General features: G+C 40.3%; 4 protein-coding genes across 10 annotated transcripts; 2 read left to right on the forward strand and 2 right to left on the reverse strand.

Annotated features, from left to right (window-relative positions):
• Positions 1-25,618: 25,618 nt before the first annotated feature.
• On the reverse strand, positions 25,619-47,253 carry FOXO6 (forkhead box O6). Its single transcript, XM_053454449.1, has 2 exons — positions 45,617-47,253; positions 25,619-27,794 (listed from the first exon to the last, which is right to left on the reverse strand). The coding sequence occupies exons 1-2, from the start codon at positions 45,926-45,928 to the stop codon at positions 26,433-26,435; spliced, it is 1,674 nt and encodes a 557-aa protein (XP_053310424.1). The 5' UTR covers positions 45,929-47,253; the 3' UTR covers positions 25,619-26,432.
• Positions 47,254-81,237: 33,984 nt separating this feature from the next.
• On the forward strand, positions 81,238-96,075 carry SCMH1 (Scm polycomb group protein homolog 1). Of its 6 annotated transcripts, none has more exons than XM_053454443.1 (15): positions 81,238-81,311; positions 83,897-83,981; positions 85,004-85,063; positions 87,158-87,228; positions 88,596-88,830; positions 89,593-89,681; positions 89,799-90,042; positions 90,347-90,570; positions 91,009-91,135; positions 91,289-91,489; positions 91,685-91,864; positions 91,961-92,089; positions 93,190-93,372; positions 94,693-94,823; positions 95,066-96,075. In XM_053454443.1, exons 2-15 carry the CDS (start codon positions 83,957-83,959, stop codon positions 95,189-95,191), a joined length of 2,025 nt encoding a protein of 674 aa, XP_053310418.1. In that variant the 5' UTR covers positions 81,238-81,311; positions 83,897-83,956; the 3' UTR covers positions 95,192-96,075. The 6 variants fall into 6 exon arrangements, with proteins under 6 accessions (XP_053310418.1, XP_053310420.1, XP_053310421.1 ...); XM_053454445.1 differs by lacking the exon at positions 81,238-81,311 and adding an exon at positions 82,706-82,823 and having other exon boundaries at positions 83,850-83,981; positions 91,688-91,864; XM_053454441.1 differs by lacking the exon at positions 81,238-81,311 and adding an exon at positions 82,707-82,823 and having other exon boundaries at positions 83,850-83,981.
• A 1,683-nt stretch (positions 96,076-97,758) lies between these two features.
• CTPS1 (CTP synthase 1) lies at positions 97,759-109,572 on the reverse strand. Its single transcript, XM_053454448.1, has 19 exons — positions 109,516-109,572; positions 108,409-108,582; positions 108,070-108,240; positions 107,315-107,415; positions 107,103-107,219; positions 106,438-106,521; positions 105,856-105,936; positions 105,607-105,758; positions 104,522-104,654; positions 104,154-104,242; positions 103,886-103,980; positions 103,706-103,768; positions 103,560-103,603; positions 103,168-103,264; positions 102,321-102,376; positions 102,040-102,136; positions 101,763-101,907; positions 100,615-100,728; positions 97,759-98,613 (listed from the first exon to the last, which is right to left on the reverse strand). The coding sequence occupies exons 2-18, from the start codon at positions 108,572-108,574 to the stop codon at positions 100,644-100,646; spliced, it is 1,776 nt and encodes a 591-aa protein (XP_053310423.1). The 5' UTR covers positions 108,575-108,582; positions 109,516-109,572; the 3' UTR covers positions 97,759-98,613; positions 100,615-100,643.
• Positions 109,573-110,123: 551 nt separating this feature from the next.
• Positions 110,124-116,782, forward strand: RCC1 (regulator of chromosome condensation 1). Of its 2 annotated transcripts, none has more exons than XM_053454450.1 (10): positions 110,124-110,256; positions 111,285-111,387; positions 111,962-112,152; positions 112,233-112,412; positions 112,803-112,899; positions 112,985-113,107; positions 115,269-115,421; positions 115,575-115,694; positions 115,783-115,935; positions 116,025-116,782. In XM_053454450.1, the coding sequence occupies exons 2-10, from the start codon at positions 111,291-111,293 to the stop codon at positions 116,192-116,194; spliced, it is 1,284 nt and encodes a 427-aa protein (XP_053310425.1). In that variant the 5' UTR covers positions 110,124-110,256; positions 111,285-111,290; the 3' UTR covers positions 116,195-116,782. The 2 variants fall into 2 exon arrangements, with proteins under 2 accessions (XP_053310425.1, XP_053310426.1); XM_053454451.1 differs by having other exon boundaries at positions 111,285-111,369.
• Positions 116,783-144,179: the final 27,397 nt, after the last annotated feature.

Raw genomic sequence — 144,179 nt, forward strand, 5'->3', positions numbered from 1 at the left:
TCTAATGCACATTTTTTTTTATTTAAGGGTTGTAGATATGATACATAATACATTCATACCCGCAAAATATTTTGTGACGTTTAAAAAAACGTCTGAAAATTCATTGCGACAATGCCATAACACCACAATATTGCTTTCTCATGACAATATCCCTCTAACTTCAATAAATGTCTGTCGACCATGTGCTGATGAATGGGTAGTTTCCTCAGCTGATCATAACGCTGCCAGTCTGCACCCATATCGCAAAATGAGTATTTCTGTCTAGTTGTATCCCTGTCTGTGTCATTCTGCAGTCTGATCGATAAATGAGTATCTGTCTAGCTGCTCTGTGCTGAGTGAGTGAGCACTGTTCTGGCATTTTGCACGCTGATTAACAGATTAGATAGAGCCTAGCTGAACTCTGCTAAACAACTCGACATTGTTGCTATTTTTCCCTTTGATCTCTGTGTGAAAATTTCAAAACCCTGCTTAGCGCACAAGGCTCTCTGATGCCAAGCATTCTGCTCGATAAATGGGCATCTCTCTGCCCACATGCTCTCTGCTTAGTGAGTGAATGGTGTCTATCAAGACTGCACTTTGCTCAGTGAGGGTTTCTCTGTGGGTCACTTCATTTGACAGCAAGGTGGAAATGAGCAAATCAATTAGCATAGAACATTAGCAAACTGGCAGATGCAGTGCTCAGTACTTAACCTCTCACTGCAGCACTTGCCTGTATGTTGGTTTTAGGTATCTGGCTACTGATAATGAGCAAGTCACACTTTATAGCATCTCTCTGAGGACACTGAAAGGATGTTATACAGCAATAGGTATCTAGACGTTGATAGTGAACACATAATAATAAATACATGTATAATGATGCTTAGCACCCATACCCAGGTAGTTAAAATATGCATGATATATTTTGATATATATATATATATATATATATATATATATATATATATATATATATATATATATATATATATATATCAGTATTTGTGCACAATGTATATTTCATACCATATGTGTGTGTATATATATATATATATATATATATATATATACTGTATGTGCGTGTGTGTATATATATATATATATATATATATATATATATGCATATATAATAATTCCACACGCACAAGCGTCCATCTGTGAGCATTCAGTCTATCTTGGAGAGGTATATTCAGAACGGCCTGTCAGTGTTCCACAGACTGCCTCATTAACATGCAAATTAGCCCGCTCCGTCTGACGATCCTTCTCTCAGACAAGCTACACAGATATGCAAATGCTAACGAACCTCTTGAAATGGCAAGTTTGCTTCGTTAGTGAAGGAGCGCAGGGCAGGCGGGGGCTACACATGAGGGGCTGAGATCTGACAGAGGAAGCAACACAGTGTCTTTTTTGGAGTCTCTGAGGGTGTGATGTATATTCAGTATCAGAATCCAACAATTATTTCCTGTGGATAACCCAAAACTGTGGTCTTATGTACATTGCCCCATCCTTGTAAAATTTTATTTGCAACAAAATTACTGTATTCACTTTTTCTATAACTTTCCCTATATAGTTTTGTTGTATAATCTCTTAATAAAGCTTCTGCTCCTTAGTTTTTCCTTCCTGTATCTCCCACCTGCCACCAAAGAATAGCTGTATAGCAAAGTTTATGAAAGTGACAGACATGTTGGATTGCAGGAAAATATATGGATGCCCTTCAAACTTTACCATGTTGTCCGTAACTCCAGTCTCTAAGACCCCCCCTACCACTCCATTTTATGTTTTTGTGGATCTGCTTAAGAACTGCAAAGTTGACATGCCTGAGGGAGAGATTGAACCCGCCGCTTCAGGAGATGCTAAAACCTGGGATAGGGGTTTAAGGATGGATTGAGGGTTCCGATGCAAAACCATTACACTGTATACGTTTTGACTAAAACAGTTACCGTGCATATACTCAAAACATCTCGATATTTTCAGTGGTAACCCCCAGAAAATGTATGGTGAATAGTTACTTAGCTTGTATGTGGATTACTTGCAAGACTTGCATAACCAGAGCTCTAACCATAGGCTGCAAAGTTGTGTTTCTTATGTTCCACTTTCCAAGGAACAGAATTTACATATTGCCAAGTAATGTATGTTTGTCAAAGAGTAGTATGAAAAGATATAAACCATGCATATTCCAGTGATACAATTTTCAATATCGCTACCAAACACACACATGTACTCAAGGTTAAGAAATCCTTTCTTAATAATTTTTCCGTTAAGAAATTTTATCGGTTCCACAGAAGAAAGAGAATGCAAACTGCCAATAACACTGAGCGAGACCATCATCTGGAAGTCATATTTAGTATAAGGAACGTTAATGTTAGATATCAGCACCCTTTTCAGTGTATCCCTGCAAAGCAAACAAGAAAGGGCGGGAAGCTGTCCCACAGCACTTTACAGGGAAATTTAGCAAACAAACCATTTCTGATTACTTAAAAGTAATGAGACTATGCAATGCACAGACCTGCACAAAGCCCTGACCTCAACCCCATCGGACACCTTTGGGATGAACTGGAACGGAGAGTGCAAGCCAGACCTTCTCGTCCAACATCAGTGCCTGACTTCGCTAATGTTCTACTCGACGAATGGGCAAAAAATCCCACAGAAACACTCCCTTCACAGAAGAGTAAAAGCTATAAAAGCTATAAAGGGGAGAAACAACAACATATTAATGCCTATGTATTTAGAATGCAATGTCATAAAAGTCCCTGTTTGTGTAATGGTCCTGTGTCCCAATACCTTTGTCCACATTGTGTTCACTAAGGGACCAGACCAAGGACTGATAGGGGTTTGAATCACTTACTTCAGGAAAAATGGACAGACTACATGGTCTGAATGGTTCTTATCTGCTGTAAAAAGCTATGTTTCTAATAATGCTTTGCTTTATATTTGCTTTCATCTTCCTCATTTGGAGTTTGTTTATAGCTCCTTAATGCTCAATATTCTTCAATATCTGTGCTACATCTGCGGAGTACCACAGTAGTTTCCTTTTTCTTTTCTTCTTATTAACAAATTTAATGTAATGTTCCGCTGCCAGCAGAACATCTCTTAAATAGTTCCAGTTCTCCTGGACTTCATTTGAAGACGCCCAGACCGTCAGATACTTGCCTACATGTCTCTCCATTTTAGACCTTTCTAAAACCATAGTTTTAGTATGGTGCAGCGCAACCTATGTCCTTTTATTAAACCACACTGATTTGTGAATAACTGACAGGGATGTAGCACACCTATGGACCTATACAAGACTATAACAGAAGATGGTAAGGTTATAATGTGAATGACTAGTACTGAACAGGGCACATAGTGTGCAAGAGACAGTAGATACAGGAAAGTGTGTAGACGGCCAAAGAGTGTATGTCTTTGTGACATGGATAGTTTTTTTTGCAGCATGGAAGGGGTTAGTACAATGTTATCTTTCCTGTTGAATCCTAAACCTTTTGACAGGTTTGCAGTGTTTGAAAAGTTCAGGATGGCTGCTTTCACGTCTTACGGAAAACAAAATGGCATTTGGGGTTTGTCTTTTTTTTTTATCCACTGACCCTTCTCTCCCTCGTGTGTCTCTTTCTCCACGGGGAAAAGGTCAACCTGCGTCCGACCGTCAAATTGCCCTCTGCAAAAACCCATTAATGCTTCCTACATAATAAGCAGGCAGAGAAGTTTGAGATACTTCTCTTTGTTGTGAAATTAAACTGTCCTCATGCACCTTTTATAGGTCATATCTTACACACTAAAGCTAATGTGTGCACACACATAGATCCCTTTATCAGCTGCTTACATCCACATACAAAGAAATTAGCCATATTATAATTTCCTTAAAATGAACAAAGTTGAGCTAGCAATACTCAACTACTTTTTAATAATACAGATTAGTAAAAGTTCCCTCTGTTGCAATCATCCATGCTCTTCTTACCATGTATTAGCGGCCCTATATATGCATTTGGTTATGAGTCCTCTATTATGCATTAAAAGAGGGCTTCCTCTAGATTCTTTCAGTGCCAGCATTAGGTTCATCATTGCTTTCCTGCGGGACTGTATTTTATAAGGCTTCATATATTGTTATTCGAATATCTCAAAATACTTCTACAGTCATCATCCCCCTATACTTCTGGTTTTAGCCCATGTGTAATTCAAAGCAATCTATGTCCTCTATCATACCTTTATATCTCCCATCAACAAAGATGCCCATATGTATGTATACTATATAAATATATGTGTTAATATATAATATGTCACATACACTTTGTCCATAAACTGTATACAAAACAAGAAGAGATAGTAAAAAACTCCATTTGAATTTCTATTAGATCTTGAGCCCTTTGGCTAGGAGTCTTTAATGTTCAAAGAGCTGTGGGAGGGAGGGGAACAGATAGGGTATAGCAAGAGAGGAAGTTAAGAGAATGATCGCAAGAATAGGAGAAGGGAGAGAGGAGGAAATAATCATTGGAGAGAATGTGGTGAGAGAGAATTTGTGATTACCAGAAAATTTTTAGGAACAGAGAGATATTTCAGGGGACGTTATAAAAATGGTTATGTGGCATAGTGGTAAATGAAATGTTCTTTGTTACATTAAAGAGTATGTGAACATGTTTTAATGTTAGGGCACGGTACTGGAATTAGGGAAATGTATGTAAAGTTTCAAGAGTGCGTTGAGCAAGAACACAGTGTATGTGCAGTATCTGAATATAATGGGCAAAAGGAGTTTTTTTAGAGTTGATTTTCAGTAAAAAAAAAAATCATAATTAAAAAGATAAACACAAAAATCTACCATACATACGTGATACAGCGCTACGGAATTTGATGGCGCTATATAAAACAATAAATAACAATAATAATATATAGTCTTTTGCTCATTTCTCATCCATGTGGAAAGTTTATGTGGAAATAATTGGTACAGGAAAGTTTACTGCATCATGGAACTCTGTAAGTTCCATGTCTAGGTACTTATGTTATGTACAATGTACAGGGCTAAGCACAATGGCAGAGGGCTAAGTACAATGCACTGTTGTGAAACTAGTACCAAATGATGGGCATTATGATTTTGGCTTCATGAAACAGACTTAATACCACCATATGCATGTCTTACACTTCTCATGCAACTGCTTTCCTCCCAGTTGATTCTAAAGCGTGTTTTCTGTTGGTATGTTTTATTGTGTATGTGTCTTTGAGGGATGCATTTCTTTGTAGGCAAAACACAAAAAACAATGTATATTTTATCTTGTTTTGAACACATGCTAGACATGCCACAAAAGAACTGTCACATTTGCAGCTTCTCAGCATAGCAGTCCAAGAAATATAAGCCCAAAAGATGGTTTCTCCAAATTTAGATGTTGTGGATAAGGTTCCTTTCCTAATACTCTTCCTTCCTCTTTTCAAAGCTCAGGATTTTAATCTAATGTTTAAAATAAGAAAAAACATTGCTGCGCCATAATTCTTATGTGAAAAAGGCAGCAACGCCCCTCATATCGGAGGATGTATGTAGCTGCATATGGGAAGCTAAGATGGCATAATGTCACATGGTTATTTATTTTTTTAACACAGTGACATTACTTACTTTAATCTATTTTGTAACATTTAAAAAATATATGTTCTCTTTTGTGTGCAGTAAAATAATACAATTAACAAAATAATATTCATACTTAGCAGCTGAAGAAAAATGTGTTGGGAAATTTTCAGTAGATATTATTCAACTTTTCATACAGCTAACCAATCAGAGGCTTTGATTTGGGTTCCAGATTCTATTAATAATGCAAGTAATTGTAATCTTGCAAACATAGCCCTCTTTATGTCACGGTTCCACCCTGCATGCCAGGACTCGGTTTGCCTTATACCAGTTATTGCTATGTCCACTTGCAGCCTCTGGTGGTCACTCTAACAGGGTTTGGGATCTCTGGCTACATTTTGGTAGTGTCAGTTGGACCTCGTTTACCTCATCATCTGGTGAAGCCCTGCCCTTTAGGTACCTGCTGAATTCCTCATTCAGGGCCTTTGCATTGTATGAGTTTCAGCCAGTACGTCCTGTCCGAGGGCTATCTAGGATGTGCTATCCATCTGGCCTAGTCACAGTCCTGCTGCAGCCATATCTAACTGCTTGGTTCTGTCTGTGCCTTCTAGTTATAGATCATGCATCAAGGGCTACAGACAGAGTCCTTGGTAACTCCTGTATTTAGGCTCCTTCCTGACGTCCTTGCCCAGGTCGTGACACTTTCTCAGTATCAGTTTGTCTATGTCTGTCACCATATATGACATACGCCATACTATGTGTAGTGTTGTGCAAGTTGTCGGTACCATTTAAATTACAGATAATAATTACACTGGAAGTGCTTCAAGTTACATACATTGCAACAGTAAAGTTTATACAATACTACTGGAGGCTGTCAGGAATGAAAATAGTAGCCATTCTTGCCTTGATCATACAATTCTTGGCTTAATATGTATACAGTTTATATAGATATATGTGTATATCTATAAAGGTACATTGATGTATTTCTATATCTAAAAACAATTATGTTATTTCAAAATAGTAATAAATGTTGTACCACATGACCTCCTTCCTCACCATATTTTTGCCCATCCCCCTTTCAATTTTCCTCCCTGTCTTTCTCTCTCTCTCTCGATCTCTCTGAAGCTGGTCTAATTGTGCGTGCAGAATCGGATGTGTATGCGACCAGGCGAAATAACAGTGAGCATAGACAGCGATTAACATTACCCACTAACCTCTCACCTGCCTGGGGACCCAGGGGACTGGGTGATAATCAGCACTGTTAGTGACCTTGAATGACCTCCCACTCAGCTGATGATGGGATTGTTAGCTTTAAACCTGTTCTGTATTATTAGAAGGGCAACACAGTGACTCAAACAAGAGAGAGCAGAGTGACATTGTCCCTTCCAACACTATGGCACAGGAGATTATGGGACACATCCTGTGCCCCATAATCCGGTTGGGGTTTGGTTCTGGTGTGTTTAGCCTTTGAAGTGTCATTGTCATTGTGTGTCAAGCTGTACGCTTGGCTGCCATGGACTCCAGGTTTATCTGAGCCCCGGGCTGTGGATGTGGCGCTGGGAGAAACCAGTCCATGTGACACGTGAGGTCTCCCCACCAGCCTTGCACGACATATGACAGAGACAGACTGCAGACTGCCAGTTTGTGTGAGACAGACACCTTATGTGACCCATGTGAGGGAAACGTCTGAGCACAGGGACTCCTATCAAAGTCTATAGGGGAAACATATATCACTCACACTGTAGTGTATCAATAGACTGAGCCATAAATGTGTGTGCAAGTGTGTATAAATGTATTTATAAACACAGTCAGTGAGCAGTGAGTAGCAGCCGCTCAGTCCCCTGGATATTCATTAATATTTCATGGCTCTATCAATTATTCCCTCCTCTACCATCATCTGTCTGCAATAAACACTGTCTGAGAGAATGCGTTCACCCATAGCAAGCTGCACACCCACACATTGCTATATACTGGTGACGAGCATCTACTCGCCGACAATGAAAATAAACGTGGCCTCTGGATTGAAATTGAGTATCTATACATTGCTTATGAACATGCCGCAACATACAATGATGCTGAGTGTCTGTACAGAGTTAATGGAAATGCTGCCCTGTATAATTAATGTCCTGAGTAAATATATACGTTTGTGTGTGTGGTCTTGATAATGGCTGCAATTGGTAAGCCAAAACGTTGACCACCACTTATGTATGTGGCAATAAATGAATGCTTTCTCAGACACAACGTATTTGACTTTTTGATTCCTTACGCATGGTTACTTGGACTTCATATGCCTGCTGTTGTACATGCAGCTTCAGAGCACAGCATGGGGTTGGAAATACATAGGTCTCCATATATTGGAGGGCTCTTGTTACCATTAGCTCACCACAAGTGTGTGTGTGTATGTGTATATATATATATATATATATATATATATATATAATATATATATATATATACATACCGTATTTGCTCGATTATAAGACAAGGTTTTTTCCAGAGCGAATGCTCTGAAAAATACCCCTCGTCTTATAATCGGGGTTGTCTTATAATCAGACCTCAAATAGGTGTGACTATGAGACTAAGATCCAGATCCCCCATAGCGATTCAGGGGACCTGGATCCTCCTGTGTTATGCCCCCCCCAACTTACCGGTGCTTCTGAGTCCCCGGTGCTTAGTCCGGGCAGCGTGTAGAGCTCTACGCGATTCAGGTAGACAACTTACGCTCAAGCGTGTAGAGCTCTACACGCTGCCCGGACTAAGCACCGGGGGACTCAGAAGCACCGGTAAGTTTGGAGGAGGGAGGGAGAGTGTTAAATGGGGGGCATAAGGCATTTCTGGAGGCAGAGTGCTCTGTGAAATGCCTTTTAACCCCCTTAATGCCACTCTGCCTCCAGAAATGCCTTTTAACCCTCTATACGCTACTCTGCCCCCTGAAATACTTTCTACCTCCCTATATGCCTCTCATCCCCATAATATGCCTTTTAACCCCCTAAATGCCAGAGTGGCATATAGGGGTATAAGGCAATTCTGGAGGCAGAGTGGGGTCAAAAGGCATATCATGGGGCACAGTGGCATTTAGAGGATTAAAAGGTATATCATGGGGCACAGTGGCATATAGGGTGTACAAGGCATTTCTGGGGCAGAGTGGCAAGCCTGGGGGCAGATGTGCATAACTGGGGGTGGGCAGGTTGAAAAAAAAGGAAATAAAAACAAAATATTTTTCTCAATCATAGCTTTTATTAACAAACAATTGTTCACATAGTTTACATGAATTAACATTTACTGGTAAAACTTTTTTCCTATAGGGTCGTCTTATATTCAGGCTTTTTCTTTTTTTCATAAATTAATATTCAGATTTTGGGGGTCGTCTTATAATCAGGGTCGTCTTATAATCGAGCAAATACGGTATATTCACACACACTTCTGGGCTAGGACCACTTTTTAGCAATAGAATATTGTTGGTGTTATTTAGGTCTTTTTGATATTAAGAAACCTTGACATAATGTGTGGTTCCATACAGGCATACCCCGCTTTGCAAGGACATTCACTTTAAGGACCCTCATATGTAAGGACATAATTGCAGCACAACCATTCCACTGTTTACATACGAACATATATGGCAGCATGACGCCAGCACATCAGTTCATCTTTTGAGCATCCTTTGAATATTTTGTGTTTTGTGGTGTAAATTACCTAGCGACCGCAGTGCAGCACATGCATTGATAAGTGAAAAGGGTAGTGCTTAACTTAAGGACATTTTAATTTTACATACACGCTCTGGACCCCATTGTGTATGTTAATGTGGGGTATGTCTGTAGCGTGACAGAATCCTCAATATGTATGCCATACGGAAGCAGAATCGAGATACGTACATAGGTTTGATATTTATACGGATGATAGAATTTAATTTACAGCATGTGCAGAGTTAAGTTTTACTGTCCGTAAAACGTGGAATAAAATCAAACTCATGCCTTAAACAAAATGCAGGGGGAAAAAAAGAAGAAAATTGGCAGAGAGAGACAGAAGGCAGGAAGGGAGCAGATGCAGAGAGTGGGAGAGAGACCAGGGAGGGGATAAACATCTCTTCTTTAACATATATATATATATATATATATATATATATATATATATATATATATATATATATATATATATCGCATTTTTTTGTTTTCACAAGATCCAAGGTCTTCTTTGCAAAGCCGCAAAATGACTTCATGTAATTATGAATTAGGACACAGGAAGATCTGAAGAATGCCACAGAAAAATACCTAAAAAAAACGTAAATGTATATCTTTTTTTAAAATCTGTTTGTATATATATACAACAGTATATGGTTAATAAAACAAATGCAATCAATTATTCAAAGACCTGCTCATCAGAAAGGTGTTTCCTGATGCCTTGCATGTAGCAGAGTACCACTCCCTACAAGTAGCAGCACAGTATATCTCTTGGTGAATACAGAATCTCTGGATGACTTGGCCGCATCAGAGTCCGCATTATGAACATGACATGAAGTATGGCTAAGACTCCCATTCGAAATGTGATTGTTTTATGTACTACTGTAAATTACATGCTACAAGGCAGGAATAATACACATGCCCCCAAACAGACACTAAGATAATAATAACAACAATAATAATAATAAAAGTAGTCATATGCAGGTTGGAGTAAGTGTGGTGCTGGGAAAAGCTAATATTTATCAAAGCAAATGGAGATCCAACTCTGGATATTAGAATACTAAACCAAACATGGTGATAGCAAGACTAATGTATCACTATATAATACCTGATATGACGGAGTTGGCATTGCATGTAAGGGTAATATATGCATGTGTGTGTATTGCTGGCATTATTGAACCTGTTGTTACAGAGATAGAATATGGTGGCATAGTCCAAGAACGCATGGATCAGTCACACACTTGTGTAATACCTAAATGTGTCCTGCCTATGTTCCTGTCTCTAACCTATAAAAAGGACAGATATAATAGTATTGCTGTTTGGCTGCCACCCTGGCAATTTTTTTCTTTGATACTTTGTATATGGATATCTTCTGTTGTGTTTGCAGGTGCAGTAGTTGTATGAGTGGTTGTCTGCTCATGACACATAGCAGCCACCTACAGCACACTCGTCCAAGCTACCCTGGACTCATAGTATGCTCTACAAATCTGTAGGTGTTAAATATAAATTGTAGTAAAATTGTATACATTTAATTTGGGTTCCTGCTAAATATGTGGTTACTTTGACATAGCTGCTTCAGTTGTGCTCGTTCTTGCAAGCCATACTTTCTTACCTCTATACCACACCCAAGACGAGAACACCTAGATGGCTATAGTATGTGTGACAATTTATTACACATTATTTGCAAATATGTTATAATTCTATAAACGCTACTGACAAATAGTCATACCACAATAATCTATTCTTTAGCACACATGCAATAATAGAGTTAAATGCATCAGGCAGAATGTTGTTGTTTTCATATAAAAATAGTGAGAATTTCATTTGTATTTTATTGTGTTTTTAATCTGGCAAAGGACATAATAGATATATGGAGAATTTGCTTGCCAAAATAAAAGGATTTTCCGGAGCCAGACGGAGACCATTCTCTCCAATCTGCTCATTTCTCGACAACAGAATTGTGGTTCCATCATTTAATGGCCAATTGGCATGCACCGCCCCTCTATACTTATATTTCTAATTTCTCTGCTCCACTACATACCTATTAACCTACTTTATTTCTCAGAGACCCAAACTAAAATAACCCCTATCTGAGAAATAATTAAACATTCCTCTCGTAATGCACTGAATGCCCCCATTATATTATATTATATTATATTATATATATATATATATATATATATATATATATATATATATATTTATTTTTTATTAGATTTAGGGGTCAAACCTGGGGAGGAAGACTGTATAGAGATGTTAGCTTACCGAAATATTTATTGCTCGGAAAATATAGCTCTGATAACGTAAGTATGTACAGGTTTACAGCACAATAAAGGGGAGGTTAAATCATTTCCATCATATGGCAAGTACAGTAGTCACAAAGGCATTTTGATTGGGGCAAGTAAGTCCCTGGCTTTGCAGTCTAAGTTGTACTTTACAGTCTAAGTACCGTAATAATAATAATCTGCCATTTGCCAATGAAATGAAAATGGTTAAATGTTTTCTGCTCTTCTACTGTTTGCTCTGGATTTGAAAGAGTGGATGACAATTCAGCCATTTTGTCCACCCTGCTGACTCACTAATTGCAGCCCTTTTAACGAGTCAGAAGCTCGTTAGCGGCCAGGAAACAGTGTGAGAGAAATTACCATTCACCTGAGTGCGTGATAATTGTTAGGGCTAATGGTTTATCCCTGCCAAACACAGATTAACCCATTGTGCCCCCTTTAAAAAATACCATATAGTTTGATCTGATTGATTAATCAATAATTTCATGGTCTTCTTTTAAATTAAATTAATATCCCTCCTCTTATATATACCAACACCCTATATTTCCCCCATTAAATTCATATTTCCTTTATTTAACTCAAATAAACGCATCTCATCCTTTCTTCTCACACACCCTCCTTTCACTTGAATATCAGCGCCTCTACTTCTCGTATCATACACCTGTCATCAAAACCTCTCTCTAACACTCCCTCTCACAACATTTACTAAACGTTAGACATATTTTCCCTTTGGTCCTTAACAGCTCCTTCTACCTTATTTTTTATCTCTCACACAGCTGCCCTTGCAATTCTTTCCAGTTTTCTATACCTCATACTTTTCATTATATTGTCATATTCATAGCTCATCCCTCTTCATAATTCTTATAATTTATGTCTTATATTTACATCTTTTATTTTTTTACTTGCATTGCCAATTTCAAGTAACCCTCCATTTTAGTTCTTCCAAACAGATGTATGTGAAGTATTTAAACCATTATTTGAAGCATATAGTCGAAACCTGTGTCCTGGTCATTTCTCTTAAACCTAATCTGTCCCCAGCTTCATCTGGTCCTGATAGCACATACACTATATGGACAAAAGTATTGGGACACCTGACCATTACACCAAAAGTTACTTTTTCTGACATTGCATTCTAAATACATAGAGATAAATATGTAGTTGCAACTATAACAGATTCCACCTTTCTGGGAAGGCTTTCCACAAGATTTTGTCCATTCATCCAGTAAATCATTTGTGAGGTCAGGTACTGATGTTGGATGAGAAGGTCTGGTTTACAATCTCCATTCCAGTTCACCCCAAAGGTGTTAGATGAGGTTGAGGTCAGGGCTCTGTGTGAGCCAGTCAAGTTCTTCCACACCAAACTCATTCAACCATGTCTTTATGGACCTTGCTTTGTGCACTGGGGCACAATAATACTGATATAGAAAAAGGCCTTCCTCAAACTGTTCCCATAAATGTGGCATGGGGTTGTCCAAAACAACTTGGTATACTGAAGCAGTAAGATTTCCCTTCACTGGAAGTAAGGTGCCTAGCCCATCCCTGAAAAAGTGCCCCATACCATAATCCCTCCTCATCCATCCCCCAGACTCGCCCATCAGACTGCAAAACAGAGAATCATAATTTGTTCTATGCTCCAGAGTCCAGTGGCGGTGTGCTTTACATCACTCGATCTGACGCTGGGCATTATACTTGGTTATGTGAGGCTTCAATGTTCCATGATTCCATGATGCTCCCGCCACACTATTTTTCTGCTGATATTAATGCCAGTGGAAGTATTGAACTCTTCAGCTATGGAATCAGCACAGCAGATTAGTATTACTTTAAGTGCTGCAGGACAGAATGTTTGCCGTTGCAGCCTTTTTAAGAATGAAAAAAGCAAATGGAGTATTTTCTGATTATAGGAGAAGAAGGAGGATAAATATTTGTCACATAATTCCTGTATCCTAATGCATATTGCTGCTTTACACTTTCTTGTCCCTCCTTTTACTTTCTCATCATTCAAACCCTTTCTGTCTCTCACTTTTATTTTTTATCTATATTTCAGTGTCCCACATTTAGACTCATGTTGCTTCCCCCACCATATTCTCTTACTAAGTCCCCACAGAAACATAGAATTTGATGGCAGATAAGAACCATTTGGCCTATGTAGTTTCCATTTCTACCATACTTCAGTAATTGCGCCTTTGTTTGTGTACACAAACCTTCACCCTTCTAGACCATTCACAACAGGAGTTGGGCTTGTAAAGCCACTGGGTTTCTTTATTATGGACTGACTTCATGTTGTTAATGCTGCTGTGTGTAGACTGTGTCTAGCCTTTTCCACATTGCACCTTGTATTCACGCTAATATGTCACACCTTTTACAGTGTTCTGATGTAGTCCACCATGTTCCTTTCAAATATACGCACTAACTCACATATTGTTTCTTCCATATAACCTGAACCTGATTGCTAGCTTACATTTATTGTGAATCCACATAATTCCTCTTAACTTAACTCTTCTTTCCTTCTCTCTGCCTAATTAATTTATGTATTTCCACCCAAACCTCATTTCTCTTTCAGATTTCCACTGCATCATTACTCTTTTCTTCATCGTTTTCTCTCAGGCTATCTAATCAATAATCTGTTAATGGCTTAATCTGATCAGTTTACCAATAGCTTTATGGTTGTTTGTATTAATTAGTTAACTCTGTGTCAGTAGCCTCTTTCCCCTTTACTGCTAATCCGCATCAGGAATAGCCCACAGAAAGTACATTGACATACCCAGACTGATTAATAACTCTCGGACAAATTAATTGCCTTACCACTTCTATAGGGTGGGTTGACTACTGATTTAACTGCTTCAGGGAGAGAGGGGGCTGAGATTCCTTAATGCTCAAGGGGTTAACACCTCAGCATTCAGAGTTTTACAGGTAATGATTTATTCATGAATAAAGCCATTAATTCTGAGGAGATGCAATGGAGAAGTGGTATAGGACAGAGAATGATAAGCTTCAAATGTATTTTCAGGCACAGACCTCTTTTGTTTTGGTAACCCTGTGTGCACCCTGACAATCTCTGTACCCTATATTCCCCCTTGCCTCAGTTAACACCATTTGCTCCCCTTCCATCACTGTTAGTCGTCCTCCTATTTGTTGTTTTCTGTTTTTGGAACGCAGCTCCCTGTATGCTATCAGAAATTATCTTCCTCCCACCCTCCTCCCCACTCTACCTCAGCTAGCACGATACCTTATGCTTCTTGTCTACCAACGCTCTACAAAGTAGCTTCCATTTGGGTGCACTGCATATAGTGCTTCCTAACAAAGGTGCATTCACTAGGGTGATCATACATGCCCATTTCAGGGTACAATCCATGTTCACTATTTCTGTTCAGTGTCAAGCATCTACATCTAGTTGCTTAGTGTTCTAATACATGCCCTTCGGATTTTATTGTACTAAGGTAACTTGAAATCTGTAGATGGCATTGGCCCAATGAATGACTGTATGTCTGCCAGTTGATTTGTTTTATCTGACATCCTTATCAGTTAACAATGTAGATTTGGAACAGCTCATTGATTTAACCCTAGAAAATAAAGTTTAATCGGAAATGGGTGTTTACAGTTTTATGGTAGTGGTGTATTGGGCTTGATTTCAGCTCTTTGTAAGAGATTTCCACATTCTTTCACTACTCCACTTCATCCTCCATCTTAACTAGTTTACTTTGTGTTTCCCGCTCTTCTAACGCTGTGGCTTTTTATTACAGACACTGAATATAGCCTACACCAAAAGCTTGTGCACCTAGTCACCATGACTGTGTCACTTTTGCCTAAATACATCTAGAATTTGTGTCATGGATAACACAAACAGAGAATTAATATAACTTGTCCTCTGTGATTGTGGTAACGTAGTCTTCATATAAGAAGACATCATGGTGTATATGTGCCATGAATGGACAGCTGGCTGAATTGCCTCCTACTAGGAGCCTTCTGGTTTAGCCAACATTATCTCTTGGAAACAGAGTAGCAACTCATAACAATAGGCTTGGTGTAGTGGTATGTTACCTTCTATGGTTAGCTACTGCATGTAACCTAGACTTTTATATATAGAATCCAAGGACCAGGGGAAGGTGTAGTCTTAATATGGCAACATCAATCATTATCTATCAAAGATTGGATATTTCACATAATTCATAATGCATCTGAGTGATCGTGCAACATTAACACCTGTAATGATCAGATTAGGTCTCACCAATCAATAGCCAGTTATTTAATTTGATCATCCCTGTCCTTAACGCTATAACTGTAACCTAATCCTAACATCTAAACGCATCTAACACTACCACTATCCACTAACAGTACCCCAGTCCTACTCCTTATACAATCCTCTAAAAACTAACCACTGGATGTAATCACTAAACAGAGACACACTTGAAGGAGAAACACAAAAACATGTTTACAAAATTGCCCCCAATCCCAGAGAAAGAACTTTGGCAGAAACCATGCCATGTGTGCAAGAAAAAAAGAACATGTAGCATTCATCCCTGACACTTATAAGTGCACAAATGTGGATGGGTGGAAGAACAAAACCTCAATATTCTTATGTTCAGGGTTGTGGTGGGCTACCTAGAAAGGTATGTGAAGTGTTTCTGATGTGCTTTCAGAGAATACATAATTTATGGCATTATTATAATGTTGAGGGGCATTTAACCCCCACAACGTGCACTTTCCTGGTTCAACTGTAGAAAAAGGTGAGACCACTTCCCACTCTAATGATTTGGAGGTCTCTTCCGAGCATATATGTGGTATCTACATGCTCATGATAAGCAAGAGATTCTGGGTTTTTTTTTGGGGGGGGGTCTTTCTTTTGCAGGTAGCCCAGTTTGAAGCATTCATCCAAATGTACCTGACGCATGAAAAAGTAAAAAAAAAAAAAAAAATTCCAGCTAGGCCACCATGCTTTTAGGGAATATACATAGTCTTATGGGGTTAAATTGAAAAATGGGACCTCTTCTGTCCCTCAAATGATCTGTTAAAACCGAAATGCTCTTCTTCCAATTTTGACCCGGCAGCTTCTGAAAATCATGATTACTTCACATCTCAAGAGCAAAGTAAAAAAACCATTTTTTTTACATCTAACCACAAACTTTGATATCCCCTAGTCAGATTTTCCATGTTGTCTATATGTTGTCTATATATGGTTTTATTGGTGACATTGAAGTACTGTGTCTCAAATGAGACATGGACTGAGGAAAGTAACCTGTCAAAATCCCAAGTGTGAAAACTGAAATGTGAGGTATTGCTGTGTTTGTACAAAAATTAAGAAAAAAAAAATCTGCACTAAAATAGTTTTGTAAGAAGTGTGAAAATAACCCTGGTAAATTACTGTGCATTGTCAACTTTCCAAAAAATATATACTTTAGTTTGTGAATTTAGCGGTACTATGAATAGTTTTTCAAAATGTTGAATGTATTAGTTATGGAAATAACTTCCGATTTGACACACGAGTGTCCCCAAGTCCAAAGCAGTGTTTCCATGTGCGACATGCATTATCTCTGTTGCTTCAAGTGCAGTTCTCCAGCGCATGTTTCCCTTCGTATTACATGACCCTCTTTAAATACAAATTATTTTACTTTGCTTCATTTGCTAACTATATAATTTCTTCATCTGGTCAATTACATTTCTCTTGCATCCTGTTTTCCTTCTTTTGCATACTGTAATATAGTTTTTCCTAATCCTAGATATTTATTACTTTATAAATATTTAATACTTACATCTCATCTAACGTCATACAGTTTCCTAAAGAAGATCAAAACAAACACAGCAGCTCATTGCCATGAATGGTTGGTAGGAGGAATGATGTAAGGTTAGCTCATATCTAGGATCTTGGTCGGACTTGGTGGTGGTTTTGCTCTGTTGATTTAAGCGGGTGGGGAATTTCTTGTGGCATCACTATGTGACTCCACTTCTCTCAGGGTACCTCACAGGCCAACAGGAAAAGTAATATTTTGCGTTGGTATTTTAATGATCTTTGTTAAGAGTTAAGGGTTGTTGCCAATGATGTAGATTGAATTCAATTATTGTAAATGCCTGACACTATTTTTGCATTGTTATGGAAACACTCAGGGTTTTCTACCTCCCCTAATGAGGGTTGTTCTCTATTTTGACCTAAAATGTATACTGTAACTACCTGTCTACTGTAGCCATGAATCCCATTCCCTGTCTGACATGTTGTGCTTCTTGAGTACTTTTCCTTCATGTAGTATAACACACTGCATCTGACTTGTGTGCACACTGCTCTGGCAACAAAAGAAACATTAAACTCTCCTTTTCATCACATTAAGATAGCTGCTGTCTACTACTCTAAACCTCAACTACTTCTAACTCCACACCCTTATTTGTTTGATAACTACCATGCCTTCTTTCTAATATACCCCTGCTTTCTCTTGTATTAATATTGCATCCTCACATGTACTAACTGTATTAAACTTTATCTATACAAGTTTACCCTGTGCTTACCTCCTTCCCTATTAACATCCTGTAGTTAGTATCCTGCCCTCACCCTGTTACCCAGTGACTTCATGACCTGCTCTGAACTCTCCTTCTGAAACAGCCAATTTCAGTGCGTACACCCCTCTCCTTCTACTAGTACGGAAGCAAAACTCTCCCACACTTATTAAAAATGCACATAATTATATAAAGGTATATGAGTAATTACAGGAGCTGGTTATTTATATGTAAAGAGCTTTTTGCTTCCAGCCCTGTAATAAGTATTTTCTTGTAAATAAGGGGTTACTGTGACCAGGTTACCTGGAACAGTGTTTAGTGGATATGTCCCAGTCTTCCACTCATTACAATCTCACTCATAAGCACCCTGATAATGTGTTGCCCCGATTCCTGGAGGATGAATCCACAGAACATATGGTCTTCTGCGGAGGATGAATCTGTGCATTAACAGATGGCGCAGTGTGATTAAATGGGAATCAGACCCTGCGAGCCGATCACAGATGGGGGCTATTTTCACTTAATTAATAACACAAAAGAAAAAAAAAACATCTTAAAGGGCCTGGATCTGAGAACAGTATGTTTCTATCTGCCTGCATGTATTACACGGTATAGTGGATGCATGTTCAGTACATTGTGTCACATATTAATATATCTACAAACTGTAAACCTCCCTCTGTCTCACTTACCTATGCCCTAGCTCTGGTTCTACTGTATGCTTATTTACCTGGGATACAGGAAGTGGTTTCTAGTAATTTCCTATTCTCCATCTCCACCACCTGTTCTGTTGATCCATTCATCATAGTCTTTCTCTCATCCACTCAAAATATCTCTACTGGCTTATTTGTGACTTTTTTTTTAAACATGTGTGTGCATTTTACAGATATACCTATGCAAGTAGCCCATGGAATAGCGTAGCCTCTTAACTGGTTGAGGAAGTGGGGTTAGGATAATGGGTCAGGGGACTTTTAACAGTCACTTTTAACCAGTTTTTCTTACCTAAACCCCCCTTTTTTTACTAATAAGGTGTAAAGGGTTTCTTTCGCCAGTGTCACAGTGGTGGGGCTGGTCAGTCTAAGGTGGGGGGCTGGAATAATGGTTGGTTAGTAGGAAATATTTTGTTTTTAGTTAGGTTGGTATTGGTGGTTTCAAGCTAGTGTAATTTTAAGGGGGTGATAGTAGAATGGAAGTACTATATTACCTTTGTTGGCAATTCTGATGTTGATGTTCACAATTTATTGGTGGATTTGTTTTCCATATACATTAAATATGTGGCCAATGTTTACCCATTCTGGGTCCTTGTTTTTATTTAGTTTGGAGTTGGGAATCCAGACCCATGAAATCGACGATTACCCAGTCAAATCGAAATAGCACAAACACATAAGCGAATAAATATTTTTTTTCTGTTATTGTACATGAAAATAATACTCTAGGGATATTAACAATCAGGAGATGTAACATTCAGTCTGAGATAAATCCACCCAAGTGACCTCTAAGTAGAAATGGCAGTACACACATTTGTCAGACCACACACCCAGTGTGTCAGAGTCAGGGTAATTTGCCCTATTGCAAGCTTTCTTGTTATCAAGGGTAATACACAAACACACATTGTAGACCCTCAGGCCAGCCTACTCGAACTTGGATGAACTTCTTCACTTCTCGTCAAGTAGGAAGATGAATCTTACCTAAGTTTAGTAAGTTTGGTAACCGTGTAAAGGTTTTGCAGTGACTCACAGTGCTTTTTTTTATATAAGTTTCACCTCACTGAATTGTTGTTTTATGAAAGTTGCGATATGTGAATTTAGATAACATTGGGATTCCTTGCAATAGCATCACTCTCTAGGATTTCCCGAATCATATGCAATTGGACAACTAAAAATCTGGATTTTACATTGATTTAACTTGACTTATTCGAAAGGAACAGTCATGGGGCATCAGTTTCCAAATAGATTCTCAGTTGAAACAGAACATGAAATGTGTGCCATGTGAAAAGTACAGAATGGTTGCATGCCCCCTCCTCCCCCCTATTATCTGCAGTTGAAGTTGAGCTTCATAACTGGTAGAGTGCTAGCAATTATTTGGCTAGATCATCATTCATCTTCATGAAATTCACTGTGCCGAAGAAGATAATCTTAAAGGTGTTGTTCCATTGATTGCACTCTGTAGAATTATTTGAAAACAAGCTTTAGCAGATCTTTCTGTGTTCTTTACTTTAAAGGGTTTAATCACCAAGCAGTGATTCAAAGTCTGTCTTGGTGACTCAGGAAACAGTTCTCCACTTTATATTTTTGCCATTTGGATAGCGGTGTGATTATAAGATCACAGAACTGCACGCGCATAGTTTTCCAAATGTCAGGAAAAGAACACCTATATATTATGTGAGACTTAATTCTCTTTAACCCCAAAACTAACGGGAACATATGAGATTTTTTTTTTTTCTTCTACCTTTTCACATTTCGTACACACGTTGGGATGAAAATCGGAATTTCTTTTTTTGTTGCACACATGGCATGGTTTTTGCTGAGGTTCCTTACTTGGGTTTTGGGGCAATTTTTTAAATATGTTTGGTGACTCTCCTTCCCGGGGTTTGAGGGGCATTTTTTTCTTAGTGTCTCTCCTCCCTGGGATGGGGACTATACGCAAATAACTAATCTAACATCTTAGTAAGTATACCTAGCGGGTAGGTCAGGAGCCTAAGAGGTATTGATGGGTCCTGATAGGGATGATGATCTGATTAAGCCACTGGCAAATGGTCAGTGATTGATTATCAGTGACCTAAAGGGTCATTAATTAATGATAACATAATATTTTATTAGGTTAAAATTTGTAAAAATTAAACATATATTGTAATTTTTCTAAAAAAATTTAATAGGGATCAGATTACTTGTAAGTGACAAGTTTAGGATACTAACGTTGCTCAGTGAGACTGATCAATAATCAGTGACCTAAAGTGTCACTGTTAGGTGATCAGGTAATAATAATGATAAAAAATAACAATACAATGTTTATTTTTGTATTAATGTGTGTGTTTATTAAACCTTGGATGCCCCTTGCTCTTTGTGGTGGCTGTCATAATGATCAGATCACTCCGATTTGTGATTGAATTGTCAGCCCACTCTTGATTGGCTCTGCAGCAGTTTGCACTGCTCAGAGCCTTAACTGACAGCAACTTGCCTAGAAGTACCTTTAGCTTCTATTTCCAACTGGATTTATTAGGAGCGGAACATGGACTGTGATTTGGTTCCCACAAGCTTGTGGGGACTGAAGAAACAAACATTAACCCAGAAAATGCCGCAATTGCATCTATGATGCGAGCGCAGCATTCAAGGTTTAACGCTGCAAGATTAGCTTACTACCTTGGCTGTTTGTTACCATGTACATCCTTACACCTTCTTTTCAGTTGTTAGTCATCCTCAGGTGCTCAACAGACTCTGTTAGTTCTATAATCTTTGTCTGACAAATGCGGTCTACTCTATTCAGACTTTTGGTATTCACGTGTATGGGTACATGGTTTGTATTTTGGTATCTGCATAATCTATAAATTGATTATTCCATAATTTGATTTAAAATGCTTATGTTTTCTTAAAAAAAGAAAAAGCATGGTGGGTACTGTCCAATAATTGTCTTCCCAAATAGTTTCCTAGCCTTGTCTACCTCTTTTTTTGTAGTTCACAATTTTTGGTGCATAAACAATACCTAACAACAATAAAACAAGGGTTGTCTTAAATGCTTATTAAACTGGAGTAAGCGTGACTATAAATCTTTTCATTTTTTTAAATACAAAATGTCGGCATTGTTACATATACAAAAATTATCTTTTTAGAATGTTGATAGATGTTTAGGCTATTGCACTTACAGAGATCATTACTTCAAGCCACTTTCTAAACTATAAATGGTCAAAACAAGCCTGTGATGCTTTTGTTTGGACCAGCGTTCATAAAGTAAACTGTAATGTCACATAAGATTTCAAGATCAATAAGTAAAGAATATATAAAAAGCCTATAGACTATTGTTTTTTTTTCTGTCATTACAATTTATATACCCATGACCTCAGATGTAAAAGGTAATGCTGGATAGATATGAACATAACTTCTTCAGTCTTACCCACACACAACTCCTCCTTGTAAGCTCGCAAGAGCAGGGCACGCTTCTCCTTCTGTACCACTAGTTCTTGACATGTGCCAATGTTATTTTCAATGTTGTATACTGTCATTTTTAACATTATCTCCCCTTTAAAAATTTAATATAATATCTCTTTTTAATTTATAATGAAAATACACAACAAACTATCATAAAAAACCCAAAGTGAATCACTTGTTTCACTAGTCGGTTATTTCTGAACAGTTCAATTTGCTTATTTCCCAGAACCCATTGCTGTATTAACAGGCACCCTATACCTCAAAACTGTAAAGGAAGACACACGCATTTTATGGAGATAACAGGATTAAAAAAATAAACATTGAGACAAACGTTGATTAAGCCCAATTGTGATGAAAAGTAAATAAGTGTGTAAACTGCTTCACCGATAAGTAAAAAAATATTATATAAAACTCTGCACAGTGTAGCACATACTATAACCAACACATTCCTAAATATACCAAAACATGCACAAAGCACACTTACACTTTATGCTATCTTTATTAGATAAATTGAACTGTATGATATGCCACATTTGGCCTAATATTTCAGGAAAGGCAAGTGCTATGTTTGGCATATGCTGGAGTTGGGATTGTGGGAAATTATTGGGCAAGAACCTAGCTTGCTAGTGGCTTATTTTAGTCTTTACCATATATGGTGTAAACAAGCCTAGAATTCTAATCATCTCTTCTTTGAATACAATTGTAGATAAAAACTGTGACTTTGATCCTTAATTCTCTTAGATCAATGGTTTTGTATTTCTATCTTTTTGTACTATAGGATAGGTGCTGGTATAAACTCAATGTTTTGTTACAGTTTAATGAGGTGGGAATGTGGAGAAAAAATGGAGTATATTGAGAAACAATGGCTAGAGGTTAAGAAGAGTGAAAAATGCTGAGGAGGAAGATACAAAATTGTTGGTAGAGACATTGAGGAAAAAATGTTTCAGGAATTATGGGAAAAATGTTGGCAAAGGTGCTGGACCTAAACTATTTACATATTGATGATAACAGCTCCTAATCCCCTACATTGGCAAATATATATTTTAACATATGGCTGAACACAACATTACAGACCTTTAAGGCACACACTTAAACACACGCACACCCGCTTACATAATGATACGTTTTCATTCACATTAACCCATGCCAACCAGGGCTGAATTACAGCAGATATCACAGTTCCTTTTATGAAAAGCATTGTAAAAGTATAATTATAGTACACTGATCAGCTTCACAGAACTTAGTTAGAAGTTCACATATACGGCTCAGCATGGATGAGACCTTAATGCACATGGGACATTAATGAATAACCAGGGAACCTGAACCTTCACAAAGTTGAGTGATGGCCCATTTTACACATGGCTGTCAAGTATAGTACTAGTAGTAGATCATGCTCAAAGACAGCTTGAAAACTACAGACAGCCGACCCTTAATGGTGACATACACAGATGGAGAATTACCTACCTATAAAAACACACATGTAATTGGATCTCTCCACTACTTTGTCAGTCTTGAAATGTGAAAATGTCTTTCTACGCATAAAACTGGAAGAACTAGTAAACATTTTCCCTTCTGACCAGTAACAATTTTGGTTCAACTCGCCTATTAACAAACGGAGTTTACGTTTTGTGACCATGCAACTATATTTGGATGAATAAACATAAAAAAATGCTAATATTTAAAACAAATTTATTCTTGAAAATATTCTGTACAATGAGTATACACAGTTTTATTTTACATCTGAAGATCCACACACTACAACAACACACTCAAAAACATTACAATCGCTTTACACTGCAGAGAGGAGGACAAGGGTTATCCAGCTGGGCAAAGGAGAGCAGTGTATAGTGATGGTGAGTATGATGATACCAGCACGGTGAGCAATCAGTGCCTGGACATTCACCACCATTATACAGAGCAGCGTGTTTTTTATCCAAGGTGATAGAATAGTTATTATGGGAGGAATGTTCAATTGCAGAAGGCATTGCTAAAACGTCAAGATACTACATGGCATGTCCAGGTGCAGTAAGGCACTTTGGGAGTTAGCCTTGTAGCTCCTCCTCTTCCCAAATAGCTACCATCTTCAGGACTGACCTTCCCTTTTTTTACTTTCAAAATCTAAAATTATTTTTTTTTTAAAAATCTTTTAAGCCAATTTTTTATCTGCCATTATCATCCCTTTGCATTTACCACTTTCATAGCCAACATAGTACTGCAGGGCACTCTGAATCATTGCCCATCACCACTACTGTTTTAGTTGTGCAATCGCCACACTTTTATGGAGGCCATAAAAAAGAAATAACAGTCCCTTTATAACACAGAATAAAATGTTCTGAATGAGTAGAAAAACAACAACAGGATACAAATAAAATAAAAATAATTCCAAATATATTTTCTGTATGTACACAATTCTGTATATATTAAATTCTGTTTAAGAAATAAAAAAACTTAACATATGTAAACAGACACACAGACACTTTTAAAGTAACTCACACAATCCCAGTATTTAAACTGTACTAGTTAACATAAAGGGGATTATACTAGATTGTATCTCTCTATCCCCTTCCCAAATATTCCCACACACACATGGGGTGATAACAGACAAAATAATGAGATTTGGGACATAAGATTGTCTGCTCTGTATTTCAATAAATTCTATATTAGGTATTCCCGTTTTTGCTCATACACAGCAATAGAAGTATCACAGCTGCAGTACAGAGTACATGGCTACTCCAGCTGGTTTAGTTCATGGTTGGAAATTACCAAAAGAAAAGTTAAACATTTAGTGCTTTGATAAGTCTTACTAGGAAGAAATTACAATGATGTTTTCAAATGGTTATTAATGCGAGAGTTTTCTTTTAAAACTGAAAAAAAAAAACATATTTTGTTCTGACAAAGGGTTGGATAAGAGGATTTAAAGAGTTGAAGGAAGGTCCAAAATCAAATTCATAATTATACTGTATACTTTGCAGCTGTATTGAGATACTCAGCACCATTATACTACATGTAAAGTTAAATCTGAAAAAAAAAATGCTAGAATGTCATTTAAATGTTGGAGATCTCTTACAAGATATTTGTGCTCTTAAGAACAATCTAGTTTCTTAACATCAATTGTTTTGTTTAAAACATGTATTTTGGTAAATAAATAATTCATAAACGTAGCTATATTTTAGTGCATGTGAACATAGTAACCTCCTTAGCGTTATGTCCACCACTGATGATGTATAATGGGTTGAATATAGAATTAGAAGTGAATTCTAAAATTTCTAGAACCATTTTTTTCAGCTTATTCCTAAAGTTATCCAATCACTATGTTCAATTATGTCCTAGCATTTTGGGAAAGGAATACCCCGATTGTAATAAATGCACTTCTCGTGTGACATATAACTTATGTCTGCCGCTTAATTTAAGTATTCTAATAAAAATGGCTTTACTAGATGAACCTTGTTTACACCAATGTCAGTAAGATCAGTTTAAGTGAATTGGAAGGTTGGAAGGTTTGGAAGGTAGGGTGGGGGGGTGGTTCTCTCAATTGTACAGGTTCATGGCATTTAAAAAGGCAACAATCAGCAGAGTTACTTTATAGTAAGGAAAAGGTCTTTAGGATGCATTACTTACAACAGTATTTCTCTCAGGCCAGACATTTAAGAGTCCTTGCCCAAACAAGGTTTATTAATCTAGAATACACAGGAACACTTACGATTTAAGACTCATTCTGGCCTGTTAGAAGTACTTGAACATAGGGATTAGAAGCACTTTGTTAGGTCAATGCGTTCTTTTTGGGTTTTCTAGATAATCATTGAGACCTCTCCAAGAAGTAAGTAGGCAATCCAAGGATATGATACTAAAGAATATGACTATTATTGTATGTATACAGGGTTTCACATGCACATGTTTTTTCCAACGTCAAATAATCCAGATAATGTTGTCCCTAATCTAACAGAAGGGAGGTTTGATTTTCTGTGTGTTGTACAGATGTACTACATACATTTCATGGAGTACCTCTTACCACTCTAAGAAAGGTCTCAACAACTTCCATTTGATCTTCTAACCCTTTTGTCTGGCTGGATGAAATGGTGGTTTCACACAAGGAGCTTTATTTAATCCTTTCAATCTACAGACCTATCAGTTTTCCCTTTCAACATATGAGGCAGTCCATGTAGTTGGCCATTATTACTTATTTTTACCTTCACAAGCTCTAAGTGTTAAACACAACATTTCACCAACCCTAGATTTATACAGCAGCCCATCAGCTAGTCATATAAGCTGAACCTGACTTAGTGTCTTGGAGATAACCTTTAATTCAGCGCTCGTTAAGACAGTCCTTGGTCCTCATTTATCCCTGTACCCAGCTGTGATTTGCTTGCTGTGCGCTAGCAGCCATGTTAAATCCGCCCTGAGGTGGCAGTGCTGAATCAAAATTGAAGTCCATCTCATCGTTGTCCATGAAGTCGTTGAGAATGATGGACTCCACATCACACTCCAAGGTCCCACTGAACATGTCTAAGTCTAAGTCTGTGGGGAATCTGTCCTGGTTGTACATTTGGGGGTGGTGGTGGTACATGCTTTGATAGGGTCCTTCTAGAAGGTTGCCATGTCCTCCTTGGCTGTTGTAATAGGCAGGATGGGGGGCAGATGCCAAGCCACAGGATTCAGAGGAGTTCACCAATCCATTTGAATTAACTAAGGCACTGTTATTAACAGAGCAGTGGTGGTTGAAATTGGATGGGTGATACAAATTGTGGCTTTTCATTAAGTTACCAGAGTAGGGTACAGTACCAGAGTCACAGCTCCCTAACATGCTAGTGTTCTGTCTGTGGCTACGCTGTAGTCCCACAACAGTCGATAACCCAGGGTCGCCATGTCCCAGGCTGTCTTTATGACCATAGGACATAGCACTGAGGATATCCTGGAGAGAGGAATTCCTGTAGGTGCTGCTTTGCGAGAATGCAGCTTGCTTGTTCTCCTGGATTGTCTGCATGGGCAATCTCCTCATCATACCCATAGCTGGTTGGCTGTATATAGAGCCACAATATGCACCAGATGTGGAGCTCAGAGTTGGACATTTTGAAGAGAAAGAAAAGCCAGGATTGCGCTGGCGAAGGGTTGTTGCTGATGACACACTATACCCATCCTGCAGTTCATCAAGTAAGTTGTCTGAGAGGCCTTCACCCATACCGATACTACCAGTAAGCTCTGCAAGACGCGGAATTTCTACTGAGCAGCGGGCACTAGGTGACAAGGCGCTGGATGGACTTGGATACATAAGAGGTGATGATGGTGTAACCTCATCATCCTCCAAGTCATCTGGCTCATTATTAGCCATGATAGGTGAGAGTCTTCCAGTTATGGCTCCTGTTGCAGGGTTAGCCCTACTATGGAACTCAGCCCATACCTCAAAGTCATCACTGGTATGGGAAGATGGGCTTTCAGACCACTTGGCATGTTGGGAAGAGGGACTACCCTCACCCGTGCGTTCAGGAGCAGACTGCATTTGCTGCTGTTTCTTTTTACCAGTCTTGCCTTTAATTCGAAGGAACTTCCCGCTAGAACTGTCCATAGAAGCTGCTCTCCTCCGTGGAGTCTTCCCCGTCTTTCCTCCTTCCGGGTTCAGCATCCACCAGGAACTCTTCCCTGTTCCTTCATTTTGGACTCGGATAAAACGCGTGTGTAGGGAAAGGTTATGCCTGATTGAGTTCTGGAAAGAAAATAAAAATAGTTATGAGATGATGATAGCTTATTAAAGCTATGACAAATAAATGCAAGATTTAAACCTCAATATTGTAACATGTAATACATGTTTGCATCAAAGTAAAAGAAAAAGCTACAATAATCTTTGAAATGTTATAACCATCATATAAAAAAATAGTGTTCAATTTCACAGAAGAGCCGTTAAACATATCATTGAAAGTAAGAATGCAAAACACAGAAATAGGTATCTACAGGCTTTTTATCTGATGTTGGTATCACTGTCTGGATCAGAACATGGCAGTAAGACCTATCTGTACCCCGAGAACAACAAGAACTGATTCACTACAGCCATCATATGTACTTTATTAGAGTCATCTTATTTCATTATTATTTTTTTACACCCAAGTGAATTGAGAAATTCAGCAGAATTCAGCAGAATACTCTACATTTGGCACTGTAATTTCAATAGGAGTGCTTTCCTGACAGACTGGCTGCTTCTAACAGCTAAACAGGCATCAAACTTGAACAGCGGAGGGGACGGTACACTGCAGAGTCTCTAGCTGGTATTTTATTTGACTTTGAAGAAAGCATATGAAAACTTACAAAATACTTTTTTCCAAGACTAGGTTTTTTCATACAATAATGCATTTTTTACCATCTGTTTTTTAAACCATGTTTTATCTTTTCCAAATTTGATGTACCCCACAAATTATACATCATTTTGTTCCGGACAAGTAGGGCCTTCATTTAAGATCATGCATATAACATGTAATAATTGCTAATACGGTATATAAAAAACATATACTACTGATTAAGATGTCTTCTACATACTAGGTATCACTGCTGAACTATAACCCAATTTATGTTTGGCAACATAATATCCCACATACGTATTTGTTTATGTTCCAGATGGCCACATCCACTCGTTACATATTACCCTATATTGAATGTTTTTTTTTTAAATACTACATTAAGGGGTTTGGGGAGGGGATTTATTATTTTTTTATTATTATTATTAGTGTAACTAGTGCGATATGAATAAGGATCCCTTTGGGGAACTCTCTTATGTCTTACGTATGTCAGCGTTGTCCCCCTTTAGATTTCATATTGTTTTATATTTTATTTTTTGTTTTGTTCTCCTTCATTTTGATCTCTCTGCTGATCACATTCCATAGCCCTGCACTGCCGACAGACCCTCCTGGGAATTCCTACAATATCAACCCGATCGAGCATTCATATTGTAGCAGTGTACCGGCACATGCCATGAGTGTTGTTGCTGGCTTCTACAGACAGGGGAGAGTCTAGGCTGCTGCTGCTGCAAAAAAGTCAGGATGTACAGATTCATCTTAAAAGGTCTCATTGTATCTATTTTAACAAGGTACCTATACATGCGTAAGGGAGAAAAAGTTTAATACGCATTCTTTATTGTTAGGGCCGTATGTGCGAGCAAGCAAGTATCTAGTAAGGCAAGAGTCCAAAGGAACTAAACATTCCAACTCTCAGATATTACTCTACTTTCTGAAGTACCAACCCAAACAAGCTTCTTCTTCTCCTGCAAGAAAGGCTGAACTAGCACTGTATAATGGATAGTTATTATAGGGAGAATTCTCACTAATGTAAATATGCCTTAGGCAGGGCCCTCTTGCACCAAAAGCGCACTGGAGTTGGCTTTTCATAATATATAGGGAGGTCAGGGAGTTTCAATGTTCAGCTCTCCCATAATATCTTATTCAGTGAATACATTTCACTGTGTATAATATATACTAGCCAGGTCAGGAATATTAGTTTATCTACAGGTAGTTATTGTATACTGTAAAGCATCTTAAACAGTATTTACCATTGCACATGTGCAATTGTACATTATAACAGACAGGTGGACTGAGTGGGCAGGACGCACAGGCTAAAATAAGAACAGAATTTGCTTGCAGAATCCAACGGGAAAAATATATTTATACACTATGCAGGATAGGCTTGTGGTACACATACACACATATATAAATAACAATTCTTGTACAAAGTGCTAAAAGTGGAGAAATTAACAAGCGCATTCTAGTGGTTCATACACTGATTGCTTCAGTTTTACCACTTTGTATCAGAATTGCTCTTTTTTTACAACCCCAGAGCAACATAATGTGAAATGGTCAAAATAAGCTTAAATATGTGTTGCGGTGAATAGTTAAATCATGGTAGATAAAAATAAATAGTATTTACACTGTGGGTGCTGTTTAATTGTTCATGGCTAATAATAATGTTTTTGTTTATTGATGGTGAGTAGCTGTATGCATTTTTTTGGATTGTAAGAAGTGCAAGCAGTGATGAGCCCTTTAAGACTTTTGTGCACTGTGACTGCTCTCTGTTCCGTGCTCCTTCAGCACACTGTTGCGTGTTAGGTCTGTACAGTTCACTGGATGTTACATCACCCCATGATATCTATGCACGCACAGTAAGCACGCCATTTTCAATGCCTGAAGGCTGTAGATTGTAGAAATAAATATAGCAAAGGGCAAAAATGAAAAATAAAAGGGGGAAAACCAGGATATTATTACAAATGGATTACATAGTTACATAGTTATATAGGCTGAAAAAAGACATGCGTCCATCAAGTTCAGCCTTTCCTATATCTGTTGCTGTTGATCCAAAAGAAGGCAAAAAAAACCCAGTTTGGCTCTTTCCAATTTTGCACTAACCAGGGAAAAAATTCCTTCTTGACCCCAAAATGGCAGTCAGATTTCTCCTTGGATCAATAAGCCGTTTCCCCATAATTAAAGATTATATCCCTGAATATTATGTTTTTCCAAGTATCCATCCAGATTGAAGAGAGACATTGCATTTTAAGGCGATACATGGTTTTATACACCTAGATCTTTCACATATATGTGATCAGGGCCAAACTGGGGACTTAAAACAGCCCTGGCACTTAAAGGCCAGCAGGTGACAGGCTACATTCTTATATTCTTTCAGAGTGCAGCCACACGTATCCACCTGGCGGCAGCATACTGAAAGAAGGTACCTACTGCACAAGCATTGGTAAGGGTAAATGAGCGACGCCATGAGGCACCCGCCCATGAGGCATATACCTGGTTTGCCAGATGGCCAGTCCAGGCCTGTATCTGGTGTGTGTTCAGCAGCACAATTATATTCTCAATCTTAAACACTACCTTGTATGACAGATGGGGAGGCAGCCTTTTAAAAAGTTGCATGATAATTAAACACTGCCTGATAACTATCATGGTGTGCCAGGGTCCCTGGGGGATGTAGAAGATGGCCTAAGGAGGGCATGCTGTAGCTTGCAATGAAGTAGGCGTTCCATGCACGCCTCCTGCCTGGCCAGTCCCCCAAGGTCTCTACTAAACAGCCACCCAATTCCTACAAAACTAGTTTTGAAAAATAGAAAAAAATATATTTCCTACCACTCTTACATCTTTATTGGATACAAGTGTCTTGTACAATAGGACTAGACACAGATATTTATTCTAAGGAGGAAGGAACAGAATCCAATGAAATGAATTATAAGTTATAACATAAAACTACAAAAAAATGACAAAAACCTCCCAAAATAATTAAAACTTGACTTTTATTAAAGTTTCCCTAAGAAGCGTGCAGTGGGGAGAAGTGCATTTAAATGGTTATTATAAAAAATACGTCTCCATTTTAGCGCAAAGCAAATACTCATTACATGCTGTGGTCTGATCAGCTATCATTTTACTAAGTTTTGCCAAATTTAGTCAATATTTAGTCACCTGACTTAAAAATAAGAGAAATACCAAGTAAAACTGCTTAGAGCATTAGAGAATCAAAGGGAGATTAAGGGTACAATATATATTCGCTCATAGAAAGCCCAATGCTACAATGGAGACCTACATTTTTACCTCTTGGATCCCCCTGACTGACAGAACTCCAGGACTCCTCTGCTCCCTGCCGCTGCCGCCTCCGCCACCTGCCTCAGCGCTGCCCAGAGTGCAGTGTTGGGAGCGTGAGGCGTTTGTCTCGGGTCCCGGCGCTTCAAGTTGAGCGCCGGCATATGACGCCACAGGAGTGGACGGTAAGTGACCTACAAAGGGGGGTAGGGAGGGAGTGGGTAGATTGTGACAAAGGGGGGGGACGTGAGAAAGGGGGGAGAGGATAGATCGTGAGAAGGGGAGGAGAGGGTAGATCGTGAGAAGGGGGGTAGGGAGGGAGAGGGTAGATGGTGAGAAGGGGGGTTAGGGAGGGAGAGGGTAGATCGTGAGAAGGGGGGTTAGGGAGGGAGAGGGTAGATCATGAGAAGAGGGGTAGGGAGGGAGAGGGTAGATAGTGAGAAGGGGGTAGATGGGTTGGGGGGCCCTTAACAGATTCTCGCACCGGGGCCCTAAGGTTTCTAGTTACGCCCCTGTCCCCACCTTAGGGATATTTTAATAAACATTTTAGGGTTAGGGTGAAAAATGCTATAAAGTAAGAATGCTTTCAAAAATAGACGTGTTAATAGCTTATTTTTATCTTTTAACAAAATGCAAAATGATAGAACAGAATATTTGGTGTGACCACCATTTTCTTTCAATCCAAGACAGACTCAATGATGTTGAGAGTAGGGCTCTTTGGGGGCCATACCATCACTTTCAGGACTCCTTGTTCTTTATGCTGAAGATAGTTCTTTATGAATTTGGTTGTATGCCTTCTTCAAAAGAGCTTGGATACAACATCTGGAAACCCCTGTCTGCCTCACCTTGTTAGGAAGTTTGGATGTTCCTCCTACACAGCCTTGCTTCGACCCATCATATTAAATTGATGATCATTAGCACCTGTTTGGTATGATTTTTTGTAATCATACACCTAACTGGATATCTACAAAATCACTGACTTTGTGCAAGTGTACCTGCAATTGTCCGGCTGAGCTGTGCAGTGATATGGAGGTGATATGCTTGTTAACATTATTAATTGGGAGATATTGTTGTAAACGTAATCTACGCATTAATAATAAATGCAGCTGACTGAATACCATTTCTGGTAATAAGAGTAACAGAGACTGCACGCTGCCATCAGAGGCTGCCCTTTCTCTACCCAGCTGTACTGTGGATCTGAGATATATGGTTAAACCATTTTATCTCTGTAAGTGTTAACTTATTATAATGATGCAAACATGATACATTGTGATGTTAAGCGTGCCATTAAGTAGAAATGCCAGTGTCAGGTAAGTGCTAAACACTGAGACTGTTAGCCCCCGACACTAAAGCAGAGTACCCCTATATCCAGGAGTAAAAGATTATGTCCACTCTGGCAGTAGTAGATCTTTCGCAACAGCGTGTGGGCAATGCTGGGGTGCTCAGCCACAGGACACTTGCAGGGAAGGAAATATATGAGCAAAAAAAAAGGGGGTAGTAGAAAGGAAAAGAGTGGAATTTGGAGAATAAGGAGATACACAGAAGGAGTTAAAACGTTCATTAAGGAGGCAGAGGCAGCACTGACAAAATTAGACAGAAAGAAATGTGGGCAAAGAGAAATTGGCTCCTGGCTCTTAATAAATAAATAAACACACTACTGGGGGGAGGAGAGGCACCACCATAGAATAACTTAAAGCAGATAATTAGGGGCATGGAAAAGAGAGCGCAATCATACAAACAAAGGACAGAAATCTCTGCAGATTACTTGTGCAAGGCTCCCACGGCTATACAATGGTATAAAGCACAGCTCCTTTAAGTAAAAGCGGGAGCAGGGAATTCCCTCTGTAAGTGTGTGCATGTGTGTGGGGGAGCACACGCGTCGTCCTGGTTACGGGAGCCCCAGACGGTTACCATGACGCCCGGCGACGGGAGGGTTGCCATGGAAACCTGACAGGGTGTTTGTAGGGACAGAGAAATTGAGACCAGGACATATACTTACTGTATACCGCGCATTACCTTATCTTGTAAAGAGAACATGGGCCTTTTAGGTAACAAGATAATGTTGAATATCTACAATAATCTATTAAACATTCCACTCTTTGTAACTATATGCTGCACTGTGTAATGATATTAAGTAGCTAAACACTGATATTAAACAAAGTGTGCTGCATAATGGTTGGTAACAAAAATAAACAAGCTATACTATTTTGATGTATATGTATATTTTCAGTTGAAATTGTGTTTTGCCATAATTACGATTCATTCAGGTGGAGTAGTTTGCTGCTGATACACCATCCATTCAGAAATGCTTATAGAGAACCACAAGTGTGAGGGATTCGCTGCTTTGCACTGAACCTGTCATGGTGGCATATTTCAGGCATAAAATGAAATCTATATTTGTGTTATACACCGGATTAACAAATGTATAGCTTGAAAAATATGTTAAAACAAATTAAGCCATTATGGAACTATCTTAGTTGCTAGAACTTCCCTGTCACTGAAACAACCCCCACACTACCTCTCACCATTCTCTGCTCCTTACGTTTGTCCTCACCCCATTCTCTCAAGAGCCTCTCCACCTAATGTATCGGTTTGTCTTATTCTTTCAATTCTAGTCCTGTCATTGAATATATGTATTCTAAGAAGCGCCTCATAAATTGTTGGCGGTATATAAAAAAATAATAATAATAAAAATAAAAACTACAAATGTGTCCACTGATAGGTATGTTTTCATTATGTTCTCTGTAGTGAACGCAACAAACCAGAATGCATCATGAATGCACCAGTTTTGGGGAATATTTTTTTATCTATTCATCTGCTAGCAATGTTGATAGAACAATATACACTTAAAATTAAATATACTTCCATAATGTTGCAGATGAGGACTTAATCCAAAATCAGGATCATCTTCTATAATGAAAACTGCTTCTGAATTCAATTCTTGTAAGGTTTAGCTTGCCCAGTAAAGTGGTATGATGAGAACTGCAGTCGCTAGAATGGCAGAGGCTCTTTATCCCTCATCAGAATTTGTATACTGTTACTTGCTACTTGCTAGTGGATACATGGAAGTGGAATCTCTGTATGCATTCCAAAACTGTAGTTCTGCATATTGATGAGGGGTATCTAAGGGATAATAACACATTTTAATGAGAATCTGAAGTGCAGTGGTCAGAAAAATTGTGACTGGTAAATTACAGACCAGGAAAGGCAAATTCAGACGCCAAGGTGACCCCTGCCTGAGATTTGAGGATCAGGGTATCTATGGGCCACAAATATGAGTAAACACTACTTGAAGCTAAAGCAAGGGGTATTTAGTATGCCACCTCTAGCAGTCGGGAAGGATCTGTGTTACAAAAGTAAGTTTCTTCTGTGTACAGTCAAATATGGTCACATTGTGCATCATGCCGGGGGGGGGGGTAATGTCCCTGAACACATGCTTAGTTAGTAGGACTGTCCAGCTGAGGGACAGGTCTTCTACCTCTGTTTTTAAAATCTAATTTATTAACATGTAACTTATTAAACATGGGTATTATGTGAGAGTCATGCTGTAAATATGGTGCGCCATAAGCTGCAGGTTAGTGGAACTATCACACCTTTTGTCCTTTTGTAGTGCTTTCCATTATATCTGTATGTATACCCAGTATCATTATACAGTAACAAGAGTTAACTGTCATTATTAACAACCATAGACTCTTTCTCTCCAGTCTTATACTGAGGGGATATTCAGTATCCTGGTGTACATTGCAAAAAAACAAGGAGTGCTAAATAAAAGTGTTATATGTCTGCCGCTTTTATATAAAAAACATTTTGTGCATCTACCCTTTCCTTACCAATGAAGCCACAAAAATCCTAGTTACCTCCCTTATATCCACTGCCACGACTATTGCAGCACCCTTCTGGTTGGTATTCCTCTCTCACAACCCTCTCCTATGCAAGCTATCCAAAAATGCTGCTGTAAGGCTCATCTTCTTTACACGACACACTTCTTGTGCTTCCCCACTCTGTGAAGCCCTCCACTGGCTCCCTATTTACTCAAGAAATATTATTATTATTATTATTATTATCTTTTATTTATATAGCGCCAATTTAATTTACGCATCGCTTAATACAATACATATTTTCAAGGGGTACGACAAGACGAGAATTGACAGACTAAAACAAACCGATACATTAGGTAGAGAGAGCCCTGCTCACAAGCTTACATTTAAAATCCTCATACTAACATAGAAAGCCCTCCACGGTACTGCTCCCCCGTACATTTCTGCCCTTGATCATTACTTGATCATTATGTTCTTCTCATGGACTAAGGCTCTCCTCCTCCCTTAGCACCAATCACTTTGAAACTCACTTTGGAACTCTAACCTCCAACTTTTACCCTCCCTCTCAGTATTCAAGTGAGACCTCAAAACCCACAAAACAATCTTTTTTGCTAGAACCTCCTTATCTTCTATGCCACAAATACAACACTCATATTCATCTATGGCACTATCTCTCCCTATTTCAACCTTGTGTCTTTCTATACCCCTCAAGATTGTAAGCTTGCAAGCAGGGTCGTGTTTACCCAATGTATCAGTTTGTTATACCCCTTGATTGTACGTACTAAGATAATAATAATTTTTCTGTAATAAAGATTCCTCAGCTGCATACTTTCCGCAAATCTCACATATTTATTCTATGAACATGGAGGGAAAACGGCGTTGCTTCAGGCCCAAAGATGGCCTGTTCAGGCTCTATTGTGTAGATACCAGCATTATTTCATTAAGCTGTGTTGACTGTAAATCTGTAAATTGATACTGTAAATCTGTAAATTGATACTCAACAGTACTATATTTTATGTTCAGCTATACTGTCCCAGGTCTAAAACGCTCAATCCTTTTATGGTGCTGTAATAAAAATGATGTAGGCAGCATGAGAAATATGTGCGGGGAGCGTCGGCTCTCCTCATGTGACCTCGAGTTTCTGAAGACACTTGGAGAGAGGGATCAATACAAAGCAGACAGAGAGAAAGAGAAAACTTCTACATATATCTCTTCCCTGTAACTCCTCATATCTCTCCAAATTTCTTCCTATAAGCTCAATGCACCCTCTTATTTATAGTGCATGCTATACATACACTCTCTTTATATAACATTATATATATAATATATAACATTTCCCTTGTGTATACCCTATTCCATATGTCAGTGGTTTATAGGTCCTTTGTGTCAAGCAGAGTTCTCCGGAAAGTTGTATAGGATCCGTAGCTGCAAGTGTTATTTGTTTGAATATAAGTGGGAGTGGGTTTTACATGAGGTTCATTTGAGGACAGAACTTGACTTCCTGACGTAGGGGGTGTAGGGGGGGTTATGATGAAATCCCTGTAGTTCCAGAACTTTAGAGGAAGTAGGGGGTCAAACCAGGACTAAAAGTAGAAGAGAATGAGAGCAGGAGATTGGTTAGAATGATAGTAAAAAAAACTTGTTAGGAAGAGAAAGGTAAAAAGCCAAGACAGAATATGGCAGCAACTGGGGAAAGAAATGAGAAACTGAGTACATGAGATTGGGTGAGAGATTGAGAAGGGGGTTGGGATGTCTGGCTGGAGAAACAGCAGGAATTAAGATTGGAGAGAGCAAACTGGAGTGAGTACAATTGCAGGGTGGGGGCAGACGAGAGGAGATACTAGAGGTAATACAGTGTGCAACTCTGCCTGTGTATTACAGCATCCACACTAAGGGACCAATTATGGCAGAACACTTTCACTGTCTTTGTGACCTCTTCTCCACTCTTTACTTTCTCTTATAGTTTTACCTGCTCCCTGTGCTATATGCCTTTCTTTTGTGTTTTAAAATAAATCACGTACTATACAGATATCATATTAATACCTACGTATCTTTTCTATCCGCATGGATTCCGTTATGATTCAACATCATGTAAATATACACACTTTTTTTTTCTAAAAATATACTCAGACACTCTTTGGTTAAAGATATCATAGCTTATTGCCATTACATGTATGCCAGTAAAAGGGTTAAAAAGGTCAGACGACAGACACAGGACTTGCAGAGTTAACTGTAGGTGCTGCTACCCAGAGACCTGTTTCCTTGGACACAACCCACCTCTCCTAATGATGCAATGTTACAGCATGCCTTTCCCGAGGGAGCCAGGCATCCACGCTGCCACACTCTGCAGGGACACCAGGTCCCAGTGGGCATGTATGGGGGATTTCATGCATTATTATCTTAACGATGGTATAGATAGCTCTAGTCCTTAAGTATCCCATATTCTTCTTCAATGCAATAAATAAGTTACACAAATCTGCATCTTACATGTACCACTGCATCAATGCTGCCCAGCTGCAGAGCATCAGCAGGTAATGGACCATGTCCCTTCCCTATTCTCGTATGCTGCTTTCAGGATAATTATCACACTATACATGTTTCATTCAACAATAAATTCACATATTTCTACACTGGAATTCCCTTTTAATACAAAGAAGGTCTTCTTAAATAAGGCACCCAAGTTAAAACTGCAGGTAACCTTTTGTAGAAAGAATGGTAAATATGAATCATATAATAACAGATTTGGAACTCTCCCTTTCTAGCAAGCATGTAGATCATCAATTTGGGGTATGAGTGTGGGAAAGTGGCATTGTTTCCAATGCAGAAATGATTTCTTCATATTGACTGATAATGGATGCAGAAATCAGACACAAAGCAAATTTAGAGGTAATTAATATGAGAGTTACAGTTTCAACTGACCAACTTTATTATGCATTATGAAGGGCTTACCTAAGTGAGCATCTCCTGCCAGATGAGCCAACTCTACTTAATGTATATTTAAGTTGAGGAGGTTTATTAAGAGTTCTCACTGATTTCATTATACATTAGTTAGAGCCATACTAGCCTTTCCTGTAAGGTCATTTTATAATCTATCTTCTAGCATTTTGATCCCATCTCAAAAACAAGCAACAGACAAGTGCCTAATTAGAATCCTAAAATTAGTTCCGTAGTTCAGCACTCATGAACTTTCAATATGTAGCACCTTTGGTATAAAACTATACATGTCCAAATTTAGTAGGTCTAAGGTTTGAATACAACTGATGTATGTCATGTGTAGTGGACAGACCTAGAAATCTGTCTTCACAAGAGTTATTTTGGATTGGCTTGGGCCCAGAACTACAATAGGTGGCTGCCCTGACCCTGTTCAGTGTTGCATATTTGAGAGATAGCGATAGTATGACACGCCTGCCTAACAGGTGAAACCAGCAAAGCTGGATCTGAATAATTTGATTCCAGAACCTAAAAACAAGCCCTGGGACTACCTCTGCACAGAAAGGAGAGAACTTAAGGCAATAAAGGATAGAAATAGGCAAGAGCCGGCCCATGTGGTCAAATCCAACAGAGTAGCTACTGGATCTAAAATTGCTGAAAAAGTTAATGCTGGTTCTGATATAAAGGTGTCAGAACACACAGTGCATTGCAGTTTGTTGTATATGGGGCGCAGACCAGTCAGGGTGCCCATGCTGACCACTGTCCACTGCTGAAAGCCCCTACAATGGGCACGTGAGCATAAGAACTGGACCACGGAGCAATTGAAGAATGGTCTGACGAATTATGTTTTCTTTTACATCATGTGGATGGCCAGGATGCATCCATGGAGGCCCCACCTCGCAACTTACAAGTCTTAAAGTACCTGCTGCTTAGGTCTTGGTGCCAGATACCACAGCACACCTTCAGAGGTCTAGTGGACCTTTGAGATGAACTGTAACGGAGATTGCAAGCCAGACCTTCTCGTCATACATCAGTGCCTGACTTCACAAATGCTCTACTGGATGAATGGGCAAAACATCCCACAGAAACACTTCAAAATTGTGTGGACAGCCTTCCAAGAGTGTAAGCTGCAAAGGGGTGAACAGCTACATATTAATGTCTATGTATTTAGAATGCAATGTCATCAAAGTCTGTGTTGGTGTAATGGTCAGGTGTCCCAATGGTTTTGTCCGTATAGCGTATATAGATATATATACTGTATATATGTATTATATATATCTCATACACCCGTAATTGAATAATAAATAAAAAAAAATTCACATAAAAAATGAATTAAATATTTTTTTATTACTGATATAACAGTGCTTCAAATTATTGGTGGATATTCTGATCCTGTGTGAATGCACCAGGGTACTGAACATTTAAAGCAGGAGTGCTGTGGATATATAACATATATGATACGGATATCATAATGTTTGACTGTAACAGGAAATACTGGTTTGTTAACATATATTTTACTTGTCTCCCAGGGCTGCATCAGCACAGTATAGCTACTTGAGGCATGTAGTCGCATTGCCCATGCTGGCACCTTGAATGATGCTATGGCCCCACTGGCAGCCAGCAAGTCTAACAGCAAGTTTTGTGTAGTAATGAAGATCCAGGGGCTATGTATTTTAACATGTTTGGTGGGGACAGGTTGAACCTATTACGTGAGGGGCCATGGAGACATGGAACATTAAGGTGCAGGCCGTAAATTGATACAAGTTTTCTGCTGGCAGCCCTGTCAGCTATATTATTGTTATTTATATATATATATATCTATATATAGATAGATATATACCGGTTTATATGTTTGTGCAGAGCTAAATGACATACATTAATATGTATACTAAGCAGGCAATTACTGTCACATAACCAATATTTATATTAATATATACACTGAATTACAGGTAAAAAAAATTGCAATGTGATTGGACTATGGGACGGGAGGTTGCTTGTCAGATCAATAAAAGTTGTAACTGCTAAATAGATAAGGCTGAAGCATTTGGCTCAAAGCTTCTATGGGCTGGAGTGCTAAGGTTATAACAGGCTAGCAAATGTAGAACAACCTTGTGCGAAGTTAAGACCTACAGTCAACTGGAGGACAAGTTTCTGGGGACAGAATATTGCATGCGCTCCTACATGAAAAAACATTTTATATACTTTTGAGACTTAAGCATACTGTTATTTATTGTTACGTACTGGTATCCTTTTCATTAGTGTTCTGTATTTACTTATTTGTGTTTGTAGATCATTTTTCAAATAATGTACATTCCATTTATCTTGGATTTGGCAGGATTGTCTGGATTTGGAAATAGTCCACCACAGACGCCTTTCCAACTATTGAGAGCACCCACTTGAAGCAGCACATGTTGCGTACTGGCAAGCTCACCGCCTGGCTTGCACACAGTGCACTTACACCATGTCCCTTGCACACCACTCTGCACTTACACCATCTCCCTTGCACACCATACTGCAAGCTTCCTAAAGACTGAACGATACAAGTATGACTAAGACAAGGTTTAGTCTACCTGTATTCATGTATATAATCTTGGACAAAATATTTCGTTGCGCAATTTAGCCAAGAATAATCCCATTTTTTCAAAGTATTGTGAAATCCACATTTTCCTACACATTTTTTGACCATCGGGTATTTTATGAATTAGTAATGTCAGGCAACTTGCCCACGGTTATGCAGAAAGTTGAGTTTTGGCTGTTCTTACTGTTTAAGACAAATGCAGGATGCCAGAACGTGCAGATTTATATCATTCTGGACTTAATATGTTAGCCAGGCAAAGTATGAATGCAACACTTTCTCTCCTCTCTACCATATATCTTCACGTCCTACCACAAATCTCTCTTCCCTGTGAATATTCCGTTTTAGCAGAGACACAAAGAATTCTGGGATTTCACCACAGGTGCCTCATTTTCCTTCAATTACTCAGCTGGCCTCCTCTGAATGGCACGTCACCTCTCTGCCAGGCCCTGACACCAATTATTGTATCATGCCGCACACGACGAATGTGGAGGGTAGGGGGTGGGGGAGGCAGACATTCATTTAGTAAAAATTAAAGGGGGACTACAATGTGTGAGTTCCATAACGGGCCATGTTTTCTCTCGGAGAAATAACAACCTGTGAGAGATGAAAGATTGGCCCTGTGCTTCCGAGATACATAATGATATACAGGGAAAATAACTGACATAGGAAACCAGCCTGTTTCTCGCTGTATTCTACATATAGGAGAGGCCAATGGTGTGCACAGGTTTGTATATACTATACTGTGGAGGAGCTGCACTTAGTTGAAACATTGGCCAACGTTTTTATGCATTTGCCCCTCCCCCAGCTATTTTGTTTGCTGAGATGTGTTCGCCCGAACACATCTCCCCTTACGTGATATACGGAAATGCAGCAGACAGGGATCCGTTCACAGCCCTGTGTGCATGCACGGCAAGTGCTTCCCGTTCAATGCTTACCTGCCACTGATTGGCTTATGCATTCTTCTTTAATGAGGTCGCCAGTGACATTAAACTCTCTCTTTAAGTTCAGCACTAGAAACATCAATCCAAATAGTGCTAAATGCCCAAATCTATATTGGGAATATTTGTGTAATCATGCAAACATTTCCATTTTTTTTTTTGCTAGAAGGTATTATTTGTCCCGTGATGCAAAAGCAGACCCTGATAGTCGGTTGCCATAGAAACTGAAAAAGCGTCTTAAAAGTTTCTGTGTAGCTTTTACGTGAGTAAAACTTTGAGTTGAAACAATTAACACTATCTGCCAAAGTTCAGTAGTTTAACATACCGGAGTGTACAATCAACGTTTTGTCTAAGTAGAACAAGACCTTTAAAATGTTGCAGTTCACTGCAGAGATGGGGAAATTAGTTATGAGAAAAACTATCTCTCCTCTGCCATGCAATCTAACGTCTATATTATAATGGGGAGGATGGATTTAATATGGATTTTAAAAAATTCCTGGGAGAGACACAGAAACATGTACAACAGTTAGGATGTCACCCAGTGTTTAGTTTCTAGTGCCCGTCCCTCCCAGCAGAACAGTGATCTCTCCCTTGGGGTTAAGAAGAAAACCATAGAATTGGAACCTTTCTTACAACTTTTAGTTGACTAAAAAGGACTATCCCCTACGGGGAAGAAACAGGTGGGACCTTTCGCAAAACACTGAGTTTTTGTCTTTTTTCCAGTGACAATGTAACACATGACGTTACACCGCATAGTTGTTTCTGCACACTACAGGGTTACTCTGACATATGGTATGTGCAATTTGTTTCTCTTGCCACAAAGTTATTCAGAGACACTATGTTCCATAATGGGTTAAAAGTTGAAAGCTGCGTGGAAGGCATAATAAAAGACAGAGTTGTCCCTACATAAACCCAAAACTAACCTCATACTGTCCTCCTGTGACCCGTGATAATGAGTGCTGTTCTGTAAAAGGATGACAAATACGCAAACTGATAATAGAAGACCGGTATTGTATATTATGTCTGAGTACGAAGAATGAATACTACCTTTTATAATGGTCATGCTTTGGAAATGAAAATATATATATAGCAATGAGTGTACAGCAGAACACTGTAAAATTGTTATGAGTTACCAGACTTGAACCCTGACAATGAAACTATATGATAATGCTATGTATCTAATAAGGCTTATTGTGCCTATCATTTAAACACTGCACAGCTATAAATACTCAGTATATCTAATTATTAATAATGGAAGACCCTTCTGTGTTAGGGGTATTTCTATACCCAATCTGCCACTTAAGGAATGGTTGACGCTAATTCTCTATCCTGGAATCTGTCTGAAATAAGCTGGTTAAAGAATATTATCCAGCATTAAATCCCAGGAAGGTTGATCTGCTTAGCAGTGATAGACTCGTGTGCACTCTGTCGCCTGGCATGGTGGAAAGGTCCCAGACTATGCTCCAATAATATTTCCGTCTTGTGCCAATCTTCAGTGAGGTTACATTACCGCTTTGCAGTAAGAGGGACAGACAATGGTTATAGCTCTTTCCTACGTGAATCTCTTTGAAGTGCGATCACCATGCTCCCACTTCCTTCTAAACTGTACCCCATGTCAGCTTTAAGGTGAGAGAAAGACTAAATACATACAGCCTCTGTTCTATGACATCTCATCCTCAGGCATGTCGCCTCTGCATCTTGGCCACCATCCAATACAAAACCCGACTGTATACAAATCTCTATGACCCTTGACAGGCAGACAACACCTATAACCCTGTCCTCCTGTAGCCCTAATCTATATATAAAGGTCATGCTCTGTTCACCTCTCTACTAGAATCCAGGTGTCATACTCTGTCACCCTGCACTAGGAGGTACAGCTTGTATTCCCCATAGGTGTAACCCTGAGATTTGCAATTCAGACTCCATGCGTATTAATCTTTTATGCCAGTATCTCTGTCACCCTCCATAACAGAGACACATTTGGGCTCCTTTCATTCCCTTTTACAGCGACACCTACAAACAAGGGTAACAAGATCCATTCCCATGGTTTTACTCCATCTGTTCCTCTGCTGTACTGAATGAGGAGGGATAGTATTCATGGCCCACTTTCATTTGATGTCACCCTGCATTGAACGAAAGGTACAACAGACATGCCCCCTACATATAGCTGCATTCAGTCTTTCTCTGTGTGCAGAATCACAGACTCCTATGGGTTACAAGTCGCTCCCCCTTCTCTTCACCACTATAAAGCTGCATCGCTTAACAGCTGAGACACTTCACTAGGTAATGCAGCGTAAAGAGTGAGTGAAGGGGGAGAGGAAATAAAGAGTAAGACAGAAGGGAAGGGTGACAGACAGAAATAAAGAAAGGGTGTGGGAGAAGAGCAAAAGAGTGGGATGTTTTAAACTCGCACTATTTAGTAGAATTGCTGAAAAGCCAATGCAAGATACCGTTGACTCCCTAGAGAAAAATGCTGCTAAACTTAAAGCTCACTGCTCGATAAATGTGACTGTAGACAGCCATATATCAAGGCCCCAAAATGATTATTTGAATTATTTAACGGGGAATTGTTTTAGAAAACAGATGGAACTTGTGGAAGGTTACATTGCCTCTTTCTCATGAAACATATTCCTTAGATCATGGAGAAGGACAATGAACACAAGCTTGACATGCAGACATTATTTAATTTGTACATACATTGCACGTAAAAACGTAAAGCTGCTGTTTTATTTAAAATGCTGTATTTGTACTGTAACAATATATATGGGGAACAGAGAAGGTTATGCTAAAGGGTGTAGCAAGAGCTTCCCAATAGCTACATAAAATTAAATGTAGCTATATAACCAATAATATACATTTGGCTATATACATTTAGGGGAACTTTGCAAATAGTGTCAGACCCTCTTCGGTAGGCTTGTAACAGTATCATTAATGGATTTGGGTATACACAATGTACTTATTCACAGAAATGGAGAATGTGGTCCATATATATATACGGCTGGGTCTCACCAAACACTACAATTGAGCACTAATTCAGTTTAAGTCTAGCGATGGTGTAAGAAAATGTCACAAAGGTAGTCATTTGTGTATTACTACAAGTAATGGGGGTGACCATTATCTTCCACATGGCTTTTTTTCAAAGTTAGAGCGTATTCAATACTGTATTGACCCTTGCTTTGGCCACAAACATTTGTATATATGCATTACGCATACAAATGAATTTAAATGTAAAGAACTCAGTCAGGGAAGGACAAATGTAGAACGTAGGAACCAGCTTGATTTTGCTGTAGGAGACCGCTAGGAATATATCCACAGGTATCAATATAAATTGGCAAGAAAACTTACGAACAATGGTATGTCCAGCACGCTTTCCGGTTACTACATTTAACAGAGGTTAAACCGTATACTCGCCGCTATACCTGACACCCAATATTGACACCTGTACTATTGCCAAAAGTTCTTGCCCAGTTTGCTTTATTTAACCCACATCAGCTATATGCTGCATACATCCATAAAAGCCTTTTCCCACCAATCACTATAATAGCATGTATTGGCTTAAAAATCACTTCCAACTCTGCATTAAACTCCCTCCACAGCACATGATCTGTTATGTTGTAAGTATGAACAACCTTCCTCCAGTAAGTGTCCTTATAATAATGGAAATTATGGAATGGAATGGCTTTATGGATTACAAACAGAGTCCTCACCTTCCAACCTGCAGAGCTGTTGCTGTCACCCTTATCTTTGAAGTACGGGACAAATCGGACCATCCAGTCATAAATTTGGGACAGGGTAAGGCGCCTCTCCGGAGAACTCTCTATGGCCTTGGTTATGAGGTCAGCATAAGATAAGTTACCCCAGGCATTCCTGCGTGAACTTTTTGCTTTCCTCATCTGACTGGGGTCCAGACCATGAGGTGGCAAAGGCATATCCGAGGAAGGGTCAGGGAGAGGAGGCCAGGTGCAGGAACGGGGGCGACCCTGTGGCTCCACATCCGACTCAGCTTCCAACTTCTCCATTACTACGGGTCCAAAAAACAGCCTTCTCTTTTCATTCAAGATTTAAAAAGGGTCAAAACATTAAATCCTCATTTGGATCAAAATATAGATCAAAAATGGAATAGCCTAAGAATAAAAAGTGCAGTCAAATAAAATGAACTCTCTGGCGGAAACTGCAAATATTATTCTATGTAATGGTTTTGAAAATCCACTTTATATTAATAAAAAAATATTTGTTGGGCAAGGGGTATGGAATATTTCCACAATATATTTAATAGTTGAATAGACACCTTTTGCTAATTCATCAAAGAGTAATTATTTGGAAAGATATAATTTGTATCAACATGCCATACTTTTTCCAAATGTCTAATAATTTCATTTCTCTTTAAATTGCAAAACTAATTGCAGCTAAATTCATCCATATATTGGAAAAAAAAACCTCAAATATCAATTACAATTTGAAGCAAAAAATCTAAATGTCTGATTGAATGTAATAAATATTGCAAATGGATTTGCATTAAAATAATAGTCTTCATAAGCAGGCACCAGATTGATAAATATCTGTTCAATAAATCAATATAAAATATTGTCAGTAAACTGTAATTTGCAATACGATGCTGCTGCTCAGCATTGAAGGATTTGATGAGCTTCCTAAAACAGAGATATTCTCATTTTTGTGGCATATTTTCTGTTCAGGAAAGCAAGAGTTAAGTCTCAGAGGAAATTTGCCAAAAATGTAAATTCCAGATATAATCTACAATGAGAATTCTGTGAATTTAAAAGCAAGGGAGGTGTGTTTGAAATCTGTCCAAAAAGGTGTCTATTCTCAGTGTTTAGCAGCAACAGATGTTAAATATAGAGGGGTGAAAAAGAAAATTCTATTAAAATTCAACGGCGATTCATCTGTCTGACCCCAAATTAGCAGGGTGTGGGCTATTTAGGGTGTAAAAAGTACCACCCCTTCTTTAGTTTTCATGCCGGTCTTTAAAAAAGAAATACATTCATCGCTTCTCTTGGGGATTCTTGATGCCGGGTGGTTCCAGTTTGTACCTTTGTAATATTGGGTTTTTGATGTCCTGGTCATAGGAGAATGTGGAACCCCCTTCTCCAGGTCCTCACGCGTGCCACCCTACTACAACAGGGAGCCACACGTGGGGAGATGCTGTGTCTTCAAAGTAAGCAGCTAACAACCTCATAGTCGTGATTATGGTAGCCATTTGGGGTATAATTGGGTTCATCCATCCCCTGATGGTAAAGGTGCGATCCAAAGGCAAGAGAAGGTATCTGCTGGGGATCCCTCAGTAGGAGAGTGGTAAGATGGTTGTATGAAAGGGGGTTCACACCTGCTTGGTAGGGATGAGTAACAAGATGTTCCTCTCTTCTTCTCTCAGGGAGTCTCTCTCTCTCTTGCTTCCTTGCTCTCTGTGTCTTTCTTCTCCTGGGACGGAGCTGGGCTGAACCATGTGTTGGGATCGGCTAGCTCTGCACTCTTCACCTTAAGCATTTAAAGAGAGGGAGCGAGACAGAGAGAAATAAATAAATAAGATGCAGCCTTTGCTCCTCCTCTCCTGTCTCCTCCTCCTTCAGCACTTTCATGAGAGACTGACTAGGATTTATACAAGGCTAAGGAGTGTGATCACTGGGAAATATATATATACGCATGTGAATACATACACGCACTATATTAAATATATATATATATATACACATTATCATATATATATTTATATATATATATACATATACACACATACATAAATATATATATATATATATGTTACACACATTACACACATTTAGATGGATCTCCATAGAAACAAACATATGCACAATGTAATTATTTAAATATGAATAACAATATTAAATGTACATGGATGTATATGGATATTATTAAAGAAAATATAATATTAATTATAAGATGCTATATACATCAAAACTGCAAGATATGCTGGTGATTTTTTGATGATTTTCTTTTTTGCATAGATATTTCTTACATGATGTCTAACAATATATATTGACTGTAACCATAGAAACGTATAGGTAATATAGTGGTGAGCCAATATGGACACATTTAAAAACTGTAGAAAGACATATGTATAGGTGCATGTATAAATATATATATGTATATATATATTTATATACATATATATAATATCAAAGGTGTTTCATAATATTTTTGTGTTTATAAATAATATATATATATATATACACAAATATACGTCAAGTGTAAATAATACAGTTGTACGTAATGTCTGCATATATGTCTACACACATGCTTCTGTAGGAGTTGAATTAGGACTCCCATTATATATTCGTAATTTCGTCGCGTATTTCCCGGGGATACGTGTAACCTATACAGAGGATGCTTCTTGCGGCTCTAACCCCGTTCACAGTGAAGCCGGTTGGGCCGGCCCGGTGGGTGGAGCTCCGTGCCTAACACACATAGCGGCGCATCGCAGCACAGTACAGCACACAGGCCACGTGGGTGTGAAGCTACTGCTCTCTGGCCACGCCCAGCACGCTGATTCGGCAGCCGTTCGCAATGGTGGCATCTTATGGACTGCAGGTTGGAAGCCTTAGCCGGCTGCATGTTGATTGGACGTGACGTCGAACCATTCCACCTGCATGGATTGGTATATTGGCCGGGAACCGGTTTACAAGTGGGCTGACCCAGGAAAATCCCTCCGAGTGACGTCGCCAGACTGTTGTAAATGGTTGCTAAGAGCAACGATGAGGGGCAGAGGCCTATGTAGTTGGCAATTCTGTTTGAAGGTATAGTTGTTTCTTAGCATTTGTGACGTGACCTTAGAGCATGATTTACTATATAGAGAATATATTTTTTTTTATTTACAGACTTGCTTAAAGTACACAACAATGCACAACTTCACCTTACATTTACCACTTGCTCAAATGCTTTTAAGGTACAAATACTGAATGGTAGCTCTTCTAAATCTATTCAGATTTTCGAAATAAATTACCTATATTTTTAATTTCACCTGCTATAAATTACTAAAATGTCTAACTGCTCTTAATGTATAAAAGTTAGACCCTAAAAGTAATCATTTAGTGCTGTTAATAGAACATCTGGGATTATACAAATTTCATTCTGGTGCAAAGTGTCAAAAGGGGTTTTGTCACAATAGCGAGTGATGGATTGATCCAGAGACCATTTCAGTGGTTGCTATAGTGATAAGACCACTTTTCACAGCACAAAAGGTGCTTCTTACAATTTAAACACTGGTTATGTATGAAAAGTGATTCTGATGAAAGTCATCTCAGTACCATAGATTGTCTATTAGAGCATAACAACTGCCTGTGTCGTTAACATTTTTACCAGTTCATCAGTGTTAAAGGGACACTCCAGCCATCATATGCATTTTAATGCAAATGAAGACTGCTTGGTCCCTTTAAATTGTTATGTTGTCCCTCTGGCAAAGGCATGGGGGGGATTCTGCAGGATGACTGCAGGCCCACAATCCCTCGATCGACTGGTGACATCAAGTCTCGGGAAGATTCATGTATCTCCCAATGCCTACAAAAGTTCTCCTTCACGTCTACGTCTATTTCTTCATATCCTCCTTGTTACCCAGTCCTTATAAGGACTATCAAGATGTTTTTGACAAAAGACAGGCTAAGGAATTTCTACCTCACCATCCCTGTGATTGCCCTAATGAGCTCCTTCCTGGTACCGTCCCTCCTAGTGGCAGAACCTAACCTCTGTCATTACCAGAATCCCTTTCTTTGGGGGAAATATATTAAAGGCAATCTTAAGAAAGGATTCATTCAGAAATCCACATCCCTAGTTGGAGAAGGATTTTGATCATCTTCATGATTCTACCAGTCTCATCAAGCTGGACCTCAGGGGGCAAATCATAAATGGCGATGAGTGCAAGACTGCCTTTAATCCAGGTATGGGTCACTATGAATAAATGGTGATTTATAAATTACATTTCCCGTGACATTGCTCTCCAGTTTCTAATAATATATCTGGACGATATCCAGTTACACTCCCCTGGTCTAGATAGAGATCTTAGAGATATGTTCATGTGTCATCCTCCAATGTCTGCAACATAACCATTTCTATGCCAAGCTGGAAAAGAGACAATTCAACTTTCTTTGTATTTCCTTCCTGGGATGAGTCATTCTGGCTTTGAAGTGGACCAAGAGAAGTTATCTGTCATCTCTGAATGGCCTCAAACCCAGGTTCTCAAACTCCTCCAACGGTTCCTCGGTTTTGCAAAATATTATGGAAAGTTCATAAAGGACTTCACCAGGACCATGGCGCCACTCAACTGCCATGACTAAAAAGAGTGAAGGCTGCAAGCACTAGTCGTTTGTAATTATGGCTAGCACCCCTCTTCTTTTGCCTCCCTTATTTAACAAAATCCAGTTCAAGCAGTAGATCATTATGTTACCCGGTTGCCAGCACTCTGGGATAGGGTCTGGCAGGCTTTATGTTAGGCCTCTGTGCTATACGAATGGCCTCCCCATCTTTCCCCCTCCAAATCTTTTTCTCATTACTCCACTTTCTCATAATTTTACCCCAATGACAAAGAGATCAATATACTACCAAACACTCTTCTACCACCTTAGTGTGATGTTCAGTCTTAGCCTTTGATCCTCTACCTCAGTTGTCCTTTAAATAAATTCTAATAAATTCATAAAAGTATGATGGTCCATTCTTGGTTCAGCAACTATACCTCTTCATTTTCCTACTTCTCTTTCCCTCTTTGTTGGACATACTTGTAGCAACTAAAGATTTGCTTCCACAGACAAGTGAATGTTGTAACAAATGAAGAAAGGAGCTAAAGTTAGGCTTCATACCTTGTGCCCTTCCAAGTGGGCCTCCTGCCTTCAGCCCTGCCAAGTGGGCTTTCTGCCTTCAGCCCTGCCAAGTGGGCTTCCTACCGTGCGCCCCTCCAGAGAACTTCCTGCCATACGTCCGGTTTCTTGCTAAGAGACTGTTTAGCTGCATTTGCTTGTCCTGCCATAATATACAATACATAGCATTACCTGGAATTCTGCCTGTGATGTATTTCTTTGTGCCTGTCTGTCTTATTCTTCAGTTACCATGCATCGCCGTGTGCAGACAGAACCCCAGGTATCCCCTGCAATGAGGCTCCTACCCAACCTGATTACCTGGCCCTGACACATGTATTGTATGTTGTTTAAAGTGGTATTTAATAATATAAGATGATGGAACATTAAACCACCATGACTTATTTTCACTTTGTTGGGGGGCCAAATATACAAGCAGCCAATGAAACAAAGCTAGATATGCCCTTGTATACAAGTGAATAAACTAACTTCCTATATGGCATTGTCTTTTATGCCCTTTATAATTGGTTGATGACTTTTCCTAAATTACATAATTTGATATTTAATAATTAATTTCTGCCTGCTTTATACAATTAACCATGCTTTTTGCTAGCACTGGTTATAAATATCAAATGATATTTTATTGTATTCAGTTTGCTCTAATATATTTGGCAAAGGGGATTTCTACTTCTAAATATATTAAAGAAAAATTACATGAAGTACAGTATGTCCAAATTACGTAAGGAAGTACAGTATGTCCAAACTGCTGCAATAACATGACAGTAGAAGCTTCCTCTCCATAGTCTGAAAAGCTTAGTGCTACAAAGTTAGTGCTACATTAATCAGGTAGTGTTAAAGGCAAGTCATCCTGCAATCATCCAAAGTAGCCATGGCTTCCATTTCACGGAAAATCTATATTTGTGTAACAATTTACCTTGTCATATATCTTTGGCAAAGTAATTATATTTTTAAACATATTTATACAGAAGAAATTCCATTCTTCTCAAATGTTTAATGTAAGTTCCCAGTATTCAGATACTTGTGAATATTACTCGAAATATTTTTTTATTATATGGTATAGGCAAAGAGTCCAACAGTCTGCTGGTGAACTATAGATCTCACCAAAAGGTATGCCTCCCTTGACTTTGCCTATATTGTGTAATATTAAGCACACACAACATAAGTTGTGGTGGCATAAAGATGATGGAAAACTGCCTATGGAAGCTGATGATGGAAGACCTGCTTTTCCCACGATAAGTGGTTGTATTGCTACCACCGCTGCAAGGTTTTCTGGGTAGGTATATGTAAACAAGGCCTTTATACATGGACCCCTTTTGAGAAAATGTCCAGTGTAAAAAATGTCTGTTGGGGTTAAAGCAATGATCCACCAGTATCTAAAACAAAGATCACATTTTTATCATGGATCCAAGAGTTCCAGTATTGAAACATGGTGGTTTCTGTTATAGTTGTTTAATTACGTTGGGTGTTGCCATGATCATTCATACATTTTTTTCAGAATACATTTTCTGTCTTAAGAACTGGGCTGCCCAGCACGTTGTTTACCATCTGAATGTGGCTGACAAAAGCCTTAACTGTCCCCTAGCTTGCTTTGTGTTCCATAGGCATCTTAATGTTATAATAGCCTTACATGATGATAAAGCCTTGAATATTGTTACATGGAAATGCTTTTGGAGAATGTCACAAGTTTACGTTTTGTTTTTTGGCATCTTGTTATACTATGGCCAAGGACACTGGAATGGGACATCTTTAAAGCAATTTTCCGCATCCATTTGCTAATAGCGAGCCACATTAATATTTTTTTTAAACAAATGTAACAAAATAAAATGCAGATGCTAAAATGGTGTGCTGAAGGATTTAAGGTTTGCCTTGACACACTCTCTTTGTTGATGACCATACGTGCAGTGTGCCTTCCATATTTGCAGGTTCTTATAGTTGTGCGGCTATGTATTTGAATCAAAGTCTTCTGTATATTTATATTTAGCTAGGTATGGGCAAGGAAACTGCACATCTAGGGGCCACAAAGCATGGTAAGAGCTGCAAGGATTCTGTCTGGAATGTTACCTTCCACCTTTAAAATCATAGGTAACTAACTATGCTTTATACATGGCCATGCTGCACTTCTTACAAGACACACTGCTTTGGCCCTTTAAAATATATGTCCTCCCTTAAGTCATCTTACGGTATTTTTTTTATATATATAAAAGGCTTGCCACTAAGGGGGTTGTCTGTCAGTTGCTGCTCTATGATTTGAGCCTGTCCCACTCAGCATGATGGACAATTCTTAAGGTGACATGCCCTTCCACTGCAACCACATGATAGTGGTCACTCTATGCCAGCATTCTGTTTGGAGAAGATGTGTCAGTAGAAAAGTATTAAGCACTGTAAAGTTTCATACAGCCGGTAGAACTTCAGCGTAAGCTAGGATGTCAGTAACGTGAGACCCAGTGATGAGTACTGCGTCTCCTAAACAGGATAACACAACATGACGGGTAATTGGAGGAGGGTGTGGGGATGGTATGTGTACAGTAGGAAGTTTGGGATAGTTAATGTGCTCAAGGGTCATGAGTAGGGATCATTTGTTGGTAATGAAGTCACGTAAGAACATACAGTGCTGTAGCTCATGGAGTTCTGTGTGTATTTAACGTGTCAGGAGAGGGGTGGGTATATATGAGTAGTAGTTGGTTGATGTGTAATGGTGGAAAAGCTGATAAGAGGGAAAAAATACGGTAAATAAAAAGCAAAACCGCTTCTTTGTTAACTTGGCACACCATTATAATGATGGGCACATATACTAGTAGTAAATAACACCCATTATGAATAAGAGATCCCAGGGAGTTTCTCCTTTAAGAAGGACTAAGTTGACCTTGTATAAGGCATAGTTAAATTGAAATGTTTCTTATGTGCATCTTACATTTTAACAGTCTTTTGCAGAGTGATCAATTCAAAGTCCAACTAACCTCCAAAACGTCCTGTTTAGTGATTACGCCAAATGGTTTATTGAGTAAAGCTCTTTGACTAAGGAACAAGTAAAATTGGGCATTACCATCTGTTATTGGTTTACCAAAGCAACAGGCTAATAGTCGTGTGACATGAGCTAGAGGTTTAGTTTATCAAACGTAACACACACTGGGCAATATTTTAAAAAGTATTAGTAATAAAGCTTCTTTACCCCCCCCCCCCCTTCTAACTATGTGAATGCCGTATGCATTTGAGTTTTAATTGTAGCAAGTGCATGCCAGGGGTTGCTATGCGGACCTTCGGCTGGAGGTGTAATTAGCTGTCAAAATGCAGCTAACTAACATGCAGCACCAGTGACAGACTGCATTTGAATAGCACAGCAGTATATCCCCTCTATTAATTTAAATGGATGGATTTGCAGAGCCCAGAGTGGTAAATTGCTGCAATAGCCTAAAACAACAATTGAATAACAAAACCGATCTCTCAAAACCGTCACAATTTACTATAGACAAATGTTCTGACAGAGGTCATAAAATTAAGCCCCTTACCCACTCCATATGCACAGAAAGCATCTTTGTACAGCCATTAGCAGATGAACGCTAATCTGGAATACATCTTTCTATAGAAGAAGAATTAATGTTTGTGTGTTCTATGGAAGAAAAAATTCCTGGTGCAAGTTATAATTATAAAAAAATGCAGATTCTGGATGAGCCTCCATGTCTTCCTGACATCTGCCTAAGTTTTGTACATTGATTGTCCTGGCTGTTCATTTTTCATATACAGTGGTCTATGGAAAGAAGGTGGCATCAGTGTCCTGTTGTGGAGACCCGGTGTATTAGTCCAAGTGCAGAAACAGGAGCTGGTAGGAAGGCTTGGAAGAATGTGGTGTACCGAGAGAGACATTAGGCAGATGGCAGAACGATGCACACCCATGATGTATAGCAAGCTGATAATGAACCTGTTGCTCAATGCAATAAGGTGAAGTACAGGTCTAGGTATGTAAATTCCATAAGTCATTTAGTTACCTGTGTGCACCCACCCAGTAAATGAGTCATTAGTGACTGATGTATTGCCTTAAGAAATGTTATTAGCATATATGGCAATACATATCCAACATTATTTTAGAGAAAGCTTGTTATGCTACCTCATTACAAGTGCTGGTTTCCTTTTGGGAGTAGGTTTTTGTAAATCCCGGATAGATCTCATGATATAAACAACAGCTGCACGTTTCACTTCCCCATCATGTGTCCCACTCACGGGATGATTATTACACATAGATCCTGAGTGGGACGCCCCTGGGTCATGAGACAATCTCAGCCCCATAGAGTACTGTCCCTAGAATGACAGAGTATGGAGGAGAATAACCTTCGCAAGTATGCTCCCATTGTACAGCATGTTGGAGATGCCTAATATTTTTTATACTATGCCACATGGTCACTTGTAATGTATCGTGCCGTTATACAGTCAGCATAGAAAGAGCAAAAGGCAGTGCAGATGCATGATTATTGTATAGTGCAGAATGTTCTGCTATCGGTATGTAAGTATGGAGTATCATCGTACAGTGCAATCAGTGTACATTTACTGAACCTATTTATGTATAAAGAACAATTACTTCATATTTAATAAACTTAGATAGTATGTTAGCAGTAGCTCCTTTCATTTGGAGACACGGGAACAGAAACTGGAATATAACATTGCAACAAAATAAGAAAAAAGACGTGGACATATTCAAATAATATTCTAAAACTGCCAATGAGGACTGACTTTGTCACTAGTGACATACCAAGTCCGTCATTGGTCCTGTAGGGGAATGTTTTCATGACATACTTGATACATCATTAGTCATAAAGCAGGGGTGTTAGTGACATTAGAATGTCCCTAAATTTAACATTTTGTAAAATAACTCTGTATTAGCTCCTAATATTTGCTCCTCCATAACTTCCAAGCCTTTCATCTACATGGACCCAGATGTCCAGGGTTGGAAGAGATGCTTACAAATGAATCTTTCAGAATATCCGACAAGGTATGATTGATAGAGCTGTGTTCATATATAAGTGTTTTCTAAATGTCTGCAAAACTCTATGTTGTAAGCCCTATATCCTCTAGCTTCAAAGCACACTTTGTCATTTGTTTTTTTGAGAAGAACAGAAAGCTTGTATTGCTGTATTGATTCCTTCAAAAAGAGAACATACCTGAAAAAATACCTTAGATTTTACTGTAAGTGCATTATGTTGTGGCCTAAGCATTTTAGAGTAAATGGCACCATGGTTCCATCCATACTTTTCTCAGATAAGTTAGGAAGTTTGCTTTGGAAGTGTTAACATGAAGCCTTTTCATCAATATACAATAGGTTTCTGTTCCATAACTTTTTTATGTCTCACTGTTATCCACATGAGAGGTAGGGTTACCACATCGGCCATGTTTTCCGGGACACATATAATTTGTACGTATTGCTGACCAGCACAAATAAAATGCTGCCCTGCAGTATGGGGCATGTATAACTGACATATTGGTTCCCATCCATAAGTCTATACCTCCCACATACTGCAGGGCAGGATTTTTTTCTGGGCTGGTCAGCAATATGTAAAAATGATATGTGTCCTAGGAAACATGGCTGGTGATGTGTTCACCCTAGTGAGAGGAGACCAGCTACCCTCTGTAGATCTCATTTATATCATGGGCTTGCCAGACCTGAAGGTTAAAATGGAGGGGGAAAAGCAATGATTTCTAGCATGGATTTTATTTATATTTATGGAAACATTCTATTTTTCTGTGTCCAAGTCACAGTGCCACCCTGTTTTGGGAAAGACGAAAAACATTTCCAGTTCTCTTTTATCAATGTTGTAGTGTTACCCTGCAATCAGATGGATACAGTACATATCTTACTGCCAGGTCACACTTTCATCATGCTTTATATATATATATATATATATATATATATGTGTATATATATATATATATATATATATATATATATATACCGTATTTGCTCGATTATAAGACAAGGTCTGAAATGCTCTGAAAAATACCCCTCGTCTTCTATTCAAGGTCGTCTTGACCTCAAATAGAGGTCTGACTATAAGACTAAGATCCAGATCCCCCGCAGCGCTGCAGGGGACCTGGATCCTCCTCTCTGGTAACCTCTGCTGCTGCTGTCACTTGCTCTGGGGGCTTCTATGACAGAGCGCTGGCAAGACATGACCTTCGATTCTGGAGAGAAGCATTGGTAAGTCGGGGGGGGGCAGAGTGGCATATGGGGGATATAAGGCATTCCTGTAGGCAGAGTGGCATATAGGGGGTTAAAACGCATTTCTGGGGGGGCAGAGTGGCATAATAGTGGTTAAAAGGCATATCATGGAAGCAGAGTGGCATATAGGCAGGTATGGGGGCAAATGTGCATAACTGGGGGGCAGGTTGGCAAATAAAAGGAAAAATAAACAAAAATAAATATTTTTTCTCAATCATCGTTTTTATTAAATATGAAAAATAGTTTACATGAATTAATATTTACAAGTAAAACATTTTTCCTATAGGGTGGGCTTATATTCAGGCTTTTTCTTTTTTCCTAAATACATATTCAAATGTTGGGGGGCTCATCTTATAATTGAGCAAATACGGTATATTCTTCATATCATGGGATCACCATGTATAGACTACATATCCCATCATCCTCTTGTCCGTGTCATTGTGCCATTCACCTGTGGCAGATACAGACCAACTGTACCATCTTTCAGAGATTGTGTATTTCACTTTCACTTAAATGAGCAGATGTGATATATGGAGATTCTGAGCACCATTATACATTGCATTTGGGAGATGTTGTCATATTTAAAAGTCACTGAAATGACACACAGTCTCCTGATTCATGATTAAAAATTAGACTGGCCCAAATCCAGTTGGGGGAGGTTTAAATCTCAGCATAAAGAAAGAAAGAAAGGACACCCCCACGCTCTCTTCAAATCCAATTAACTGCTTAATTAGTCAGACATTTCTGCTATTAACCCTTTAGTAGTCTCTGAGGAGGATCACATAGTCCTGCGCCTATAAACTGCCCCACAAATGGTGTTCAGTGGCTGATCTATTGCCAATACCTCACACTGGAGGAGAATTCACAACACATTTTCCAACTGTATGAATATTTGGATATTTCTACATTTTACAGGTTTACAGTGATAATTAAGGGAATAAACACAAGGACAGTCAGAACTAAAACACGGCTGCTTTCTCTACCTCATAGAGCTCATTATTATTTACAATGTGCTAATATATTCTGCAGCACTACTATAAAGGACCAAGAGCTACAAACAGAATGTCATCGAATGTTTCCCTTTTTGATAAATTAGAAACAATGCAATATTGAAAAAGGAATCCTATACAGGTTGGATATGCATGTACATATTAAATACCGTATAAGCTGACACCTGCCCTTCATCAACACTTTATACTATTAGTATACTAAATTTGTGTCTTATATATTTATATATAGCCACTTTATTTGTATACCAGGGGTATAGTTATTTCTCACTTTTTTGTTATTGACCCTCATTGATGGCTGCTTTTGTATGGGCGTGTTTGGGGGGGGGGGTATGAGCATGGTACATCAATATGCTAGTTATTCCACCTTTTGCAACAGATCATGACTTCCATATAGTAAAATAGTCCGTTACATTTCCAATTATGTCCAGCAGTTTCGCTGATTGGAAAACAAAAAGCAGAAGCTATAGTTTAAAGGACCTTTTAACAATGCTATGTTGTTATGTTTCCCTCTTTAACCCTTACAGTGCCAACCACGAGATACATGGTTGAAAAACGGACCTAGGATGCCAACCATGAATCTCATATGTGACACTCGCAAAACGGAGGCCCCCAATGCCAGCACTGCCAAGCCGATCCCACTCCATGCCATACATACTGCTGGACCTGTGGGCCATGCTCCCACAGTCCCAGCACAGTGACAGAGTCTGAGTGCCAGAATATAACGGCAGAAAAGCTGCTAGACTTCCCCCTCCTCCACCAGTAAGTGTGTTAGTAAATATAAATATAAATATGTTACTATGTGTAGGTATCTGTACTGTAAGTATTTTACTTGTGTTTGCAAGTATGTTCCTGACCTCCCTCCTCCTAAGCTGACAAAGGTAGAGGTGTGTGTGTTCATATGTTTGTGTGCATTGGTTTGTATAAGTATTTTAGTGCAGGGGTCGACAAATTTGTTTTTAGTGTAGGGGCCACTGAAAAAATTTAGGAGTCAACTTTTTTTTCCTTACCAAATTTTATTTTCATATATTATCCCCTAGTCTGCAGTTTAACAATGTTTATTGGGGCAATACAACATAAAACACACCTTCGGTGCTGCACCTCTTTCTACAGTACTGCAGTTAACCCCTTCATAACAAGGGGTATTTGCCACTCTGCTCTCCAGATATGCCTTATACCTGCCTATATGCCACTCTGCCTCAATGATAAGCCTTTCACCCCCATTATGCCACTCTACCCCCCCAAATGCCTTTTAACCCCCGAAATGCCTACAGGAATGCCTTATACCCCCCCCCCCGACTTCCCCAGACTCATTCCTCGTACTTCAGACTCCCTGGTGTCTAATTGGGGCAGCCGGTAGATGCGCATTGACAACCTCTGCTGCCCGTTAGTTCCGCTGGGGCTTCTATGACGGAGCACCAGCGTGACGTAACCTTCAAGTGCTCAGTCATAGAAGCCCCGGCATCCCAAAGGTGCTCTATTGAATTGAGATCTGGTGACTGTGGAAGCCATTGGAGTATGATGTGAGCTTTGTGACATGGTGTATTATCCTGCTGGAAGTAACCATCAGAAAATGGGTACACTGTGGTCATAAAGGGATGGACATCAGGTAGCCTGTCACTTTTAAACAATGCTCAACGGTTCTAAGGGCCCAATTGGTTCTAAGGGCCCAAAGTGTGCCAAGAAAGTGTCCCCCACACCATTACACCACCACCAGCAGCCTGAATTGTTTATACAAGGCAGGATGGATCCATACTTTCATGTTGTTTATGCCAAATTCTGACCCTGCCATCTGAATATAGCAGCTGGAATCGAGACTCATCAGACCTGGCAACGTTCTTCCAGTCTTCCATTGTTCAATTTTGGTGAGCCTGTGCGAATTACAGCCTCAGTTTCATGTTCTTAGCTGACACCCAGTGTGGTCTTCTGCTGCTGTAGCCTATCTGCTTCAAGGTTTGACGTGTTGTACGTTCAGAGATGGTATTCTGCATACCTTGGTTGTAACGAGTGGTTATTTGAGTTACTGTTGCCTTTCTATCATCTCGAATCAGTCTGCTCGTTCTCCTGAAATACCCTCGACCACATCTACATGCCTTAATGCATTGAGTCACTGCCGTGTTATTTGTGTTAACAAGCAAAATAGATGTACCTAATAAAGTGGCCAGTGAGTGTATATATGTGAGTGTGTGTGTGCGCGTGTGTGTGTGTGTATACACTAGGGCTGCAACTAACGATTATTTTAATAATCGATTAATCGGCCGATTATTTTTTCGATTAATCGATTAATCGGATAAAAAAAAACAATATGCAAATTTTTCGTTTATTTAAAAGAATTTAATGAACTGGATGTTAAAAAACAACTTAAAATTTACATTAACATTCTTATTTTGTTATGATGTAATAAAAAACAATATTTTCAAAGTACAAGAACCCAAACACAATATTTATGAAACAAAATAACCCCAAACATTCTGAAAAGAGGTGGACTATTACTGTTCAAGAAACTTTGCCCCAGCACTTTGCACTTTGCACCCAGCACTTTGCACCCAGCACTTTGCACCCAGCCCTGGCACTTTGCACCCAGCACTTTGCACCCAGCACTTTGCCCCAGCCCTGGCACTTTGCATCCAGCACTTTGCACCCAGCATTCAGCACTTTGCACCAGCACTTTGCACTTTGCACCCAGCCCTGGCACTTTGCACCCAGCACTTTGCACCCAGCCCTGGCACTTTGCACCCAGCCCTGGCACTTTGCACCCAGCACTGGCACTTTGCACCCAGCACTTTGCACTGTGCCCCTGCACCCAGTCTCTAACTCTGCCCTGCACCCAGCCCTGCCCCCACATTCTGCCCTGCCCCCACACTCACACTCTGCCCTGCACCCACTCTGCCCTGCACCCACACTCACACCCTGCCCTGCATCCCCACCCCCACTCTGCCCTGCACCCAGTCTCCCACTCTGCTCTGCACCCAGTCTCCTGCCCTGCACCCCCCACCCCCACTCTGCCCTGCACCCCCACCCTGCCCTGCACCCACACTCACGAACCGCTCTGTGCGAATGGAGCCACTCGCACAGAGCGAACCGCTCTGTGCGAATGGAGCCACTCGCACAGAGCGAACCGCTCTGTGCGAATGGAGCCACTCGCACAGAGCGAACCGCTCTGTGCGAATGGAGCCACTCGCACAGAGCGAACCGCTCTGTGCGAATGGAGCCACTCGCACAGAGCGAACCGCTCTGTGCGAATGGAGCCACTCGCACAGAGCGAACCGCTCTGTGCGAATGGAGCCACTCGCACAGAGCGAACCGCTCTGTGCGAATGGAGCCACTCGCACAGAGCGAACCGCTCTGTGCGAGTGGAGCCACTCGCACAGAGCGATTCGCTCTGTGCGAGTGGCTCTGTGCGATCCGTGCACATAGACATGAAGAATACTTACCTCCGGAACGCGTCACATCCGTCACGTAGCTGAAAGAAGGCGGAGACTGCAGAGCGTGTAGCAGAAGCGGGGAACGCTCGCGGAGGTAAGTAAAAGGAGCCGAGTGCTCCAACAACGAATTGATCACTCGATTAATCGATAACGGAAATCGTTATCGATGATTTCCGTTATCGATTATTATCGATTTTATCGATTCGTTGTTTCAGCTCTAGTATACACACACATATACTACCCCCCCAGCTTATAGAGACCTTCCACGCTGCTACCATTGTAACCCTGCTGGGCACCTCATGGCACCGCTTCAGGAAAGAGTAGGGTGCCGGATTCGTAATGGTAGCCCTGGACAGTTTATACTCCCTTGTCCTGCAAAACCCTGGGCACCAATAAGTGGTTTATAGTCCACGGTGACCTGGCGCAGAGTGTCTGTCACTATATGTGTATTAGGAGCTTTGGCCTCCCCACCGTAAGTTTCACTGGGGGCTCCAGTATTTTTATTTTTTTGCTATTGCACTGTAGGATGCCTTTACTATGTCTCCTATAAAATACTGGGATCAGAGATTGTAATGTTGCTGGTGCCCCCTCTTAAATCCTCTCCCCCAATCAAAATGTAAAATAAAATAAAAACAACTCCCATCACCCTCAGCCAGAATGATGCTTTTTGTTTCTTTAGCACAATTATGTGTGCCTACCTACTCTGTGTCATTTTCTGTACTGTGACCTACATGAGGTGTGTGTGTGTTTGTGTAAACTTCATGCATGTACAACCACATGTATTGATATATTTACTTAGAGACTTTTGTAGTTGCTGTTACTTATTTGATTTGGTATTTATAAGGAAATACGGTAATAGTGGACAGTTACTTTTTTGTATTCTTATATTACGTGATGTAATGCAGAGGTCTTGATTTCTGATGTTATATGGGCATAACTTTTTGGCCCGACTGGTCTTGTTTGTGTTTTAACACTGTTGTTTGAGATTAATCAGTATCAATTTAATATAATTACTGAAACGTAGATTTTTGGATTTAATAATTGCCTTAATGATAACAGTTCTTCGGTGGTGTTCATACAGAATTTCATATTGTCACTTTGCAAACAGTCTTAATTGTAAGGTGAAGAGAAGGGCCATCCCTGTAAGTACCACACCATTATTAGATTAGCTTTCTCTTTACATGTTCAATACTACATAGGATTCTGCTGGGACCTGTCCTGTATAATTAGGATTTGGAATAACGACCTTGGAGAATGATCCTGTAACAACTCACTGTGGGGTTTGTCTGTCTGGGGTCAGCCCTTTAAATTAGAGATTTTTTTTTTCTAGGACTCTTTAATTAAACACATTGCCTAATTATAAGATGCTGCACTATCTGTTACCACCTGCCAGATACTTAAAAGACAACCCTTTATGTCTACATTACCCTTTTAACATTTAGATTTGATTTTAGGTTAAATGAAACCAAATCACTTACTGCTTTATTCACTTTTGGTATAAACCAAATGACTAATGTTTCATCTGTTTTATTTGACTGTATTGACATTATCCGTATGAAGGATGGTATCTAGTGTCTATCATTTATTTGTTCATTTTGTACAACAGTATCAGTTTGAGCCGTGAAGACATAGACCGGGGACTTGTTTTCAGCAGGAGTTTTTCCTGTTATTAGGTATGAAATGATTGCAATCTTCTATAAATTATTACTTACAGGCTAAATGTGTACTGTGAATATAAAGAATATGTGCAAAAACAGAGGGGTGTTTTTAGGACCTGATCACAAAACTTTGGGTCACGTCGGAGGGATTTTTTTCTGAAGACAAAAAAAAAAAATTGCTGCAGCCCACTCAGTGCTTGGTTAAATGGAAAAGAATTGGTCTGGGGTTCTGATAAGACACATAGTGGGATAATACACCCCCTTCTTCCTTTAGGAATATTTGACATCACCACCTGTTCTGTAATTTCTCCTCTTGCTTAATTAGCTCCTGGCTCTGATTCCATTTGGAATCTGAGTACAAATCACAGTAATCCTCAGTGTGCCTTCCAAGAAAAAAAAAAGCAACCGTTTTTTTTTTATTATTATTATTATATATCCGTTGGAAGCGGTCTTAAGACAATCTAAATATGTGAAGTATCGTTGCTTGAGGGGGTAAATTTAATGGGACAGCAAAGTGGAAAAGTTACAATGACTTAATTGGTTGTAGGGCAAATGACTTAGAAGTCATTTGACCCAATGGTTGTGTCATGTTTACTGGATTAAACTCTTGAGAAGAGCATGTGAAAAATATAGGTAGTGTGAGGTTAGCCCTTCTGACTTGAGATACATGGATGCCAATGAGATACATGTATGCCAATGACATTTATAGGATGCCCCTGGTTTAAGCACTGTCTTAACTAAAGTTTATTAACTCAACCCACGATTGCAAATCATATGACGTAGTTAACAGCTCCTTGATATTGAGTTTGTGTCTATTTAACCCTTTCCGCTCTTGAGCTACTTTGGCACTTAAAGAGTCAGTAAAAAAAAAAAAAAAAATGTACACATGAGAAACAAATGTGCATCTGTGTTGCTTACCTTTGTAACACAAAGACAGATAACCCTGTAAGTCCTAGATGGTAGGATGCTATACCTTCCCAAAAATATATGTATCAGCAAAATGAAAAATAATATCTGCAATAAAAAATCTAGTGCACGGAGATAATGTTCCAGTATGTTAAGGGAGCCAAGTGCCGATAAACCACCAACGCGTTTAATCTCAAAGTCTTCAAGGTGGCAAAGAACATTATTATTATTATTTATTGTTTTATATAGCGCCATCAAATTCCGTAGCACTGTACACTGGGTAGACAGGACATAACAAGTAGTATGTAACATAACATAATATGACTTACAGAGACAACAGGTGAGGAGGACCCAGCTCAAAGGAGCTTACAGTTGATAGGTGATATACACCCTTTCGCGACAAGTAACTAGAAAATAATAATAACAATAACCCAGATGCTGGACACAATCTGATATATGAATAACTATTAAAAATATTCAAACCATAAAATATATAATATATTCATGATCAAAAAAAGACATCCTATTTCTGTCTGGAAACCCGGCTGTCCTTGCAGGTTAATATAGGAGTTTTCACCCTAGGGTGAAGATTGCTTCAAAACGTACAAATTGCACCAGAGGAACAGCCCTCTGTCACATGGGCATAGGAACCCCTAAAAATCTGGGGGGGGCAGCATTTTCCCCCATCAGATCCCCACTTTCTCCCTATCTCTTACACTATCTACCCCCTCTCCCCCTCTCACACTTTCTTACTATCTACCCCCTCCCTACCCTCCCTTCTCACACTATCTACCCCCTCCCTACCCTCCCTTCTCACACTAGCTACCCTCTCCCTATCGCCCCCTTCACACTAGCTACCCTCTCCCTATCGCCCCCTTCACACTAGCTACACTCTCCCTACCCTCCCTTCTCACCAGCTACACTCTCCCTACCCCCCTTCTCACCAGCTACCCTCTCCCTACCCCCCCCTTCTCACTGTCTACCCCAGGGGTGTCCAAGTTTTTTCTGCAGTGGGCCACTTTATTAAATTTTATTTATTAAACCTTTAATAAAATATGCAGATTAAAATAAAGAAAAATAGTTCTATTTATTCTAGGGATGGACCAAAATGAAAATTCTGGACCAAAACATTCACGGTTCACTTAGCCAAAACTGAAAATGACCCCCCACCTTTAAAAATAATAAAAAAACTCACATTTTTAATAAAAGTAGGTAACACACCACAATTGGACAAAAAAAATAGCAATATGACTTGGCATGATAGGAGTGTGATTGCTAACAGCAATCACACTCCTATCATACCCAGGCAGCCAGTACATGCTGGTACAGGGTGGCTGTAAGTGATGTGCAGACCCCATATTGCTGGCAGCATCAATACACAAGGGGGGCAGCTAGCTAGGTTTCAGCATGTACTGGCTGACTTGGCATGATAGGAGTGTGATTACTAACAGCAATCACAGTCCCATCATGCTTAGGTTCCAGCACTTACACATCCAGCCAGTAAATGCTGGAACCTAGGCATGATGGGACTGTGATTACTGTAAGCAATCACACTCCTATCATGCCAAGTGAGCCAGTACATGTTGGTACAGGGTGGCTGTAAGTGATGTGCAGACCCCAAACTGCTGGCAGCATCAATACACAAGGGGGGCAGCTAGCTAGGTTTCAGCATGTACTGGCTACCTTGGCATGATAGGAGTGTGATTGCTAACAGCAATCACAGTCCCATCATGCCTAGGTTCCAGCACTTACACATCCATGCTATCACACAAACACTCATTCATTCATATACTCATTCATTCAGATTCATTCCCTCAATCACACATACTCATTCAAACACCCTCCCCACCCCCTTACTTGCACTGCAGCTCCTTGATGCCGCTCACAGACTTCAGCAGGGGGCGCGGCCTCCCTCTGCGTTTTCTGGAAGCAGGATGTGATGTGATGTCACGTGAACTCTGCTGGGTTCCGTTTCCTCTGTGCAGTACAGAAGACCCTCCCACAGGTAAGTAGCAGGGCTCTTGTTGTAGCAGGGCTCTAGGTGCAGACCCCGTAAGATCGGTTGCCCTGGCTGCCAATCTTACGCGGGCCGTACCTCGAGGTCTCGCGGGCCGCATTTGCGGCGTTTCTATTGGGGGGGTTCCTACGGCCCTGGGGGGGATTTCTTCACTATCAGTCCCCCCTGCATGAGTTACTGGGGGGGGATCTGTCCCCCCTGTCCCCCCCCGGTTCCTACGCCCATGCTCTGTCATACACATTTTGTGGGCAGAAGGTGTGCCGGGAGCACAAATTCATCTTTGCATGTGTAGAGGTTCTAGTAAAGCTGAATGTGAGTGTTGGATCTGCCTATGCCCTGATTCATGACAGTTCATGTAAGTTCAGTAAAGTGGGTGCCTAAGCAGCTGACAGAGGATCATAAGTGCAAGCACTTAGACATTTGTTCCCGACACATGGCCTGTTATCGTGAAGAAGGTGATGAAACTACGAGCCCGAAAGCAAGCGGCAGAGTATGCAGTGGAAGCACCAATCATGATGATGATGATGTCAAAGGCAACAGTAAGAGAATACCATCTCTGAACCTTGAAGCAGATGGGCTACACCAGCAGAAGTCCACACCGGGTGCCATTCCAGACAGCTAAGAACATGAAACTGAGGCTACAATTCACACAGGCTCGCCAACATTGGACAATGGAAGACTGGAAGAACATTGCCTGGTCTGATGAGTCTCGATTCCAGCTGTGAAATTCGGTTGACTGGGTCAGAATTTGGAGTAAACAACATGAAAGCATGGATCCATCCTGCCTTGTATCAACAGTTCAGGCTGCTGGTGGTGGTGTAATGATGTGGGGGACATTTTCTTGGCACACTTGGGGCCCCTTAGTAACAATTGAGCATTGTTTAAACGTGACAGTATTGTTGATGACCATGTCCATCCCTTTATGACCACAGTGTACCCATCTACTTCCAGCAGGATAATGCACCATGTCACAAAGCTCACATCATCTCAAACTGGTTTCTTGAACATGACAGTGAGCTCACTGTACTACAATGGACTCCACAGTCACCAGATCTCAATCCAATAGAGCACCTTTGGGATGTGGTAGAATGGGAGATTCGCATCATGGATGTGCAGCTGACAAATCTGCAGCAACTGCGTGATGCGATCATGTCCATATGGGCCAAAATCTTGGAGCAATGTTTCCAGCACCTTGTAGAAAGTATGCCATGAAGAACGAAGGCAGTTCTGATGGCTAAAGGGAGTCCAACCCAGTACTAGCAAGGTGAACCTAATAAAGTGTCCAGGGAGTGTGTGTGTAATATATAATCATTAGTATCATAAAGTATAGAATTATATTAAAGAATACAATATAATAAAATTAAATTATAGAATAAAATATAATTATTTTTTATAGTTTAGTTATTTAAATAAATTATTAGCGATTACAGAGTTTATAGAAAAGCTTGTAAATCAAAGCCCTTATTTAAACCAAAGCGGTGTAAAGTGCTCAACTTGTAGATCCAATAGGCTTCTCTTTGTAGAAGCCTATGAGTCCTACCCCTCTTTTCCAATATGATGGACTCACATCAGTACCCAAGAATTTAACCCCTTAAGGACAGAGCGGGTTTTTTGTATCCTTTGTGACAATAGCTGTTTTAACATTTCATGTTTAGCTGTAATTTTCTTCTCTCTCATTTAGTGAACCCACACATGTTTATATATTGTTTGTTTTTTATTTTCAGGACAAGCTAGTATCTTTAGATACCATTATTTTGAGCCTATAAAATTACTTTAAAATATATCAATATAGCTCTTACTCAAAAAAAACCTGCTAAATAGATTCAAATAATTGTTTAGAAATGCCTCATTTTATTATATTTTGTTTTCACAACGCTTCTGGTATATGTCACTGTCAACCTCCCAATATGTGTTCAGCAACATCTCCCATGTACAGTGATACCACCCATGCATGGGTTTGTCAGGTTATTTGGGGGTAAAAGGACACATTTGTGACATGCGCAATTCAATTTTCAGTGAAATGTTGACATGTTGAAAATTCTGCCTCTTGTCAGATTTGGGCCATCTTTGAAAATGGTCAGTTCAATTTACCCCCATCAAACTCTAAATGTTTGAAAAATAGTCACCCAGGGTATTTAAAATGCTGGTATTTTAATGCTTTTCATGCACACATTTTACCACTAGTCAAAGTTTGCAGTAGTATTTCTTTCTGTATTTTTCAACACACCTTTTACCTCGGGTCTGAATTTATAGCTTCTGGTATATCATTTTTAGGACTTGTTTATAAAAAAATAAACTTGTATATATATAATTTGGACCTTTTTTTACACTTTGTTGGGACTGGATGGTTCCCCTGATGGTGACACCAGTTGGGGATTTTGTTTTACATGTGAATAGGCTACATCACATGTGAAGTGTTATGATTTATAAAAGGTTTTAAAGAAAAAGATTGACCTTTAGCCAAAGAACAAAAGGCCTTTTGGTTGTTCAGAATATATTTCTAGGCTTTACAACTAGCACATTCATAAAAACCCAATGGTTTGGAATCCAACTGAGGGGTCCTGTGTTCATTGATAACTCTAGGTTAACTAAGAGCAACAGTATTTTCACGTTCGGAGCTTTCCTTAAAGTGATTGTAGGGTTTAAAGGTAACTCATGGCCTAGAATTAGATCAGCTCTCAAAGTACCCCAATTCTAACACAAAATCTTTATTTTTTTTGGCCCTAATATTATATTGGGTCAAAAAAGAGCACTGGAAATCTGAAGATGCAGGCGCAGTATCCCTAGGTAGTAGCATAAGGTTCTGATCAAGTTTTTCCATCTCGCTCTCCACCTTTACAAGATTTTCTAGATTTTAATTCTTCTCCAAAAACCTATTCCTGGCTCTGCTCACAAAAAAAACCATCAAGTTCACTACAATATTTTCTACAATGAAAGATTGTGCTGGTATCACCTGGGATTCATATTTCATTTATCGACAGTTGACTTTTTAACTTACCTGTAATATATTTAAGGGGTTGAATGTCTAACAGGAAAACCAAGTGATACAGAGTGATGTCATCACAAAGGTCTCCTGTTGCAAAGTGGAGTTGTTATAGTACATTAAAGGGTTCCCATGATATATGTTAATGTAAAGTATCTGTGTCCTTATGATGGGTGCTATTCCCAATATAATGTTAATTAATTCTATGTTTTAAAATACAACACCAACTGTATTGATAAGTATTTATAAGCCAATGCCAGCACGTCATGCTAAATAATTGTGTTATTTACACAATAATGAATGTTTAATGCTGTATTCTACTACAGAGGTTCTGCAGACTGGAAATTTCTGCCATGTTGTATCTTGAAACTAAACAGCTTTGGACCAGTGCCAGGATACACAGAACAGACTGCAGAGCTACCTGCTAGGTAAGATGGAGCCTACAGACGTCTAGTTTCCCATTTTAACATGATCTAAGCTAGGTATATTCAATACACATGCATATCACGATTCATATGCATTTCTTTTTATATTTAATGAACGATGTCTTACGTATAAAGAGCAATGTGGTTCAAAGTGGTTAAAGAGAACCCATATTAGTAACCAGCATATTATCCCTTTCTGCTCTGGACCAAATTAAACTACTTTAGTTTAGGTCGTGTCACAAACTGTAAGTGACGTTTTCCGTTTTAGAGCCATGTATGGAGGATACTACCTCTGTAAGCCTGGGAACCTATATAGCACTTGGGTGTCTATACCCATAAACAATAAAGACAATCTGTTTTTAGGGAGTCATTTTTGTTTGATCTGTCACTTTGTGGTGCACATTCCTCCTGTAACTTGCTAGTTTAGATTCTGGTATCCAAATTGTCGGCTTTGTGTGTGTGTGTGGCAGCATACCCTATGTACTACTGCTTTTAAAATAGATGTAGTACCAAGGACTATAGTTTTACTTAATGCTTCACATGCAGATGTTACTCTCTCTGCATAGAACATGCACACTTGCCATATTCAAACACACACACCTTTTGTCCTCAAAGCATAAACCATTACAGATATGACCAAAATGTACCCAACGCATGAAAGTCTTTCTGGCCTCAACTGTATTTTGTACAGTTTGTGTTGCCAATGAGGATTGACAAGAGTGTTTGACATAAGTCTAAACCAGGTGTAACCAGTAAGTAACTCTTGAGCTATTCATAACACACCATACCTGGCTAGCCTGTGACTTGTATAATAATGATGAGTGTGACTACACGGATAGCGAGGATGTTGCTCTGTTTAATGGTGCTCAGCACCTGCTTGTAGAGTCCCTATTGATTTATATTAAAGGATACTGTATAGTTAAATAATGACCTGATGGTAAAGTGATGTACGTGGAGAGATAAGTCAGCATGCTGCATTGTATAATGATACTGAGTAGATTTGAACTGAATGAAAAAAGGTAGCCCTTTACCCATTATTTTGGGTATTTATACACTGATGACATGCCACTTCTTATGATACAGCCTGTCTATATGCTGAAAAAAGACTGCACAAACCTATATTGAAAATACACAGTAATAATGAGTATCTGCAGCAGTCATCAGGGTTAAAAGCCTCCTCCCTTGTCTTCCTGACGCCTTTTCTCGGAAAGTATTTTTCGCGCGGTTTGTGCCAGATGATCCTGTTTTCCGTGGGCAGAGTAATTAGCGATAGCTGAGAAAAGTGGGGAGGGAGAAAGCGCAATAGAGAGATAAAGGGTGAAAGTAAGAGGGAGACTGAAACAGAAGGACAGAGGGTGGGGAGAGGCATGGGAGAAAAAGAAAGTAGGGAGGGGAGAGAGAGAAACTGCACTAATTAGCTGACACATTAAACAATGATTCACACTTCCATAAGGATCTAAACAGTAACCTGCAAGCAACAGTTTGCTTAAGAGGAGACATTTATAGGAATGTGAAAGGCAGCGTCTAAGTATGGGTTTACACCATATAGGAGACAATTTTCTGTGGCTTTCAGCACACGGTCACCTCAGGCAGATTTGGAGCATATAAGGTTACCTCTTTAAAGTAAAGGGACATGTTCAGATAGTTTTGATATGGAAACATAGAATTTGATGGTAGATAAAAAAAACCATTTGGCCCATCTAGTCTGACCGTTTTTCCTAATGTAAGGGATTCAAACCCCTATTAGCCATTGACCTTGTTCCATAGTGAGGATAGCTTTTTTTCTATTTAGTGCATGTTCCTCATTGTTTTAGCCTCCACCACTTCTGCTGGGAGACTATTCCATCTATCTGCTACTCTATCGTTAAAGTAGAACTTCTTTACATTACCGCTTAGCCTCTGACCCTCTAGTGTTCTTACATTGTTCCTTTCAACAAGCTTACTTTTTGTACTTTGTTAAATGAGCTTGCCTCTCTGCTTTCTTCCAAGCTATACATACTAAGATCCCTTAGTCTTTCCTTAGAATTTATATCTTGCAAACCACTTACCATGTATAATTGCAGTTTGTAGGGGCAAATTCAATTCCTTATTTCATGAAAAACAACTTTTTCTTTTACAACATAATTGCAAAAGAGTTTTCTAATGATCAATTACCCTTTTAAACTTAACCTAGGCTTAGCTAATATGACGTGCCATTGGAGCACAGGGGTGATGGTTGCTGATAAAGGGCTTCTGTACTCCTATGAAGATATTCCATTAAAAATCAGCCGTTTTCAGCCACAATAGTTATTTACAACATTAACAATGGCTGCACTGTATTTCTGATCCATTTGTTATTTTAATGGAAACAATTTTCTTTTCTTTTAAAAACAAGGACATTTCCAAGTAAATCAGACAAAAGGAATGAGGGTCTCTGTATTGGAAAGTTTGCACCTGTAATCATCTGAGTTCGCCCCAGGAGTTGTTGAGAGCTTAGAGCGTTGGCTGTGGAAGAATTACTTTGTGGAGTGTGAGCGCCTCATTGTGGTTTATCAAGAGTTTTACAGGGAAGAATTGATAACATTTGTAAGACAGAGCAGGAAGAGGATAAAATACCAAAAAGGAGATTTGAAAGGAAGCAAAGAGTCATTGAGAGAGTGAAAGTTATATTTGAAAGGCACAGAGAAGAAGGAAGTATTAAGAGGAGAACAAAAGGTGTTAGTGAGCTTAATAGTTAGAGGTGTATTGTCTAAAATATCTGGTTACATGTTTATTATATAGCCCCAGACATATACAAAAAAAAGTAACTCTCAATTTGTCTTTCCCATAAGGTTATGTGCAACCACGCATGACAGCATAACATTATATCCTGAGGCAGAAATTGACGGGGGTACAGCACAACACCTATCACTATATACTGAGGCGCACATTGGTGGTGGTACAGCGTAATCCCTATCACTATACATTGAGCCAGACATTGACAATAATGCAGCATAAACACTTCAGTGTCTGGCTTAGTATATAGTATACATATGAATATGATTGCTAACAGCAATCACACTGCTATCATGCCCTGGCAGCCAGTACATGCTGGAACCTGGGCATGATATGAGTGTGATTACAGCTTCCCTATGCCATTTACACATCCATGCTATCTCACACCTCTCATTCACAAACATTCATTCACTCATTCATATACTCATACTCATATTCATGTAATGTCTGGCATAGTATATACAGAAAGAAAGGTTGGAATGCAGCACTCCGTAATGAAATGGTCGAAACGTTGCCTGCGTGAAATAAACTCACCTTATCATTTGAGTGCTGAGCCTCTGCTTCTTTATTTTGGCATAGTATATAGTGATGGGAGTTATGATGTACTTTAGAGCATAACTCCCATAATTATATAATGAACAAGACATTGGCCACAAGACATTGGGCATTGGCCAAAAATACCTTTTTAATAAAATATGCAGATTGGAATAGAGTCAATAACACAAAAAAACATTTACTTTTCCTCTCACTGATCTCTGGGCCTAGAATGTTTTGTCCTCTGAAGTGAATACAAATTGAAGAGGGTGTTTTATCTCTGGATAAGCAAAAATTAAATTTATTTCTACAGTAAGTAAAGTGCCAGGAAACAGATGACCAAACAGACAAATCAGGACAGGTCTTCCACACGAGCACCCAAACACCCATACCAGGACAGGCTAGGTCACACCGACACCCAAACCCACACACACCAGGAAGGGCTCTGCCAAACCAACTCCCAAACACACACCAGGCCAGGCTCTGCCACACCCAAACATACACACCAGGACAGGCTCTGCCACACTGACACTCACATCCGGACGGGCTAAGAAACAACAATAAAAAAAAAAGTATTTTCCACACACTGCTTTGTCATTGACCTACCTTTTGTGTTTTTGTCCCCTTGTGTATCGCACCCAGCCAGCACTCTGTGTATTTATGCCCCCAGCCTGTACTTCCCTTTAGTATTGGCCCCAAATGCCCCCTTATGTATTGATGCCACCAGCCCAGATAAAATGCTGCCCTGCAATATGGGGATGTATATCTAACTAATTGGTTCCTTTCTATGAGTCTATCCCCCAATACTACAGGGCAGCATTTTATCTGCACTGGTCAGCAATATGTAATAGTTATATGTGTCCTGGAAAACATGGCCAATGTTTTGCCTTCAGCTAGCCCCACATTGTATATTTATCCCACCACCCAGACCCCCCCCCTTTGTATTGATTGATGTGATGCCACTATCCAGCACCCCCTTGTCACTTAATGCCCCCACACCCTTGCATATTGCCCCACCTCCCTTAGTATCGTGTCAGCCCTTGCATCCAGATTGCATCCTCAGGACCTGCATAACACCCACTTTGTAAGGATTTGCTGTCTTTGCTCCCAACCAGCCTGCCTATAGCATCCTAGCCTCAAACAGCCTCCATGTGGCATCCTAGCCTCAAACAGCCTCTCTGTGCCATGCTTGCCCCCCACTTACACATCCATGATATCACACACATGTTCCTTAATTCACTCATTCACAAACATTAATTTACCCATTCATATACTCATTCATAGATATGGATTCACTCATTCTCAAATACTCATTCATTCCTTTAATCATGCCTACTTGTTCAGACAACCTCCCCCACCCCCTTACCTGAACTGCAGACCTCTCTGTGCTGCTCACAGACTTCCGCAGGAGCCTCTGCTTCCCTCTGTGTTGCTAGCACTCTGTGCGAGCAACTTCTCTTGTACCGCCCAGGGGAAGCAGGAATGGAGCAGGGTCATGTGACGTGATGTAAATTGATGTGACACCGCTGGGTTCCTGCTTCACCTGAAAAGAGAAAGGGATCCCGCTACACAGGAACTGCAATGGCGCGGTAGCTAGCCGTAGTGTAGTGTTTACATCGCTTGTACTGTCCAGCTCTCCACCCCAAGCATCAGGCAAGACTAAGGTTGAGTTGAAACAGGAACACTGTATTAAAGAAACACACAGCCTTATATACACAGCTAAATCAGATAACATACATAGTTGGTTTAACACACACAATGAGTTCTCAACAAGGTTCACACACCAACTCACATTAATATATTAACCCGTTCACGTCAAAACCTGTACGTGGTCACGATGCAATGTGTTGTTGATAAAGCCCTTACATGTACAGGCTGCTGTTAAATACCTGCAACGCTGGCCGTGGATCATGGGAGGAAAGCCCTCCCCAATCAGCAATTGCTTCCTAAGCATAATCGGTGTTGCTAACATGCCTCGAAATCGAGGCATGTCAGTTACACAACCCCATGCCCCAATCGCCTTGTGATTGCAATAGCATTGCCGCCAGTCACAAGATGGCGGCGCCGCCAACTATCAAATGTCAGAGTTCACAGAGGGCCTATCCAGGTACTGCATTTAACCATGCAGGTCAATGGAGCCCAGCTCACTCACAATGTTTTTAAATAATTCTTTTCAATGATAACGTGTAAAAATAATCCCCCCCATATATATATATATATATATATATATATATATATATATATATATATATATATAAAATAACAAATAGCCCTGCACTTCTACCTGAGCATAAATAAGGTGACAAGTACTAGATTCCTAGTTCAAAAAACATGGTGCCCGGTGCTCGGCTGATAGCAAAGTAACAATAATCTAAAAGTAGTGAAGCCAGCACTCACGGTCTTCAATAATGCTTCATTTTTATTTGCAAGATGTCAATGGAGGTGGACTGAAACGTTGACATCTGGGCATCTTGTAAATAAAATAAAGCATTATTGAAGACCGTGCGTGCTGGCTTCACTACTTTTAGATTATATATATACACAAAAGAGTTTTTTATGAGCAAATCCTACAATTAGCGCTATATCTTCACAAAACTTGTCGCATGGAAAGAGTGAAAATATTGGCATTATAAATGCCCATGGGGTGCCTAGTTTTAAAAATTTCATGATTTGATTGGGTAAATAGAGTTGGCTGGCTTCAAAGGTGTCCCAAATATGGGACATGGGCACAGGCTGACCAGATGTTCAAATGCCAAAAAATGCACACCTCACAAAAGTGGCCTTTTACCTTCCAAATAACCCAACAAACCAATGCATGTTTTTTTCTTTGCTGTACTCAGGAAATGTTCCTGAACTCATATTGGGGTGTTGTTTGACAGTGACATATGCCAAGAGCGGTAAACTCACAACTGAAGTACCATGTGTGTGAAAAAAACACCAAAAATATTACTAACATAAAGTTTGACAAAGACTGATGGTAGAATTAGTGCATGGAAAGGGTTACAATACCAGCATTTGAAATACCCGAAATAGCACACAGGGAAGAATTACCAGATTTCAGGAAAAATATTTTTTATTTTTAACAAGAAGTCACCATATTTTAAAAATTTTTATAGTAACAGAGATGCTATGATAAAAATAATAGTATCTAAAGAATGAAAAACAATATATAATGTGTGTGGGTGCACAAGATGAGAAAGATTACAGCTAAACAGCAACACTGATAAATGTTAAAAGACCCTTTGTCCCAAAGTGTACTACGAAAAAAGCAGTCTTGTCATTAAGAGGTTAAAAGGTTTTCTAAACAGGATTATGTCTCTGACGCTTGACTCTGGGACCCCCAGTTGAAAAATAGTCTGGAGAACATAAAGTGTTAGTGGCCCGCTAGCCAAGCTCCGACTGGGATTTAGTTCCACAGCAGTCAGACACATGTTGTTTTATGGTCTTCCCAAAGAAGCTTATCCACAAACAAGGTGTCCCTGTATAGCTCAGGGTCCTCCCTATACCTGTCCATATAACACCTTGACTGGTCACTGGGACCCCCTGATTCAGTCCATTTATACTTCACTAGGTTATGCCTGACCTCCAACATGCAGAGTTCCAGGGCTTTTGGATGTTTTCCCAGTCATGAAAAAGTGGATTCCCAGGCTTCCTTGTGGAGCACCCACTTAACCAGGGCGTCGTTGGATAGGACCTCCTCTGTCCACAGTACAAAAATCAACATGATATGTTGTTTGGGGTCCGAGCAAGACCTGGTTAAATTGTTAGTGACCTGCTGGCCAAGCTCCGACCGGGATTTAGTTCCACAGTGGTCAGACGCATGGAGCATTTTCCGTTACCCTAAAACCAATAGCCTGTCAGCTCCTGGAAGTTTGTCTGGGAAGCTTAAATAGAGTTCTGGTTGGTCTCTTTGTTGCCACCCTGTACCCCTGACAGGATGAGGGATGATGAGTCAAGCCACCAAGGAGAAGAGGACATTGTAAGGGGACAGACTTACCTCTAGCTGAGGACAAAGTTGGGCTTGGTGACCAGAACGCCCACAGTATGAACAGAGGTCCATCTGTCTTCTTGTGGCCTTTTTGTCTTCAGTCAAAGCTCCACAAGCTTCACCTAATTGCATAAGTCTACTGGGGTTACCAGGGATATCATCCAGAGAGTTAGGGACGGCTACCCGAGCCAATTCGTCCTTAAGCATGTCAGACAGACCGACGCGGACTTGACCATGTAAAGCAGTGCAATGGCTGTTTATTGTGAAGGAAACCCATGGATCCAGAACTGGATTCTTAGTTTACAAATGATGATGTGCCCAAGACATAGGTGCTCCTGATAGCAGGAAATAGCTGTACAAACATTCACAGAATCTGTGTCCTATGTTCTGGGTTTCAAGGCGAATAATAGTTCACATGAGATTATAAAGGAATGATATAAGACTACGGTTCTGGTATGGCAGCAGTTCTGTCAACCTGGAGTTCTGCAAACAGTGAAAAGAAAAAATCTTGGTGCGCTAAGCTAGTCTCAGGCTCAAATAATACAAATGTATAATATGAGGCCTACTAAACAGGTGTGAGCATGCTGCAAATACAATGTATTGGCTGTACAATGTATACAAAACACAAAAACTGTGCTTCTCACCCTAATAAAGTTGGCAACAAATATATAAACATAATATAAATGAGAGGCTTTGGTTAAATTAATTGGCCAAAGCAAAATTAAGCTCACCCGCCACGTCAAGGCACACTATCAATAGGGTGAGAACCTACTCTCACCTCCTACATAGTGGGCACACAAAACAGTTTATACTGCTACCAAAACCATATTTTGGTGTGTCTTGACATCGCTGGAGTTCTGCAACAGGTACAGGTGGATGTGGAAGAAGTGCTGATGCAAACGGCCGCGCTAAACGTGGGGAGAAGTGTGTCGAGAGAGTTGGTGCAATTTTAGTTTGCCGCTTCGGCCTGCCCTATGTCACGTTCTGCCCAGGCTGCGGAGCTGCATATCTCGCTCTCGCTTCAGTTTCCCTGTTTTGCTTCGATCCATTCCTGGATTTCCTTTTGCTCTGTTCTGATCTTCCATTCCTTGCTTCTGCTTCAGCTCTTTGCTTCAGCTCTGTTTCCTTTATGAGGTATGTCTCAGTGCTATGTGTTTGGATTACATGTTTGGTTTGTTTCGTACCACTGTCAGCAGGGATTAGCGTTAGGACCCACCGTCATTGGAGTACTTTGGCGTAGTGGTGGGCCAAGCACACTATGGCCATAAGATGTGACGGAATCTCCAATTGTTATCACATAGTTCTAGGCTAGTTCCTGTATTCATGTTTGTCTGTCTCTTATGTACCTTTGCCCTTCTTCCTTGTATCATCTAAGGATTCTGGTTCCTCTCTCCTCTCCCCATGTCCTAGTCAATATGGCCTATCCTTGCTTAAAGGAGAAGCGTCCGAGGATTCCGGCTCCTCACTCCTTCCCATGTGTTCCTTGCCTTGTTCCCTGTCCTTTGTTGTGCCCTGTATCATGTATATCTTGTCTAGTAATGTTTATTCCTTGTCTGGTTCACTGTAGTGCCCTGTAACATGTATATCTTGTCTGGTTATGTTTCGTGCCTGGTCTCCCTGTCCCTTGCTTGTTATGTTTCTGCTATATCCTTTGCTTGGCTTCCATACTCCCTGCCTGCAGCATCCTGCCCGTGATTCTAGTGAAATGTTTCATGCCTGCTCCAGGGTGCCTGCAGGATATCACTTCACTTCATTCTGGACTTCATCTGCTGCTATATCAGGTCGCTGGTGTTTGGCTGCACAACCTTAGGTGCTCAACACCTGGGTGAGTGTGGTCGCCCTGCAACTAGGCCCTGTCCAAATCCACTACTGCACTGTGACTCCTGCATACAATCTTTGGGCGCGCTGGGTCCTTTCAGTCATCTGTTTGGACCCAGTCCGTGACACCCTACTTCTCAGAAGAGGAGGATCCCCTAGCATGAGCGGTAAATGCATGACAACTACGCCTAAGTGCAAGGCAAATCAGTTTTGCTATCATAGGAAAGATGAATAAATATTTTAGTTTTAAGTAAACAAGTCTTATCCTGATGTTAATCTGAGACATTTAAGGAAATATAGATTTGTGGCCATCTACAAAGTAAACTGAAGCTTTCCTTCGCCTATTAATAAAGTAGCAGCTTCATACAGTTCTTTACTCATTTGTGAAAAACAAATTGCTCAGCATCATGGCATTCAAAGGGTCAACATCAGACGTAAGTCTTTGTATTACATGTAATACTTTTCACCAGGGGCGTAACTAGGAACCTTAGGACCCTGGTGCGATCATTGCCCCCAACCACTTGTTTGTGCCTTCTTTGCATCTTGCCCCCTTCCAGCATACACTCTGGCACACATATGTAAACACAGAAATTACAGACATTCATACTCATACACATACACATAACACACACTCCATCTCTCCCCACTTACACATCTATACTCACACAGAAACACCTACACATCCATGCTCCCACACACACACAGTTGCACATCCATGCTCACACACACAGTTGCACATACATGCTCACACACAATCAGGGCCGGACTGGGAGTGAAAAGCAGCCCTGGAAACATTTGGAGGCCAGCCCCATATAGTTTATAGTTGAGCTCTTATACCCACATGCACCCCTTATACATACCCGAGTCACACTATTTGTCATCCAAATAACTATAAAACATTCTTTTTATCACATTTGTATTAAAATGCCAGAAAGCAAAAGTGTTAAAAGGCCCTAATAAATTAAATACATTAGACATAATGGAATCAAAACATTTGCTACTGCAAAAATTTTTAGATGAAAAAGTTCAATTTTATTCAGTGGAACAAAACAGTGATCACATTATTCTTTACGATATTATTCTAAGAAACTTTTATTTCTTTATTAATTCATGTAAACAATTTTTTCATATTTAATAAAAGCTGTGATTGAGACATTTTTGGTTTTTATTTCCTTTTATTTGCCAAACTGCCCCCCAGTTATGCAGATCTGCCCCCAGGCTTGCCACTCTGCTCCCAAGAAATGCCTTATACCCCCCTATATGCCGCTTTGCCTCCCTGATATGCCTTATACCCTCCAATATGCCACTCTGCCCCGTGATATGCCTTTGAACCCCATATATGCCACTCTGCCTCCATAAATGCCTTATAAAATGCATATCATGGGACAGAGTGGCATATAGGGGGTTAAAAGGCATTTCTGGAGGCAGTGTGGCATGAAGGGGGTTAAAAGGCATATCATATAAGCCTCATATAACCCCCCCCCCCACTTACCACTGCTTCTGGTGTCTGGTGAGGGCAGCGGGTGGAGGCCGGCATTCATGAAATTAAAGGGGCCGGTGTTCATGCATCGCGCCACCCAATGGTCGTGTCTCAGCTCTTCGTTCCACCTCTTTTAAGACGTGGGACGAAGTGCTGAGGCACTGCCATTGGGCGGCGTGGTGTGTGCCGGCCGGCCCCCTTAACTTCATTGTGCACTGGAGGCAGAAGGAGGCGTCCCGGGTGCCGCTCAGCGGCTGTTTTGAAGGTTGGTCTGTCGCCGAGCGGCCCACGGAGCAACCGGCCTACCGGGAAATTTCCTGGTATCCCGTTGGGCCAGTCCGGCCCTGCACACAATTACACATCCATGATAACACACACATACGTCCCACCTCCCTTCAGCCCCTGCTTACATCTCATTGCTCCTCCAACTTTCTTTCCAGCTGCTTGCACAACTCCGTTTCACCGCAGGATCACCCCAATACATCCCTGTCCCCCTGTGACGTTTCAAAATAGTTTAGAAAATGCCCTTCCAACCTGGACCGAACCAGCTCTTTATAAAAAAAAAAATTTAACCGGTACAAGAAGACAGGAATTACTACCCCTGTAGTTACACCAGTGCTTCTCACATGCAAGACTAGAACAAGCATGTGAATTAAAAGTTTATAATTTGGAACAACTACAATCTGGTATATCTATTTCTTAAATATCAATGGGTATTTAACAAATCAGAACATGTTTTCTTCAGTTTTGTGCTAGCTTTTATGGATATCATTAGAAAATTTGATTTTGTTAACTAATATGCCAGGTTTTTTTTTCTTATCCGCTGTCACATACTAAGCTGGTAGCTGATGTGACATAATTCTTACACTCAGACTTGGCTATGACCTTTTTGATGGCACTATGGCTTGGCTGGGAGTTTTCCAGGTAATGGAGTGATAATGGGTGCTGAGCAACAATCGAAACTAAACAGCAGCTCCTGAGCTGCATCTGGTTTTATGCGAGCAAGGCTAATAGGAGTGTTAAAAATAACCCGTGTCATATAAATGAATGAAACTGTGCAGCATTATTGTGCATGTGTAAACACAACTCTTGCATTTTTACACTGTAGATGTATCCGGTGAGATCATATGCAGGGCTCGACAAATCCTAGCCGCCAGAAATAGCTTCCTGGCGCCTGCGAGGTATGCCTGGTACTGGTGTATCAGGCCTGGCCAGGCCCCCTGCTTGGCTACAGGGGAAGCTGAGGCAGGTGCCGCGGGCACACGGCACTCTGGCACCACCATTACGTGACTTTGAGAGGCAGTAGCGGACAGCTTGCACACAGTGCACGCAGGTCCAAGGAAGTAGGAGGGTGAGGGGCAGAGGGTTAGTGCTTGTGTGTGCGTGTCCTATAGTTTTAGGGTCAGTGTGTGTGTGTATATATATATATATATATATATATATATATATAATGATGCAGTCAGTGTGTGTACTGTACAGTAGTGTCAGTGTGTGTATGTATAGTGTCAGAGTCAGTGTGTTTGTGGGTATATGCATAGTGTGTATGTCAGTGTGTCTGTGTATATTTTATCTATGTTTAGTGCCAAATTCAGTGTGTGTGTTAGTGGATGTTGTTGGATAGTGTGTGCATGTGTATAGGAATTTTCTGTTAATGCGTATTTGTAAAATATATATATATATATTAAGAGAACATATGATGGTGGAGCATTACCTTAGAAGAGAAAAGGACGAGTGGAGATATGACAAAAATAAATGAAAATAAAAAACAGGAATGGGGAAAAAACTCTCCTACATTTTATGGCTTGCTCCTAGATCAAAACCACATTTGTCGATACCTGAATTTTAGGAATGTCCTAAGTTACTTTCCACTTAGAGAAACATTTGTCTATGTGGTGGGCATGAGCGCTTTTCATGAAAATCGTAGAATAAGAAATAGAATATACCTATTCTAGAGCTAAGACCATAGATCTTCAGAAATGGCCTTCCAACATTCCTAATACAATGTTCTGAAGTCAGATATTAGGTGGTAAAAAACAGAAAGAAGATTTGAGATTTTAAGAAACATGACTAGAGCAAATAAAAAAATAGAATAAAATGAAAAAGATACTTAAATGCAGGAATTGTTAAATAAATGCATCAAATATAAAATTAAAGATACTTAAATGCAGGAATTGTTACATAAATGTATCTAATCTGTACATGTTTCCTTTTTAGGTCTTTAGTGTGATTCACCCCAAGTTTACTTAAAAAAGTAAGCATAATCAGTCTGTTCAAAAGTGGACTGTAAAATCATGCCCTTAAAAATATTTGAATATGAATGACAAAAAAAAAGAAAAATATTGAACTACTAAAATCGAAATATCATGTCCAAGAAAACAAAATGAAGTCATCAAAGTTAGACTATTCATACTGGATTTTGTTCGACTTGATAGAGTGATATGCACCTTTTAATATACTGTAAATCACGTAATTTGCAAAGCTGCATTATTTTTATTACTTATTGTAGAAAAAACTGTGTTTTATTGTTGACATCTTCTTCAAATAAATAATGGGTTATGTATATGTTATACATTATAAAGGTTAGCAACTGGGTAACATGAAGAGACAAACACAAATATATATTGATAATTGCCACAACTCTTTTCTAGTGGAAGTGCAGGAGTTAAACTCAGACTGCTTGCCTTCTAGATACCAGGCACTAAGTGTCCTTTTGGTTTGAGAGGGGAAGGAGGGAGAAGGAGGAGTGGAGAGGAGGAGAGAAGGAGGGGGGGTGTCTGTTTTTACGTCTGGTTGCGTAGGAAAGATCATGGCCGACGGAGACTGAGATTCCCCCCTTCTCTAATAAAGCCCGGGAGAAAAAATTGAATAACCTAAAGGGTAAGTGAATGTTAAGCCTGGTGGAAAAAAATAGGGTAATGTGTGACACCGGAGGTGCATGGCTAGATATCTTCTGCATATTAGCAGCAGGGTGATGGGAGAAGGGAATAGCCTGTGTCAATACAGGGCCCTGCAGGGAGGAAGAAGGGTTAAAAGCTGGTTTTGAAGTGGAAGGAAGAGAGAGCAGGAGGAGGAGGAGGGCAATGGCTGTGATTTGGTTGCATGTGTTTAGGTTGTGGATTAGGAGGAAGGGAGAGGGGGAGGGGAGAAAACAGGGCAGGGGGTGTGCTTTAGAAAAAGACAAGGAGAGAGAATATGAGTGAGGGCCATAGTGTTACCTCTGACAGCATACAATGTCTCTTGTGTTACAGTGTATGCTTTGCAACATGGCTTTCTGTTCTGTACTGTATCAAATCTTGTACTATACTGAGATCTCTACAAGGCAGCAACCCCCAGCCTTCTTTCATTACATTAGTTCTGAATGGCGGGCTTCCCTCTTTTTCTTTATTTATAAATACATCTGTCTATACATAACTAAACATAATTTACTGAAAGAGTATATAGGTTGCATGTTATCTATATGTTATACGTATACGAGATGCTGTAGTCTATAACTTATCGGTATGGTAGTATTTTTACCTATACACTGCCGCTAAATTTTAGTCTAATAAAAGGTATTTCCATGTATTTAAAAAGTGTTTTGCAAGAAACAAATTTTTGTTTCTGTGTAAGAAAGCTAAGGCTGGCTTTGGCACTTCCTCTGAACCTCTGATGTGATAGCAACGTGTTACTGTTACTGCTCCATGTGTGTATTCACCCTCTTTCCTCTGCAGACCTGTCCAGAAGCAGATTGTGGAGCTTCTCTGGCTGTTCACATTTTTTTTATTTGCTTGTTTGTCCCAGAGAAGGCATTGTGTTTATTTGTGTCGATGTAGTGTTGATTTGCCACCACCTTTTGTGACACCTTTCCTTAGCTTGTTATATTGAACTGTGCCAGCTTCAGGACCTTTCCTTGTCTGCTTTCAGATTCTCCACCTAACCAATCTGTGGATCCTCCCTCTGTTTCTCTGCAGAAGCTCTACCGTGCATCTGCTTAGCTGGACCTGTGCACCATACTTCCGTCTCCTTGGATCATGCGAAAACCTGGACATCTAAGGGGTGATTACTAGTAGGGAAGTTTCTAGTGGGGATTGATTGATAGCAGGTTTTATTTCATGATTTATAAAGCTAGCATGGGCTTTCGTTAATCATTCCGATTTGACAGCTCGTATAAGTGAGCCAAAAAGGTGTTTACTTATGTATTGCAGCCCTTTTATTGATCAGGGGGAGATATAGCCTTTAGTAGTTGACCGCAGACATACAAATGCTCTTATCTCTCCTTATTGGTATGAAACAATTTTGATCAATTATTGCTGTAAATATTATAACATTTGCATTTGTTTGGAGACCCTGATAACTTTAGATACAAGTATATAGCACAATATTTTCTTAATATTGCAGTGGAGTCGGTAGGCGATATTTATACCTTTTTATTGGACCACAACAGAAAAAGATGTAAAGTGATAGAAGCTTTCGTGACCTCAAATAAAGATTCCGTCTGAGGTCTTGGAACCTTATGTTACTTTACGATGACCAAGTAAAAGATATCAACTTTGACTAAAGAGTTCATCTTCTCTTGGGCTAATATGGCTATATAAATTACCCTTATTATAGTGCAGTAGAAGTAGCTTGGCATTAGTTAGCTGGGAGTCAAGATGAACCGCTGGCTCCGATATCCCAATTGTCATTCATTAACTTACGTCCATGATTAGTTTAAAACATGCTACTTAAGAAAACAAACAGTTGGGTTGAGATCGGTGCATTTAAAAAGTTCCCTCTTCTTCCAATCTACATATTGCAAGAAAATGCATTTTAATATGGAAGACATTCAGTGACCATCTTACTAATGCAATGTGTAAATGTATATGAAGTTTATCTTAAGCAGTAAGAAATGAGAAACACAGTGCCAGCACATCCACTTTTTTAACTACAGCAGTCTAAGTATTCTTGTTGGTATTATGATCCAATGTGCCCGCTGTTCTGTCCACGGTTTAATGCAATTGTGTGTGCATAACATACACATAGCCATGCACACAAACTTTAATATCATAAGTAAAGATTTTTCCTTTTGTTTTTGTTAGCGACTGACTGGAAGGATGGCAGGAGACACGGACGACCGTCTGACACACACACACATCAAGGTAATTGCTTTTCCCGTTTGTGAGTAAAATTTGCTATATTATTAATAGATTTTGTTTATGTGTAAAGCAGCCAGGCACTTGCAGAAAGTACTGACCAGGCAGAGTATATACAAAAAGGTAATAACAGGAGAACATAAAAATAACTTTTTTATGTAGTCTTTAGTCAGATGCACAAATATATAATTAGAATTGGAAGTACTGTCCTTGAAAATTGATAATAATACATAATAAAGTTACCAGAATTATATAGTCAGCTGCAACAGAGTAATGTATGATTAAGTTATGTATGTATCCCGAAAAGAGATGATGTGCCCCTTCAGTTTAGCTCAAATATCCCAATATTTGGGTTTAACCTCATTTAAGGGTTAATAGCTCAAATACAAGCGGGTCATAAAACACATATCCTGTGTGCGCTTCAAAAAATGCAGTTTATCGTCTGGTGATTTGAAGGGCTAATGTTCTCTCGTTTCAGACTTAACCTTGTAAAGTGGCTGTATACGAATATAGAGAGACCTGTCAGACCTTCTGTGTAAATGTCATTTGCCAATGAGAAAAGGCAGATCGCAATTGTACATCACTGGACTAGCACCCATAAATTGTTAGTGTAGTTTTATTAAATGTCAGTGAGTCTTGAGCATGAGGGTACTAAACGGCCAAGTAAACCAAAATCTGGTGCGTTTTTGGAAAGCACTACAAAACCTTCAGTGAAGAACAGATTAAAATGCAATTATTATTGAAAGCTTAAAGTATAGCCTACTAAATTAGCATTTTTCAAAATCCTTCATGTTGCAGTTCAGTACACTAAATAAACCTATGTGACTAAGATAAGAAATTTCTATATTGTATTAACGGAAACTCATCATGAATTTCTTGAGCAATCACAACTTCTATGTGCTTCCAAGTGCTTCTTTCTTCTATATCAGGGGTGTCCAACCTGCGGCCCTCCAGCTGCTGCAGGACTGCATCTCCCATACTCATCATCCAGGCCCTTAGCTGAAAGAGGATTATGGGATATGTAGTCCTGCAGCAGCTGGAGGGCCGCAGGCTGGACACCCCTGTTCTATATAATATATATATTGTGTTGCGGTGGGGTTTTTTATATAGATAGTTACATGTATTTTCTCTTTGTTTTCATTTCATTAGGCTTATCAGTGCTAGTTTGCAGATGCAAATTTTTGGTATGCATTGTGCAGTCTTCTTTTTCAGTATTAACTGCATTGTCTTATCATTCCATTTTAAAAGTTAAAAGGTGCTGAGACTTTTTCTTTTATACATTTACATTTGATGAAGAAAGCATATAAGTTAGGCCAGGCTGCTAAAACAGTGATTTCATAGACCTTTCACTGTGGTCCCTTTTTATGTTTTTTATTATAAAACGTGTGTGAGCTTAGACATTGTTTAGTTATTATGACATTAGTCCAAATTGAATATGTGGAATGCAATAGTAAAAACTCACTTTCTATTAAAGAAAAATCTATTTTAAAAAATGATAAATCAGAAGAGGGTGTCCTTAGATGACATCCACAATGCTTGCTGGGTTTAGTATTTAAATGGGCAGCTATGTCCCCAATTTATTTTAAGCATTAGTAAAGCGAACTTCCTTATGTCAACAGTGACTGAATTGTCTGGACTGTGTTAAAATGGCCCTGTCTTAAAAAATCATTATCATTAATCAACAGAGCATACAATACACTTTACCTTCTCATTGTCCCTCTTTAGGAAGAACAGTGTTTCATTTATACCCAAAACCCTCTTTCTTCCATTAATGTCCCTCTTTTTCAGGAGTTTAAATTAAGTAGTGTATAATTGTAAGTGCCCTAAATCCCGAAACATCACAATAATCTGTTTGCTAAAAGTTGAGTTGTTACAGCAAATCAAATATTCAAAGTGGTTCACTAAACACATAAGACGTTAACACAGGCAAAATTATGTCTAAGGTCTTATCAGACGTTTTTTAAAGAATGGTCAAAGTAGAACGGCTCCTATGTGTTTCTATGTTCTAATTAAATGTACAGTAATATATAGGCTGTGCATATTTGTAGCTCAGAGAAGCGTAATGCTGCAATGTGTTATATAATTGTTATTTATTTGCAGGTCACTTCAGTTGGGAAAAATACCTTAAAGAAACTGGTTCCCAGCCAGCACCCCCTCACTGTTTCAGACAGGTAAGGGAAAATGTTGGACTGATTTAGTTAGAATATGCCTTAATCTCAGCTTCGGAGACCAGCAATGTACCGTATTTGCTCGATTATAAGACGAGGTTTTTTCCAGAGCAAATAATCGAGGTCGTCTTCTAATCAGACCTCATTCTGCTGGGGCCGTGCTGCTTACCAGGCTTTGGTCGCGAGCAGCGTCTCTGCTATTAGCTGCAGGAGAACAGGAAGCTAGCACAGTCCTCACATAACTCTACCTCCCCCCTCCTTCCTCTGGGGGCGGGGCCAGAGAAGTTGCTCGCACAGCCGGGCCCCTGCAGAAGTCTGCGTGTGGGAGATCTGCAGTTCAGGTAAGGGGCTGGGGGGATGGGGGGTTTGAGCGTGTGTGTGTGTGTATGTGTGATTAATGGAATGAATGAGTATTTAAATGTTTGTGAATGAGTGTGTGTGATAGCATGGATGTGTAAGGGGGGTGGTAGCATGGCATAGGGAGGCTGTAATCACACTTCTAACATCCCCAGGTTCCAGCATGTACTGGCTGCCTTGGCTTGATAGGAGTGTGATTGCTGTTAGCAGTATATATATATATATATATATATATATATATATATATATATATATATATATATCTCCAGAAATGCATTTTAACCCCCTATATGCCCCTCTGCCCCATGATATGCCTTATACCCCTATATGCCACTCTGGCATATAGGGGGTTAAAAGGCATATCATGGGGCTGAGTGGCATATAGGGGGTTAAAATGCATTTCTGGAGATATATATATACTGCTAACAGTGTATTAAAAGGCATATCATAGGGCACAGTGGCATATAGGAGGGTATAAGACATTTCTGGAGGCAGAGTGGCATATAGAGGGTTAAAAGGCACATCATGGGGCAGAGTGGCAAATAGGGGGGCAGATGTGCATAACTGGGGGGGCAGGTTGGCAAATAAAAGGAAATAAAAAATATATTTTTCTCAATCATAGCTTTTATTAAATATGAAAATTAGTTTACATGAATTAATATTTACTAGTAAAACTTTTTTCCTATAGGGTAGTCTTATATTCAGGCTTTTTGTTTTTTTCCTAAATTAATATTTTGATTTTGGGGGGTCGTCTTATAATCAGGGTCGTCTTATAATCGAGCAAATAAGGTATTACATGGAAGTCCAGATCTTGCAACAATAACTTATTTCTACCTAAGCTGATATCTTACTGTATCACCTCTCCACAACTCAGTTAAAAGACAATTGTGTGCACCCGTTATTTGCATGAATAATATAGATTGTTTCTGAAATTTGTAGGCATTGGTTTGAATAACTAAGAATCTTTCTACCACTAATTTGTCCAATGACTATTTCTCTCTTACACTCTCCAGTCATGCTCGCCACCTTCCAATGATTACAAGATTGGTATGAAGTTAGAAGCCCAGGACCCAAGAAACACTACGTCAACCTGTATTGCTTCTGTAGTTGGCCTCACAGGCGCTCGGATTAGACTAAGACTGGATGGCAGTGACAACAAGAATGATTTCTGGAGACTGGTGGACTCATCAGAGATCCAACCCATTGGAACCTGTGAGAAGAACGGAGGCATGTTACAGCCACCACTAGGTGAGTCCCCTGTATTAACCTTGTGTAAATGCTCGACATGCTTGGTACTGTTTATAGCACATAGACTGCATAGTCATGAAGAATAGAGTATTAACGTAATAAGCAAACTGTTCAAATGCATGTGTCTTCACACATGTCCTCCATGTCGTCTTTAAAGGAAGGTTTGGCAGGGTTTGACATGTCACCTAGACATAGGTATTTCCTTTGTAAAATAAGCAAGAAATTGTCAGCCTGGTGTATTTTTAGCATTATTTATAAAGAACAGTGACATTTTATTTTAGGAACAATAGAACACATGTAAACAATTAGCAATTGTTTTCTACTATGTAGCAATCTCTGTGGCAAAATTACTAAGACAATAGAAAAGTTGCACAGTTGACAGTCAATGGAGTCCTACAAAAATACAGCATAATGACTTCAAATATATGCATAGATAATGTATGTACAGTATATATCGGACGTGGTGTATTAATGAAAATGTAAAATTATATTTTAAATAATTTACATACACTTCTAAATGCAGTATAAATAAGCTTTTGGTGCGAATGTAGATATTTATCTTGAACTAATTATTCAAGAGTTAGGAGTAAATTACATTACTGTCCTGGAGTTACAAAAGTTTTATTGGTTGCCGTTTAGATGTTTAAAAACTGAGGCTGCTTGACCACTAGAACATCTGAAATGCATTGTGTGCTGTATCACCCGACATATTCTTGGTTTGGCTGGTCAGAATCTCTTTGTAAATATTAATTCTGTGCTCAGGTTTCCGACTTAATGCCTCCTCATGGCCCATGTTCCTTCTGAAGACTCTAAATGGAGCAGAGATGGCACCTTCTAAAATATTTCACAAGGTACATGTGACTTGTATCTAATCTAGTCATATTATCTTTGCATGCGTATTGCTTGTCTAGTTTTGTAGCTGAACAATGTATTAATTTAAGAGATATTTTAATGGTTATCTTTTTCAGGAACCTCCTTCTCCTGCACAGAACCACTTTGAGATGGGGATGAAGTTGGAGGCTGTGGACAGAAAGAACCCACATTTTATCTGCCCAGCTACCATTGGGGAAGTGAGGGGTAGTGAGATTCTTGTAACATTTGATGGCTGGAGAGGAGCTTTTGATTACTGGTGCCGATATGACTCTCGTGATATCTTTCCTGTGGGATGGTGCTCCCTAACTGGTGACAACCTGCAGCCACCTGGGACCAAAGGTATGTCTTTATTTGTAACAGTCACCATATGATGGTTGGGGACACCTCTCGTACTGTTGCTATCAACATGAAGGCCTTTATGGTAACATTGAAATGTATATAATATTTGACAATTTTCTCACATTTCTTATGCTAAGGGCCACAAACTATTCAAGCTAAGATTGGGGATGGAAGCCATATCCAGCCTGGAGATCTCCAGCTGGACAACAGTATAGTACACCTACGAATAGTACGGTGACCTATAATACAAATCAATATAACTACACCGCCTTTCTCATCACACAATATTTTTCCTTGTGTACAGTTGCCATTCCAAAGAGCCCTCTGCCTGCTGCGGGTATTGCCACTGCAATGATGCGGGGGCCCAAAAACCTGCTGCCTGTTGTTCCTGGACGCAGACGCAGAAAACCAGGAAGGAAGAAGGGTCAGCTGCCAAAGGCTCTTATCCATCAGCTGACAACTGCACCACCAAAATTCAGAGAGCCTTTTCATTTCCCCAAGAAGCGAGGTCCAAAACCAGGAAGCAAGGTGAGGGAACTAACCAAGCACCCACCGTATTTTGACAAGTGAGGCTTAAGTCTCTCAATTAGAAATACAGTAACTGGAAAAGTGATTAGCATTTTTCATTTAAGACATAAAGTTTGCACCCAACCTGCTCTTTCACTTCATATTAACTGCATGTAACCTCTGACCGCCATTCACCAACATCATGGTTTGGAACTTTTACTCCCCAATCCCAAGTATCCAGGTTCCTTATCAGTGGATTGCCAAGAGTTAACAAGAAGAGTTAGATCAGTTTACAGTAGGCTTCTGGACAAAAGATTGGAAAGTGTTATATTGACTCCTCTGTATGGACAATTGAAGTTGAAGCATGCTCAAAACTCACCTTTTGAGAAAATATAATAAACTATTTGTGGTTTTGACTTTTTTTAAAACATGTTTAATTTCTACTTTATTACTTTTCAGAGGAAGCCTCGACTGTTGTTAAACCAAGTACCTACATCTCCCACTAACAGTACCCCAGAGCCTGACACCAGTACAGTACCACAGGATGCTGCCACTGTCCCATGTGCAGCAATGCAAGCTCCCACAGGTACTCCATCTGAAATACTCATCCACACCTAAGGCCTAAGGTCATCATTGTCTTTCGTAACATAAAACATGTTACCCTGGCATGCAATTAAATAAGTCATGCTAGTTCTTGAATACTAAGGAGTCAGTCCTATATTGTGTCCAATCTCTGTAGTTTGCATTTACCTGAACAAGAATGGGGATTCAGGCCCACACCTAGACCGGAAAAAGGTCCAGCACCTCCCAGATCATTTTGGTCCAGCACGGGCTTCAGTCGTCTTGCAGCAGGCAGTTCAGGCTTGCATAGACTGTGCACACCACCAGAAAACCGTGTTCAGCTTCCTGAAACAGGGACATGGTGGAGAAGTGATATCCGGTGAGGATAAACAAAATAATAATTCTCTTAACTGTTTTTTTTTCCTTCACCCATGTTCTCTTCATTGATTTCCGTTCTGTCTATAAGACCACCTACTTGTGATTCCTCCTATCTTTCCATACATGCGCCAACATCGTTACTACTAAAGTCTGCTTTTAGTGCTTAGTTCCATTAAAGCAATATGTTGTTTTATAGCAGTGTTCGAGAGGGAACAACATACTCTGAACCTTCCTGCAGTGAACAGTATTGGTTATGTTCTTCGATTTCTGGAGAAGCTTTGCAGAAATCTGAACTGTGAAAACTTATTTGGAAATCAGCCCTTCACACAGAACTCTCTACCGCCTTCTGGGTCGTATGATGATCGGTATCTAGCAGGTGTGTGTGCAAAAAGGCAAGACTGTACAGTAGGTATTAATCTTGAAACTCTTGCCACATGGTGATAAAACCTTTTTTTTTTTTTTTTTTTACTAGAAAGGGGTAACGCTGAGAACGGGGTCCATGGGCCAGGAAGAGGCTCCAAGAGATACCCACATGAAGTACCTCCTTATAATGCCCCTTTATGTCCAAAACTACCAAAGAATGATTGTCATGTGTCAGAAGGTAAGGCATTGTGGACATTGTCTTCCTGGATATATGGTTACTGACATTCAGACCTTAAACAGGTTTCATTGGAGATAAGAATCAGTTATTTGACCATTAGCCAATTTGACCACCTTTATATTGCCAGTAAAATTACATACTCATCGTATATATGTGATGGGCATTAAGACTATTCTAGTAAATTCAGATTCATATACACAAAAGGCCCATTTTCCAACTGTTGAGCATGAACTTTTTTTCTAAGAACGATCTCTGTGATAACATGTTATGATTATGTTATTTCCATTATATAATTCCATATTTTTATGTGACAACTTTGTATCAGTAGTGATACCACTCTTTAGTTATGGATAGTTATAGATCTCAATATAGTGGTATCAAAAAAAAAAAAGTGACTATTCCTGCACCTTCCCTCTATACCAGCAGCACCTTAATAATGGGAAATAATGTTGCAGTGGGGGGGGGGGAGTTTGCTTTGTTGCGTATCTTCCTTAAATGTAATGTTCACTATCATTCATTTAAGTGTTAATGTGTTCATAAGCAACAGACCTAATTATTTCAGATTCCTGCATGTAGATACCTGATTTTGTGCTAATAAGACTGCACTAGGGAGTCTATTCAACATATTTTAAAGGCCTACATCACTGTTTATTTAACTCACTACATTAACTATGTTCAGGAAAAAACATGAGTGGAGGGGGGCAGTGTCTCTTCGATTATATTGCAATAACTTAAAAACAGGGAACAGGAGATGTGCCTATGAAGGTGAGATCTTCCTGACACCTCCTCCCAACTAGCCTACACGTTTGAGGTTTGAGTTGCCTGAATGCGTAAATGCTCCCCTTGGACTTGGGCCTTGTGGGCTCCAACCCTTATTCTTATATCAGTGATTGGAGGTATTACTTGCCATTTCTCTGACTACCTTTATGTTGTATCCATGTATAGCATTCTCAAAAGTGCATTGCGTTTTTAGTAGATGGCATAAAAAAATGCTCAGTATAAACCAACTAGAAGTGTTCTCTGCCCCACAGGAATATTTTTCACAAGCACAGCTTTAAAAAACTGATTGCAGCCCCTTTCCCTCCATTTTTTGGTAATAGGGGAAACATTCCTGTTGGATGCTGGTCTCCCAGGGTCCATGGAGCAACGTCTGGGCCCTACCAATTCTCCCAATAGTCCCAACCCTGGTAGAATCTCCAGAAACTACCATTCTCCAGCTCAACGCAGTCTTCATCAGCAAAGCAGCCTTTCTCAAGGAACAGTGCGTAGGCTGAGCTCAGGTGGTAAGTTAGGCATAAATACACTGTGTAAGCCTCATTTTGCAGTGTAGTCATCATACATTATAACTTTATGGACACCTCTTGCAGTGTAGAACAAACAGGATGATGTTATGGGCCATGGACCATAGCCTAACATGGTCACAAAGAAACACCTGTGGCCTTGGTCATCGCACCACAAGATGTCCCAGATACACAAGATATATGGGCACTTTAGAACACAATGGTGTTTATTAATTCCTCAATTAGATTCTTGTGCTAAGATACCTCTGTCTAATGTATTGTTAGGTTGATGAAAGATCAAGATCATAGATCAAGAAAGTCTTGAACTATGCATTATGCACCACCAGATCAGCCATTCTGGAAGAATATACTTCCTAAGGATGGCCTTTCCCAACACTGGGGTCTTTTCATGCTTTGAGGGCGACACCAGTTGGTAAAAAATGTGAGTTTGTATCTGTTAACCTGCACAACTTGCAAATTCACTAAAACCAACTCACATCAGGTAGGAAAAAAGCAAGCAGCTTGTGGATTCATGAATCTATGAGTTGCATGTGCATTGCATCCTCTAATGGCTTAAGGTATACCATTCATATCAATGGGTCCCATCCTCCATATATATACATATATATAATGAAGAAAGGAGCACTTAGAAGAATTGTAGAAAATAGAAATGATCAAAAATCGTCACATCTCCTGTGCACGCTGCTTTTTTCCAGCTGATAAGAGTATGTTTGTTTTTATATATATATTGTCTACACTGTATGCCCCCCCGTGAGGGGCTGAAATGTCAATTTTCTGATAAATGTCCCTTTCAAGTATATATAAATACTGTATATATTTACAACTGCATGCATTTTATAGGAGCAGATGGAAGGAGGGGTGGATGGAAGGGATAGGTTTCATATGCTTCTGTAAAGGGTTTTTTAGGCAATTTAAGCCTGTGCAGGGGAGGGGGCATGGTATCTATTAAAAACCTGCAAGGGTTTTTAATGTTTACTCTCATCCCATTGTGCACAGAGTGGGAGAAGAGGTTAAGAGGCAGTGGTTTGGCAAGTTAAAGCAAGCCATGGCAAGCAACCTCGATCAAGTCTGGTCAGTCTACTTAACCCTTAACTCAACTGACCACCCAACATCTTAGTGAATAGACCCAACCATGAAATCAGTGAGTTGAAACCACTACTCTCCTCCAGACTCCACAAAAACTCCCAAAAATGGAAAAAAATCCCATTCTGTTTCTCATCATGCAAAAAGAACAAGTGTCAGAGATCTAATTAATGTCCTCCTTATGTGTCATTGCTGGTTTTTTTTTTGTTTTTTTTTTAGAGTCAGAGCGGTTTCAAAATGGTCGAGCAGGACCTCGTGACCCATCGTCATGGAACATGGAGGATGTCATGCAGTTTGTCAGAGACGCTGATCCACAGCTGGGATCCCATGCAGATCTCTTCCGTAAACATGTGAGTCTTTATGAACTGCACCTAGTCACATGAACAGTAGCATGATAAAATGTTAATTAAATCACATGCTTTCCAAAGCCATAAGCATTTGGATGGGGTTCTGTTACCACTTTCTACAACACAAAATAAAGAAAAGTCATTTTAGCCATATCCTACATACCAAATAAATTTATAGGTATGGTACTAACCATTTAACCTCCATATTGAATGTCGTTACCCATTTGTCCCCCTCTTGTCCTTAGGAAATTGACGGCAAGGCTTTGCTCCTCCTGAGAAGTGATGTCATGATGAAGTACATGGGGCTAAAGTTGGGACCTGCTCTTAAGCTTTCTCACCATATAGACAAATTGAAGCAAGGGAAATTCTGACCAACATTTTGGTTACATTTTTGCATCCTCTAACTGTTCATGTCTAGGACTCTGCTGCCCCAGCAGTCTATTGGAGAATCACCTTGTGAGGAATGGGACTCAAAGCCCTGAAACCCCTTTTTTGGTGGGGTTACAAAATGGTGACAAGAAGAACCGTTTCTAAAATGAGATCTTCCTCAAGCCCTGTGAACTTGTCCTTGGTATTTCAAACTAGCGGGAAGATGGGAGATAAAGGCATTACACTTATGGGTGGGATGTGCTCCCTAATGTGCGCCCAATAAATCCTGACAATACATTTTTCTTATCATATATAGCACTGGCAGTGTACACCACGCTGTACATAGTAGAGTATAATAGGCACAATTAATTACTGTCCAGAAAAATTTGCAATCTAATGCTTTGTCAGAATTATTGGTGACCATTATAAGCCCTTATACTTCATAGACCATTCTGCCCTCCCCAGTTTAATATTATCTGACAGTCTGCTGTTTATGTAATAAATCCAGCTATACTGCCCACATTCATTGTTCTCAAAATCCATCTTACTTGCTGGTATTTATTGGGAATGAGGCTGATTTATTTTGCATAAAGAAATTATTCTGGAATATTAGTGCCACTGTACAAATTTACATTTTTTTTCTTTCACCTTTTAAACCAGAGAAAAAGTCTACTTTCTATTTGGTTCAGATAGATAAATTGTGGAAACCTATAAAACATCTTTCTAGAAAACCTGGCAACTGTTCAACAGAACTCATCGCATTTCTTGGTGATTTTTTTTTTTTTTTACTCAATCTGTTTATTTCACATAAAATATATAGTGAATGGTATGCAGCAGTCATGGAAATAATATATGCATGATTTGCTGCAATCGCAAAACAACTGAAGAGTTTTGTGTGTCTGTGGTTTCTTATAGCTGTTACTGAAAATAACATAGCCATTCTCATGTCAGGTGCCTAATACCTTTCCTATTGTTACTTTAGAGGTGTGCATTGAGCCGTTTTAGCAAGGAAAGGGGAAATAGAATGGACTTCTTAGTTCCTCATTCTACAATGGTCTGCGGGTTTATAGGAATGCCTTAAAGACCTAAGTGGGTCTAATCAAGTCAGTATGGGAATAAACATTGTTAGGAAGAAGTAACTACCTTCAAATTCCAGAGTATGGTGTACCCCAAATAATGGGTGGGTATAATTATCAATCTTATCAATACGATTATTGATAATTATAATGAAACCCAGCTCATAGTACGGTAAAGTAGCCTAAAAATGAAACGAAGAGTAATCTTAGTGGAAACCGCTCCCTATTATAATACATTATTGTGAAACTGAACAGAGTAACTAGTTTATAAACAGCATATTCTAAATCCATCCTCTTTGGAAAAAAGAAAAAAAGTTGAATGAAAAGAACTCTCTCTCACACAGTAACGAAGCCCGTACGAGGTAACAATGTCAACCGCGTCAAATCTGCTCCCCTAACAAAGTGGCACAACAGCAAAAGATAAAATACAATTTTTTTTTTTAATAATCAGAGATGCAATGCCGTGAGAAGTACAACAAGGCTTGCCACAAAGAGGGTGCAAAGATTTCTAAAGCTAGAAGCGATTGCAGCAACCCGAACCAGTATCTATAACAGTATAGCGCAAAGGTTTCAGCACGTATAATTTTGCTAAGGAAAAATGATTTGCATTAAGTGCCGGTGAAAGAATGAAAGGTTTAATCGCTTAACGCGTTTGAGAATTGAGGCGTGTGCGTGTGAATTCAAGGGCCGGTTGTGTTGAAGAGAAGAGGTGGCTATGAAAGGGTTGTACAGAAGGTTAAAGTGGTGGTGAGAGAGAAGGCATTTCTTTTGTAATGTCTTCCTTATTCCCCAGCTTACATCTCTTTATTTCTCCTATAGTATATCCTGCACGTTTTACTTATTCACGTTTGATCCTTGATCAGGTCCATACTGCATGGAGCCCTCTGGTTGTAACACTTCATAACCCACTATGCTTGTTAAGTCAGGGTGTTTAATGAGTAGATTCCCCATTCTATCCAGTGTACGTTGTTATGGTGATGACAACCATTGCGACAAACCGGCTTGAGTCGTTTCATACAGGTCTAACCAAAAGGTGTGCTTCCTTTAGGTGAAGCTGTTTGCTTTATTTTTTAGTCCATTCTCAAAACCTTGTTAACATTATGGTCTTATTTATTGCCAAAATCTAAGTAATCTAAAGTAATGGCCTCAGACTCATGGAGACTACTGATACTAGAGACAGTTCTGCTGTGTTCCCATAGCAACAAGAGGCCATGAAAGAATATATACAGAAGAATTTATGCATGTATGGGATAGTTAAACCCAAGGAAACTTATTAAGGTCTGTCTTTACATAAGGTGAAATAGGCAGGCTATATACATACACGCATGTGACATGGACACAGTAACATTATGCTTATATAACAGTCCTAAGCATAAAGTCACAGAGCCATCTACTAACGCTGGGAATGGTTACCCCTTCCTCAGCAAAGGAGACAAAATTTACAAATCCTTGACCCCACAACACATTTTATAGAAACATGTTCCAAGACTATATGAACCAAAAGGCAGCTTTATTAAAGACATTATGACAAGGCGTATTTAACATAATATACAAGAGTTGGAAAGCCCTGTCAGAGTCTCCTGTGCAGTTTTAAACATTCCACCTGTAACTATTCTTCATTTTACAATCACTCAGTAAGAGTTTTTAAACTTTTTTTTGTACGGTTGTTGATTTCAAGGATTGTTCAATTAAACAAAACCCTGACACTGCTTTTTGGAAAAATACTGCCTACAAGTTGTAGCATGTAGCTACAATACAGTGTATTGTCTTTGTGGCAAAGGTCTAACGTCAACTCATTGGCTCTCAAAAGTGAGGGTAGGTTTACAGGATATCCTCAAATAAACAGAGGCTGAATAGTGGACCACAGTTTAACTCATTACATAAGACTCCACTACCTGGATAATAGTTCATGCAGTCCAGACTTTTAAATCCAATATGCAATCATTACTACACTGCCACTGTCCAGAGGGATAAACATAATACACAAGACAGGAATTTTTAACAGATTTCAAAATGCCCGAAATATAAACAAGATTGAAGCGCATCCCATCATTGCTTTAGACTGCAGCATGTTTGATGTAAATGCAGGTTTCTGTACAATTCAATCTCATGCTTTTGCGGCCTAACGATAATGCTTAAGGCGCTGTGTGTTGACGAAGGCTGCCTCTGGTATACAGCAAAACAATAATGGTCATAGCAGACAGGAGTGAGGTATGGAGGAGGAACGTTGGCCAATCCATAATAAAACAAAGCAAAATGCTGAGGACTTTAAAATAAAATGTAATGGGTACAGTAAGAGGAAATGGAGGCCGCTTCTTCAGAAAGGAAATATCCCACAGACGGGTCACCTGGAAAGGAAGAGAAAAATGGTCATATAGGAGTTATTCTCTGGCACCCACAAGAATTATGACTGAGCACAGACATTTTATTGCATCTATGGTCCAAATCTCCTCAACAAAAAAACGACTTCTAAATGCTAAAAAAGTCAATTTTGTTTTATGCATTTGACAGGGGAAATAATTTAACTTAAAATGTGATAGCCAGAGTGTTCCTTTAAGAGAAAACACACATTACTGGCAAATATAAATAATGTTTGCGAAGCCCATGTTTTTAGCTTGCTAGATGAAAAGCAGACTACGAAAAAGGTGGCGGTGTAGGCATCCTTCTCTCCCCTAATTGCAGTGATATATATCACCCACCAGGTCCTACCTCACAGTTCTTTGATCACCCGGCTCCCCTTCTCCCTTCTGATATCCCATGTCTTACTCTGGCTGATTTCAACATTCCTCTTGAGACATTCAACTAAACCAACTCCAACCCCTCTGTAACCTCCTGTTTTGGTCTCTCAGTGGACTAGTTCTCCCACACACATTGAGGAACACTCGCTTGAGCTGGTTTTCTCGAGATTGTGCTCCTCTCAGATTTCTCCATCTCTCCCTTCTAACCCTTTCTCGTGTACTAACACTGAACAACACAACTCTGCAGTGTTCACCTCATATTCATAGGCCCTTCCACAACATTGGAACCTGTCCTACCTTCCATATTAACCCCTTCCTGACCAGACTCTTGTTATAACTACAATGTTCTTGGAAGCATAGCCTTGGTTTTACTATGCAACCCACAACAAATTAGAAGTAAAACAATGGCATGCTAAAAGCACACGTTTCCATCAGAAGTGCTACCGCACTGCTGAACATTTATGAAAATTCAAATTCAGCAAAAACAAATTTATTATCCTACACTTCTGCCCCTTTTCTAGCTAAACAACTATTTCTCCACTCTCATATCCTCCCTTTCTTCCAACCCACAATGCTTTTTTTCCACCTTCAACTGCCCACACCACAAACCTTTTTCACTGTCCAATATCTTGCTAGCCACTTCAAAAACAAGATTGAAATGATCAGATGCGACAACCCTCACCTACAGCACCCACCAACACTCCCCCTACTTATCCCTTATGCCTTTATGCCCCTACAACTGAAGAACTAGTCATTTGTCTTTCTTTATCTCAACAAACTGTCCCCTTTGCCCCATCACTTGCCCACCTATTGAACCCGCTCCTCTGGAATTGTATCTACATACAACCTTTGCGCATGCAGTAATCATACACAATCTAAAAAAACCTTCCTTAGATGCCACCTGTCTAACTACTCTCCTCTTCTTTTGTCTATAAGTTGCTTGAACAGATTGTGTGCAATCGCCTAACTTCCTCTCTCCACTGGCTCCCTATTCCATAACACTGCTCCTCCATACTTGTGCTCTCATAACAAAATACTCCCCCTACTTGATCCTTACATGGGCTAAGGCTTTTCCCTCACTTTCTTCTCACCTCTCTTGCCCTGCTTACAAGACTTCACTTGCGCTGCCTCATACCTCTGGACTCACTTCCACCTATCCTCCAGCTTTCACCCTCCCCATCCCAATATTCAGGAAAAATCCCAAAACCCACTTCTTCAAAGACGCATACCATCTTACCTACCATTAATTACAATCCCACACTATCTCCTCCCATTTCCTCTAGATTGTGAGCAGGGCCCTCTTTACCTAATGTATCAGTTTGTCTTAGTCGGTCTCTTCCAATCTTGTCATATACCATGAATATATGTATTGTATGAAGTGCTGCATAAATTGCTGGCCCTATATAAAGATATTAATACTAATAATAATCAGTAGGACTAAAGACGAGCCTACCAGGAACGCACATGCACCTGAGAAATAAGTACCGCCTCAGTAAAGAGAAAATACACCAATTCAATAGTATATTAGTATTTTCAGTTGGATTCTTCTCCGCTACTGATTTCAGTATTGCATACTTAAAATCACGTCATTTTGTTTAAGTTTAAACTTACTTCATTCGGTTGGGACACATTAGCTAGGATCACTCGCTATTTATGACCGGTAGCTTGAACTCTGCAATCTCAGTGTCTGGAGAACTGCTTTCACTTCTGTCACTGTAGGTATCTCTGTGGGATAAAAAAAAAAAATCTCTGTGGGATAATAGTGCCATTTGAACTCCTCAAGCAATAGACAAGTGCTAGAAATGAAGTCTTGTTTAGATGTCATTATCTCACCAAGACGCGTTGTCAAATAGACTATGTTTAGTTCCTGATTTTGAGGACACCTCCCAGGCCCAGGCTAGTTTAAATTAGTTTTTCACATTTTGTTTTAAAGTGTGACTGCTTCGATGTAAAAAAAAAAGTGTTAATCTTTTCAAGAGCAGTTAGTCTGTCTCAGCTATTTAGAACAGGGACAACCTCAAAGATATGGTTTTGGAGATCAGGGATTTATTTATTAAGCAAAGCAAGAGTTGTGGTTTACATTGTCTCGCTTCATTATACATTATGGGGGGCCAAGACTGGGACGTTTCTCCAGAAAGTGAAGAGCTGGTCCAGTATAATGCAGAATTCAATATTGCTAAATGTCTAATTTATCTATGCATTATGCAGAGCCAGCAAAACTTCTAGCTTCAGAAACTCACTTGAATTGGCCCTACATAGTGTATAGTATAATGCAGCGCAGGGGTGTTCAACCTGTGTCCCTCCAGCTGCTGCAGGACTATATCTCCCATAATGCTCTAAGGGGCTGGCTGAGGAATATGGGAGATGTAGTCCTGCAGCAGCTGGAGGGACGCAGGTTGGACACCCCTGATGTAGCGTATAGTGAGGAAGCCGGCAGACAGAAGAAAAGTTTTACTCTCACCATATAGTAGGTGCACATTAGTTCAATATATATATATATGGGTTTATGTATAATGAGCAATGAAACAATAGCAACAACAATGGAAGCAGTCTGATGATGACTCCAAATTTACTCTCTTGAATAGTGAAACATTGCTCAGTTGATCAAAAAAGGTTGCAGTCATGGTTATGGAGTCTTATCCCTGGCACAGGGGAAACATGATACTTCTGCAAGGTAAACTTCAGTCACGGGACTTAATCAGACATCTTGCCATCAATTGGTCTAAAATAAGACACCAGCTACAAATTACTAACCCTACCTGGGGGAAAGTCTGCATCCTCTTTCCAAATACTGTGATAGCCTCCCAGCAGATGCCAAGAGCAGGCCAAAATATGGGGGTGAAGGCTTGATGGGACGAGACGTGAATTCTGGGTGATACTGGACACCAACAAAGTATGGGTGATCTGAAATAAAGAAAAATATGTCACGGGAAGGGGCAGAATTCACATTAACATTAGCATTCCAACTAGTTTCAAAATAGACAACATTATGCTAACAGTACAAGCACTGATTAGGCTATTTTTAGTTGTACATACCTTCTAACTCAACCACCTCCATTCTCTCCCCTTCTGTATCTTGACCAACAAAATGTAGACCTCTAGCCTCTAGCTCTTTTCGGAGCTCTGGATTCACCTAAAGCATACCAAGGTTCAGGTTTGTTATAGCAGCTTAAGTGACAATACTACAAATTGCACTAAATTAACAATAAATTAGCAGGAGGAGGCAGTAAGAATAAGGTGACAAAGGCAGACAACTAGGATTATTAAACAGAGGGGAAATTGCTTCAGAAAGGATACCAGGGCATGCAACAACTAACCTCATATCGATGTCTATGCCTCTCCTCTACATATTCTTGGCCTCCGTACAATTGCCCTAAAAAAATATAAATAGAATCAGAAATGAGTACTAGAATGGGCTATCGCTGTCAATAGCGTTGTCAATAAAATCTACTTAAGCTTTAACCAGTGACAAGTAAAATAATGCAAGCACAAAAAGTAAACTATGGTGGCAGAAATACATTACACAACCATACATTATGAGCCGTAAAATACACGCCTTAGCTTGTAAGAGGTAAACAATACAAGGAAAGTTGCTATTCTGATAAGCATAGTTAAGCATAGTTTCTAATAAGCTAGTCACAGTGAATAAAACAGATTTCAGAGAATTCAGTGAAAGCAAGATCACAGACAGAGAAGCACAAATATACACGAATTGTATTCTGGGATTTGTAGAAAGAAAAACTACAAAGTGTCTCTAGATTAAATTAAATATATGCAATATACAAAAAACGACTGCAATCCAGGATCTTAACTCTTCCTGTCAAATAATTTCTCATCTTTGGTCTAAGGTTTTGACACTAGATAAATAGGCATGTTTTGCTTTTGCAAGGTAAAATATTATTAAACAGAATATCTCCAAGAAAAAAACAAATACATGAAGAAAAAAAAAACCCAAAAGAAATATTATGTACAAGGGTATTTCAACAAAAGCTGTGTAGGTAACAGCTCACCTTTAATAATGCAGTACAATTTACATACTATATTATACAGTAATATCCAATATAAATGGGCTTTCTACACAACACCTGTCCACATGAATAAAGAAAGCATATAGAGGAGTACCAACAGGCAAAACCTTACTCCCTACCGCACAGATAGACTTACTCATAATTGAATTGTCAGAGCGAAAGATGGTTTTCCTCTTCCCTAATCTCATAGTACCACCCATCTGACCTGGGTTGTGTTCAGGCATGTCAATCACCTGCAATAAAATCAAAATCGGAAAACCGTCAACTGAGGGAAACAGAAAAAAGGGCACTATAACTGCTATGTTAGAAACTAAGAACCACAATGAAGTGCACAACAAAGTCTGTCAAAAGTTTGGTTCTATCATATTACGATATTTGGGATTTACATACGCGTCACATAAAAGTGTCACAGCTAGTATTTCATGTGAGACCACCCATAACCATATTTCATAAACAACTTTTTGGGGCTCATTTATACATAAGTCCCTTTGAGACATATGAATTTGTTTTCCCTGAGATAATACATACCACTGGGTGGCTGGTTTGGGGGTTAAATTCAGTGGAATTTGCATCTGTCAAAACAAGAAGAGGTGAAAATTAACATTCTCCTCCATCTTATTGATCATTTCCGTGCCACTGAGGCTCTGTTCCAGATATAGGAAAGCCAAACTCACCTTTCCAACCTAGGACATCCCGTGCAAATTCTACTACAGCCAGCTGCATCCCCAGACACACTCCTGTAAGAAAGGAACGAGCATGATAACCTCCCAATAACACTGCAGCACAACTGTCAGAAATGATCCAGAATAAACAGATTTCGGCATGAATAATAAAACAAGTCAACAGCAACTAACCCAAGAATGGTTTCTTCTGCTTGCGAGCCCAGGCTATTGCCTGAATCTTGCCCTCTGTTCCACGCACCCCAAATCCTCCGGGCACTAGCACACCACTGCAACGTAGAGAGGAAGATCATTAAAATCTAAAAAGTATACGGTATTACAATACATGTAGAACCATGTATCATAGTGCTGACAATTATGGTTCCCAGATAGAAATAGCATAAACATAATTTCAGACAACGCAGAGATAAATGTAAGCGTATATTGTGCCTCTTATACTTACTCTGAGCTGCAAAGTTTCTGCCATGCTTCATGGTAACGTACAGGCTCCTCCTGAAGAGTGGCTGGCTCCAAATCAGCAGAGTCTATATACTGTCAATGTAAAGTTACATGCAAATCAGCGTGTGGAAAATGCAACCATGTTATTACTGTATAAACCATACAAGTAGACCACAGATAATCATATTCCACTATCTCTATAATATATATATATATACACACACACTCAAGAACACAACAAGAACACAGACATAATATTACATTGCTATGGTCAGGTAGTCATTAGTATGTGATGTCTCTAAATGCAGGGAAACAACCTTGCCAGGATTTCTCTGCCATCAACATTGCTGTCTCTTACTCGCAAACACGTACCTTAATCTCCAAGCGGTGGTTTATCGCCAGTGCAGAATGCTCCAGGGCCTTAATAACTGAAGCGTAAGAATCAGAGAATTTGGTATACTTTCCAACAAGAGCGATACTACATGACTCCAACAAGCGATCATACCTGCAAAGCGAATGCATTTGGACGCACAATTTAATACAAAAAGGTATGCATTCTGCACAATAAAACATTTAATGATTTTAAAAAAAAACTGGAAAGCCAAGTACTACATTTAAAAGATAAAGAATGATTCATACACAATCGGCAGAGTGGACTCTTGGTATTATTGACATCAGTAAGATAGTGGATGGGAATGCGGTTGCCACTAGACCAGGGGTTATCAACAGGTATTTATTCACCTCTTGCTGAACCACAATGCCCATGATTCTCAGCCAGAGTTTGTTCTACTAAAAATAACTTGTGTTATGGTGGTTTAGCCGGACAAATACTTGTTGGCAAAAAAATGTTCTAAACAGGAATAATGGGTTCTGTTGCACCCTATGATATCAGACTGCCAATACTAAATTGAATTAACTGTTTAATTACTAACACACTGTTTAATTACACACACTAAAACCAATATGCTGGATTTGGGCTAGATGGTACGCGATTGAGCCAAAAGCCTAGATTCTTTAATGACCTGTGTGCTTGGCTTGGCCCTACACCATAGATATATATAGATGTAACACACTGTTTACATGGCACTTCTTACCAGAAAAAGACATGTCAAAGACATATCCAAGGCTTCATATTTGCCAAATATTAAGTTGAGGGTAACAACCGTTATGATGCAATCCAGCACCAGATACCTCTGCTACGTACAATACTCTTGTTCCTGAACTTCAAACTCTACTTGTGTTTTCCCATCTCTATACATTTGCTCCCAGGTATCTCTGTCTTCTCCAACCTATCTCTATTCCAAATGTAATTCTTATCATGATGGTCATCACTTTCAGTCAGAAATTCAGGCAAGAGAACGAGAACAACTACATTACATAACCTTGTTAATGCTATAAATTAATACACTTTCCCTTACACGTTAATTCATTGTTAAAAAAAATGGTAACTTTCAAACCTGTCTGCCATTTCTTTCCATTTTGTCAGCAACCTGCGAGGTTGACGGCCAATAGGAAGATCCAACCGTTGACGAAAATATTCAACAACTCCCTGCTCCTCCAACAGGAGTGGGACTTTGTATATAGAGGAGACATCATGAACACAGATCACCTAGGGTACATCGGAATAAAGACATTATAGGACAGGTAAAATTTATTCTTCATGCAAAGGCAAAATAAATAAGTAGACTCAAGATTCTGAAAGATACCTGCTGTGGTTCCACATGACAGAACATGGATATTTTTTCCTTTACTGATGTGTCCAAAGGTGTGGAGCATCTACACACCACCTGGGGGAGAGGATTTAGAGAGTAAGAAAGTAGAAAGAAAAAGTAAGAAAAGACACTTGTGACAAAGAAATGACACTGGGAGAGTAGATGCAGGATTAATTAAAAGTTACACTTCCAACATGAATCACTTATCGAAACAGCCCAATTATGGAGTCAGGTTTGCTGAAAGGAAGGATCTTGACTAATAGGTCATAATTTGAAACGTTATAATTTTCACCGGCAATGCATTCGCTTTGTAATTACACTAAAGAGGACTTCCTTCTTGAGTTTAATTCAATCATCCTGACTAGGTTCTGAGAATAAAAAGCACCCATTGGTGGTGGAGATATCTGTTCATAGAAGGCCACTCTCCCTTGCGCTATTTTAGAGCAGGAAGAACTGAGTGGGCACAAGCAATTTTAAAGCCACACTGCTCCTTAAATATTCTACAACAACCTATTGTATTCTCCAACACAATGGTAAAATCACGTATACATCTATTAGATGAGATGACATACTCACCAGGTCTGGAGAGAGGCCTAGTCCTCTGAGTTCTCGCACACTGTTCTGGGTGGGTTTGGTTTTCTGTTCTCCAGTTGCACTGGGCTGCAAATACATTATGTTCGTTCAATATATTAAGAAGAACACTACATTTGATGTACATGAGTATATTTTTCCACACTCACTAAAGTGAAAATGTACTGGACTCAAAAGTATATACTGTAAGCATGGAAATTATACACTAAATGCAGTTGCGATTGTAATGTAATCTAGTAAGGAGAGACAAATCTAAAAATATATGACAGCAAGACAACAAAAATTCAGGTACTTCAATGATTTTTACCCAGTTTAAAATCTCTCCACAAAATTAGCAATTCTTCTGAAAATGGCGGAAAATCCAAGCAGTCCAATGAGTCCATAAATTAGGATTTTAGGACTGAACACAACAAATCTCCCTAACCATAAACGTTTCTAATCACAGACCGTGACTTCAGGGCTTTACGCCTCTCAGTGTAATTTATGTTTCCACTGTTTAAAGTGGGACAGCAACTGTTTTAAACTTTACCAGCTCAATCTGTGGGGAGTAGACCTTATCCTGACCCTATGAGCTGTTAATGTTATTTGTAATTCAGATTAAATGGAGGGCAGGAAAAGGAAACACTGCAGGCGTTTTTTTTTTTCCTTACCTGAGGTACAAGACTGACATGAATATTACAGAAGTTCTCCCGGCGAACTTTGAACTGAAACTGGCGGAAAGCCTCCACAAATGGCATGCTTTCAATATCTCCCACTGTGCCACCCAGCTAGGAGAAACAGAAGACGGGACAGATAAATATTTCAAGAAAAACACGCAGTTGTGCGAAAGCACAAGAAAAAAAAAAGCCACAAGCTTAGGCACCTCTATTACACAGACTTCTGGTTCTATGCCATCTTCGTCAACAGGGATCAAAGCTTGTCTCATTACCCATTCTTGAATTGCATCTGTGATGTGGGGAACAACTGAAAAGAAACATAAAATAATTTGAATATTTTATACAATATTTTTATACAAATACATCTCTCATCCACAAGTGTGTGGACAAGAGGGTTCACTTCACCGTCAAAATACATTTCCTCTATACATTATACCTACATATTTATTTTCCTGCTGGTGTGGGGGAATCTACTTGAAACCCATACCCCATAAGAGTATAATTGCAAAAATGCAAAGTGTGGACCAAACTACATGGTTTCAAGGAAAACGAATGCAGGTGTACAAGTTAAGGAATCTTAGCTATAGATTAATTACAACAGATTTACACATTTATATAAAGTGGTGGATATGGTATGGCAGACTTTAACCTTTACTACACCAAGTTGCCTTACATCTCACTGTGGAAAGTATAGCCAACTCAATAAGTCTGCTCTTTGGTTGACTTGTAACACAAGGTTATGTGTAAAATACATGTGAACGGCCAAATGGAAGAAAGACACATGATGCTCATTTGTAAGTCACCATGGGTGTCTGTGGGGTTATTTTTGTTTGGTTTTTGAAAATTGCAAAGTGGGAAATTATATTTAGGTCCACAATATTTTTCTGAAACAGTTGGAGATAAAATGCGTAAAGAGGTTTTTTTCTTTATAAACTGATTCAACTAATTAATTATTTCTCACCTTGAACAGTTTTCCCAAGGTAATCTCCCCTCCTCTCCTTATTAATCACAGACTGATAGATTTTTCCGGTTGTTAGATTATTGTCTTTTGTTAATCGGATGTCTAGAAAACGCTCATAATTTCCAAGGTCGAGATCCACCTCACCCCCATCATCCAGCACAAATACTTCACCTGAAATAACATATATTTAGCAGTTATAAAAGAACAGTTTATCATGTTATCGCCATGCTAGAGGTGATAAAATTATATCTCAAAACCATTTTGGTTTTATATAATCTATAAAACCAAATTATTTCGGGTAGCAAGTTCATAGGCAGTTAATAATACCACAATACACACCATGCTCATACGGAGAGAAGGTTCCAGCATCAATGTTGATGTATGGATCAATTTTAATGGAAGTGACATGCAAAGAGCTGGATTTGAGGATCGTCCCAATACTGCTGGCAATGATTCCCTTCCCTATTCCGGAGATCACTCCCCCTGTCACGAGTATATACTTCATATTGTATCCTAAAAAAGAAAATTCAAATTGCTTAATATTACAACCATTTATAAAACATGAACATATTCTTCAGCTAAATACAATTGGACTTTACAGAAGAAAAAAATAGTTCCCTAAATAGTACGTTGCAGCAAAATGAAGAATCTCACTTAATCTGGGGTTTGCTAATAACCTCTATTAAAATGAATGGTGTGCAGCCTCATTCTCTCTAAATATGTAAAAAAAACAACTTCATCAATGCATAGAAGGACCTATTCAGTATAAAACAACGCGACACTTGTGTACATACAGAATCCATGCTTCATGTCATACACATCAGTATACCTGTTGACACCGCTAGCCTAAATTGTACCACAATGTATTCTCTTTGTTTACATAGGTTACTTAGTCTAGTCGTTGATACATTTCTAGATTTGCTAAATACATTAGAATAACAATCTGCATGGTGGTAGTTAGGATTCTAGCATCAAATACTTACACAGATTGCACATCTAACCCATAAATTCTAAGATAAAGTGCTTAATTAAACACAATTAATATTGTGTAAAAAAAAAAAAACAATAGCTGTACTAGAGGCTGATGGTGTGCATGGTACTGCATGAAAGGAAGTGGAATATAAGGAGATAATATGATGTTGAGTAAACCGTATTCAGGAACAAATAACTACGTTCCTTCCTATCTAAATGACAGCAGACATCTGCAACTGGACTAGATTTAGCTAAAACACGAACGTAGACCGTTTCCTTCTAAGCCCGTTCATAGACACTCAGTCCTTGGTGACCTACTTTTACATTACTGTACCACTTTCATTTACCACGTGAGTACAAACTTCCCAAAACAGAGAAGCACTCTTTTCTCGAAACCTCTCCCCCACTAAAGGCCATGAATGCTGCTCCATTCCCTGTAGAATATGCCATTAACCATGAACCCACTGCTCTCACCCGATCTGCAGACAGGTCTTTGCGCTGAGCTGGTCACAAAGTGCTGCTCACCGGTCCCACGTGCTGGGGAGGACTGAAAACCAACAATGCTAGCAAAGGGAGCACAGAGCGGCCACCCAACTTCCGGTGAAAGTGGAGGGAGGGAGTCAAGCGAGTTGGAGAAACACGAGCTTCATCGTCACAAAGGAATTCATATACACACGTGTATGTGTATTTATTGGCATTGTTTAAATATTACTGCATGTCATACCCGCATAGAAATATGTCTGCATATCCCTCTGCGTAATATTACGTCCTCGGTGCTCTGCACATCTACTCATATGTGCATTCAGGGTGACTATTTGGTTATGATTTGCCAAGCTGAAAATGAAAAGCTGGGAAGAAGAATAACGGTTTTACGACGACCTTTGCATCCAACACATACGTATATTTTATTACCTATCGCTCAAATCACAAAATTGTTACATATCTATATCTCCTTTAAAGATAATACACGGACCAGGGTAGTTGTATTACAAAATAATATTTATCGTTCGTCGCCCGGGCCTTGCCCTCCCACCACTGTCTCGTTGCTAACAAGTCACGCTAGATTAGAGAGGGTGTGGCTTGCCAAGACGTTCTCTTCCTGGTTACGTTGTCTGACTCTTACGTCACTAGAACGCGCCGCACGTGTTGGACAGCTGCTTAAAGGAGTCGCGCGCGGGTAGAAGGTAATTGAGGAATCTTTGAGAGACTGGTAAGGTAAGAGCAAGGCATCGTTCGAGTGGGACGAAAAGGCACGGAACTACTGTATTAGGTGCTACGCTCTTGCTCGCAAGGATCAAAGTTATAGATAATGGTTATGCTTGGTAATACTTTAACTGGTTACTTACAGTTTTATGAGGGATGAGCTGCTGTCTGTTCACAGAATGCCTGTGATCTGGGTGTTCGGGATTCAGCGTTGGAGGCTGTTAGTCTGTCCTCGTGTCTCGTAGAATCTCCTTCCACGAATGCAAAGGCGTGTGTGATTAAATTACTTGTAGAAGGATGGGAGGGGGCCTTCTGACCTAACCCCTGTAATTTAAAACCTTATATCATGATCATATGAATTGGTCGCGCCCGAACTGTTCTCCAAGTTTTCTGAGGCCCAACAAAGGACAGTTACAAAAGTAAATGACTGTTTAGTCCATATATAGTTATGTTAGGTGATGCTGAAACTGTACAAATATTTGGAAACTGTATCACATGTGAGCTGCTGAACATGCAGGTCTTTAGGCATATTTACTCTGCAAGTTGATTCCAGCTTCTGTCTCGGTTTCCAAAAGCAGTCTCTATTGAAGGGCTATAGTCGCATTGTTGAACTAAGATTGCATGTAGTTTTTTTTGGATGTTAACTTAATGCTTTGGATGACTTGGTGTTAAGGCCAGGGTTATAAAATGAGTTTCCTGTTCTAAAATTTTCATTTGTTTCTGACAATGATCAGCGACTCAAGGTCTGTCACTTACACTGTTGAAATTTGAAAACTTGTAACTGACTGCAGTCTCATTGCTAATTCCTGCATTATATATACAAACTTTCAATGGATGGTATAAAATGAGACACCTGTTGAGAATTATTTTCTTTGAAAGCAGTTGTCAAGATACATTTTCCATAAGTATTATTGACTTTACATTAACACAAATTATCCTTAATAAAAAAGCAAACCTACCTGGCCTCTGTTTTACGTCCCTGCTATGTCATTTTCATCGATGGTAAAAGTATATTTACTATAACTGTATTCCTTTTTCAGATTACCATGAAGGGAAAAAAGACGCTGAAAAGGAATGTTCCAGCAGAGGAGAGCAATGGAACAACGGACGCAAAGCGACCCAAAAGTGAGCCTTCATGCAAAAGTATGATGCAGCACTTAATACTCTTATATTGACAACCAGCCTTTGGCACTCTAGCTATTGTAAACTGCGTTCCATCCCATTTAAAAATGTGTATTGTGTACTGCTGTAAGAACCCAATGTACACTTAATATCATTATTCATATATCAGAATATTGTATATACTGAATATAAAGAATTTATACATCTGTAATATGTATTAGTGGCTACAGTAACAAGCTGAGTCTTAAACTTGTCAAGCTTCCTATGTTAGAGGTTGAAGATGTGTATAAAACAAGAGGAAAACTTAGTTATAGTTGTAGGTACAACTTTATCACTGGTTTTATAAACCAGGAAACGGTAAGAATTGGGGTGCATATCGACTGTTTTGCATGCAAACTTTACTTGTGTATGTTTATCCTCAAAAAAAAACAAAACCACTTGAGTCCCCAAGGCCTATTGGTCCTGTATTGTGTTTAAGGTGGCCAAATGAAAATAAAATGCATCTGCTAATATGAAATCTAACTGTGTGTTTTGTGGATAATATATATTTACAGGGTTGTTTTGTTTGTTTCTACTCTTTCATTAAAACTTTTAGCTGTGACTCACCAGTCATACGGTACAGTAGGAGGTATTGTTTTGACCCTTGGGCAAGGAGATGTTGGTCAGCTGGGTTTAGGAGAGGACGTGATGGAAAGGAAGAAACCAGCACTGGTGCCTCTTCCAGAGGAAATTGTGCAGGCCGAGGCAGGAGGAATGCACACGGTGTGCCTTGGAGTATCTGGAAATGTAAGTTTACTCCTTAACAGAAGTCACATCCAGTGGTTGAACATTGGCAATTGACAACTTTCTTCTTTACTTTCCATAAGATCTATACTTTCGGCTGTAATGATGAAGGTGCACTGGGTCGGGACACAACAGAAGAAGGGTCAGAAACGAGACCAGAAAAAGTAGATTTGTCGGAAAAGGTGGTGCAAGTGTCTGCAGGAGACAGTCACACTGCTGCTCTGACAGAAGATGGACGCGTGTTTATTTTTGGATCCTTCAGGGTACAAACTTCTTGGTCATATGGCATGGGGATTTCACTCCAACCACTGATTCCAACACCAATATAGCATTTATAGGTGCACGTATACTGTTGGTTTTGTAAACTCTTCTGGTACGGATACAGAGCATATTTGTTCCCTCTGGTTCTCACTGTGTAACAAATACACATCCAAGAAAAAATGCTTTTTAATAATAAAAAAATTAAGTTGGCCACAATGCGACTTCCAATAATATGCATATTTGAATTGCTTTTGGTGTCACTATGACAACATTCTTCACTTAAAACTTGTATGGTCCTGTAGTTTTATTTTCCTAGCAGAGTGAAGTAACACTGTCTTATTTAGCTGGTCTGTGGAACTTAAACCCAACGTTTTCTTTCCCTTTTTTTGTAGGATAATAATGGTGTTATAGGGTTATTAGAGCCCATGAAAAAGAGTGCTGTACCCATACAGGTGCAAATAAATGTACCAGTTATCAAAATAGCCTCAGGTAAGAAAAAGATTGAGGGTTATTACAAAAGTGTCCCAAGGCATGCAACTGGGTCTCTAAATTTCATTTTTTCCCCCTCTCCTAGGAAATGATCATCTTGTAATGCTAACCGCAGATGGCGATCTGTACACATCAGGTTGTGGAGAACAGGGTCAACTTGGCCGTGTCCCAGAGAGGTTTACCAACCGCGGTGGACGCAAGGGCTTAGGTGAGTGACAGGTTCTTGTTTTTTGTTTTTCTTTTTCCGTTTTTTAACTTCTAAGTGCATGACAAGCAGGAGAGTTTGCATCCTGATCCTATGGAATGCTATCAAGTACCCCCTTCTTTCCTTTCCCTGTTTGAGATGCCCTGCCCATTGTTTATGCATCAGTAGACAACTGGGACAACGCAGAAGTCCTTATTGGAGGAGCTTCCCCCTAGATGTAACTACAACTAGAACATCCTCCTCAATTGCTGCTTTAGACACCCTTATGTTTAGTGCAGGTGAGGATCTTCTTAGTATGATTCCAGGCACATGCCCCTGCTTCCTTGCCTGCCTTCAACGCATGCTAACATAGTAGCAAACACTGATGCTTCCTGACGTCTGATAAGACTAGGAGGACCTTTATTGGTGGTTCAATCACTTCCCCTTTCCATTGTTGGACACCTTTACTTCTGATATGCTGAGGGCTGAGTCGTGTAATGTCACTCATCCGCTTTCTTATAGCATTTTAAATAAGCCACTTTGTTCAAGCGGTTCAGGTTTCCACCCCACATGCTACAACCCCTTTGGAAGATTCCATAAACACTAAGGAAGAACATGCTTTAAAGTGATTTTTAACTGTTTAATTGGCTAGATCTGTTTTTATTTGACAGTCCCACAGAGATGTAAAAGAAATAAGTTATGAGCAATTATAGTTTTATGGGAGTAACATTCCATTTTAAGGACAAGCTTTTGTATTAGTCTCTTTATCAAGTCAAAAGCTATACTATCCACAAAACATCATGGTCAGGAGTACATGTGTTGCGAAGAATTGTACTTATTTGATAAAGATCACAACGAGAGAGGGCTATAATGGCATTGGCCAAAAAAATGTACGTAAACATTTAAGTGAGAAGAATCCAGACACTAGAATGCAGTAGATAAAATGTCATGTGGTGTTCTGGTAGCATGATGGGATTTTTACATTGTTAATTTAATCCAGTGCGTTTGGTGCTTAAATTGCTAACCTTAATTTTTATGGGGGGTTTTTCTTGCCCTTGTGATCGCTGGCAGCAGAGACCTGATCTAGGGCAGGAAAATAATAAATTGCCCATTCCAGCTGCCTCCTCAGTGTTCCTCTGCTACTTTTGATAGTTCACATTTCTTTGCCCGCTTCTGTTTTAACTGATCTGTAGTTGTGAAATGGGTCCTTGAGTTAACTACTGGTTCATGGGCCCTTGAGTGGGCTTCTCCTTCTTTAATAATGGGAATCTGGTGCCTCATACTCTCAATGTCCTTGGTCCTTCAGCCCTGGTCATGCTCCTGCAAGGTTGTGGCTTTTTGGTTGTAGTCCCTTGGGTGGGCTGACACCTTGCACTGGCATATATGTATACTGGCCATTTGGAGGCCGGGGTTGAGTGCATTTGCTACATTGACTGACTAGGAGCCAGACTGAGGTGCTGCTGTAGGAGACGCCTCCTAAGGAAAGCATTTAGCTCTCTCCTCATAAGAGAAGCCCCTAAATGTCTCCAAATCCAAGCTCTGCTCCTCATGTTCCAGACGCAGAGACGGTGCCAGATTCCTCCAGTTACGGCAGTATTCTCTTCTGATTTTGCCACCGCCGTGGCTCTTCCCTTGGCATATATAATATATATATTATAGTGCTCTTCCCAGCTTATTCCACACTGAATGTTGTACCACATTTTCAGCCAAATGAGTTCAATCTTTTCTCCAATAACATGGAAGAACAATACTGTGGCAGAACATTTCCGTCTTGCTTAAAGCAGAAAGATGGGTAAAGGGACATGTGTATAGTAGCGTGCAGTGGCTTTATTTGAATCCTGCGTCTGTCCTACAGGTGGAAGTTGGTCAAAAGCGTCGCTATTGCCAAATGGACTAAAGGAAAATTTTACAGTTAAGAAATCTTACAAGACCACTACCACCAGATGGTTTAAGTTGGCAATCTGGGCATCCATAAAGGGCTTATAGGCTCATTGTAAAATAACTGTTTAATGTTGCATGCAGAACAGGCAAATCTAGAGCAGATCTGCAAAGCTGCCTTGTGGCCCAGTCTTTGTACATTCTCTAGATATTGTATCAATGTTTCCTTGGCTTCTAATGTAGCTGTGTAACCTCCCCTAGACTTGGCTTTTCACCTTGAAACACTTGTATTTTCCATTCTTTACAGAGAGGCTTTTGGTTCCACAGTGCATTCATTTAAAGGTAAAGGGCACAGGTCGTGTACATTTCCAGGATGTCTTCTGCGGTGCTTATTTCACTTTTGCAATATCCAAAGAGGGCCATGTTTATGGTTTCGGACTCTCCAACTATCACCAGCTTGGTAAGATTCTGCTGTTTTTTGTTTTTAATATCTCCAATTTGATACAAATTTTACCAGCTGCTCTTTGGGTAAGTGACCATTTGGAACAATCAAAATCTTGGCTTTGACACCTTGCACCCCCCCCTTTTTTTGTTTTTGTTTTGTTTATTATAGGTACCAAGTCAACCAACTCCTGCTTTGCACCCCAAAACTTGACTTCTTTCAAAAACTCTACCAAATCCTGGGTAGGCTTTTCTGGAGGACAGCACCACACAGTGTGCGTTGACTCAGGAGGTAAAGAGAATTAAGTGAATAGTTTTTTTTTTTTTTTTTTTTAAGTGTACACAATCACAGACTTTAATTTTTTATTTCTTTCTACTAGGCAAGGCATACAGTCTTGGTCGAGCAGAATATGGCAGGCTGGGTCTTGGGGAGAAAGCGGAGGAGAAAAGTGAACCCACTGAGATTCCGGACCTGCCCAAAATAGCATCGGTGGCCTGTGGGGCATCAGTCAGCTATGCAGTTTCTCAGGATGGTGTGTTAACGTCATCAATGTCACTGCTTGTCCTAAAGCTCTTCTTGTTCTACTATATATATATTTACTCCTGCTTCTGTTTTGTTCAGGTCATGTCTTTTCTTGGGGCATGGGAACAAACCAGCAATTAGGCACTGGTGAAGAAGATGATGTCTGGAGCCCCTATGAAATGACAGGGAAACAGCTTGAAGGAAAGGAAGTCTTGTCCGTCTCCAGTGGAGGTCAGCACACTGTATTACTTGTGAGAAAACGCAGCTGACTGCCAGTAGCCGCCATCTAATTCAACCAAGACAGCCAGTTTAAGATGGATTCCCTGAGTTGACTGCACCAAATCTAAATATATTTTACTAAATAGGCCATAATTATTTACGGCTCCCTGTGAGGGGCAGACTTCATCCATGGATCAGTCTGTAATGTGCCGATACCTGTGTATGTTACCATCCTACCTCTTTATGCTCCCCCCAGGTTCAAAGAGATATTCATTGTCTTTTCTCCTCAGTGTGTAATATATACATACAATACTACTACCGTGCTTGTCTTTCTATAACCTCCCTGTATAATTGGTTTTATGGAGCTGGGACAGTGACATGTGGTGAGCACCATTTGGGTGCCACCAATGTCCACTGCTTTGGGTTTATTGTGATTTAGATGCATTTTATTTTTAATAATCCCCCTAAAACAGAATAACCGCTTTATTTTTTTAATGTGACTGGCGTTTCATTGTACATAACGGCGTGTAGGACACAAAGAAAATCTGTTTCCACTGCCTGTTTTAAAGATTTAAATCTACCTGGCAGGGATATAAAACATATTTTAAAAATTTTGAATAAATCTGTTTTTCTTAAAATTGTTTTCTCTGTGCAGTGTTTTATTTACTTATGAGTAAGGTAACGTCTGGATTGTACAACAAATTGTGGTCAAGTAACTAACTTCTACAAATATAGCATTCATTGATTTCTTAGTTTAATCTTTTTGCATATATCTATATATCTATATCTCTCGTATAAAGTTAATTGGATGGTAAACTTTAGCACTGAACTGTCTTTGTGGTGGTTGCTAGCTTTGACCAGTGTAACCTTGGTCTGTCCCCCTGCCACCCTTCTCTCATTGGCAAGGGGGACTGAACAAACACTAGAACTTATTAGTTCTAGTTGAAATAACTTATTTTATGGAATCTGTATCAAAGGGTTCACGCTCTTATTTGGATAATTCCACTTCTGTTACCAAATATCTAGTATTCTGATTTACCATCTTAAATGAAAGCTGAACTCATTCTGCCAATGTTGACTCTAATGTAAACTGATCTTGAGGTTTATGCTGCATGCTACTACTGAAAATCCATTCTTGAGCTTCTATGTAATGGGTTTTGGTTCAGTCATCTTTCACATCCAGATCATAAATACCACCAGGTAATCGCGCCACAGTTTATCTGATGTCCTGTTTGTTTAGAAAAACTGCTTTATTCTAGATCTACCATTGCTGCAGTTGAAAATGACTTTCTGCATCTTGAATATTCACTCTTCTAGAATTTTTTTTTTAAAAAGGGACACTCTGCTATCAAAAATACAATGCATATATCTGCATGGGTCTATTAAATTTTCATGTGATCCATTGGCAAAGGGGGTGGGGGGGTGGGAAGTCTGCTTAAACCAGACTGCTCCATCACTGGAGCATACCACTGAGGGATACCATTTCACTATAGTGTAAGTGGGGTAAGCAGTGGGGCTAGTAGCACCGCAGTCTTAGGAACATCCTACACACACGTAGTCCTTTACTTCTGTAAGTTATTTTGTCCTAGTTAAGGTAGAAATGTTAGAATAGTTGTGGACACCACAAAGTTATTTAGACTGTGAGGTTGATTTGCCAAATTTTTTTTATGTGTTCAAGTACAATGGGGAGAATTGATATTAACAGTAACATTGAATTGTTGCAAAATTGGCAATTACATTAGCACATGTAAAGACATACTGGTGGAGATGTTGAAAAGGGGAGAGACTGTCAGGATTGGGTTTGTAGTGTAAGAGCAGTGGGTAGTCCAAAGCAAGGTCAGGAACCGTCCAATAGGTCAGGGGCCGTCCAATAGGTCAGGGGCCGGTGGCCCCAAGCTAGGGTGAGGAAATAGACAAGCAGGGTAGTCCCAATAGGAGAGCCAAAAGTCAAAAAACGGATAATCCAAAAGAGGGCCTGTAGCAAGATGAGCAGAGAAGAACTGGAGTCCAAGGACATACAGGAACCAAAGTTCTGGAACACTGGAGTGAAGAGGTCACAGTCTGAGGGGTTTTTATAGTGCTGCTACTCCCCTTTCCTGAACAAGCTCCTCACTGGATTGGTTGCCAGAGAGGAGTAATTCCACAGCACCTGGTTCACTGTTTCTTTGTGTGAGCATTATTGGATAGTTGAGGGTGGAGGCAGGCTTCCCCTCCACAGGTGTGCAGCATTATGCTGATGTTTGGGCATTACCTGGAAGCCCTTCCTGGGGTTTGCTGGAACTTTAGGCCGTGGTTTTGGCCTATCGCAGGTAGACACCGCAACTACAGACCGGAGCTTCGGCCTACTCCGCTTTTGGAAGGCCTGCAGGGAGGACAGTTAAGGGTGAGAGGGGCATGACACACTGTTTGCGTGAGTAATGGCATTGAGATAGAAGATGAGTAAAATGTTAAAAGACCGAAGGCGGGGGGAGGGGTATATGGTGCACAGTGTTACAACCCTTAAGGGCTAAGGCTGTTTTTTTTTTTTTTAAGGGGTCTTTTCCTGTTTTACACCTAAGGACTGAAATGTTATCACCATAACAGCCTTGTTTTCAATCATAATTTCCTTGCCATTCCAGGTGGCACAGGAGAAGAATGCTCCGTATTCCAGGTAGGGCAGGAAATACTGTAAAAAAAAGGAGACCTCCCCAGTGTTGTTTCCTGCCCTACTCAGGTAGCGGTTAGGCTGAAGCTTACCTTTCCTTCCTTTTTTTATTTTCTCGGAGCTCCGGGTGGGGGTCCTTTTCTGATACCCGGCAGCGGTCCCGGTGTGGATCCAGGGTTCGTGCAGCAGCCTCGGAGGCTGCAACTCCGCGTTCATCGCGGCAACGCACGCGAGGCTCAGCCCTCGTTCGGCTCTGCCCACAGCCCAGGGTGCTCACTAGGATGTGTATCCTCGGGCTCCGGTTCACTCTGTTCCGGGGAATCCTCAGAGTGCGGCACGGCAGGAGGAGATCTCTAACCGGCTGTGCTGGTTTCTCGGCACACGTTCATACTATCTCCATTCGGCATCACTTCCGGTGCAGCGACCCGGGGTCACGAGAGGTCAATTGGCTGGAATTTTCGGATGTGAGGTTTCCGGTCCTGGGCACCTAAATGCCTCTGTATAAAACGCCAGAACGGGTAAGATCTTTCCTTGCTCTTCATTTCTGTGCTGTAGTATTGTATCTACTTCTCTGCTATTGTGCCTGCCTGTGCCTGAGGATTGTTTACTGCCATTTCAAGTAGGTGTTGCCCTCTTGGCTTGGAAGGAGTTTTACGTTGCCTATGGCATTGTTTTTCTGCGGTTACATCTTGTGTTTTTTCTCCTCAGTCATGTCCGACAAAAATCAGGATATCCCTCCTGAAGCCTCCCCACATAGGAAATCTGTGGGAGAGACGAAACACAAAGCCTGCTCATCCTGCAAAAAGACCCTGCATGACCCTTCGGCCAAAACGTGCAACTCCTGCTCTCGGCTTACCTTCTGGTTGAAGGGGGAACTTCAGTCTACCTTTGACTGTTTTTGAGCCATGGCAAGCTCCTCTCAGGCACCTGTACCCCAGCAACAACCTTACCAGCAGGGTCCACCAAATTATCTCCCAGATAACCCGGAAGATTATTCGGCTCCTTTTTCAGAATATGACTACCAGTCGAATGACCCACAGTCTTCGGATGAGGACAGGGAGATTAAAGAAGAAACCTTTGTCTTTCCAGTCAAAGAAACAGGGAAACTCATCTCTGCAGTCAGATCTACTTTGAATCTACAGGATGACATACCAGTTGCAAAACCAGATCCTTTTCAGGGTCACTCTAGGAAACCGCAGACCTTTCCAGTCCACGATTCACTTTCTGCCATTATCACGGAGCAGTGGAAATATCCTGACAGGAGATTCTTCACATCCTCCAGAACCAAGAAGCTTTTTCCTTTCGATAATAAGAATTCTGAGGCCTGGGAAGTCCCGAAAGTCGACACCGCAGTAGCCAAGGCCACGAAAAAAACAGCCATTTCGTTGGAGGACGCGTCCCATTTCAAAGACCCCATGGACCGGAGGGCTGAGAATGCCGCCAAAAGGTCTTTTGAAGCAGCTGCGGCGAACTTTCATCCAGCTATTGCTATGGCGTCAACTTCTAGAGCCATTAAAATCTGGCTCCAACAGGCGGTGGAAGACCTTGCAGCTAATCCAGGGACTGAGCAGGTCGCAAGAAACCTGTCTGACACCTGCTAAGCAGTTGATTTCATCTCCGATGCCTCCACTGAATCAGTCCGTACGTCTGCTACGCTGCGCTTTCAGCGGTTTCTAGGGGAGGTCTCTGGCTTAAGTCGTGGTCTGCAGATAATGCCTCTAGACACAAGCTGTGCAGCATTCCGTTCCAGGGGAGCCACCTCTTCGGCAGCGATCTCGACACGATTCTACAATCCACTGTGGGGGACAAGCACTGATTACCTCATACGAAAGGACCACCTTGTTTCAGGTCAAATTATTACAGAGCTCCAAGAGACAGAGAGTCCTACAGGCCCTCAACCTCCAATCAAGACTACCAGTCCTTTTGGGGTAAACCCTACGCAAGAGGAAGATTCCAGAGAGGAAGAGGCAGGGACGGTAAAGCAGGAAGGTTCTGACGCCAGCAGGCTTCAGGTAGGGGGCAGGTTGACCGGTTTCATTCATGCCTGGGAAGAGATCACCTCAGACCCCTGGGCCCTTCGCATCATCGAGCAAGGCTATGCTCTGGAGCTTACTCACCTACCTGCCCAGAAATTCCTGCTGTCCATGCCCCCTGCAGATCCTTGGAAAAGATCAGGTTTCTTCTCCGCACTCAACAACTTAATTCACGAAAGGGCTCTGGTCCGGGTTCCTCATCAGGAGATAGGAGAGGGAACCTACTCCCACGTCTTTGTCGTGCCAAAACCATCTAGGAAATTCAGGCTAATAATCAACCTATAGGTGGTGAACACCTGTATAAGATACAACAGGTTCCGGATGGAATCCCTGAAGTCCGCCACAGAGATCATTTCTTCGGGGGACTTCATGGTCACCATAGACCTGCGGGATGCCTATTTACATGTTCCCATCAGAAGAGACCACCAAAGATTCCTCCGTCTGGCCGTTCCATTACCTCAAGGTATTCGACATTTTCAGTTTCGGGCTCTTCCTTTTGGAATTGCTTCAGCACCTCGGATCTTCACGAAGCTCATGTCGGTGGTCTTGACCTTTCTGAGGCATAAAGGTGGTCCCATATCTGGACGATTGGCTCCTCGTAGCGGCCTCACCAACTCTGCTCCAGTCCCAACTGGAGTTTCCTCTCAGGACCCTCCACAACCTAGGATGGCTAGTAAACAGACTCAAGTCACAGTTGCTTCCAAACAGACGTCGTACCTTTCTGGGAATGATCCTCGATTCACACGTACAGAAGACGTTTCTCCCTCGGGACAAGATCCTAAGATTGAGGGAATTCACGCACGCGGTCCTAAAGAACAAGTCAGTGTCCATCAGAGCCATCATGTCATTGCTCGGTCTAATGACCTCCTCCATCTCAGCGGTTCCTGGGCACTTGCTCACGCAAGACCTCTTCAACAGTTCCTGCTGGATCACTGGGATCGCTCCAGGATGTCCTTTCGCAAGAAGGTCCGACTTTCTCCCTTCGTTCGGGAGTCACTCCGATGGTGGCTGACAGCCAAGAATCTTTCACAGGGGCTCTCTTGGCAGACGAGAGACTGGGTGGTAATTTCCACCGACGCCAGTTTGAGAGGCTGGGGTGCTGTTATGGGAAGCAATATTACCCAGGGAACTTGCAGACCCTGACCGCTCAGATCTGCTGATGGGCGGAGTTCAGTCACTGCACTCTCTCCGCGGTTCATCTCAAGGGTTCACTGAATCAGGAGGCGGATTACCTCAGCAGGAACTCAGTACTTCCAAGAGAATGGTCCTTAAACAAAAGGGTCTTCGCCTTCATCACAAAGAAATGGGGTACTCCTCAGATAGACCTGATGGCCACGCATCTAAACAAACAGGTAAAGGAGTTTTTCTCTCTCTCTCCAGTCGGCCGTCCCCGAGCCCTGGAAGCACTCTCGCAGACCCGGGACTTCGATCTCGCGAATGTTTTTCCTCCGCTTCCCCTTATCTCCAGAGTGCTCCGGAAGGTTCGGGAAAACCCTCAAAGTGTCATCCCGGTTGTTCCTTTCTGGCCTCGAAGAATCTGGTTTTCGGACCTTACGAACCTGGCCGTAGACGAGCCCATGCTTCTTCCTCAGGTGAAGGATATTCTCGTTCAAGGCCCTGTTCTCCACCCAGATCCCTCCCGGTTCAACCTCTCAGCATGGCTTCTGAAAGGGAGATCCTGACCTCAAGGGGATTAACTTCATCAGTAGTGGAAACGATTCTCTCCAGCCGCAAGAAAACTACGGCTGCTAAATACCAGAAGGTTTGGGAAACGTTCATCACCTGGTGCAATGGGCACGAAGTATCCTCTCCATCCATCCGTGAGGTGCTGCGCTTTTTACAAGACGGCTTTGATAAGGGGTTACAACCTGCTACTATCAAGGTCCAGATCTCAGCTCTCAGCAAGTTCTTGGACTCCAATCTGGCTTCTCATCCCTGAATCTCCAGATTTTCTAAGGGGATGTGCAGACTTCGCCCTAGGCTCTGTCCGTCGGTTCCACCTTGGGACCTTAACCTCGTGTTGCACCAACTCACCACGTCTCCTTTTGAGCCTCTAGAGGATACCTCTCTATAGCTGCTCACCTACAATGTTGTCCTTCTAGTAGCCCTCACTTCCGCTAGGAGGGTGAGTGAGCTCCAGGCTCTGTCCAGAGTGGAACCTTTTCTCAGGATTCTGCCGGACTGCATTATCCTCCGTTTACCACCAGAGTTTCTCCCTAAAGTAGTCTCACCATTCCATTTGGATCAGGAGATCGCCTTACCTACTTTATGTCCGGATCCCAAGAATCCCATAGAGCTGGAACTCCACTCGCTAGACCTGCGGAGGTGTATCCTGTCTTATCTCTCGCGTACATCTGCCTGGAAGAAATCCAACGCTCTCTTCCTGTCCTTTTGCAGGGACCTGCAAGGGCAGATCAGTATCCAGGGCTTCCATAAGCCACTGGCTTAAGGTTGCAATCACCTTATGTTACATCTCTGCGGGAAGAGTACCTCCCTCCGGCCTGAAGGCACACTCGACCAGATCCGTCTCAACTTCCTGGGCTGAACTCTCCTACTCTCATTTGCAAGGCAGCGACCTGGAGGTTGATTCATACGTCCATAAGGCACTACAGGCTGAATCTTCATCTCTCTGACGAGTTTGGTCGTCGTGTCCTGCAGACTGGAATCCCTCCCTCCCTATCTCGCTAATTCTTCACCTGTGCCACCTGGAATGGCAAGGAAAGTGAGAATTCTTACCTGGGAATTCATTTTCCTTGTCCATTTCCAAGGTGGCATACTTTTACTCCCACCCATTAAATTTACTTTTGCTTGTCTATTATTGTTATCTTTTTAACCACCCTCTCCTGTTTCTTGATGAGGAACCGGGACCAGAGCCCTCTCGTGAATTAAGTTGTTGAGGGGGAGGTCTCCTTTTTTTTTTATAGTGTTTCCTGCCCTACCTGGTAGGCGGAGCCTTCTTCACCTGTGCCACCTTGGAAATGGACAAAGAAAAGGAATTCCCAGATAAGAATTCTCACTTTCCTGCCCTACATCAAGTAGGGAGGACTCGCCTCCTGTTTGTTGTTTTCCCTCGGCTCTAGGTTGAGCTGATTCCCCGAGCTAAGCCCTCTTGGCGGGGGATGCCATTGCACCATAGCTGGATGGCTGATGCCACACCGCCCAGTGCACACTTACCTTCTGCCGGCGAGATGTCATCTTGGCACCTTCTCGCGTGTGCACTAGGAGTCCTGGACGGCTTGTTTGCCGCAGGACGGCTTGTTCATCGCTGTTCGGCATCCCAGGGTCGTCGAATATGGCGACCCTTTGGCTTCCGGCTCGGAGCATTACGCACTTCCGGTACTGCGTTCCAAGCCTTGTTTGCACCATTCTGGCGCTGTTGCTGCTTACAACCTGATTGCAAGCCATTTAAAAGGAAGGGTGAGTAGGTTCTTGGCTTTTCTGTTCCTGCTCCCTGCTCTGGGTCTCACAAAGCTTTGCAGGATTCCAGGAAGAAGTTTTGCTCCGCTTGCCTGAAATCAGTTGCGGATTCTGAGGCGGCTGGAGGAAGAGAGTTTTTGGCCTGGCTTAAAGAGGAGATGCAGCCAACCTTCTCTGCCTTTTGTCAAGCTGTTCCTGTACCTGCCTACCCTCACCTTCTGATCCCTCTCTCCTGGGTCGTAAGCCTCTGTTATCAGATCAGTTTGATTATCCTGAGGTGGAGGAGTATTCATCTGAGGAAGGAGAGATCCAGGAAGATAGTTCTTTTCTTTTCTCGGTGGAAGAAATTGAGACTCTTATCTCCACGGTGAGGTCTATGATGCATTTGGAAAAGACTGCTACCCAGAAGAGCGACCCCTTCTTTCCAGTTTCTTCAAGCATTCAGCCTCCTTTCCTCTTCATCCTGCGCTGTCTGAGATTATTAAGCAGGAATGGCATCACCCGGAAAGAAGGGTTAACCTGTCTAGGAGGATGAAACATTTATTTCCTTTTAATGAGGACTTTGCCCAGTTTTGTGCTACCCCTCTGGTTGATACCACAGTTATGAGTCTCAACAAAGACCACTTTGCCACTTGAAGATGGCTCACATTTCTCTGACCTAATGAAGAAGAAAGCTTGAAGCAGCCTTGTTGTGGTTGTGGCCTGATTCAATCTTTAAATTATTTAATTAAGGTAATCAGGGAAACTTAATAACAACAATAAAATTTATTTAATCTATATACACTCTGTATCTTGATATACAAATGGTATATAATATGAGGTATTCCAGTCGATCATATGGTGAGAAATACTTAAATACTGTGGTGAATGGTAATTATACTTTAATGATTAGCAGAATTAAAATCACACACCAGTCTTAACAGATTGCAATAACATAACAATAATACTTAGCTTCAGTAGATGGTCGGCTTACAGAGATGAAGAAACCCAGCAAAACAATATCAAGTGGAACTCCGTTGGTCAGAATGACTACTTGATGAAACGTTGGAAGGATTCTGGTCCATAACCCAGGGTGCTTACAAACAGGTGAAGCCCTCTGGATCCAGGCATCGTCAAGCCCTGGATTGAAGTTACCCTAGCACATGGTGTATGGTTCTTTTTAAGGTGTTTTTACTATAGTATTGATAGGTTTCTATGTAAATAGCAACCGTATCAATTGTAAACTAGTAACAGTTTTTCCGGTTGAAAGGTGTACAATATTTCAGTTGTAACCATTCAAACCGGAATCACTAACACTTCTTATACCTACACACATGTGAATAAAACAAAATGTGCCTCTGTCTATATGTAACTAAGCGACACCAATAACAAGAACTGTCTGTTATTGCCTCAGGCTTGGATAGCTTGTAAAGCAACTTTGTTGTTGTTGGGATCCTAGGACAACTATTGACCAGTAGGTCAATAGTTCAGCCTTTATATTAAATCAATTCTGCTGTCATCCTGCTATGTCTATGATGTAAATCAAAAAATTGGCAAAATCATTTTCATAACAAGCCTTTAAAAGGTCTTTTGAGGCCTCTGCTTCTGTTTTCAAGCCGGCAATCGCATCTGCCTCAGTGTCCAGAGCAGTTAAGATTTGGCTCTCGCAGATTGAGGAGGATATTGCAGCCAAGACTTCTAGAGAGACTATCCTCAAGAATGTCACCGCTGTTAAATTGGCCGTGGACTTTCTCTGCGATGCTTCGATTGAGACCATCAGAATAATAGCCAGGGCTACCCGAGATCGATCTGATGGCATCCAGAGACAATTCTCAAGTTCCAGCCTTCTTCTCCCTGAATCCTCAGGATCATCCTGTGGTGGTAGATGCATTCGCCCAGATTTGGAATTTCCGTCTTGCCTACGTTTTTTCCTCCATTTCCTCTGATCTCCAAGGCTCTGCAGAAGATCAAGAACGACCGCTCCTCTGTTATCCTGATAGCTCCAGACTGGCCAAGACATGTCACCCTCAGTTAAGCTCCCTCCCCTGAGGCTCCCTTCCTGGAGAGACCTTCTTTGTTAGGGGCAGTTTCTTCATCAAAATCCTGCAATCTTTCAGCTGACGGCCTGGAGGTTAAACGTGAGATACTGAGGGCTCAGGGTTTCTCTATTCCAGTAGCTGAGACTCTTCTTCTCAGTAGAAAGAAGGTTACCTCCCTCAGATATATTAAGATTTGGAAGAAGTTTTCCAGTTCGTGTAGTTCCAGAGGAACTCTTCCTTCATCCTGTCCCCCAGAATCAATTCTCGAAATTCTGGAAGAGGAATTTGACCGTGGGCTTCAACCATCTACTATCAAGGTACAGATTTCTGCCCTTAGACCTCTGAAGGTGTGCTGTGGTATCTGGTACCAAGACGTTAGCAGCAGACCCTTTAAATCCTGTAAGTTGCGCGGTGGGGCCTCCATGGATCCGGCTTGTTTGTCCAGCATATCCCATAGATGGATATGGAGGCCAAGTAAACACCTTGAATTTGTTTTTTGTGTTCCTGAAACATTTTTGCTTTGTGGCAGGGCCCATTATGCTGCTGAGAGAGGCTAATGCCATCAGGGAATACCATGTCCATGAAAGGATGTGCATAGTCTGCAACAATGTTTAGGTAGGTGGTAAGTGTCAAAGTAGCATCCACATGAATGGGACTTTAGGTTTTCCAGCAGAACGTTGCCCAAAGCAACACACTGCCTCCGCCGGCTTGCCTTCTTCCCAAAGTGCATCCTGGTGCCATGTGTTCTCCAGGGAAGCAATGCACACACACCCCGCCATCCACGGGATGGGTAAAAAAATGTATTACAAAAAACATGATTCAGCGGACCAGACCACTTTCTTCAATTGCTCCTGGTCCAGGTCTTATGTCCTGACACCTTTCTATCAGAAGCCACATGAACTTTTTCAGCAATTTGAGCTGTCTGTTGGATTTGACTGCATGGGTCAACCTCTTCCCCCACTTGCGGTCACCGGTTCACAGCTTTTTCTTCCTTGCACCACTTTTGATAGGTACTGCAGACCAGGAACACCCCACAGGAGCTGCAGTTTTGGAGATACTCTGTCCCAGTCATCTAGCTATCACAATTTGGCCCTTATCAAAGTCACTCAGCCCTTTATGCTTGCCAATTTTTCCTGCTTCTAACACATCAACTTTGAGGATTCACTTGCCTAATATATCCCACCCACTGACAGGTGCCATGATAACAAGATTGCCAGTGTTATTCACTTCACCTGTCGGTGGTCATAATGTTATCGCTGATCGGTAAGTGTTGCTGGGCCTGATGGGCAATCTTGGTTCCAAAAATGAGTTGGGCCCTGAAACCATCTGCAGAAAAAACAAAACTGCTGAAAAAAAGTTTAGAGCTTTTGAACGTTGGCAACCAAAAGTATTTTACAAGGGACATTTTAACACTTTTTATTCAAACATTGCAGTAACATTTCTTTTTTCCATTTTTAACACACATTGCAGTTTTTCAGTAGATTCCTTTTCCCAGGGTTAGGAAACATCTTTTGATTTGTATTCAGTGGCAACACCCCTCAAGTACAGCGATATTCCACATGCATTGTTATGTCATGTTTTTCAGACATTCAGCAAGTTCAGCAAGACCAATTCGTTGGCCCACATTCATTCACAATCTCACTCGCTCTCACACATTCTCATTCATTCTCTCTCACACTCTCTAAATGTTTCCCTACTGTCTCTGCTGATCACTTACGCATCTTCTTTTTCATCTTCTATCTTTTATCTCCTCTTCAACCTACTATGTTGGGGACATAACCCGGTGGGGACTTCTGCAAAAATAGTGGCGCTTGCGGCGATGTCCTTTCCCCAATCCTCCAAGTGGGGCAAAGGATGTCACCGAAAGCGTCGTCATTTTGCCCTAACTTGAACTCAGGACAATACGCCGGCTTTTGCAATGAAGACCTCTCCCCAATACTAGATACCATGTATGTGTTGTATATTGATATTACATACTCACAAGACACTCCCAAATCATGAGAGTGCACGTTTCACTTTTTTACTGTTGAACCAGGAAGGCACACCTCATGTTTTTGGAGTAAAATGCCGCTCAACAATGCCCCTCAACACCAAAATAACCCAAAACAACTATATATCCCCTGAAAACACATAACCTAAGAATATATCGGACCTTTCCCTATTTCTGGTATAATTCCCCCTTCGGCCGTTGAATTGAAGTTACCTACTTCTATGGCTATCTATCTGTTTTTTTTCACGTTTTTCATTCATTACAACAACAACAAGTATTTATATAGCGCTTTTCTCCCAGTGGGACTCAAAGCACTTTACAGGTATATGCATACGAGAAAGAGTGAATTATCTGAAGGATTGGGAGAAAAGATGGGTTTTAAGTCTTTTTTAAAAAGTCTCTAAAGATGGAGCCTCTCTGATTGAAAGTGGTAGAGAGTTCCATAATGTGGGAGCAGCATGGCAGAATGCGTTGGAGCCGGATTTTGTGCGCACTTTGGGTAATGAGAGAAGAGACATATGTGTGGATGGCCAACCCATTTCCTGATTGTCACCCTAATCCACCTCCTCCCATACGCATTAATAATAACACTGAATATGAAGTAGAGGAGACTCTGGATTCCCGGGACCATCGTAATAAATTACAATATCTTATACGTTGGAAGGGGTATGACCCTGATGAAAACTCCTGGGAATCTGCTAGCAAGGTTCATGCTCCCAGTCTCGGCCAGGTCCCTCGAGAGTCCGGAGGGGGAACTGTCAGGGTCCCCTTTGGAGACCCCATGTCGCGACCTCTGCTCCCTCCTCATCTGTCTACCACATGGCTGCTTCTGGGTGCGTGCGTGCCCTCACCAAACTTTATCTATCCCTTAGTATCACTCAGTGCTCAGTTATTGTGCCGTTTAGGCCCTCTTGCCCTTGCTGTGTTATTTCTTGCTGACTTCCCGTGTACCAGACACTGGCTATTCTATAAAACCTGCTAATTTCCTGTGTACCAGACCTTGGCTATTTTATGCAACTCTGCTGACCTCTGCGTTCCTGACCCCAGCTATCTTTATTGACCCTGGCTATTGAAATACACCTGGCGCCTCTATCTGCCATCTGACATGTTGTCAGGTGATGTCCTTGAGACTATATCTTCCGCTCATGGAAAAAGGCCCCAACAAATAATAAAAACTAAAGTTACTAGATGGATTAAAAAATAAAAATGCACCACCAAATTGTCTGTCTTACTTAAAATTGATGAGGAAAAATCTGACAAAAGACATTTAGTTATACCTAGGAAATATACAGTGGCTAGAAAAATTAAATGACTCTTTGCAATTTAAGTACTTAAGCTAGCAACGCACAAACAATTATAAAGTCTTATGTGCTTATTGAACACATCCATTAAACATTCACAGTGCTGGTGGAAAAAGTAAGTGAACTTTTGGATTTATTAACTGGTCAAACCTCCTTTGGCAGTAATAACCCCAAACCAGCGCTTCTGCTATCTTCTAGATCAGACCTGCACAACATTCAGGTGAAATTTTACACCAATCTTCCTTACAGAACTGCTCAGAAGTTCAGCCATATTCTTAGGATGTCTCTTGAGATAATGCTACAGCATCTCTAATTGGTTAAGGTCCAGGCTCTGACTTGGCCACTCCAAAAGGTGGATTTTCTTGATTTTTAACCCATCCGGTAGTAGATTTACTTTGATGTTCTGCTGCATTACACAACTTCTACTGAGCTTCAGCTGGTGGGCAGCCACCCTGACATTATTCTGTATGATACCTTGATAAGAATTCATTGTCCCCTCGATGATGACAAGCTGACCAGGCCCTGAGGCAGCAAAGCAGCCCTAAATATTGATTCTCCCTCCAATATACTTCATCATTCTGATGTTTTTATTTGGGTATCCTGTGTCCATTTTATGCCATAGGTAGTAGGCATTTTGATTCGTACGAATTTAAAGAATTTTGGTAAAAAAAATAAAGGCCCCGAAAACAAGGCCAGACACAAAGCTCAGAATTTTCCGTGGGCCCTTTCACTCACAGTCTCACACTCTTGTTCACTCTAGACTCTCTGACTCTCTATGAATGTTTCCCTAACTTCTATGGCAACCACATCCGCTTCCACATCTTCTTGTCCTTGATCTTCTCTTTTCTATCTTCTTGGACATTACCTGGCCAGAACTTCCTCCAAAATGACAATGCTTACGGTGACATCCTCTCCCCTGACCATCGAGTCGGAGGAGAGGACGTCGCCTAAAGCACCACGATTTTTGTGTTAGTTTACCTTAGGGCAAAATGTCATCTCCATCAATCCTCCAGGGGTTCACATACTTTTTCTCACCCTCACTGTGAATGTTTGAATAATGTATTCAATATGGACCAATACAATAATTTGTTATCAGTTAAAACAGGTTGTGTTGGTTCATTATTGTAATTAAGATGATCATCATATCAAATTTATACATAAATGCTGGTAATTCCAAAGGGTCCACTTACTTTTCATGTTAGCCAATCATTCTTTCCTATGTATTTGGAAGGACATGTGAGCAAACTTTCTATGTGTCACAAACTCAACGTGTATCTAGGAAGGAGACAAGATTAAGGTAATGTTTTACAAAAGTGTCTGAATTTATACAAATTGTATTGATGATACAGCTTATATAACGTGTGCCAAAAATGTATGATCTTTATCCGCCATCACTGTGGTGACGTTAAGAAGACAAATTTAATCAAAACACTTATTATACTTTGAATGGGAGACTGTTCGTTGTATACAATGAAGCCCTGATGTGTGCTCAGTGGACAGTCATTTTCAGTAATTATTCTTCATGGCTCTGTGATATAAACAATAGCCAGTGATATAGAGATCGCTAGAAAGGAATAAAATCCAAGACTTAGTTCCTTAATCTCTGTTCTACATAGTATTTAAAAGATATGTATCCCCAAATTGTGTATATATATATATATTTACTTGGTGGCACTTTAGAAAAAGGTGACTTAACCTGAGTTGCTCTATTCATGCAAATACAAGCAGATTGACTGAAAAGGAGCAATTTGCATATTTAGTAAGATCAACTTGAATATAACTCAGGGAAAATAGCAAAGATTTGGTACAACTTGACCAAAATAAATATGTTTACTTGTTCACCTGAGTAACTTCCCAGTAAATATTTGAGGTTCGCACTTTGAGGATAAAAAAGCCAGGCAAGTTTAAAACCGAGCACTGACAGTGCTCGATTGTCGTGTCAGCCAGGCTCACAGCTCCTGTAGTAGTTGTTTCTACTAAGTGCCCGATCTACTAAGTGCAGCTCATCATTTCTTTTTCTGACGTTCCTAAATTACATTTGGACTTTATTCCTGCTTAGTGCCTGATCTACTAAGTAAAGCTTAGCATTTCTGATTCTGCTGTTATTTTGGTCCTGTTGCCGATTTCGCTGATCCCTGCATACCTGATACCAACTTTACAGTATGTTAGTGTCTGGGTAAGCTAGGTGTGTGTCTGCCTGGGTATGTATGTGTGTCTGGATTTGTATGTGTGTTTAGGTATGTTAGTGTGAGTGTCTGGGTATGTTCCTGTATGTTTGCCTGGGTATGTTAGTGTGTGTCTGCCTGTGTACGTTAGTGTGTGTGCCTGCCTAGGTATGTTAGTGTGTGTGTCTGCCTTGGAATGCACGTGTCTTTGCCTAGGTATGTTAGTGTGTGTCAGTCTCTGAATGTTTGTGTGTCTGGGTGGGTATGTATGTCTGAGCATGTTAGTGTGGGTATGTTAGTGTATGTGAGTACTTTAGTGTGAGAACATGAGCCTTTATCTGGGTTTGTTAGTGTGTGGGTTTTTTAGTGTGTGTGTTAATGTATTTTATGGTCCGCGTGACAGGAACAACCTGTACCCTGACTGGGTCTGAAAAACACCAGCCAGACGATCCTTTCTTTTCCCCATGCCCATCGGGAACACAAAACTTCAACCGTCTGGCAGGACTAGCGTCAAAGACAGCAGGAACCATAGCTCTTTGGGAACCTAGGCAGACACACACGTATACAGAAGAATAGCAATACAGTGCTTTACCGCCCTGACAAAGGCAGCATCGAGGCTGGTTGTGTTAGTTTGAGTATCTGGGTTTGTGTGGGTGCCTGGGTGTGTATGTTAGTTGGTGCATGTGTGTTAGTGTCGAGTGTCTCTAATGTTAGTGTTGAATGTCTGGATGTGTTGGTGTAAGTGTCTGTGTGCATGTGTCTGGATGTGTGTTAGTGTAAGTGCTCCTCCTGAGGTCAGACTTTGGATCTGCTCCTGTTAACAGGCATTTACAATCAAGCACATAGACATGCCATCTCCATAGACAAACATCGGCAGTAGTATTGGTCATTAGGTGCAAAAACTATTCAGCTAAATTCTTCATTTAATTTTTTGGTCCATTCGTTTTCCTGTCCTTTCTGTTCAGAAAAAAATTGGAGAGTTTTTCTTTTATTCGGAAACACAATTTCAAATAAATCTCAATCTCATTCACTCTCTAGCACTCTTTCACACTCTTTCACGCTTTCTCACTCTCACTAATACTCTCTCACATCCACTGTCATTGTCTCCCTACCAGGGACACCAAATCTGCAGTTCAGGTAAGGGGGGTAGGTGTATGGACGAGTATGAGTGATTGAGGGAATGAATGAGTATGTGTGAATGAATGAGTGAAATAATGTTTGTGAATCAGTAAATGAATAAATGTGTGTGTGATTGCATGGATGTGTAAGGGGGAAATCATTGCATAGGGAGGCTGTTTGATGCTGTTTGGCCTGTGAATGCAATCAGGGTGCCAGGGCTGACATGATACTAAAGGAGGGGGCATTAATTCACAAGGGGGTGCTGGCCGGGGTCACTAATTGACAAGAGGTTTCTGGCTGGGAGCATCACATAAAGCAATACTAAACGCGGGCTGAGTGGTGGCATAAGTACACAATGTGGGGCTGTGGGCAATACACAAGGGTGTGGGGGCATTAGGGTGACCACATCGGCCATGTTTTCCAGGACATATAACTTTTACATTCTGCTGACCAGCCTAGATAAAATGCCGCCCTGCAGTATGGGGGATATATGGTAACAAACTAGTCAGATATACATCTCCCATACTGTATGTCAGCATTTTATCTATGCTGACAGCATCAATGCACAAGGGGGGCAGCTGGGGCCATTACATAAATCAATACGAAAGAGAGGGGCAGGCTGGCGGCATAAATACATATAGTGCTGGCTGGGGGCGATACACAAGGGGGCAAAAATACAAAAGTGGGGGCAACGACAAAGCAGTGTGGAAAATCCTTTTTGTTTTTTTTTTATTGTTGTAGCTTAGCCTGTCCGGTGGGTGCCAGAGCCTGTCCTGGTGTGTGTAGTTGGGTGTTGGTGTGGCAGAGCCCGTCCTGGTATCTGTGTTTGAGTGTTGGTGTGGCAGAGCCTATCCTGGTGTGTGTATTTGGTCATCTGCTTCCTGGCACTTTACTTTCTGTAGGAACTATTTAATTTTTATGTATCTAGAGATAAAACACCCTCCTGAATTTGTAGTCACTTCAGAGGACAAAACTTTCTAGGCCCAAAAGTCAGTGAGAAGTCCCTATTGTGGAAGAATTACCCCGGGCCAGAATAATGCAGATGGATCCACAGACAGAGGGCAGTGTAGAAACACTTCTCTTTCTATACGTCTGAATTGTTCTCTACTTCTGCAACAGGACACAGGGCAGTAGCGTACCTAGCGGGGGACGGGGGGGGGCAGTCCGCACCGGGTGCCGCTCATCAGGGGGGTGCCAACTTGCCGGCACCCGGCACCCCTCCAGAGACGGACAGTAATGTCCGCCGCTGGAGGAGCAGGCTCGCAAGGGATCGGTATTGGAGGTCTTTAACAGACCACCGGCTCCCTTGAGTGATTTTAAGCCGGTTCAAGGATTTCCCTTGAACCCGGCTTAAAATCACTCAAGGGAGCCGGAGGTCTGTTAAAGACCTCCGATACCGCTCCCTTGCGATCCGCGCGGCAACAGCTGTTGTGCGCCGGGGTTTGTTGTCAGATCCCGGCGCACAACACTGAAGCCGCGCCCACCGCTGTCCGTGCCCTCTGACCCGGAAGAAGACAGAAGAACTGAAGAAGAAGAGGAGCGAAGAGCAGGAAAAGGAGCTGTAAGGAGAAAAGAGGAAAGGTAGGAAAGCATACAATGAGAGTGGATTGGTGCATGTGTGTGGATTGGTATGTGTGTGTGGATTGGTGTGTGTGTGGATTGGTATGTGTGTGGATTGGTGTATGTGTGTGGATTGGTGTATGTGTGTGGATTGGTATGTGTGAGTGGATTGGTGTATGTGTGTGTGGATTGGTGTATGTGTGTGGATTGGTATGTGTGTGGATTGGTGTATGTGTGTGGATTGGTATTTGTGTGGAATGGTATGTGTGTGGATTGGTGTGTGTGTGTGGATTGGTATGTGTGTGTGGATTGGTATGTGTGTGGATTAGTATATGCGTGGATTAGTATATGCGTGTGGATTGGTATGCGTGTGGATTGGTAAGTGTGTGAGAGTGATGGGTGTTATGCTGTACCATTTCCAATGTATTTTTCATTATATAATTATGCTCTAAAGTACATCATAACTCCCATCACTCTATACTGTTCCATACAGTGGCAGAGCTGGGAGACAGAGGCCTTGCACCCCCACCGCAGGACTCCTGAAAGGTAAGTGAACTTCAAAGAGGGAGAGGGTAGATAGTTAGGAGGGGTAGATAGGGAGAAGGGAGTGAGAAGGGGTAGATAGGGCAGAAGGGAGCGAGAAGGGATAGATAGGGCAATCATACTCCTATCATGCCAAGTCTGCAAGTGCCTTCTGGAATCTGGGTATGCCTGGGCATGATAGGAATGTGATTGCTGTTAACAATTACCGTATTTGCTCGATTATAAGACGAGGTTTTTTTCAGAGCAAATGCTCTGAAAAATACCCCTCGTCTTCTAATCGGGGTCGTCTTCTAATCAGACCTCAAATAGAGGTCTGATTAGGAGACTAAGATCCAGATCCCCCGCACCGCTGCAGGGGACCTGGATCCTCCTGTCTCACCCCCCCCCATCATACACACACTTACCGGTGCTTCCTGCTGTATTGCCGGTGCAGCGGGTTGACGTCTACGCGATCCGCATAGACAACGTCCGCTGCAGCCGGAAGGAGGTGTGGCTAGCAGCGGGGGTTGTCTGCGTCCGTCGCGTAGACCTTCCCCGACTGTCAGAGATCAGAGTTCCCCGCACCGGTGCCGCACCGGTAAGAGAGGTAAGAGAGGGCTGAGAGGGGAGAGAGGGGGAAGGGGGGTGAGAGAGGGGGAAGGGGGGTGAGAGAGAGGGAAGGGGGGAGAGAGAGAGAGTGTGTGTGTGTGTGTTAAATGGGGGTATAGGGTGTGTGTGTGTGTGTTAAATGGGGGCATAGGGCATTTCTGGAGTGGCGTTAAGGGGGCATTTAATAGAGCACCCTGCCTCCTGAAATGCCTTATACCTCCCTATATGCCACTCTGCCCCATAATATGCCTTTTAACCCCCTAAATGCCAGAGTGGCATATAGGGGTATAAGGCATTTCTGGAGGCAGAGTGCTCTATACAATGCCTTTTAACTCCCTTAATGCCACTCTGCCTCCTGAAATGCCTTATACCTCCCTATATGCCACTCTGCCCCATAATATGCATTTTAACCCCCTAAATGCCAGAATGGGATATAGGGGTATAAGGCATTTCTGGAGGCAGAGTGGCACATAGGGGGTCAAAAGGCATACCTTGGGGCACAGTGGCATATAGAGGGTTAAAAGGCATATCATGGGCCACAGTGCCATATTGGAATGGCAAGCCTGGGGGCAGATGTGCGTAACTGGGGGACAGGTTGGAAAATACAAGAAATAAAAACAAAAAAAATATTTTTCTCAATCATAGCTTTTATTAAAAAAATAGTTTTTTTTTAAAAAAACTTTTTTCCTTTGGGGTCGTCTTATATTCAGGCTTCTTTTTTTCCTAAGTTAATAATCAGATTTTGGGGGGTCGTCTTATAATCAGGGTCGTCTTATAATCGAGCAAATACGATATATATATATATATATATATATATATATATATATATATATATATTGTTATTTAATTGTTTTGTCCTATTTTGGTGTGTTACTTTCAGTTTCGGCCAGGTAGTTTTAAAGTGTGTGTGTGTGGGGGGGTGCCACATACAGGATCCGCCCCGGGTGCCAAATACTCTAGGTACGCCCCTGACACAGGGACAGTCTTTCCCCTATTTGTCCAATCTCCAGTTGCTGGAGATGGTATCTGCCGAGGCTAAGCCCTGTTGTGGAACACCAGGCCGGGATAAAGCTGCGGAAGGGCCGGGATAAAACTACAGAGAGCTGGGACAATCAGGCCATATGACAATTCTTGTCTTGTCATACCCCTTGAATTTATGTATTGTATTAAGCGCGGCGTAAACTGTTGGCGCTATATAAATAAAATATAATAATAATAATATGAGAAGACAGAAGTAAGAAGAAACAGACCCGCAGCAGAGCGAAGGAAAGGCGGAGACAGAGAGAGTATGAAATAGTGAGAGTGAAAATAATGAAATGCAAACAAAAGTTTGAAGCTCTCTGCTTTGTTTTCATTTGTGTGGTGCGAGTAGGGCAACCTAGTGCTGACCCGCATACTCACTAAGACCGAGTAGCTGCACACAAGCCAAAGGACACTAGGGACAATGCCAAGTGTTAACCGGAAGTGATGTAAAGCACAGATCACTGGACTTTAGAACATTGTTCTTTGGAGTGATAAATCACACTTCACTATCTGGAATTCTCATGGATTAAACTGAGTTTGACAGATGCCAGGAGAACTACCAGAATGCATAGTGCCTACTGTAAAGTTTGGTGGAGGAGGGATAATTGTCATGGCTGTTTTTCAGGTTTGGGCTTAGACCCCTTAGTTCCAGTGAAGTGTTAATGTCAATGGTACAGCATACAGACATTTTAGACAAATGTATACTTCCAACTTTGTGGGAACAGTTTGAGGAAGACCCTTTTCTATTCCAGCTGGACTGTGCATAAAGCAAGGTTCATAAAGACATGGTTCAATGAATGTGGCATGGATTAACTCAAAGTGGCTAGCACAGAGCCCTGATCCTAACCCCAGAATGCTGATTGTGAGCCAGGCCTTCTCTTCACAAATGCTCTTTTGGCTGAATGGCAAACGTAGGAATTGCCCCAGCCTCCCACAGAGAAAATGTGTCCAGATTCCAAGGCACTCAAAGGGTTAAGTGATTTGTGCTTTTTGTATTTTAAGTAATGTGGATTGTACTGGGGTGTTTTGGACAGGCACTATAAGGACAATAGGGACACCTGACCATTACACTAACAGGGACTTTGAAGATTGTTTGCCCATTCATCCAGTAGAGCATTTGTGAGGTCAGGTACTGATGTTGAATGAGAAGGTCTGGCTTCACCCCAAAGATGTTCGATGGGGTTGAGGTCAGGGCTTTGTGGGCAAAAATTCCAACAGAAACACTCCAAAATCTTGTGGAAAGCCTTTTCAGAAGAGTGGAAGATGTTATAACTACAAAGGGGGCACCAACCTTATATTAATGCCTATGTATTTAGAATGCAATGTTATCAAAGTCACTGATAGTGTAATGGACAGGTGTCACAATACTTTTGCCCATAGAGTGTATGAAAAGCAAGGCCCACCATAGTTGTTGGGTTGTGCATGCATGTAATTATATTACAGGAGCTGTTATGTTACAATCTCAAGCCCAAAGCACTACATTCTCAGAGCACAATGTGAAAATTATGCACCCTGTAGGAACAACAGACCTAAGCATTTCATTATAATCGTATTGAATTATGTTTTTTGAAGGGAGAGTTTAATGTCTTCATAATATATATGCTTCATTAATTCTGTAGATATTAGTTAAAAAACTAGCAAGTTTTGATACTGGATCTCTCACGTTAGCAATCACATTTATCTTCAACACAGAGCTTTAGAGGTATGTGTATGAGTCTCAGAGGAAGGGGGAATAACCAAGGTGCCTAATGTGTGCTTGGGAGGAACTATTTTGCAATATCCCTAATTGATTAGTTTGATAAGAAAACATGCCACCAGGGGGCAGCACAGAACAAAGGTAAAATGCCAAGGCATTCAAACGCTGATGATTATCTTTCACAACAGATTAGAAACTGTAATGTTGCAGAGTATGCAGAGGTGGAAAGGGGAAATGATGTAATCCAACCAATTGTCTTCATAGTTCAATGAATGATGAATATGTTAACTTATGATATTATGATATACAAAAATGATTAAAGGAATGGAAAATATCAGCTAAAAGAGGCTGTCCAAATTTGGATTGTTTTATCTTGAGAAAAGACAAACCTTGTTAAAGGTCAATACAAAGATTCTTTGGGAGATCCCTGTTTAAATCTTACCGTGCAATAAAGGTTTCTTTACTCTTAAGGCGATTAAATTGTGGAATAGACCTCCATTCAAAATTGATATTCAATCAATGTATCCAAAAACATTTGGATGTTTCTTCTAGACACAATGTGGATTGTACTGGGGTGTTTTGGACAGGCACTATAAGGACAATAGGGACACCTGACCATTACACTAACAGGGACTTTGAAGATTGTTTGCCCATTCATCCAGTAGAGCATTTGTGAGGTCAGGTACTGATGTTGAATGAGAAGGTCTGGCTTCATCCCAAAGATGTTCGATATATATGATATACAAAAATGATTAAAGGAATGGAAAATATCAGCTAAGAGAGGCTGTCCAAATTGGGATTGTTTTATCTTGAGAAAAGACAAACCTTGTTAAAGGTCAATACAAAGATTCTTTTGGAGATCCCTGTTTAAATCTTACCGTGCAATAAAGGTTTCTTTACTCTTAAGGCGGTTAAATTGTGGAATAGACCTCATTCAAAATTGATATTCAATCAATGTATCCAAAAAACATTTGGATGTTTCTTCTAGACATGAAATGCATACAGGTTTATGATGAGTAATAGTAGCTAAGATAATGTTGATGCTGGGTGAATCTGACTGCCTTGGAATCAAATAGTATTTTATTTCCCTTTGAGATGACATTATTGTCTTTGTGGGGTTTTTTGCCTTCTTCTGGATCAACTAATATGGGTTTGTGGAATGTTTTAATAGAACATCTATTTTTTTCAACCTAATTAACAATGTAACTATATCAGCCATAAAATGAGTGATTTGCCATATGCCATGAGGAAAGCATATATGTACACTTATAACACTTGTCCACGGAAATGTTCCCTCATTTCTACTAAGTTCAGTCTTCCAATGGATTCCAGAAAGACCAGGTGGGTTTTTTTGTTGGAAAAAACAAATGTCATAGAAAGAAGGATTTAACAACACCTCTCTTACTATACAAATTCAATAATATATCATGGCTGATATTTAACATAATGCTTTTAACCCCTTAATGACAAGATTGTTTCTTGTAGTCGGGGGCATACCTAGAGTATTTGGCATCTGGGCAGATCCTGGATGTGGCCCCCCACACACACACACTGTAAAACTGCATAGCTTCTATCGTTATATACAGAGGCACACATTGACGGGGGTAAAGCATAATTGTTATCACTATATACTGAGGCAAACATTGATGGTGGTACAGCATAATCCTTATAACTATAAATTGAGCCAGACATTGACAATAATGCAGCATAACCCCTATCACTATATACCAGGGGCATTCAACCTGCGGCCCTCCAGCTGCTGCAAGACTACATCTCCCATAATGCTCTTTCAGCTAAGGGGCTGGCTGAGGAAGATGGGATATGTAGTCCTGCAGCAGCTGGAGGGCCGCAGGTTGGACGCCCCTGCTTTATACTAAGCCAAACATTGATGTTTCCGGACCGAAACCTATAATTCGGCATTCTTTTGGCTTAAACTGAAAATGACCCGCCCACACACCTTTAAAAAAAAATAGTAACAATATTATATCTACATGATTTCTAACAGCAATCACACTCCTATCATGCTAGAACCTGGGCATGATAGGAGTGTGATTACAGCCTCCCTATGCCATGCTGCCCCCCCACTTACACATCCATGCTATCACACACACTCATTCACAAACATTAATTCACTCATTCATATACTCATATACATTTAGTAATCCAAACTTACTAATACCACTCTCACTGAATGTTTTCCTACCTTTCCTCTGTCACGGTCACTTTTCCCACTACAGCTGCTTTTCCTCCTGCTCTTCGTTCTTCCTCTTGGCTCTTCTTCTTCTGTGTCCTTCTGGTGCAGTGAGCGTGGAAGGCGGTGGGCGCGACTTCAGTGTTATGCGCTGGGATATGACAGAAAATCCCGACACACACCAGCAAATGCTGCGCGCATCGCACGGGAGCAGGATCGGAGGTCCTGTATTAACAGACCTCCCGCTCCCTTGATTCATTTTAAGCTGGTTAGAGGGAGATACTTGATCTCCCCAACCAAGCCTACTCCTCTAGTGGCGGACATTACTGTCCGTCTCTGGAGGGGTGCCGGCGTGGTGGCACCCCATGATGAGAAACACCTGGGGTGGATTGCTTCCCTCCCCTGCACCCCGCCAGGTACGCTACTGCTTGTAGTACACAGGCTGTTTTAACATATTTCCGGTGTTGCTGTTTAGCTGTTTTACCTAATTTAGTGCACCCACACTATATATTGTTTTTTTTTCAGGACAAGCAGGGCTTTCTTTAGATAAAATTTTTATCATATCATCTAATTTACTATAGAAAATGTATAGAATATTGTGATTTTTTTTTTAAAAAAGGACTTTTTCTCACTTTTATTGAAAAATATTTTACTCATCTGCAAAAACTAATAAAAAACTTGCAAATTAGATATTTGATTTGTCCTGAGTTTAGAAATACTCATTGTATTTATGTTTTTTTATTGCTTTGTTGCAAGTTATAGGGAAATAAGTAGTGTTTTGCTATTTCAAAACCATTTCTTTCCAAATCTGGTCATTCTGTCCCATGTGCTGTTTGTGACATCTTTGAAGCCGGGCAAAGCAATTTACCTCATCAAACCACATATTTTTGAAAACTAGACACCCCAGAGTATTTCAGATGCTAGTATTTCAACTCTTTCTATGCACTCATTCTACCACCAGCTATTGTTAAACTTTATGGTAGTAATTTTTTTTTGGGGGGGGGGTCACAAACATTGTACTTTAGCAACATCTCCTGAGCACAGTGATACCCCACATAGGTTTGTTAGGTTGCTTGGGGACTAAAAGTCCACATTTGGGATGTGTGCATTTTCCAAATTGGAATTTTGACATGTTGAAAATCCTGCCCATGTATCCTATTTGGGATATCTTTGAACCTTGCCAATTCAATTTACAACATAAAATCATTTTTTTTTTCAAAATACACACCCCTGTGAATTTTAAACGCTGGTATTTAAACTTTTTCCATGCACATATTTTACCACCAGCCTTTGTTACAGTTTGCCGTAGTATTTTCATGTGTGTTTTTTTTCAGGTATGAATTTACCAGTCCTGGTATACATCACGGTCAAACAACCTCAATATGTGTTCAGTAATATCTCCTGAGTACAGTGATTTTGGGAGATAAAAGGCCACCTTTGTGAAGTGTGCATTTTGTGGAATTTGGACATCTGGTTAGTCTGTGTACATGTCCTATACTTGGGACATCTTCGAGCCCAGCTAATTCAATCTAACACATCAAATCATACACAAAACTAGGCACCACTTGGGCGTTTAAAAAGACAATATTTTAACTCTTTCCATGCAACAATTTTTGTGAAGATAAACATATATATATGTACAGTATCTCACAAAAGTGAGTTTGGACATTTCCACTTAGGGGTGTACTCACTAGACTTGTGCATTCGTCTTCGGGCGAACATGAAAACGAGCACGAAGAGGCCGTTTTTTTGTTCGTTCCGAAGGAACGTAGAACAGAATACAGTGCCGGCAAACCGTAGGCGAAGACGAAGACTCACAATCACGAAGAATCGAAGATTCTTCGTGATCGTCTTCGTTTTTGCCGCGCAACCGCCAAAATTTCAAACAGGAGTGAGCTGATCCTCGTCTGTCCAATCAGCTCACTCTTGTGACGTAACGCTAAGGGTCTCGTCCAATGCCTGTGCTGCTGTTTTTTGAATTCTGAAGGCGCCTTTATAAGACCAGAGCTTGCCTGAGAGATCCATTCATTTTTCGCTGTGACTGCTTTGGCAACACTGCTGTGCTGCATCCGAGCGTTACAGAGAGAGATTGTTCTGTTCTGTGTGAGACTGGTAAGCCTTTCTCACAGTGTACTTCATCCTCACTTCAGTGCTACTTAATATAATTAATTTAATAATAATAATTTGATTAATTTAATTTTTTTAAAATTAATTTGTCATCAACTTTAGTGTAAGTGCTGTTGAGTTGACAGTGCACCCAGTGCCTCAGTGGCACTGGGGTGCCCTTGCCCTGGGCTGGCACTAGTGCCTATTGCCTGTCCTGCTTAAATAAATTAAATAGAATTTATAAATTACAATTTAATAGAATCTATAATTTAATAGTTCATTATAATATTATATATATATATATATTTGTCAGTCATATATATATATATACTATAGTATACTAGTGTAGAGTGTACTGTAGACATTCATCTACTAGTGTCTAATTTAAAATCAGTAATATTAATTAATATAATTAATAATTGAATTCATTATAAAATATATATATTTGTCAGTTATAGTTAGTAATAGTATACTAGTGTAGAGTGTACTGTAGACATTCAGAACATCTACTAGTGTCTAATCTAAAATCAGTAATATCAATAATTCTCTAATTCTTTCTTATCTTAATAGTTAATTAAATTAGCTATAAATAAAAGTAATAATATTAATTAATTACTACTAGCGTATAGTTCAGCTAATCTTATTAGTACTGGTGCTGCAGCTCTATAGTTTGTGCTTTGTTTTAGCAACAGTAAGAGACCAAGTCAATTTTTCTTAATTAATCTTTCATTTTATTTCATTTGTTTTGCTCACCTCAGTCCATCAGTGAAGTGAACTTGTTGGGCTAGTGAGTGCAGCCGCATAAGTGCTGTGTTTTTTTTTGATCAGCAAGCAGTGACGTTAACTGTTTTGCAAAGATTTTCTCATTTATTTTACATTTTATTTCAATTTTATTAAAAGTACCCTTAGTGTTTTGCTCACCTCAGTCCATCAGTGAAGTGAACTTGTTGGGCTAGTGAGTGCAGCAAGCAGTGAAGATAACTGTTTTGCTGTGACATTTTATTTTATTTCTAATTCTTTTCAAGAAAAATTGACTGTGACGAGCTGTACTAAGCAAAGCTTCAAGCTACTAGCTGTAGTACTAAAATAATTCTAATCTTCTTTAATCTTAATCTATAATATATTATAAATAATAATATTCTAATTCATAATCTATAATATAAGTAATTCTAATTCTAAATTCTAATTCATAATCTATATTCTTCTATCTATAATACATAATATATAAGTAAATTAGTTCTAATCTATTAATATTATATAACTTAATATTAATTAATAAATCATATACTGAATCTGATTTAACCTCACTTTAGCTTAGTGGGTTTGAGAGCGTCTGCCTAGAGGTAGACTTATAGTAAGGAAATATAGCTTTAGGCTAGCATAGTAGTAGGCTAAGCTCTTAGGCCCGTGTAAATTCAAATTAAAAATAAAATACTGCTAGTTATTAAATAGTTAATCTTGAGTTAATAATTTAAATAACTTTAGGATTTTGGCAGATTGCACACAGCACAGTGCAGTAGTGCATAGTTTTACTTTTTAAGCAGTAGCACTGAAGAGAACTTCCTCTAATTTTTTTGTCTTTAATTCGTTTTTCCTTTTTTTTATTTTTATTTTTTTATTTTTTTTTTATAGTTTTTTAAA

Source organism: Spea bombifrons, chromosome 2 (genome assembly GCF_027358695.1).
Source record: "Spea bombifrons isolate aSpeBom1 chromosome 2, aSpeBom1.2.pri, whole genome shotgun sequence".
Classification (NCBI taxonomy): Eukaryota; Metazoa; Chordata; class Amphibia; order Anura; family Pelobatidae; genus Spea; species Spea bombifrons.

Excerpts from the sequence above, each read along its gene's own strand:
- RCC1 (XM_053454450.1), top strand. The coding sequence starts at position 111,291 with ATGAAGGGAAAAAAGACGCTGAAAAGGAATGTTCCAGCAGAGGAGAGC. Across the intron at positions 112,153-112,232 it reads GCCTTGGAGTATCTGGAAAT|ATCTATACTTTCGGCTGTAA; the intron begins GTAAGTTTACTC and ends ACTTTCCATAAG. Across the intron at positions 113,108-115,268 it reads CGGTGGACGCAAGGGCTTAG|AGAGGCTTTTGGTTCCACAG; the intron begins GTGAGTGACAGG and ends CATTCTTTACAG.
- SCMH1 (XM_053454443.1), top strand. The coding sequence starts at position 83,957 with ATGCGAAAACCTGGACATCTAAGGG. Across the intron at positions 85,064-87,157 it reads TGACACACACACACATCAAG|GTCACTTCAGTTGGGAAAAA; the intron begins GTAATTGCTTTT and ends ATTTATTTGCAG. Across the intron at positions 93,373-94,692 it reads GCGTAGGCTGAGCTCAGGTG|AGTCAGAGCGGTTTCAAAAT; the intron begins GTAAGTTAGGCA and ends TTTTTTTTTTAG.
- FOXO6 (XM_053454449.1), bottom strand. The coding sequence starts at position 45,928 with ATGGAGAAGTTGGAAGCTGAGTCGGATGTGGAGCCACAGGGTCGCCCC. Across the intron at positions 27,795-45,616 it reads ACAGCTCTGCAGGTTGGAAG|AACTCAATCAGGCATAACCT; the intron begins GTGAGGACTCTG and ends TTTTCTTTCCAG.
- CTPS1 (XM_053454448.1), bottom strand. The coding sequence starts at position 108,574 with ATGAAGTATATACTCGTGACAGGGGGAGTGATCTCCGGAATAGGGAAG. Across the intron at positions 107,220-107,314 it reads CAGAAGTCTGTGTAATAGAG|CTGGGTGGCACAGTGGGAGA; the intron begins GTGCCTAAGCTT and ends TGTTTCTCCTAG. Across the intron at positions 103,604-103,705 it reads GGATGTCCTAGGTTGGAAAG|ATGCAAATTCCACTGAATTT; the intron begins GTGAGTTTGGCT and ends TTGTTTTGACAG.